A 144,179-nucleotide genomic window follows, 5' to 3' on the forward strand; every position below is an offset into this window, starting at 1 on the left:
CCCCTTTGCTCCATATCAAGCCCCCTTCCCAATCTCTCCCCCTCCCTCCCTCTCTCTCCGGCGCTCCTTTCAAAATAAATGCAGAAAAAGTCCAGTGGAAAAAACAAAACAAAACACCGACTAAGCTGGTGTCGTGCCGGTGAGAAATTCGGCGGTGGCGGCTGGTCATCAAGTCATGTGTCTCAAGTCAATACAAGTCCAGAGTCTTAAACGTCCGAGTCAAGTCGCAAGTCTTTTTTTTGTTTTCAAGTCAAGTCACGTCAAATAGCAGATAATAGAGTCGACTCGAGTCAGTCACAGTGACACCCCATCTCTGGAGAAATGCATGTGAAAACAATGCTGCCCTCGTGCTAAATGCTACATTTGTCTTAGCTAAGGTTATGGAAAATTACAGTCACTGAAACAAATATTACTCACCAAACTGCTGAATTCTCAGTCTTGCTGCAGTGTCACTGCTCCGCCATTGCTTCTTCTCCTGTCTGAACTTCTAACCGCCAAAATCCGAATATCAACAGTATTTACCTGTAATACACTTAATCTACATGCCGGAACACAGTTGCTGTAAGTTTTACAATATTTAGCCGCGAAGTTATGCAGCAGTTTACTGTAATTAGTTTTTACCCATAATGCATTGTGATATACAGTTAAACATTGTAAAATGACAAAACAAGAAGATACTGTACAATTTTACTGTAGATATTACAGCAATTCGTTAACAGCAGCACTTTGCTTAGTTATGGACATCAGGCACCGGGATGCCTGCAACCCATGCTGTTTATTTGTCCAACCACAGCACTTCGTTCCAACGGGAACATCGGGCACCGGGATGCCTACAACCCTTGCCGTCCCTTCATTCCAATCACAGCACTCGGCTTAGGCCAGAACATCAGCACTAGGATGCCAATGACCCCTGCTGTTTTTCACTACATCTGCACCACTTCAATTCGGCCAGGATGTTTGATGTCAGTGACCCCGCCGTTTACTCAACCCAACCTTGGCTCGCCTAGTTCGACAGCAGGCAGCTTTTATCGTGGACATCCTGCTCTAGTTGCCACAGAAGCCTGCTCTGGTCAAGGTTCCTGGCACCAAGAGCTGCCAGCACTCTGTTTCAACCGGAACATCTGCCCCTGGGCTTCCAGCGCCCCGCTGTCTCATCATCAAGGTACCAGGATAACCCATATTTGACTACACTGATCCCTGCAGCTCATTTCTCCCGGGCAGTGACACCGGGATGTCATTGCCCCCAAGTGCTACTCCCGCAACTTCATCAGACAGAACGATGCATCGTTCTCTGCCAAATGGCCAGCTGAGACCACCCCCTTTCACACGTTTAACGTAAACTACCTGTCGTTCTCTCTCGTCACTTAGACCATTTCATTATCAACGCCCCTTTCATATGTTTAACGTAACCTACACTTCGTCCTATCTCATCACTTCTACCATTTCATTATCAATGCCCCTGTCACACGTTCAAAGTAACATATATATGTCGTCCTATTTCACCACCATAACTATTTCATTATCGACGCTCTATCGTATCGTCCTGTCGCTTCTGTCTTCCTTGTCACGGAACCAATCCTGTCTCGCAGAGCTTCGCTTGTGGTTCCATCTCCTCTCTAGCCGGAACGGTATCTCCTTCTTTTATGATGATCAGCTGACTAACTCCCTTGACATCCAGCTACACTGATGCCGCTCCTTCTGCTGATTTTGGGGGTTTCTACAACGGTAGATGGTTAGCATCAGAATGGTCCCCAGAACTCATGGACAATTGCCAGGTCGCTTCCTCCGCCTCTTCGAAATCTACCCCCATAGTAGCCACCGCTGTTCTATGGGGACACGAATAGTCTAGTTAATCCATTCTTATACACTATGATAATCTCAGTCGTTGAAATCATTAACCAAGGCTGCTCCAACTCCTTTTCAATCACGCCATTCATGCGTCGCTCACGTGGCACTCCATCACTAACCAATATCCTCCGCGCCGCCTACGTCCCAGGCCACCATAATACCATTGCTGACTCTCTCTCTCATTTTATGTTCCAGAAGTTCAGAAACTGGCTCTGCACGCCAAACCGCTGCCGACTCCAGTTCCTCCATATTCTGCACTGACTTCAATCTGTAAATCCATCTTTAATACTACTGATCTTCGAATTCCAAACTACAATATTAACAGCTTATCTTCTACACTCTCCTCCTACTGGACAGCTTGGAATAAGTTCCAACACTTTCATGACCGACACAACATCATTTCCCCCTCGTTCTATCTCACCACCGTCATCTGCTACATCACCTATGCTCATTCTGCCATGAACATAAAACACCTACTATCAAATCCTACCTCAGCGGTACTAGTTTTTCTCCAAACTAATCACAGGTAATCCCAGCCCAGCCATAAACCATCCCCAAGTAAGTCACTTCTCGCTGGTCTCGTCAGCCAAGAACCAGCCAAACGGCTTTCTCTTACCGCCGATCTGCTGTCCACTTACTTACACACCATTCGCTAAGGATACCAAACTCCTCACATTGCCCTGACCCTCAAAGCGAGGTTCATATTCCATATTCCATATAGCATCTTCAGTTTCCTTGGATGCTCAGAATTCACTGTGTCACCATCACACTTCGACCCATGCCGTCTTGCTTGTATCTTGAACTCTCACTATTAACGCTCATTAACGTATCACAGCTATATCTGCTCAGACTCAACGATCTAAGATCCGCACGAGCACGTCTCAAATAATTGGAGGTTTTTTGGGGTTTCGTCACTGCCCGGGCGCAGCGGCGGATCCTTCGTCCGACCTCCCCGCACCGCATCAAGAATCACCGTATCAAGAATCGTTCCGCATCAAGAATACACAATTCATTCAAATTCTGTCAATAAATCTGTTAAAACGTAGCTCGTTGGTGATGTGTTCCTTGCTCGTGAATCGAAGCTTGATAAGCGCAGTTTCGGGAGCAGGAACACACACCAATTACACCCCTTCCGGCTCCTATATAAACAGACCTAACAGCTTCCCCCTCGTTCACTCTCGCTTTCGAGTTTCCCTCCCCCCCGCCCTCTCTTCTGTTCTTCTCTCCTCTCTCATAGGTTCCTGGGGGTTCGTCACTGCCCGGGCGCAGCGGCGGATCCTTCGTCCGACCTCCCCACACCGCATCAAGAATCACCGTATCAAGAATCGTTCCGCATCAAGAATCGTTCCGCATCAAGAATACACAATTCATTCAAATTCTGTCAATAAATCTGTTAAAACGTAACTCGTTGGTGATGTGTTCCTTGCTCGTGAAATGGAATGAAAAATGATAATTGCAGCAGAGGAAAAGCATTTGACCTGTTTAAGCCTGTTGTTTTTTGTTAGCTCCCATCCCGCGTGTCCATGTTGGCCCCATAAGGGTTAAATTTAGGCTGCAAATATGGGGCCTAAGATGGTTTGTCCACAGTTTCAATGGTGGCCCCACCTGTGTTTGCCCATATGGGCTTCAAGTGGGTTCTGACTGGGTTTCAGCTGGGGCCCATCTGGATGAGACCCATGTAGGCCTCATATGCAAAAATATGGGGCCTACATGAGGGTGGTGCATATATGAAGCTATGCTTGCCAGCTAGTTCAGCCAGCCCAACATGCACTGCTGCTGCACTCACATACCATACTCCCCTCACTGTAACATATATCCAATGCAGCCTCACATTTCTGCAGCATGTGTTGCCACATTGCTCACACAGGTTATGCTTGCTTCTATGGCTATTACCACTGCTGCCACTCATGTAGCCTTTCCAAAGCCCCATCTCCATCCCAGCATCCACTTGTAGACTCTGAATCTACCTTTCCCAAACACTCATCCTGAGAGATATGCATCTTACAAGAGATTATAACTTCACAAAATACAGATCTGACTATCATCCTAGGCAAGGCAGTTTTATTTATATAGCGCATTTCATACACAATGGCAACTCAATGTGCTTTACATAAAACAGAAAAACATGTAATTTGAGAAGCTTAAAACATACAATTAACCCCCACCCCCACGCCCCCATAATAAAAACAAAGTACAGAAAAATAGAAAGACATAAATAAAATGATTGCAGCATGAAATAATAAATTAGCTTTAAAATCATTAAAAGGACATAGAGTGCAAATTAAAGAAATTAGCTTTAAAATCATTAAAAGGACATAGAGTGTAAATGAAAGATTAAAATGTAAAGTGCTTTAAAAGAGCTCAATCATAAGTACAGGAGAAGAGAAATGTTTTTAACCTGGATTTAAAAGTGTTCACAGTTGGGGCTGATTTCAGTTCTGCTGGTAGTTTGTTCCAGTTGTGTGCAGCATAACAGCTAAAAGCTGCTTCACCATGTTTAGTTTGAACTCTGGGCTCAACTATCTGACCTGAGTCAGTAGATCTCAGAGCTCTACTGGGTTTCCTATCCACTAAAACAAGTACCACAGGTCAGAGATGGGAGTAAGTCACACATATGCCAGTCTCAAGCAATTCTCAAGTCTTAACCTTCAAGTCTCAAGCAAGTCCCAAGTCATTTTTGTGAGAGTCGAGTCAAGTCAAGTCAAGTCATAGCTTAGGTCAAGCAAGTCACAAGTCAAGTCATAGAAATATAATAAAAACTTTAAGAGACTGCAGCTTAAGTTTTATGTAGCCCTCCTTTGCACAAAAGGGCTAACAAATAGAGGGAGGGGATATAAGGCTAAAGGATAATTATAAATACTCACTAGGACCAGCAGGATCAGAATTACTAGGAACGACTACAGGGCCTGGTGTACCAAACAATAATTACCAGACAGAGTACTTAACACAGTAGTTTATCTTGGGAACAGCAGCAAACCACTTCATTTTATTTACAACCTTTTTTTCAATATGTTGCAAAAGACAAAAGACAAATAAGTGCAAGAAGGAATGAACTTGAACAAATACAACTTCTATGTCCACTACTCCTTCAAAAAGGCCTCACTCTCTCATACTGTATGTTGTGAATGTGTGTGTGTGAGGGGGAGAGAGAGAGAGAGAAAGAGAGAGGGTGTGTGTGTGTGTGTGTGAGAGAGAGAGAGAGATTGTGTGTGTGTGTGTGTGTGTGAGTGAGTGAGTGTGTGTGAGAGAGGGTGTTTGGAGGAGAGAGTCCTCTGTGTGTGCGCAACTGCGCATGTGTGATAATGGAGTGTATTCACAAGTGGAACAAGAAATCACAAGTGAAACACTGCTAGCTTTTTCTTAACAATGGTGAAAAGCCATTTACAATGCATTGCATTTGCAGAAAATCAAATTTGACAGAACTCTGTCACTCAGCCGTGAACGATGGGGTCTCATTATTATCCCGCCATGACTGAAGACACGCTCAACAGGTGCACTTGATGCAGGGATTGCCAAGACTCTTACCGCCACCTTGAACAAAGAGGGGAGGGTGTGCCTGTTCATGGCCCAAAACTGAAGGGCATTTTGTCCATCGCAAATATCCAAGTAGTGGTTCAGCTGAATATGGGGACTTGAACCTGAATCCTTTTTCTGCCTCTTGCGGTACGCTGAAAACAGTCCGGATTGATGGTCTGGCTCCTCTGTTGTGGTTTGGTCCTCCTGCTCACATGGGGTTGGGGTGGTCTTAGAAGCCTCTTGGAGAATCAATTCTTATGAGTAAAGGCAAAAACAGGAAAGACACTATTGAATACTTAGTATTAGTAACAACCATGTAATGACAATCTGTATGAAGTGAGTCGACACCACCCTCCAAAATCCTAGTTATAACATGGGTAAACTTTACATTTGATGTGCTATAAAAATGTTACATACCTTTAATCATCATTGACACAGCCTCCTTGGTGTTTTCGGGGACCAAAACGTCATGGGTCAACCACATGGTGCCAAATGAAGGGTCCAGTAGAGCAGCCTTTAGGTATAGAGGGTCAGAAAAGGGCACTGACTGCAAGTCACATGATTCTTGTACCATCCGGACATTCACAAAGACCCCCCGGAACCGTCTTTGGAGTGATGTTTGTAGGCTACAGATCGAACCCCCCATGTAGCACATATTCCCCTTTTCATTTTCCAGGTGGTGGTTAAGAGAAAGGATACAAGGTACCACAGCGCTTATGGTCACTTTTTTCCCCCCCTGCGTGAGGTCTGTAGCTTCCGCAAAAGGCTGAAGGATGTGCACCAGTTCTTTCATCTGATTCCACTCTCTTGCTGTGAATACCGTGTCCTTATGGCCCGAATCAGAAAGAAGTCTAGAAAGCTTAAGCTGATCACAGTTGAGCACTACTTTTAGTTGCCTAAAAGTGGAATTCCAGCGAGTGGCAATACAGGCAGGGATTCCACGCTGACCAAACTCACACTCAAACATTTCTTTGAATGAGCAGCTTGTATGAAGAATGTGGCTCAACCTGGAGGCTTTCGCAATGGCTGCACCAACAATTCTGGTCTCTTTCAGGCCATCTCTCACGACCAGTTGCAGTGTATGTGCAAAACACTGCATTCTGCATTCACTCTTCGCCATGATAAAGAGGTCAACCCTCTTTTGATCCTCTGGTGACAGGTCATTCCACATATCAGCATCGTCTAGGTCTTCCTCTTCCTCTTGACCTGGAAAGCAGGTGGTGAAGGCCTTCTTCATATTGGCCGCATTATCACAGATAATGTGGTCCAACTTCTTTCTCAGCTTGAAATCTTCACACACCTGCTGAAACTCCTCACAAATCCTTTCACCAGTATGTGATCCTTTGAAACGGCTGCAAGCCAGTAAAGCCGATTTCAGGGAGAGGGAATCATCAGCTGAAGTCATCAGCCAGTGTACTGTTACCCCAAAGAACCCCCTCATCTGTCTGTCGGACCATATATCTACAGTCACCGACACACTATCTGCATTTTCTAGGTCTGATTTTAGCGTCATCCGTCACTCAGCCACTACCTCATCCAGCTTTGTGGTTATTGTCCTGCGGCTCACAGGGGCGTACCTGCTGTCCACTACAGTCAAAAAGTGCTGAAAGCTTGGGTGTTCAATTATGGATAGTGGCAGGTTGCAGTCAATTATCAGATCCGACAGGATTGAGTTGCTGATGGCTTTCTGCTGTGGATGATTAAAGCTGTAGGTATTGCTTGGAGTTCTTAAAGTAATAAACTGCGATATCGTTGTCTGAGTGGTGTCAAATGTGTCCTTAGTAGTCATGTACTCTTCAAATCTAGACAGAGGGGAGAAGTGCAAAAAAACTATTTTTAGCTCATGTTTTCATTGCACAATATTCCATTAATAAATACCATACAGAAAAGCAATGGAGACACTTCTATGTTATATACTACGATTTACTCTTGAAAGTGGCCCATTTCTCATTTATGTCATACATCTCTCATACTGTATATCATATACTTATACATACATTTACAGTAATAGGGTTTGTGCATGTTGTTTGGCTGTTATACTTTATGATTTAACCAAAAAAAGCAGCTAGCGCTAACAAACTAGCAACTACATTGATGTGGTAGACTTTAAACTAGCTAACGTTAGAGACATTACTTACTTTTCTTTGTGTAGTCGGAAATGGCGGATGAAATTTGACGTGGTGCTGGATGTGTCGGTTATTTTTGCGCTGCACACATTGCACACGGCGAATCGCTTCTTGTGCTGAGTTGAGTAGTTTTTAAATCCAAATTGTATGATTTTGGGAACACTGGCTGCAGTAGCAGCAGAACTGGTAGCACTTTCCATAACCGCTCTACTGTAGATGGCGGGCGCATCACCTAGTACAGAGATTACTGGTTGCCAGGTTCGCCCACATGCAACAGGAAACATCCAATCGAAAAAAAAAAATATATATATATAATTATTCACCAATTAACCAAGACAGCAATGACTTGTCAAGTCATTGCATGCAAGTCTAAGTCAAGTCTCAAGTCATGAGTAGCAAGTCCAAGTCAAGTCAAGTCTTTTCTCACTGTTGATCAAGCAAGTCACAAGTCCTCAATCTGGCGACTTAAGTCTGACTCGAGTCAAGTCACTAGACTCGAGTCCCCCATCTCTGCCACAGGTTAATGACTACTGATCCAGTGCCCTGACCTCTGTGGTAATGAAGTCCTTCGATTGCCTTGTGCTGACGCACTTCAAAACCATCACCACTTCTAGATCATCAGGATCCTGTGGACAGCAGCTCTGCCTTCAACTCAGTCATCCCAATTCTTCTCCAGGACAAGCTCTCCCAGCTGAGTTACTCCACCTGTAGGTAGATCACAGGCTTCCTGTCTGACAGGGAATAAAATACGAGTTTGGGGAAGCATGTCTCCCTGACCTTCAGCATCAGTGTGTGTTCCTTCTTATTTTCTCTTCTGCCTGCACACCAACAGCTACACCTCCAGTCATCAGTCTGTCAAGCTCCAGAATTACAGATGACACCACCCTCACTGGGCTCATCTCTAGTTGGGATGAAACTGCCTACAGGTGGGAGGTTGACCTGCAGATAGCCTCACCAATATCACACTGACTCTATCCCTCCCATGGACACTCATCATCTGCACACCTGTGAAACCAGCACACTGAAAAATGGCATGTTGCATTAAAGTTATTATTTGTAATCTCAACATTTGCACATTATGTGTACAATTTATACTGTTTTTTATGATGTGAACTTTTACACATTTCTGGTCAATATCTTGTACTATATACCAATTCCACAGCTCTTCTCATGTGGAATATATTTTTACCATATTCACAATATTTCACACTTTAATTGTAAAGTTTTATGTATAAAGTAATCTCACATATCTTTCATGGTATCTGTATTTTTCTCTTCACCCCTTTTTAAGTGTTATGCACTACAATACTGAGGCACATTCCAGCATGTTGAATCTGATTGATACAATGATTGAATGTTTCAACTTTCAAAGTTTTACTTTTGTTATTTTATGATATACTTATATTATCATGTTATTATTACAAATACATTAACAAGTCAGCAGCCTTTCAATGTAGCACTATAATTTTAACTCCCTGGGTAGTTAAATCTACAATGATGCATCATATTTTATCAGTTAAGATAGTTTATATATCAAATTAAATCAGTTAATTTGCAGTTGTAATGAGGTAGAAATATAAACTAGCATGAAATGAAGTAAAGCACAAGTCACAAGTTTACTTCACTAATAAATTCATTTAGTTACTTTCACTGGGTGGTTAATTTAGGAAGGTAGGTAGGTAGGTAATTAGGTAGGTAGGGTAACTTTACTGATCCCCAAAGGGAGAAATGCAAAATTGACACAACTGTTGTTATAGGAAATTAATGATTTACCCTTAATAAAGGAGACTAGATTAAAAATATCAAAGTATACAGTAAATTGAATTTATTAAAACTTGTACAAGAGTGGAGCGTTTTACCAATGCAACAGACAGAGTTACAATAAAAAAGGCTCCTCCTGGAGCGATATCAGGTTTTATACTGTTTGTTACTTGGGCTTGTCTCAGCCACCTCCCATAACTGACAGACATATTCCATAGATAGCATCATAACGGTTTCTCAGTTCCCTTAATCAGTAGACAAGCAGAAGTTCAAAAGGTGACACCTCCCCGACCTGTCTCTGACCCTCCATCACACAACGGTTGAACTCTCTTTCTGCCAGTCTCAGCAAAACATTGAAACAGGAAGTATCAAAACAGTCATGGAACACACACATGTATGTATGTATGATTTAAGACATCTGAATCACAGTATAATCCTAATTTTTATAACAACAGTATTCTTGAAAAGTGATTTAAAAAAAAATAAATATGAAAACAATCTCCAAATACTATAATAAACAATAAATAAACAGTACATTAATGGGAGTGTGAAGTACTTTGAGCTGTGGTGTTGTACAGTGTGATAGCTGATGGTATGAAAGAGCCCCCCATAATTAGCAGTCAGGGAAGCAGAGGATAATCTGGTCAATGACTTCAGAGCAATCATTAACTTGCTTAATACCAGTGGTGGAGAGTACATGATTGCATTTAGTCAAGTGTTATACCTAATAATAGTTAATTCCATTTTATTCAACCGCATACTTATATACGCTATACCCACTTAGGGATTCAGCCTCCTGTATTTCAGGAAGCAAAATGTATCTACTCTACTCTACTTATTTGGTAGATTCAGATTTTACACATCAAATTTCCCACATTAAATGTTCCACATTAAATATATGATGAACAACATAATAACACAGAAGCTCTATGGTATAGCTCTCAAACCCACAAATTAAAGCAAACATTGCAGAAATTGTTCTTTAACTCCCACATAAAATAAATGTCATGGACTGCAAAAATCCGGCACATCTTGTCTCAAAAAGATGCAATAAAACTAGTCCATGCATTCGTTACTTCTAGGCTGGATTATTGTAATTCATTACTATCAGGCTGCCCTAGCAAGTCTCTAAAGATGCTTTAGCAGGTCCAGAATGCAGCTGCTTGTGTACTGACAAAGAGATCATATTATAAGGCTCTTAATGGTGAGGCACTAGCTCATAGTACCCTATCATCATATTAGAACACTGTGCATGGTGCATGCCTACTTATGGTTCCTGTGGTTTCCAAAAGTAGAATGGGAGGCAGAGCCTTCAGCTATCAGGCTCCTCTCCTGTGGAACCATCTTCCAGATTTGGTCCAGGGGGCAGACACCCTCTCTACATTGAGGGGTAGGTTTCAAACTTTCCTTTTTGATAAAGCTTATAGTCATAGGACCAGCCAGTCTTGGACCAGCTCTTAGTTCATGCTGCTATAGGCCCAGACTACTAGGGGACTTTTCATGATGCACTGAGCTCCACTATCCTCCCCCCTCTCTCTATCTTTCTCTATCTGTTCACATTCATGTACCATTACTTATTAACTTCTTGCCCAGAGTTTTTGTGCTTTCTCATTTTATAGGTTCCTGTGGATCAATGGACCACTTAGTTTGTTGCAGTTTCCCATTGACCCTGGTCTTCTTGACGTCCACGCATGCTGCTATTATTTTTCCTTGCCGCTGTCGCCAAGTACTGCTCATGTGGGAATGTTGGGTTTAAATCAAATTAAAGAGTAGAGTCTAGAGCTGCTCAGTGAGAAAAGTGCATTGAGATAACCTTTTTTGTGATTTGTCGCTATATAAATAAAAATGAATTTGAAAATTCTGTTCGGCAGTCACATGTAATCTACTCTGAAGCAATTTAACATCTTTGCAGCTCGCTGACATTTGCTTCCATTTCCAGGTGCATATTTTACTTGCGTTCAACTCATACTGGTCTGTTATGCAGCCCATCAGTTTAGCTTCTGCGGAGCGGATCATTCAAATAAATCAAATGTGACTTTTAGCAGTTAAATGGATATGAGCTCTGGTCTTGTGTACACTCACTCAAACCCCCTCAGGGATCATTCATTGATCAACCTGGCCACCAGTTTCCTTCATAAAGGTTCTTGCTTGTGTCACTATATCTCATTGAAAAATGTGTTGAATTTGGGGTTGAGCTTAGGTCAGGGGGTAGAGCACCCGCCCCATGTGTTGAGGCTACAGTCCTCGCTGCAGGCGACCCCAGTTTGAATCCCGCACCGAGCGGTTTTATCCTGCATGTCATTCCCCCTCTCTCTGCCTCCTGTTTCCTGTCTATCTCTACTAACCTGTCCATTAAAGGCAAAAAAAGCCCCAAAAAATATACTTAAAAAAAAAAGGAAAATGTGTTGAATTTAACCTGGCTGAGCCATCTCCTGTTTAGTTGTGTAATACTAAAAAATATATTTCAGTAGCCTTTCCTTCCCAAACAGGAAAGGACACGTGTTTGTGGAATTTTCCTAGAAAAGGACATTTTTTCAACGTATTCTAGGTATATTTGAGGACTCAGAATTATGTAACTTGATGCAACAAAAATAATAATAATGCTCAAATCATTTTTTTAAATCGTTTTATGGTAGACAAATATGGTTCCATTATATATATATATGCTGAAATAATTGTATAAGTGTGTTTTTTTACTATCTAAAAACATGCTTGACCAAACAGTTGAGTTGTAGTGATAAAGGGTAGTAATGCCAAGATAATAAATTAATAACTTTTATACAATAAAAAAAGAACCTGCCTTTCATTTTTGTCTTATGTGTCTTGTCTTTGTTGCCTTCCCCTCCTGTTTGTTAACCTTCTCACTCATTCTTGTCACCATAGCTTTAGCAGACCTTTTAGAGACACCTAAAGTTGCCAATTATGTAGTTTCAGGTGCATCTGCATGCATTTATGTCACCTGTGTAAAAGTAGATCACTTTAACTGTCTTACTGTTATATAGTCCCCTAAAAACCTCCCAAATGAAGCCGTTTGCATTTCAGTGAGCCGTAACACTGAACAAAACTAGAAAAACTCTTCTTACTTCTACCTTTCTGATCTGCCCTGGACCTCTGTTTTCCTCCACCCTTTCCTTCTTCCTTGCCTTCACCACAGTTTCTAATGTAATGAATCATTCTCTGTTGTCATTGTCTGATACCTCATCATTAAGAGCCAGAAGGAAAAAGGAAGGGGCTCAAAGAGAAACTGGGAGTGAGAAACAATGTTGTTACAACAGTTATTGTCTTGTTTGTCATATAATATTTGTACTACTGTTTATAGATATGAGTGACTACCTGGTGTATTGTAGCACATTATAAAATCACTTTTTTTTCATTCCATGGTAGAGAAACTGACATTTTCTACACTGCACTGCTGTTTCTGAGAAATGTTGAGTTGAGTTGACTGGTGACCACAGAGAGTGATGGGGGGCGGGTGGTAGGAGGGGGAGTAGGGGACGGGTGAGGGAAAACATGTTGTTACAGACCAGTAGGTGGTATAAAAATAGAAGCTCTTCAACATTCAACCTCTGGACAAGTAGAGATTCATGTTCTGCGTATGAGAGTGCTGTCATAACCATTTCTGTTTAGCCCAAATAAACATGATGACTGATGCAGATGGGGGGGTGGGGGCGTTACCGATATAGACAATAAACAAAGTGCTTAAGTTCAAACACTCCCACTCACTGGGCTTGGTGTACAATGAAGCCAGACAGGAAAGCACAAGTTATTTATTTATTTAATATTTATTTAATCAACCAGCAGACATTAAGATTTCCTTCACAAGAGAGACCTGCGAACAAAAAAAAATCATTAAAAAAGAAATCAGCAGACACAGACAACACAACTACTCAGTAAATTGATGAAATGAAAATAAGTGAATTCATAGAAATAGTTGTGCTGTAGTTACTAGATTTAAATGAGAGGAGAGCTGTGAAGTACTTTGGAAGCTTAAACATTAAAGCTTTATAGATGAGTAACATTAAATGCTTTGTTATTCTAGTCTATAAGGAAGTTATCATGCAGAGAATAATAATGAGTACAATATGTGTCATTTACTATGATACACAAGGTTTAACGGCTTCAGTATTGATGGTGCAATATTGTTTTATTTGTTTTTTTTTTTTGTCAAATGTTGAATCTTGAATGACACTCTACTGTCAAGTCGAATTCCTAAATATTTTTATGACTCAGCAAGAGTAATGTGGGTGACATTTAAAGTTTTAATGGCAGGATAGCCAGAGTCATTTATTATTCTTTGCCTTTAAAACTGTGATGAAGGGGTGATAACTGGAAAGCATCAAAGGCAGACTGAAAACAAGTGAAGGCCTGAAGTATTGATTAGGAAGAATTAATTTATTTATGTATAATATAGATACGTTTTGTAAACTGTATTTAGGTTATTTAGACTCCAGCATACAGGTGTTTCTCTCATTTACACAGAACATGTATGGATGAACTCTGAATGTGAGCCAATCATTGGATCTGGTACAATGGAGCCCTGGATCCCATTGTACAAAATCCAACCCACTCACACTCAGAGGGCCGAGAGTACGGACTGAACTTGGCAGATTTGCCTCAGGCTTTTGTGCCCCAGACTCATGGAATACCCTTCACAATAAAGTGAAACTACATACTCGTGTGTCCATGGGTCAGTTCAGGACACAGGCATGAAATGTACTTCCTATTGAAATGCATTAGTTTGAAAGTCATCCTGAGTGACATGAAAGTGAAGATTTGTGTCTGTGGACACACAGACACATTTTTGTGTCTGTGTGTCCACAGACACACAGACACATTTTTGTGATTTGTGTCTGTGGACACAAATCAACTGATTCAATTTTGTAACTATTTCACAAACTGCAGAATCTGTCAGTTTAAAATAAGTCCATTCTGCATTTCCCTGTGTTGCAGAGTTATTTATTGCAGATCCTAACTGTCAAAGAGGTTTGATATGTAATTGTGCCGTTTCAGTGCCAAACATCATTGTGTTTCTTGTACTGTAAAACCTTCATTGTTATCATGTCATGAGATCTGCAGAAGCCACTGGAGGGATCATAGGCTTTAAAAGTGTCTCATTGTAAATTTTGTTTCAGTCTTAAAATTGACAGTTTTTGATTTGTTCAATTCAACAATTCCATTTAAATGACTCATGTACATGACATGTACATGACTCATAGGCTCTGTTATTCCAGAAATTACAGTTATAGACAACTAATTTGAAACAGCATATGAGGAGGGACCCAAATATTCCTGGAATTGTAAAAAAAAACAAAAAACCCCCAGAATCATTAGAAAATCTTTTACTTGTATCTTTCTATTCCTATTTCTATTCCTATTCCTACTCTCCTTGAGATGCAATACACCCAGCACTTCTGGCTTATGTTTGAGGTCAGTGTCATGCTGCAGAATTCAATTATGGATAATAATCAAACCATCTAAAGTCCCTAAAACTTTTGCACAGAGCACATGAGGGATGGAAGCATTAACCAATTAAAAGTGAACTTTGCCACAAGAGACTGCTTCTGTTCCCTGTTTCTATCCATGAGCACCACATTTCCAACTGACTAGGGGTGGTCTTTCAAAAAAGTGACTACGATACACCCCTAACCCTAATCTTGTGGTTATATTTGTAGTAATGATAATAAGAGTCATCTTTATTTGTATAGCACCTTTCTTAACACAGTTACAAAGTGCTTATATAACAATGTTATATTAGATCAATGCAAATGACACAGAATGAAAGAAAAAACAAGCTAGCAAGAAGCATAAAAGACAGGAATTAGACAGTGTAAAATTGGTACACTAAGCTGCTGCCTAATAGGTTTTTTAAAAGAGATTTAAAATTGATAATTGAGTTGCCTCACCTGATGTACTTAGGCAGGCTATCTAAGGACTATTGGTGGCAAATGTCCTGTCTCCCTTTGTCACCAATCTAGACCTGGGAACAGCCAGAATGGCCTTATCAGAAGACCTCATATTACAAATTGTCATGTAGGGGGTTAAAATCTCAGTGAGGTAACTAGATGTTAGACCATGCAGAGCTTTATAAGTTAATAAAATATTAAAATCATTTTTATAATTTCCTCTCCTCACAACAGCAGCTGCACCAACTGCAGGCAATGTAGAGAGCTGTGGCTGAGATACAGGGTGTTAGAGTAATCTAAATGAGAGGAGACGAGGGGGTTGACAACTTTGTTGAGATCCTGGGTAGGTAGAAAAATGATATCATCTTTGAGATATTTGTCAGGTGTAGGAAGCATGATTGCCTAACACTTTTTACTTGAGCCACAGTTCAGTGTCAAATAAAACACCCAGTTTCTACCCAGCCGGCATGTCCATGTGGACCCCACATGGGTTAACTGTGGGCCACGTGGGTACTGAGTGGCCATGGGCTTGAACTTTGCAGGTCCCATAGTTTCAGTAACATGGGCCTCACATGTGAAGCCTACATGGGCTGACTGTATGAGCCCCATAAGGGATGTAAGTGGGCTAAGGGGTGCTGGGCATAAACATGGCAAATTGTATGGGCCCCTTATTGTTGACCCCACATGTGTAACTCACCCACTGGGCCCCACCTGAAACCCAGTCAGAACACACTTGAAGCCCATATGGGCAAACATAGGTGGGACCAATACTGCAGACCAAATTTAACCCTAATGGGACCCACATGGACATGCTGGCTGAGTTGCTGGTTTGACATTAACTGACAGAGAGCTAAGACCTAAGACTTGTATATGGATCTGGAACTGAGGGGACCAAACAAGGGAAACCTCTGATTTGCTGGAGTTTAGCTAAAGGACATTGTGGGACATCCAGCAGTGTATGTCAAACAGGCAGACCTTGAGGTTAGTTCAGTAACTGCAGTTAAAGATTTCAATGAAGGTGGCCTAACTTTAAGGAGGTAGTAACTTTAACCCACACGACATGTTTCTCTGACCTTAAAGTGATCATTTTAACCCAAACCAAGATCTTTCCCTAAACCTAACCAAGTGTTTTTTGTGCTTAAACCTAACCAGACCTTAACCACAGCATTGTTTTCAACAGAGATGTGGTCCTGATGATTACTGCCAGTAGGGGGCTCCACATTAGAAAACATTCACTCTGCAATCACATGGTCAAACAACATATTTGGTTGTTGATTTTGGAGATCTTGTTGGTACTGCAGGTCTTCACTGAGTGTTTAATTTCTGACTTTGTAACTTAGTGACTTGACTGTGCAGTGACATTGAGTCAGTCCTCCACAGTGATGGACCATGCTGAGTGTGAGCAGATCACTCCTCTTTATAGTTTAATAGCTGGAGGCAGGGACAAGACAGATGGCTGCCACCCTCTGACACACAGATGGCAAAACTAATTGTGAGAGCACAGGCCTGCAGCACACACAAACACACAACATACAGATTTCTGTGTTATATACATATCAAAAGTTTGGGTGCACCTTCCCAGTTATTTGAATGGTAAAGTATGTGTAGACTTTTGAATAGCGATGCGTTCTTTTACCATGTTTCTTTTTTTCCCGTCACAGTGTTTGTCACTAAATTTTTCAAACAGGTGTGAGATGATTCATAGAGATATGATATTTTGGTTAATTGTGCATTCATTACCTTGAGTCTAAATGGCACCTTTGTTTTCCAAAAGCGAAAGACTCAAAGAGCTCCTGAACTGATTATTGATTAACCCTTACATACTGCTCAGGTTAAAATTGGACACGTTTTGACATTTGACAGCTGTAAAAACGACCCAAATGTCTTTTGCCGTGAAAGTTGAATCTGAAGTGGTCCAAAATTCACAAAAATGAAAATATTTATATATATGTGAATGTGTGTTGAGCTTCACCAGCGTTCAACTCGGGGAATAACCTTACAGAGGCAATAATATTCACAATAAATTACAAATTACACACAATGAAATACAACACAGACGTGGACCTCTTCCACTCTTTTAGATACCAAACATAATACCTGCAAACTTTTTCAGTTTTAATTTAGTGACAGGTTTGGTCATAACATCTGCAACCATCTTCTCAGTAGTGCAATATACCAGAGTCACTTTCCCCTTGTTTACAATGGACCTTATAAAGTGACACTTGATGTCCACGTGTTTGCACCTTTGTCTGCTTACAGGGTTTTTGGCTAAGGCAATTGTTCCCTGGTTGTCCTTATACACTACTTTTTGTGTGTATTTGTAATCATCAATCCAATAGCTGCTCTAGGTATATACACTCTTGCATAGTAGAGGCCAGAGCCATATATTCTGCCTCACTGGTTGAAAGCGCTACTGTAGGCTGTTTCTTAGTTTTCCATGAAATTAAAGAACTGTTCTCACTTAGGCTTACACAGTAACCTTTGATGCTATGTCTCAGTTCCCAGTCAGCATCACTATAGGCCACTAGGCCTAACTCCTTACTGTCATTTCTCCTGGAACACAACTCCCTGTTTGTAGTGCCTCTGAGGTACCTTAATACATGCTTCACAGTTAACCACTGTTCCTCTGTTGGTTCACAAAAATATTGTGATAGCTTGCTTACCACAAAGCTTAAGTCTGGATGTGTACATGTTGTTAAATATATAAGGCTGCCTACAGCCTCTCTATACATCTTAACATCACATATCTTAACAGCATCTTCTGTGTAGCACAGCTTTTGATCACAGGGAGTTTCCCTGGGTTTACAGTTTTGCATATTAAACTTCTCCAATATCATGTGGACATTGGACATCCTGTGCTTCTTGTAACATCTTTACACCTCCATCAGACTGACAGAGTGAAATTGATACGATAAGAAAATGCTTAAGTCTACCTAAATCTTTCATCTTAAATATTTCTGAAAGCATCTCTTTTACATCCTTTATTATTTTTCATTGCTGGCTGGAATTATCAAATAATCCACCCAGATTATTATCATAATCACCTTTCCATGTTTTGTCTCCTTGGCATAGACACAGTGATCTGCTGGGTTTTGTGTGAAATCATTTTCAGTTAGACAGTCATGTAAAATCCTATTCCAGTTTAAGCCAGATTGCTTTAGACCATACCAAGATTTCTCCAGTTTACACACCAGACCTTCCCCTTCTTCATAGCCTTCTGGTTGATCTGTGTAGATCTAATAATCAATGTAAATCATTTAAATAAGCAGTTTTTTGACATCCATTTGGTGGTTGCTTTTTCTAGCAATACCCTTACACTTGTCAAATTGGCTGTTAGGTAGAAAGTTTCACCATAATCAATTCCCATTTCCTGACTGTAACCCTTTGCTACAAACCTTGCTTTGCACTTGTCTTTATCCTCGATGTCACTCTTAACAGATTAAACCCATTTACCCCCCACTGTTTTCTTGTCCTTTGGCAGAGTAGTCAGAGTAAATGTGTTGTTTTCTTTTAATGACTGGATTTCTTCATCCATAGCTTTCACCCATACCACTGTAGTTAGCTCACTCCATAGCTTCCTTAAATGTATGTTGGACACCACACATTGCTCTTTAACAGTAATCAATAGTAGTATGAATTCCATCACTATCACTGTTGTAAGTTACAAAATCCTTTAAATGACTTGGTTTTCTCCTCTCTCTTTTAGGATACCACCCACTGGCAGATTCACTACTTGTCTCACTTGACTCTTCTTGATCACACTCATCAGATGTACCACCTTGTGGACTTTTGTTTCTTACCTTTGGCTTCTGAGACTTCTCAATGCTCTCATAAACCTCCTGTCTCACTCTGTCATCATCATCATTTGGTTCTGTCCCGACTGTCTGTGTTTGCTTTTCCACATTTACCTTGTTCACAAATTTAACAAGTCCGTATTTTTTAATCTTCTCAGTTGCAGGATGATAAATCAAATAAGCAGTACCGTTTTGGTGAGGTGAATATGGGGCTGATGTCTCGTGCTTAATACCATTCTTCCTGAACAGGGTCTGGAAGTCCCTGCACATAAACTCTGTGCCGTTGTCAGACCTGATACACTTTACCTTTCCATAAGGGGCTGTATCTGCTAGGAACTTTTCAGTTGCAGGCACCGTATCACCCTTTGTCTTAAGAAAGCATACAAACACTGCATTTGAATAATCGTCAGTGAATGACTACACATATTTGGACCCATCAATAGACTCATTAGCTACTGGACCTGCTAGGTCTGTGTGCACCATTTTATGAAAGTTTTTTTATATAACATCAGTAAGACATCTTCTTGGGTTGAACTGAGCACAACTCAACTGACTATGAACTGAATGTAACAAAGTATCTTAATCCACACACACACACACACACACACACACACACACACACACACACACACACACACACACACACATACACGGTGTAAATGATGAGAAACCCCCTTCTAGCTTACATACACACACATTCATTCTTTCATTCCATCTCCCACATTAAACCAAATCAGGAAACATGAAATGGAAATAATGTAGCTTCAAAAGTGTCACATTAGATGGATTTACAGTGACACACACACACACACACACACACACACACACACACACACACACACACACACACACACACACACACACACACACACACACACACACACTTTGCCTTGCCTCTGGTATGGAAAAGTAAATTCTGACCTGCAGCGTGCTAATATCTCTCTTTATGACATCAACAGAGGAACAAACATGTTCTCGGCGGGAAGTTAATTACTCGTTAGAGTCAGGGTCTAATAAAAAGACGGACTGATATGCTGTGACACCTGAAGCTATTAATCCCCCCCCTCTCCCTACACACACACACACACACACACACACACACACAGACAGCCACACACACTCACAAGGTAAATTAATGCACACATGCACGTTGCATGAGCAGGTAAATGAAAAGGCTGTGTGTTTAGTCACTGTGCGGGAGGTCTCTGTCACCTCTGTAATAACACTCTCCATGGGGTGTCAACGGACTTAATTAAAAAAAAGTACACACATAAGCACCTATGTACACACATATACACACCTGATGTGTGTCCATTTAATTAGGTTCACCTACATCAACACAGAAACACACATTTGGGGTTGGTGGATTTAATTTTCCTAACAGCATTTGGACATCAGCTCTTCAAAGCAGTGTTACAGTAAAATGTGTGGCAGAGGAAGTGTGTGTATGTGAATGTGTATGTGTGGTATAGAACAGAGATGGTTTCTACTTTGAAACTAAATAGAATTCAGTGAAATGTGTGAGGTTTTTGATCGTTCCCTAACTTTAACCAAGTATTTGTGCCTAAATTGAACCAAATCTGAACCATAGGTGTCAGATCACACTATATGAATCATTTTAAAAGTATTAATGAACTCCTGTCATTAAGGATGTACAGGTTATTTTGATAAAGCAATGAACAACTGAGAATGTTACACACTACAATATATTCAAAGTATTGATTTCCCAACCTTACTCAAGTCCTGGTAGAATCAGAGTAAAATGTTTTAAAGCAGCAGTCCATATGAACAGTAAAGAGGTTTTCCTCTCTGTAATCATTCCTCGTGTTCATACTGACTATTAAAAGATCTCCTTTAAATGCACTTTCAATGAAAGTGATGGAGGACTAAATCCACAGTGTATCCACACAGTCATTTAGTGCAAATTTGAACATTGACCCAACCCAACTACCACTATGGCTTGTACAAGTGCTTTAATTGAAAGTAATGACTATGGTCTGCACAATTTTACATTGGTGTGAGAGTAATATCAGCATATTTCACAAGAATTTCTCTACATACAGTAGGCCACACTCATACAAATACAACCAAAGCTTGGAGATATTTACAGCAACTCTTTCTACAAATTGTCATATTTAGGGCCAGAGCACTAACAGAGCGAAGGTCCTATTGAATCTGCAGGAATTCTTCTTCTTCATTATAAATGTTATGCCAAAACAAACTTATATTTTAATGAACTCCTCCTACAGATTTAATCCGACCCATTTCATATTCACTCAGTATCATCTTGGAAATGAAAAGTTATCAAAATCTTTCACCTCTGTTAAACTTGACAGCTGTGGTGTTGGGGCCTGTGCATAGCTGCTTGCAGCATTAATTCATGAACATATTGTTAAATTGCAACCAAAGATTCAGATGTGCATATAGCAACTCTAAAAGATGTTCCATTTGATGGCATTTCACCTCTTAAATGTGACTCCTTGAACAAAGGGAAGTTGTCCCCAAAAAAATCGCAGTGTGGGTTTTGATGCAGACCCAGATCCAAATGACTCAATGTTTTCTATCATTAACAGCAATTTCTGCAAATAATTAAATAAATATATGTCTGGAATGACTGCTAACACTGCTACATGACAGTTAATTAATGATACATGCAAAGAAATGAAGTGTAAATTCTCCTCACATGTTAACCAGCCCAACGCTTACCTACTGTTGTCTTCTGACTGACATCCTCACTTACAGAAGTTCAGCTTATTACTGCTGACAAAGATGCATGACTGCCTCTTTCACCTCCATAGTCATATCTTATTACCTCTCCATAGAAGGCTTAACGGACAATGAGAATATACTGATATTGTATGGTTAAGGTAATATTATTATGTGCGAATAAATTAGTTCGATATAATTCATATATCAAATAATAATACTGATGCCTGGAAGTCATCATGCTTTTAAGCCACAATTCTAAAAAGCTACACATAAGCTTAAGATAAGGGGTAAACACTGGTTTATAAAATATGTAAACAGCTAACATTCCTCCCTCCCTCCAACAATACTAAAAATACAGAAAGTGCTAAATGCTATTGTAAGTGAACCGGTATTTCTAGATATCTGTGAATCTCTCTAATGAATGATGCTAATGACTCTGAATCAATCACTAAATGACCTATTGTAACGGCTGGTGAGTGTGGACCCAGTTGCAAGAAGGGGAAGCGAGGCAGCGGTACAAAGTCCAGTAAGGCAATTTCTTTAATCCAAAGAGGAGGCAGGTGGTCATACACGAAAAGGCTAGCAGGAATCAGGCAAACAAAACAGTCAAGGAGCAGGCAGAAAATCTGAGGTCAAAAAACAAACCGGTCTTACACAGAAACAAACAGGAACAACACGAGAAAGCAAGTACACAGGGTAACAAAGACAATCTGGCAAGGAAGACATGGTGGGGCGGGAAGTGTACAACACAACATAAAATACAGAGTCTGACAGTACCCCCCCCCCCCTCAATGGACGTCACTAGACGTCCCTGGAATGTCAGGATGAAGGCGATGAAAGTCCAAAATGAGAGTCTTGTCTATAATGTCCCTCGCAGGAACCCAGGACCTCTCCTCAGGACCGTATCCCTCCTAGTCAACAAGATACTGGTGGCCCCAGCCTCTTTGGAGGACGGCCAACAGTTTCTTTACTGTGTAGACAGGACCACCATCAATGAACCGGGGTGGAGGAGGTGGGTTGGATGGAGGGACCAAAGTGCTGGTCCTGACAGGTTTAATCCGGGAAACACGAACAGTAGGATGGACCCTCATAGTGCGAGGGAGGTGGAGACGAACAGCAGCCAGGTTGATGATCCTGGAGATCGGGAATGGGCCCACAAACCTGGAACCCAACTTACGGCACTCCCCTCAAACTGGCAAGTCACGGGTTGAGAGTCAGACCTTTTGGCCCACCCGATAGCAAGGAGCTGGGGTACGACGACGGTTGGCAGCCCTCTGGTATCCAGCATTGGCACGCAAGAGAGTTGCCCGGGCTCTCTTCCAGGTGAGGTGACAACGGCGGACCAGGGCTTGCGCTGATGGAACAGAGACCTCCCCCTCGAGATCAGGAAACAGTGGAGGTTGGTAGCCATAGACGCACTGGAAAGGTGACATGCCAGTCGATGCCACCGGGAGAGAGTTGTGGGCATACTCCACCCAGAGGAGCTGCCGAGACCAACTGGAAGGATCACATCCTGAGGAAGACCATGGAGCCGAAAAACATGAAACAAAACTGCCTCGGCTGTCTCTCGAGCGGAGGGCAGCTTAGGCAGGGCAATAAAATGAGCCATCTTAGAAAAACGGTCAACGTCCGTGAGAACAACCGTCTTACCCTCCGAGGGAGGCAACCCTGTGACAAAATCCATGGATATATGGGACCAAGGACGATGTGGAACAGGGAGGGTCCTCAGAAGTCCGGCTGGAGGGCTACGGTTGACCTTACTGCGGGCACAGACAGGACAAGCAGAGACAAATTCTCGGGCATCCTCCCGGAGGGAGGGCCACCAGAACCGCTGTGTGATCAAACTCAGAGTTCTACTCACCCTGGGATGACAGCTCAGCAGAGAAGAGTGCCCCCACTGTAGGACTCGGGAACGGAGCGGGCCTGGGACGAAGAGCCGACCAGGAGGACAGCCATCTGGAATCTGGGTACTCTCTGCACGCTCTGGACCTCCCTCTCAATGTCCCAGGCCCTGACCACACAGTTAGGGGGCAAGATGTTTGCTGCATCCCGGGGGTGGTCTCCTGCTTCGAATTTCCGGGAGAGGGCATCAGGCTTTACATTACGGGAACCTGGGCGATAGGACAGGGCCCACTTGGCTTGTCTTGAGTTCAGTCTCTTAGCCCCACGGATATATTCTAAATTCTTATGGTCGGTCCAGACCAGAAATGGTCTGGGAGAAAAAGGCACAAGGATGGACCTTGTTATCCTCAGAGGAGCGCTGGGACAAGACAGCCCCAACACCCACGTCTGAGGCGTCCACCTCGATGATGAACTGGAGCTTGGGGTCAGGGATCTGCAGGATAGGCGAGGAAGAGAACCTGGACAAGAGGGCACGGAAGGCAGTCTCAGCCTCAGGGGAGCAAGAGAACCTGGAAGTGGCAGAGGTTAGTGAGTGTAGAGGGGCAGCGATCTGACTGTAATTTCTGATAAACCTACGGTAGAAGTTGGCAAAGCCAAGAAAGCGCTGGAGCTGCTTCCGGTCGGTGGGCACAGGCCAGTTCAAGACCGCACTGACCTTCTCTGGGTCCATCTTGATCAGCCCTGGTGAAATAATGTTCCCCAGGAATGACACAGTGGACTTGTGAAATTCGCATTTCTCTGCTTTAACAAACAGCTGGTGCTTGAGCAGCCACTGCAGCACCTGGCGGACATGACCCACATGTTCCTCCTCAGACTGTGAGAAAATCAGGATGTCATCCAGGTACACGAAGACAAACCTGTTCAACATGTCACGGAGGATGTCGTTGACCAGGGACTGGAAGACAGCTGGGGCACAACATAAAATACAGAGTCTGACACCTATAACTAATAACGAATGTTTATGTTAGAACCTAGTAATAATGGGGAAGCCACTATTCAGGGGAGTGGAACTAGCACCATTTGTTAGAAGTCATGGCCATAATGGTCTCACTAAGAGAACAGTAAAGTTGTAGAGGTTTAGTAATCGCTAGAAATAATGAACTCACTGCTGAGCACCAAAATGTAAGAAGTAGCTCCACTAAGGAGGGACTACTATAATGCAGGTGATAACAAGGCAACCATACATGTAAGAGTAGAAAGGAATGTGTTTGGTTATTATTATTAACTAATAATTATGTATTTATCTAGTAATTATTAATCATTAACAAGAAATTAAAGAATAATCAATTCTAATGATTAATATGGGGCACCATCTGGAAAACCGGAATAATAACCAAACTGCCTCAATCAGTCATAGAATTAAAAATAGTGAAGGTGAGAACTCACTCACGCACTGTCTATTTTGATCAGCTACTTATCACAATAACATATGCACAATGATCACAAAAATGCTTCTCTTTAAAGCTATAACAATTTATTAACAAATTATTAATCAACAAGTGAATCAATGAAAGTTATAAATTGTACTACCACTATAACTAATAGACAAACAACAACAGACAGGTGTGTGTGTGTGTGTGTGTGTGTGTGTGTGTGCGTGCGTGCGTGCATGTGTGTCTATGTGCGTGTGCGCACAGGGAGAGAAGGGTGTGTGTGTGTGAGAGGGGGTTGTTCAAGAGCGTGGGGGGTTCAGGCTGATGGAATTCAGCTCCAAAACACACTGGCTCAGCAGCAACACACATGGGGAATGAATGAGGCTATTATATAGCTAAGCTACATCCTAGCCTCATTCAGTGGATGGTCGGTAAAACTTCACCCATGATGATAGTGGGAATGAAGAAGGATGGACAGAGGCGGGAGCAGGAGCATTCATGTCTGGCTGGTTCCAACTCCACAATTTTCTGAATGTAACGAGCGCAGCTGACACAGTCTGGTAGAGTCCAGCCATTGGTTATGGATGTATAGAAGGCAAAGGAAGCGAGTACAGGGCTAGTTAAGCAACCAGTTGTGATGGGGAGCAACTGCTAGCAGGTAGAGCACAGGCACTTGCTCGCAGGACCTCCGACCCTGAGCCCATATCATTGATATGGTACTGTATGAGCTTACCAACACAGATCCAACAAGTGGACCCCCTGCAAAGATCTGCCTTCAGTTGGTAGATCTGGTGTCTTAATGCCAGTTATTTGGAGTCCCCATTGCCTGATGTTGTCTGTTAGTAAAATCTGTATAATTAAAAATCACCTAAAATCATGGCGCCCAAAAGCTAAGAACCCATGCCTCATTAAAACATATACATAAAACAATTTGAATATAAGAACTATAGCGTGAGATGAGACTTAAAATTTTGGTTTATGACAGTGCTACTTTCCACCAGTAGAAACTTCCTCTGGCCAAACTGTTGGATTTCATTAATCCGCATAAGCATTGCAAAAATAAACAGCCCAAAAATCTGTTGCTACCAGTGAAACCAATGACAGATGTCAATGTTCAGTAGGATTTTCAGGCAGGTATTGACAAGACCATTGACAGAACACCAGGAGAGTAATCAGCAGTAGCAGGGAGCATGCACTTAGTGGGAAAGCTCTTGTGATTGCTCAAAGGTAAATGAACTGTACTTATATTGCGCTTTTCTAGTCTTTCAACCACTCAAAGTGCTTTTAGACAATGTCACAGTCACCCATTCACACATTCACACACTACCACACAGGGTGTCAACCTGCTCATTAGGGGGAACTAACGTTCACATATCATTGACACAGCCATCGGAAGCAATTTGGGGTTAAATGTCTTGCCCAATGACACATCGACATGTTGACTGAAGGAGCCGGGAATCGAACCACCAATCTTCCAATTAGCGGACAACCCACTCTATCTCCTAAGCCACAGCTGCCTCTCATCAAGTTTATGATTTGTGATCCTGAAGCACTGAGGGTGGAAGCAATTGGCAAATCACATCCTGTTAGCCATCAACAACAATAAGCACCACTACCCACTGAAGAAGCACATTGCTTTTAGCAGGTGAGCAGCCACAACCACAGTCCATGATGTCAACAGGCCTCCTCACTACAGAAACTGAATGCAGCAACCTTTTCGCACTTTAGGAAGTTTATATTGAAGAGGTATATGAGAGACAAAAGCCATACATCAGGAGCTGATGTCAGAGGCAAAGCTGGAGAGCTCACTGTGTAGCCATTGAGGTGGCATTTTTAAGATGTGGGCCTTGCATTGATGACTGGTTTTGGGTAAGGGATTTCTAATGTGAAAGACCTGATGACAAAAGGTTACACTTCACTGATGCCATGTCTCACTTCACTTTCCTGTCAATTCTCATCCATTTAAGTGATTGGAGAACTCTTGATGGTGGCAACCCACAATTGATTTATGGGTCACAGGCTGGAGGGTAAAGAAACAATGACGTAAGGAAGCATAATTAGCTAAATGGAAAGCACACAGGGTCTGTGATATTATTGTCACATGAAGGGATCAAATTCTGCCATATACTAAATTTTGCTGCAGATATTTTCAGCAGATAGACAGAACAAAGGACAACAGACTACTGGTAGAAAGACAGGCAGTCGGTTTGCGACTTTGTAATCTGTAAATCAGCTGGCCAGTGTTTTCAACTTTATTTTATTTCCTCATGTCTCTCAGGTCTGCTCAGGTAGAAGACAATCAGATCTCATTTGTGAAAATCTCTGCCCCCCTCTTCCTGCTGGGCTGCAATAGGACACTCAACAATCAATCTGTCTCTGGAAAAAAAGCTATTACTGCTAGAGAGACAATGTGAAACAAAGCCTCGTGTATCTCTGTGTCCTCGTAGTAATAAGAGGGGCTCAGTCATTTCAAATCTCAGTGTTAGAATGAATGTATTAGTTCCCATTTCTGATCTTGGAACTATTACCATCAAATCAAAGGTTCAAATCAACCTTTACATCAATGCAATAAGTGTATTTACTCTGGAAATTTAAGTAATGAGGGGATGCATATGCACTGGTCCCTGTCCTGTCAGAATTGTACAAATGATAAGTTAAACTGCTTTTTTGGTCTGCCATAGCAACATTTCTGCTCTTTGAATCAATTATCCTCTGTTCTCCTTTGAGAAAAAACATCTGACACCAAAAGGTAGAAATGTATATTTAGTATTATTTTGTTTCATAATAGGGCCCTGTAGTTTTGATTAATGGGTTGTTTCCACTGCAGGAACATCAGGGTAATTTTATGGGGACTGTGACTGTTGGTAATTTCAATGTTGTCATATTGTCACATGGTCACACTGAGCCTGATAGCATCCTGCTACACAGCATGGCAAGTGCTGTTATATGTTCATCATTTGTGCTGGTGTTAAAAGTGGGTTTTTTAAGGCATTGGTTGTATAGTGGCGAACATAGCTGCTTTCAAAAGCAGTTGACCCGGGTTCGTTTCCCGGCCAATGCATGATGTGAAGAGTCAGCTGTGGCATCTGGTCATCTACGGGGGAAACACGAAACTAACCACTAGATCGTCAGGGAGAGACCAGGGTCGGGAAGGATGAAACAACTGAAAATCACCCGTGACACAAAATTGGCCTGGTTAGACCAAGTTACTGGCTTGGCTATGTAGTGAACTCATGCCACCCTCGCTTTCCCTGACCAGTAATCGAACCCAGGCCACGGCAGTGAGAGCGCCGAATCCTAGCCACTAGACCATCAGGTAACCAGGACCTGGAGAGAAAGGATGTCACAAAAGTAAAATCATACACTGTGATCACCCTGAGACAACATAACAACACACCTGTGTGTTGTTATACTGTCAACAAATAAAGACACCGATATCCTGCTCCAGCCAGCTGAGACAAAAAGGAGCATTTCCTCAAAAAACATTTATATTCCTTTTTAATGGTAAGAATTTACAATACAAACAATACAAAAGTAAAAACATGTTGACATTATTTTTGACTGCAAAAAGGGACATAATGATGTCAGTTGGACTAAAATACGGTGTGACTACTGTCTCAATGTCTTGACTGTTCATGGATCAAGTGATTTTACATGTTTTCTTCTGTTTCTACATTTGGTTTAAAAAGTTAGCTTCAGGCTCTTGTGACTGTGTCTTGACGTTCTGTACTCTGTTACAGATATTGATCAGCCACACCAAATAACTGTAATATCCTGGAGTACAGGAAAGAAATGGCGAGACAGGGAGATGTGTCTCGCCTTTACTGAATTTTCTGCCATGCATGTGCATTATCCCTTTTTCTAATCTCACTATTTACTGCTACTGTGCATTTAAATCCTTCTGTACGTCTTCCAAATATCTTATTATGAAACAATTCTATTTAACATACATTCCACATATAAGAACATATTCTCATAACTAATTCAAATAAGGTAGTAAAAAGTTAAAGTGCAATAACATTTGAAAAACAAACAAAGACAATTAAAAAAAAACAGAAAAACAACTAACATACAGTGAAACTGAGGTCAATAACAGGCTAACCAGGATGCCCCATTACTCACAGGTCTAGCCCCCCCGCCTACCCCACTAACCCTTCCCTATGCATTTTCACCCCACCCTCCTTCCTCCACTCACAGAGTTCTTTGATTCTTCAACTGTCAAAGTTGTTGTGTATTGTGTGCTAGGATGTGGACTGTTGTACTGGATTTATAGTTTCAAGGCATGACATGAGAACATCCTTCTATACATATATGTATATCTTCCATGTTAATAGAAAAACACAAATTAATATTGTCATTATTTTTGCTATTACATGCTATACATGAATAAGCACTTTTGCACAATTGTTTATGTTTCAAGTTTAGGCTATACTCTAGATATAAGTTAAGAAATAAAGCAGTAGGTCTACAGCTTGTTAGAAAATGTTATATTCTTGCAAATCCAGCGGGCTTGTATGTGAAAGATGAATGCACTGCATTAAGTTTTATGGTGTGTAGTTACTGCATTGGTCATTATGTTTGACTCTTTTTATTGAGGAAACTGCTCGAATGTAACACAAGGACAGCACATTAGTTGTAACTCCTTTTATCTTCATGTTTAAGCATCAATATGCGAACAGATGTGTGTTGATTACTTATACAGATCACTTTCAACAACTACCATGTTCATTAGAGAGGCTTAATAAATGTTTAGTTTTTGAATTCATATTACAATCACATACAGTAGTTACAATGACTAAATTCAGTGGATGGTTCATTTTGCTTTCACAATACAAAAACGCATAAAAAAACAGTTGCCAGGCAACCAGTAGAGACTCAATAAAGTCACCACCCCCAGCCAACAAATATTTGTGCTCATAATCCCTCACAAATTGTTATTTTTACACTTTGATGTTTGTACAGATTGAACAAATAAGATAGAAGTTTTAATAAGTGAGCTTTAAAGGTGCTCGATTTTGTTATGTTTGGACAGAGCCAGGCTAAGTGTTCCCAGTCTTTATGCCAAGCTAAGCTAACTGGCTACTGGCTCCAGCTACATACTTATATAATACAGATATGAATCTTCATATCTCACGCTCAGCAATACAGCAAATCAGTGTATTTCCCACAATGTCAAACAAAATGTTTCCTTAAATTAATCCCCAGGACTGATTTCCACTCTTTATCATTTGTTCTGGAGCTGCCCAAGTCTTGGACCATTCTGGTCAGCCATCTTTGAAACTTTCTCAACTATTTGTGGTAAGGAAATATGTCCAGGCCCAGTTCTGGCATTATTTGGAGTAGTTCATGGAGAATTGGCACTTACAGGTGCTCAGTGTGGTTCCGTAACCTTTCCGTCATTATTATTGGCATGTTATGGCAGATCTAAAGCTTAAAAAACTTAGATACTCCACTAGGGGATCAGTAAAGGTATTCTGTAAAGTCTGGAAGCCTTTCCTCTCTTACTTTGAACAAAGTGTTATATGCAAACATTAAGTCTGGGTCCCCTGAGTGTCTGGCCCTTTTTTCCTGTATTCTCTTTTCTTTAATGTACTGTATATGGATTCTGATATTCTGTAATTGTATGGGTTTATATGACTATATGTATCTATTTGTATATTGAAAACATTTTCGATAAAAAGATTTCAAATTAATGAATAAACTGATCCCCAGGTGACTAAATGAAGAAGTGTTCTTTACTGCTGTTGAATCTGTCCCATTTTCCTCATGTCAGTACTTGGTGAAAATCTCAAATACCTAAAAACATAATAGTTTTTTAAAATATCATCCTATTGATCCCGCTGCTGAGCATCTCGATCTACACATAGATGGAGAGCATACTTCTGAATGATTGTATTGACACCAGTGCAGTGTGGAATTAGGAGAGAGTTAAAAGAATGAGTGTGTGGGTGTAAGGTGGTCGCTCCACAGTCAGACTGACTGTGATAAAATGAAATAAATGAAATGAAACAAAGAGACGACAGTGGCTGAGTCATGGCCTCTGGAAGATTACAGGAGTAACAATGAGCAGAGGGACAGGAGATGACAAACTGGGGACTGGGGACATGACAACAGGCATTTCAGTTTGTGGTGTTTCTTTGGCATCATTCACACAAGGCGTGACCAACCCACAGATCATGGGTCACATGGGATTCTATGCCTGTTGTCATTTGTACTCCTATTTTAAATGAAAGAGTTACAACAACGCTGTAAACACTGTAGAGGACCAATAACATACCAGTACAACCTTCCAAGTAAATAAAAGTTTGCTGCCGTGGTATTGGGCAAATCCATCATTCTGCAGGGATAGAGCACCATCTAGTGTTGTTTCTGAGAGTCTTTATGAAGTTGAAAAGAAGTTTACAGAGTTTTGGACTTTTCACCACACCATCTAATGCAAGTACCTGAGGCCACATGTATGAATAATCAAAGGTGTGTGAGCATTTTTTTTCTTACTTTTTATTTACTTTGGAGGCATTCTTTTATTCCCCTGTGTTAATCTTCTCTTCCTCTTCATGTCATTCATAAAAATGAACTACACATTCAAATTCTGCTGGCTCTATTGCAACTTATTTTAAAAATACCACAGAGTACTGGAGGCATCGACTGTAGGAAGCATGGCCTCTGGGCTACATGAGACATGACATGAGAGGTGACGGGGCACCGATTAACCATTGCTCAGGGGTACATAGGCCACCTAACCGGCCATGAGCAGCTGCTGTCAGACTCTCTGTGTCCGAGCTGGAGACACAGAGTCTTCTGGAGCTTTGACAGCTGTGGCAGCTGTGGCTCAGGAGGTAGGCACCAATCGGAAGATCGGTGGTTCAATTTCTGGCTCCTTCAGTCCACATGTCGATGTGTCCTTGGGCAAGAAAATTGCTCCTGATTGCTGTGCCAATGGTGTGTGAATGCTTAGTTTCCATCTTGAGGAGCAGGTTGGCACCCTGTGTGGTAGGCCCTGTCATCATCAGTGTATGAATGTGTGTGAAAGGGTGAATGTGACAGCATTTATAGTCACCAGTAGCAGATTCATGACCCTTTGTAAAAGTTTCTGTGGTACCTGTGTTGTGGCAGAGATAGCGGCACTATTATCAGAGGCTCTCTGGTCCATCGCGAGCCTTGAATTTCTTGTTAAGTATAGCACAGTTGTTGTGTTTTACTGCCACAGAAAAGGAATACATCTTTGGGTTATTTGCATAAACACAGTTCTCTGAATAAGCATCCGCTCTGCTGTGTCTTATCACACTTACAAGTAGCTCTGTGAGAGAGATACAAACTGAGGCTACAGTTAGCCAGTGTTCTCATATTTATTTGGCTGCAGCTGATGTGTGTGTGAATGCAAGTGCTTGCCTATTACCTCATGACCAAGAAAATTGGCTGAACAAGAAAGTGAAATGTATTTCCCAAAACCTTTCCTTTAGGACTGCAATGTGACTTTCAGAAATAGGATTGCATTACCGTCATGCTGCCACATGAAAAGTATTGAAGGGAATGTCACTCTTCATCTGTAAATACAAATCTCAAAATCACTGGTCATTTATTTTAAAAATTGGTTTGTATTCTGATAAAATGGAAAGAAGGAACTGCCCATCACCCCATCACATCCATCCCCAGAATCCTCCTCTTCTGTGTGAGTTGGAAACAGACCACAACCTCTGTGACTGACTAAAGCGCTTTAAGATATAGAATGCACTGTATTTCCAGTAAATAACAGATAAATGATAAATGCTGTCAATCTGTTGTCCCTGCAGGCTCCCGCTCATTTGTAGAACCACTATCGCCCTTAAAGGCAATTGAAGATGTATTTATACCTCAGAGGGCAGAAAAACAATGTTGGCCACTTCTTTTTGGGCAGTTCAATTTTCAACAATCACGCTTTGCTGCACATGAAATCATTTCTTATTGTTCACCTATGTGGCCTAATATCACCTCAAACCTTCCTTCCATCCTGTTCAGGCTATTCTGTCCACTGCGCGAAGGAAAGGTCACTCTGGTATTCAGAGGAAAATCAATTTTCCAAAGAGTGGGAAAACAAGCGAGAGTGCTGTTTTGTTTCAAGTGTTTTCAATTTCTTTGTCTCCTCCATGTTCTCCTCGTTTGTTGTTCAAATCCAGATGATGGTTTGCTGCCATCTAGTGTGACAATTTTACTACTACAAGTAAAGAGAAGACAAAAGAGTTTCAGGGAGTACATATCACCAACACAGGCCTACACACACACACACACACACACACACACACACACACACACACACACGCACACACACCATGCAAACATTTACACCTTTATCCTGTCCAACAGTGCTGACAAACAAGACAAACTTAAACAAATCAACTACTTTTGCCTTTACTTTTAATTTTTTTAGAGTAGTAAAATAGCCGTGGATGAAATTGTGAGTGATAGATGGTTTGAATTGTGTCTATTTTCTTGTATGTTCTTTAGACACTGGTGCCATAGGTGTTGAGACTTGTACGTATGCACACACACACACACACACACACACACACAGATTGTCCAAATATTCACAAATCCAAGAAAAAAGGAAACCACAAATATGAAATTGAATTCTTACATTTTTATCTTAAAGAAATTATTTTTCCCATATATGGAAGACTTAAAAAGATATGGATAACTTAAAAGTTGGAAAAACTTAATGTGTACATTCATTACAGTTTTTGCCCATTGCTTGAACACATTTTGCAAAACTTCGCTCATTGTGCCAAAACTCTACACACAAGTAAACATGACACAACACTGGGAAATATACCATTCACATCTGTGTCAAATTGAAACTCTACTATCAAAACTTAAACTCTGCTATCAAAACCTAACAATCCTTTGTCAAAATGACACATACTTGCATCATATGCATACACTTTCAGATCAGGGGGAACACACTAGTCTGCTTATATAAAACACTGCAGTCTTTGATTTTCACTGTTTATTCAGAAGTCACATTTTCAGGAGGCACATTTTCAAACAACCAAAAAAGCAAATAGGCCTACTCAATATTGTACATACAAAATAATAATAATAATTATAATAATAATAATAATAATAATAATAATAGAAAAAAACACTATACTGTAAACACAGAAAATCATGGCAATTGTGCATACGTCTGTTGGGGTCTGCCCACAGGACCTCATCTATATCGCAAGCAATGTCTTCTCCCGCGAGGCACCGGGGAAAATATTTCCCTTGCATGTCGAAACCATGGTTGGCGGTCATATACACGCCATCTCCAAGCCGAAAAGAATTCCTCTATAGGTATTAAAAATGGTGAGTAAGGGGGCAAGTATACCACTTCAAATTGATTGTAGTTGGTGAACCAGGCTTGGACCAGAGCAGCCCGATGGAAACTGACATTATCCCATACCACCACAAACCTGGGCTGATCTGGTCTGTTCTGTACAACTATATTGTGGAGAGCATGTAGAAATGTGAGTATATGTTGGCTATTGTATGGACTTAGTTTTGCATGATGATGCAGAAGCCCTCGAAGGCTTATGGCAGAACACAATGTGATATTTCCCCCACGCTGCCCCGGGACGTGCACAATTGCCCTTTGGCCAATTACATTACGACCCCGTCGTCTCGTTTTGCTCAGGTTGAATCCAGCTTCATCAATGAAAATGAATTTATGAGGCTGTGCAGCTCCATCCATGGCCAAGATTCTCTGTAACAAAAAAAAAAACATTACTACAGTGCTACACATACAGAACCCCCACCCCATCACACATGTACCTGTGTAGCTCTCCGAATGGATCCATGTAGTACTGAGGTACCTTGCTCCTGCTCCTGCTCCTGCTCCTGCTGCTGCTCCTGCTGCTCCTGCTCCTGCTGCTCCTGCTGCTGCTGCTGCTGCTGCTGCTGCTCCTCCTCCTCCTCCTCCTCCTCCTCCTCCTCCTCCTCCTCCTCCTCCTCCTCCTCCTCCTCCTCCTCCTCCTCCTCCTCCTCCTCCTCCTCCTCCTCCTCCTCCTCCTCCTCATTCTCTTCCTCTTGCTCTACCTCTGCCTCTCGCTGAGGGCTTTTTGTAGCTGGCTGATTGGTGTTCAGTTTTGCAAGTAAGTGCCTTCAGGTGTGTATTTGAGTGGTTGCAATTATCTGATGTGTTTTGTATTTTGGATACATGTGTTTTTTCAAATGGCACCTTGAGATTTCATTTTTGAACGAAGTGTCTTATGTATGAAATAGAGTGTAGTAGCAGGACCAAGTGTGTTGCATAAAGGAGTAAGTGTGTTGCAGAATTGCAACTAGAGTGCAAAGCAGCGCTTTTGTTTAAGGTATGGGTACATGTGTTTGAGGTATGGTAACAAAAGCTTCAAGTTGTGTTACTTTAGTCTAAGCATGGGTCTATAGTGTTCAAGCAGTGGGTAAAAACTGTAATAAATTAAGGCATTTTAAGTATTTTTTCAATCCATTAAGATCCCCATGTTTGGTGTGAACCACTGAATTTTAAATGTAATGTTGAGGTACAAATTAAGGGATATGTGTAAAATTAGAATTCCAAAAATAATCCAGCCAATGAATGTATATTTGCATGAACCATATTAGATGGTTAAAAACAACAACAAAAATAACCAAATCCAAGTTGCAAGAAAACAGTACTTAATAGAACACAAATAACATTTATTTTAAAATATAATATTTAAAAAATGGTACGTTACATACCAAGAAACAGAAACAAGAAAACAATGAAAACAAATCATGTGACCTGAAGACCTGAAAAGATTACTGGACTGCAATGAGAGTGCAGTAATCTAACAGTTAAAGTGGGATGATATCCTCCTCATGTCCTACAGTGTGGATGTACATTCTAAACAGTGGCAACTTATAGTTTGAGCACCTTATGGATGTTTTCTTCATTCAGTTTTTTTGTGCACAGCTTTTTATCTACATTATACTTACAGGTTAAACTTTGACTACACATTGTTTATTCAGTCAGCAATTATATGTATTTTTTCATTATTTCATATGCATGGTACTTATTTGTTTTTTTCCCCTTTCAAAACTAATACAGTAACAAGGAAATGTCAGTTTCCTGTCTATACCAGGAAATATGTACAGATGGGGGACAATTGAAAGGAAAAAGACAACATAAAGTGTGTTAGTAAGGTGTTGGACCAACACATGCTGCCAGAACAGCAATTCAATGCTCCTTAGCTTTATTTGGGTTGAGATGTCACACATTTGTAGTGACCCTTCCCTCTAAGAGGTCAAGTGGCCCAAACCATGCTAGCAAAATGCCTCACACAGTATAATAGAGCTACTGTACCACATCCCCTTATTGTAGGGGTCAAGCATGTACCGGTTTTTCCTTTAAACTGTCCCCTATCTATATAAATAAAGCATAACAATATACTTTTTGCATATAATCTCTCTCCAGCTATAAATATTATAATATAGAAATTATTTTAAAAAATGATTTATGTTTTTTTTTTGCATCCCCTCTTTGCTTTACCCTATTGCTGTTGTTATTCCTTGAATTTTATTCTCATTCTTTTACAGATTTTTTTTATGGAACACTCCATGTTCTCCAGATGGCGTTTTGCTGCCATCTAGTGTGACAATTTTACTACTACAAGTACAGAGCAGAAAAGAGAGTTTCAGGGAGTACATATCACCAACACAGGCCTACACACACACACACACACACACACACACACACACACACACACACACACACACACACACACACACACACACACACGCACACACACGCAAACACACACACACACACACACACACACACACACACACACACACACACACACACACACACACACACACAGGGTAGTGATAGATTACATAGATTTGGTTTGAAGTCAGCAAGCCAAATGGTTTTCAATGGCTACAAAAAGTAAGTTTAAAAGCACCTGAAATGTGTGTATTGTCTGACTTTCCATGGTTGATGAAGGTTACTCCAGTGTGTATCAGTACACTGTGACATCACTGTTGTGTGTGTGGTTACATGTGCAACAGAGCAAACCTCTAATCACACCCAACAGTGACGCTGAAACACACTTCATTCTCAGTACGTTGATACATCAGTACATCGACAGTACATTGAAACATTGCTTGTCATCTTATACTCAACCTTTAATAACTGTGTGGAAATGTGTGCAAGTCCAAACATTAAGAATACCAAAAACACACTGGGCTGTGAGTCTTTTCCCATAAGAAATGATCAGTTCTACGTTTTGTAATCCAGTTTCATGCAGTGTTATCCATCATTTCCCAATCATAATTGTCATTTTTCTCACTTGTTACTTGAACCAGTACATGTAGTTGGACTGGACACCTTGAAAGCACATGTTGTTGCTGCAGGTGCCTCCATAGCTGGACGGACAGGCTGAACAAGGAACGCCAACTCTGTACGGAGCCTCTCCGATCCAGTTACCCCTGAGGAGAAAATTAAAGAACATAAATATCAGCAATATGGAATTATTTTCACTTAAATGTTGAGAGAGATTAAAGCATGACAGGCCTTTACACAGATGGCATAGGTTTAGTGTCTGCCCAACAGAGAGTCAAAGTCATTCTGCTCCAGAAGTCCAGAAGAAGAAAAGCCTCATCAAAAATCAGCACAGAGATTTGTAGTAAGTAAAAACACAGCCATGAAACAGAACCTTTCTAAACAGTGTGTCACGTGGTTTATTTTATATTTAAGGACAGGAGTTTTCTGAAATGTGATCTGAAATCGGGTATTCAATATTTATATTTTAGCTGCATTTATTGAATGAGGGAGGGGTCCAAGGAAGTCCAGATATGTCTCTAATAACGGCAGGACAGAGAGTAAAGCAAAGTGTTTACACAGCACATATTACAGCTAGAAAGATTAACAATGACTTTAGAAGGAAGTTTTGGGGAGTTCTGGGAGTGCTGTGACAAAAATGGAAAAACAAAATGGAAGAAGCTATTGTAGCTTATCGGCTGTGCACTCAGTTTTATTGAACCTCCTTTGTCAGAGTAATAGCTGTTCCATGAAAGAGAAATGATTATAAGACATGAGTATGGTACAACAAAACCTTGTTAACAGCGTTAACTTATTGTCCTGTTTATGACTAAGCTAAGTTAAATAGCAAACAAGTCTGTTAGCCTATCATTACCTAACGTACTGCTGTACATTGTATGGAAGAATTCAGAGGTGTGTGCTGATTCAGTGTGTTGATCAGAAGTATTTCAGACACTAGTTGCTGTGATGTTTCAGTATTTACAGACCAAACTGACACACAGCAGATGTTGAAGCACGGAGTGTAAAAGTGCACCGCTGCAGCAGTGACACACAGTATGAGATCTGCTTACAAAGATCTGCTAAGAAAAAGTTCCAGCATCTTTGTAATAATAAATACATCTCTAAATAAATCACCTCTGTCATCCTGCTCCAGTTTACAGCGTGTCAGTCCATAGTGAGAGAGGATCAAAGCTGCATTTAAATAAATAAATAAATAAATAAATAAATAAGGATTTTGATTGACAGCCAGAATTGTTATCGACATTTAAAACTATATATTTATAGTTATTGTTATAGTTATTGTTCTCAGTGTGGACGGCGCTTAACAGGTGTGTGTAGACACACTTTAGAGCATTTAGGTGGCATCTTGCTAAGCATGCTAACTCAAATTCACCACGACTTCACCACCACAGACAGGTTGTAGCTGCTTTGGCAGCGAGCCAATCACATGTCCCATTAAATCGAAGAACGCTTGCACTGATTGGTTGTGAGCAAGTCCATACAAATAGTCATATTTTCTAGTTCTGGGTGCAAAAGGATTGACTGCAGGTATCGTTTGACAGGAGACGTTTCAATACTACTTGGTATCCATTTATTTCAGTAGCGATACCCAGCCCTAACTGAGACTAATAAGTGAGCTAGCTATTAGCTTGCCTGCTACAGCAATTCAAAAACAAACCCTGTGAGAAGTCACTATGTCACCAAGCTTCTAGCAAAACACCTGTTTTGTGTGTATGAGCGAATGTGACAGCTGCTTGATAGTTTTCATATTTTGTAAGCATGACAGCTGCTATATTCAAGGCCAATATTGCCACTGGTGTCAGTTTATGTCATTATCTCCACTGCTGCCATCTTAAACATCACTATCATAACAACAACACTGTAGGAAAATCTGTCCTCACTATGGCGAAACATTCTTAGTAGGAGTTGTGAAAATGATGTCATTGTCACGGCAGGAACTAATCACTCCTCAATGGGAATTGACATCATATTCTACTCCAGGCTCGGCAGCTGCTGATAATAAGTTGAATCTGAATCCCTGAAAATCTGACCAGCACAGATGGATCTGAAACAGACATGTCCTTGTCACAGTCATGTGTGTTCTGTGCATGAACCTCACACAAATACATGTCGGTGTGATCTCATACTTGGGAGAGTAGTTGCAGACGAGGAAGGTGGCTTCTCTCCACACAACTCCCCACACAAACATGTTGTAGCAAGTCTGCACTGCACAGCCCACTCTGTTAGTGGATGCCCACACCATCTGAAATAAAGGAAAAGGTTCAGTCTGGTACAAGCATCTATTGATTAATATTCAATCAGATAACAAAATGTGGTTGTCTATGAAGCTGTTTTCCAAGGGAATGGAGACAGAAGCTTTTGACAAAAAAAGTTTAAAAAAGCAAGTAAATGTTAGCAGTGAATGAGTATGAACATCATACAACAGAAATAAAATAGTACATGTTTGTCTTGAAGTCATTTGGTTGTTATCAGTGCCTGACACTTCTATCAAACCAAATTCACTGTGGCTGCTGCTTCTTATCATTCATCTCTTGCAGTATTTACAGTATTTAAAGGACAGGGTCACAGTTTTGTCAATTGTGTCTTAAAACAGCAGCCATGTGAATATGAATAGTGAAACAGGTTTTCCTCTCTGCAATCATTCCTCCTGTTCATACTGACTATTAAAAGATCTCCTTCAAATGTACTTTCAATGGAAGTGATGGAGGACTAAATCCACAGTGTGTCCACTCAGTCATTTAAAAGTAGATGATCAGCTTCTATTGAGCTTCAGCAGTGTGAGTCATATCAAGTGATATCTGACACATTTACAGTCTTTTTACCATCAAATTCCCTCTTAGTGTTTCCTGTTGAGCTGTGGTGGAAGTATAGTAACAAAAAGACTTTTCTACTAAAAACACTGTAACGTTGAAACATAGAAGATGAAGATTTGACTAATTTGGACGATTGAAGCTTCAGATCAACATTTACATTTTTTTTTTCCCAGAAGGAGGACTGTGGATTTTGTCCTCTATCATGAAGGGATGTTCTAAGAGTCAGTATGAACAAGAGGGATAATAATAGAAAGAAAAAACTATTTTAGTGTTTATAAGGGCACATGACTATTGTTTTAGGACAGACATTCCTGTAGCTACCTCACAGTAAAAACCTTTAGGGAGATTTACTGCAGTTTGACCAACTGTGGTCTGGTGTGGTGGTGAAAAGAAACATGTATTAGGAGGGGAGGATATGTAACTAAAACCTGATTATTAAAAAACAAAGATAAACAGATAAACAATGAACACAATGTCTGAGAACTGTAACGTCAACACATAGACGGCATCAAGTTTTAGTTTGTGTTCATCAAACTTGAATCTGGACATCAATGAACTGTGAAATTACATTTACTTTTCTTTTATGGAGACATTAAGTGTAGGTTTGTGTTCCTCATTATTAACATCCATATCAACATCACGGAGGGGTTGAACTGGGGACAAAGTATATTAATGCTAAGACAGTCGAGTCAGTCAGGAGCTGACTGGATGAGACACACGTAATGCATTTTGGTTCTTCTTCGTTGGCCTTTTATGGCAGTTGGCATCCTTTGACTTGCATTACTGCCTCCTACTGTCACTATTGTCCAAGTCTCCTAATTTATCTACTTTCTCTCAAGAAAGCAAACACAAACCTCCTTCCCTTCACTGTGTCCACACATTCAATCAAATCTTAAATCCTCACCTCCACTCCCCCATCCTGTATAGACCTGTCATCATTCTTCTTGTCTCTTCCTCATATTTTCTGCATGAAATCATGACATGCTTCACTGTCTCCCTCTCTACACTCATCACAGTGGCCAGTTGGTTGTTTTCCAATAACGAATAGTGTGCTTTTCAGATTGCTATGACCAATTCTTAACCTGCTAACAATTACTTGTTCTTTTCTGTCATTTCTACTAATTGTTTTTACTCCTAGTTTATTATGTATTCAATATAAATGTCTTCCTTTCCCTGCATTGTCTGAATACTGTTGCCACTGCCTAAATATTATCTCTTCACACTATGCTTTTTCCCCTCTGATTTTGGCAGTTTAACACTGATATCCACTCTTTGAGGGGATAGAGAGCCAGTCAAGAGTCCAAAATGGAGGAAGCTATTGTAGCTTATCAGCTGTGTTGGACCGTTCAGTTTTATTGAACCCCTTCTGTCTGGTTTGCAGGCAGTTATAAAACACAAGTCAATACATAGAAATTTTGAAGTCTCCTTTGCTTGCTTGTCTGACTTTTTATTTTCCAATTGAGCCGGTGCCCACATGAACTTGTCTTTTCCCTGACTGGCTAACCAACTGATCATTGCCTGCTGTTTTAATGCTTGACACTGCTGATGCTGAATCACTACAGATGAGTATTTTGTTTTTGTCCTCACTTCTACCCGCTACAATGCTAAAAGAATTGAAATTAACTCAACTGCATAAGCACTCAAACAATCTGATGTTCTTACTGATCCCAACTTAGTGACTGGGAATCACCACAGCTGCCCAGCTTACTTTGTATCTGCAAAAGTCACCCAGAGGGTCAATTTTCTTTACACCACTTTCTACCTCAAACCTCACCACAACATTAAGGGAACCTCAAATTGTATACCACCCCATACCAGCCTTCCCACCTTTTGCCATTCATATCCTCCTCTATCATTTCTATACCTCCTCTTCACTCAACTCCATGCTACCTACATCTCCCATCTCTCTCCTTCACAGGCACAGGCCATCCACCAACATGCTTACCTTCTACCATTACCAAGTCCAGTCCATAGTCAAAAGTCAACTATTCCATTCCAGATTCTATTTAAACCAGCGTAACAGTAAACAGTGATACATTCAAATTATGCACAATCTCCCGCTAACTCCTCCATCTCATTTTGTTGCTATCAAGACCACATTCTGGTTGTTGTAGGATTCCCCCATATGCCTTTTTCTCAGTTTTCTAGTCATAGGGCATCGATTTAACAAATAACTGCCCATTTCCACTGCAAAGTAGACCTAGTTTCCCCCAACATGGCTTGTTGTTGAAGCCAGCTTTACTCATCGGGTAACATTGAAGTCTTTGTTGTGCTCACCTCTGCCTTCGTTTGCTTCTTTGTACACATAAAATGTGATTTTGGCCTGCTGTTTAAGAATTTTGAGACAGTTTAGACATCACTTTGGTCTGCAAACTACTACTAGAATGCTGCTCCCATCAAATCAAGTCTTTCCTCCATCACTACAGGATAATACCTTCTCAGTCTTGGCTAATATAATTCTTATAATTCTTATTTTAATTGTGCTGAAAACCATGAAAATTTGGAGGTGAATGTTGAAAACCGGGACCTTTGAGTGTTCTACAGATATTTGTCAGGACTTCCAGGCAGTCCCAGACAAACCGGGACATCTGGTCACTGTACCAAAGCAGCCATCTATGACACCATCATAGAGGATCTCTAATGGGAAAAACAACTGAGCTGGAAGTTTGGGTCAGGACCAGACTGTGGAGGTCTTCATCTGCTAATGAAAGTATGTTTAACATCATCATAATATTTGATCAAAGCAATCCAATCTCAGTTGTACATAGTGTCTATCATACCAACCACTATCGGCAAAATGTTTTGATAATAAGAAAAACAGATGCTGTCATGCCTGTTTTTCCTGTATGTCTCAGTTCAATCAGAGCAAAGGAAGGAGAACCACACAAAGTATCGAGGATGTCCCGATGCAGCCATATATCTATCTATCTATCTATCTATAAACCAGTACATGTGAATCATAGTCAGTTTGCCTCTTGTAATTTAGCTTCTTCATATCATGGTATGCAGCTCCAGGGCTCAGCTGTATAAAAGCAGCAGGTGGTCATCACTGTGTAGTGAGGATTTTTTTGCTGACAAATGTTTAATGAACTGTACCTGTATATAGCACTTTTCTAGTCATTATGACCACTCAAAGTGCTTTTATACTACAAGTCACATTCACACATTCACACACTGTTCATACACTGCAGCAACGGGAGCAGTTTGGGGTTAAGTATCTTGCCCAATGACACATCAACATGTGGACTGAAGGAGCCAAGAATTGAACCACAGATCTTCCAATTGGTGGATGAGCCGCTCTACCTCCTGAGCCACAAAGACAATAAAACAAGTAAAAACAAGTTTAAAATTCTCTATTTGGGTCGGACACATGCAACCCCCTCACAACTCATGATGCTGAAAGCTCTACTGTCTATAAGTACAGCCTCAGAGAGCCACTAGCTGTAGACTCTTGTGTATAAGATGGAGCGTATTGGGGGCCAAACACAGGAGGAATTACTCCTGGCAAAGACAACTTCTAGAGAATTAAATTCCCCCATTCCCTTATCCCTTCCTCAACGTTCATTCAACTTGTCTGAATTTGATTATATTATATGAAAACTGTTGGGATATGTTTCTGACACTCTCCTGAGAATCTAGCAGGAATGAGATAAAACTACAAGATGTAATGTTCTGTGTGGCTTAGTTGAAATTGAGAGCGGCATGAACATAAAAGTATGAAGTTATGACCACTGAAACCTGTCTGTCCTCAGACACATACTCACTATCCAGAAGGCAGAGATGGTGCTTTCCCTACCTGTGTGTAGTGTGTACACATGGGTCCGTAGCAGATCAGGGGGCAGCTAGGGTTGCAGTAGCGAGGGTAAGGGAACACATAGTCATTGACCTCATCATACCAAGGCTTGACCAGCTGCAGGATGGATTGATAGCTGTGGTAGATGATGAACAGAGGTTTGTCTGAGGCATGCCTTTAGAATTTGATCTAATGTTCAGGCTTCAGACAAGTATGCAGGAGTGACTTAAGACCAGGTTTCAGGTGTGTGTTGCACCTACCCTCCTGTCCTGACAGACAGGTTCTGTCCATAGAACTGCAGCAGATAAGCTGGTCCATGTTCCCACAGACAGGTAGCAGCCCAGGCTTCTGCTGTCCTGGCCAAATCATTGTCCCACACCTGTTGTATGGAGAAATGTTCCAGTTGAAATAGACACCTGCAGATGCACCTCATGCACGCACATGTCATACTCTGGTAATGTGCAAAAGTTATTCCACTTCATAAAGGAGTAGATCCACTAGATACTAATAATTATAGACCAATTTCTATTATTTGCGCTACAACTGAAGTATTTGAGAAGTTGATTTTTAGTCAATTGGCAGCTATTTCTAACTGCAGTGAAGCTCACTGATGGCAGGCAACCTAGAACATTAGTCAACCATACCAAGTCCTCTGTAGCCTTCTGCTATCAAAAACTTTATTTCTCAGAATCAAAGAAGAACTAATTAAAATAGATGGCGTTAACATTAAGATTGTGTTATTGTGCTATCAAGGACACTTTCATGTTTTTGTGTTGAGAAATGTTAAACACATAATTACCTTAACCTTAACACTGTGAGAGTGAGGGAAATACTTACAGGTGGGTCCATCCAGGCAAATTGCAATACTTCAAATTCTGGATTTGAAATTCAATTATTTCCTAAGGTGCTCTAAAATATTTATTTTTATTGAAAGAACCTCATCATATAGTTACAAAATATTATACAACATCTCAGAAAATTACACAACACGAAGATGATTCAAAGAATGTGCAATGCTTCTTTTCAGCAATAGCAGGATCCATAGCAACCACCATACCAACTATAGAAAGCGTGAAAAAATCTCATATACAATTAGTGAATGGAAATAATTAAAAGAAATGCACACTTCTCATTAGAAATGTTATCAAAACATATTTTATAGAGGAACTATTATGATTTTATATCATATACATATAATGTTACATTGTCGGATGTTCATATTAAAACATAGCCGAAGTGTCAAATAATGAAGTACATATGTAGAAGTAACCCCTGTGAGCAAAGAGCACTGGATTTAGAATACTCTGAACACTCCAACAGTTTTTTTCTACTTTCACCCCTGTTTGAGGTGTGCTCAATATTGTTCCTCCCTGCATTATTTCTAACTGATTGCATGGACAAAGAGCTCCAAATATCTCCAGTTTTATAACAAAGTTCAGGAACGGAGACCACGCCTCATACCTACTCAATTTCTGCACAAGCAGTACTTAAGTCACACCCTATCCGCTCTACCCCCCTTTGTCTCATTTCAAACATACCACGGTCACGCTCAGTCATCCCAGCTCCCCGGAGCCCTCGGCCCCTTTTCCTCCAACAGCGCCACCGTCATCAGGCAATCACCTCTCAAGTCTCCAGGGGAAGATCCTGCTTCTGGTGATCTGGAGCCACTGCCCCCTTTCCCTTCCGCCCCTCTCCATCCCGCTCGAGGTCCAGCAGTCAAGGTCACCACGAGTCAAGGTCACCACGAGTTACCACGACCAGCCGCTGCTCTGCCACCAACTTTCAGACCGCCAGCCAGCTTCGAAAATATCCGACTGGACCTTTGGACAGCTCCCCCACCCAGAGTCTCATCCTGGCCCCGGTTCCCTCCACTCACCCAACTAGAAGACGGGTACTGCATCCAGCGTCTCCTCATCAACCTGACACCTGGTTTCAACTTGCATCCACACTACACTCTACACCTCTCTTTCCTTCTCTCCCCCCCCATCCCTTCCCCCATTCCCTAGATCCTCACTTCTTCCTCCCAACCCTACGACCCCTCGACCCTAACCCCTCATCCCCACCCTTCGACCCTATCCCTTGACCTCTTTTCCTTCCACATAATAAATACTTAAACTCATATCTAAGTTGGTGTCATCTTTGTTAGTGAACTTTTTTACTGAAGGCAATACAATTCTGCTAATTGGGTGAGGAAAACATTGAATTTCCTTTAAATTCTTCACAATGAAATAATTTAAAAGCTTTTAATATGAAGCACTAAAGCAGAAATTCAATGTTTTTCCATTTGCATTGTTGGGTTGACCAATCAGAACAGAGTGGGCTCATCATGAGGTGGCCCTAAAGAGACAGGAGACTGCAAACACTGCCTGTTAGAGACAGAGGCTGAACTGAGTGGCTACATAAAGGACTAGTATAAGATCATTTTTTGAACTGTAAATGATGCAAAGCTACTCTAGTGGAGTCCCAGAGTTACATAATTATTAATGTCAGATACTTGTTTGTTTTCACGGACAAAAACTTGAATGACAATGAAAAAGTAAACAAACAAAAACATGACTGTGATACTAATAATACTAATACATACACATAACTATTACATATTTTAATGTGCTACTGTGTTGCAGCCACTACTACCCATGTAAAATTGACTTTACTTACTTTATTTTTGTTTTGTTTAAATATTGGTAACTTTTTTTGTGCCTGGAGAGGGGTGGGAATAATAAAGGGATTTCCTATCATCTAGGAATAATAACTATGTTAACCATAAGAAAAGAAAAACTAACTGTAGATTAATTTTGAAAATATAAATAAAAGACACTTTTTCCAGGCTTCAAGAAAAGATTTAAATGTGTTCAAATATCCTCCAACAGGCAATTGACCAAAATATCCTCATAAAGTTTGACAGTTGATTTATTTGGAGGGAGAATTCACTGCTGTTGACACAAAGTTTAGACAGCGAGGGAAATCAGTGCAGCTTCTCCAGCAGCCGTCTACACAAAAGTACCTGAATAGTGATGAGAACACTTAATAAACACAATTTGGATGATTTATTTATTTTCGATGTCACAGTGTGCTCATTAAATCAGCACCACAGACAGCGGCAAGAAGCTAACTGACAGCTCACAGGCAGCAACACAGTGCAGAGCCTCCAAACACAACAGTGGAATGACCCAACAGTGACGACGCCTTTCCAGAGGCCAAACAAAAAAGCATCAGTCAATTCCTACCAAACACATATTGCAATTGCTAACTACTCACAGTGTTTGCAAGTGTTCCAGGGTGAACTTGTTTTACTGTGTTCAAGCATAACATTAAAGCTGGTCAAACAAAGCAAGGAGCTTTACTATCAATCAGAACTCCTCTTTTAACCATCTGGGCCTGTTCTATGCAGGTTATTAATGGCTATTAATGTTGTTGCACATCAGAAATAACAATATCTAAGTCCATCTGGTTGGAGTTGAAGCATATTCTAAGAAATACTGATCTGAGGCCTTATTGCAGAAAAGTATAATTATATATATATTTTTTTTATTTATTTATTTATTTATTTTTTTACACAAACTAAAAACACAATTTGATGTTAATGATTGATTGTTAATGTTGACATTAAGACAAAACATTAAAGTCACTGACCCCTGTAGAAGCTGATAATGTAATAATTAACCATAATGTAATAAACCTCCCAATAATGTAATAAAACATGATAATGTCTTAACTTCCTGATAATGTAACAAAGTGCATTTCCCAATCTGTACCAATGATGTAATACATTATTACATTAGCAGGAGGTTATTACATTATTGGGTTAACCTTATTTTTGCAGAACCCAATGATGTAATAATTTCACAATATAGTAATAACATTATTATTTTTTTTATTATGAGAGTTTTTATTACATTATTAGGAGTTATAACATTAGCGGGAAATTATTACATTATCAGGTTCTACAACCCCTTTTTTGTCAACTTCATTACAACTGTTCTTTATTATATAAAATAAAAATGTGGCCACTATCCTTTAACTTTTGTCCTTGTTTGCATTTTGTTTGCGCATTGATTTACATAGTAGATCTTGTTACATCACACTAAAGTAACTTTATTATTTATTTCATTAGATTTTTTCTGAAATATAATGACATGCAAAATATGAATAGGATGACGTCTTCTCTCACCATATACTCCATGTTAGCAGCAGGTGGGAAGACGCTGGCTCTGACTTGGTTATGATAATCCAGGATGGCCACCATGTCTCTCTGACTGATGAAGCGTTTCCTCCGCGCTGTGCGGACACCAGGAGACGGGTTGCTCTCATGTTCAGAAATTAAAGTGGAGTCGGAGAGTTGTTGTAATTGTTCTGGAGACTCCGTGGAGTTTATAAACTGTCCGTTAACTCCGCACAGCAGGACTGCGCAGGAGAGAAAATAAACGTCTCTCATGTTGATTTCACCTTTTGGAATATCCGTCAAACACACACAATAGTGTTTTCACGTCTTTGCTGTCTGTGTCCTGTTTATCTCCTGCTTTATTCTGCAGCTGCGCTCGGGCTGTTTAGATGCTCTTCATCCTGGTGAACAGTCTTCATCCTGGTGAACAGTCCTGAGGTGACTGAGTACAGCCTGCCCCCTCTTCCTCAGAATTGAAAAAAGAAAAAAGAAAAAAAAAGCTGTACTGAACAGAGGCGAGCATGTATATCAGCAAATATACAAAAACACTTCTTCCACATGGAAAGCTCATAACTACTATCAACTAGTAAAAAGCAGAAAATCACACCATCACACTGAATGCATCATAAAATGATAAAGTATGTAAAAATAGATATTTGAGACAATCTTCATGGCCACATATAGAACTATATTTCTTTTCCACACAGGTGAAGGCAGAGTGAAGAAGAGGACTATAACTTCCTGTGAAACATAAGTTGTCTGCTTTGTGTATAATGTTTTCTTCAGTTGATAAATATGTCAGCATTGTTATAACTATGTATAGTAGCAATAGAAAATAATATGCAGTGTTTTTGGTGCATAAACAACACCAGCAATAAATAATAAACAGTGTCAAACATAAATAAAAACAACTCTGTGTGTGTGTGTGTGTGTGTGTGTGTGTGTGTGTGTGTGTGTGTGTGTGTGTGTTGTCAGTGCCAATGTACCCAACTTTTACACCAGTTACACCATGTTACTAACTTGCCTGACTTCATAAGACTTATAGAGAAGCAACATATTTTATAATGTACTATATGTTGTCATTGTATATAAGATGGTTTAAATATTTTCTTTTTTCTTTTCCTTTTTATCATTATTGGTTTTGTATGTAAAATGAATATCTGTCTTAACCAGGGATAGGAGATGGGAACTAGTAATAGCTATATTCCCTTCATCAGTTACTGCAGTTTGTTTGTATTGAGACACAGAGAATTTACACACAAGGAGGAGTTACAACAATGAAAGCTTAGTTTTTCCCTTAAAAGGAACATATTAGGCTCATTTCCAGGTCCATACTTTCAGTCTGTTGTGATTGGCCAGCTCTGAGGAGCAGCCTCTGGGGAAACCTCTGCCAGCTCTGAAGACTACGACAACAAACCATGAAACAAACTATAGTAGTGAGTCTTTACTCCAAATGTCAACTTCTCAAATACATTTGTGCATGTTTGAGTCAGAATATGATATGAAATATGAGAGTGGATGACGCAAACAACTAAATCTTGTCAACCAATACTGCAGAAAAGACAGCTGCTTATGGATATGTATGATGAGCTGACATCATAAATGAAGCATTCAGAGCAAGTTGAAGACCCGAGTTTTAACGTGAAAGGAGAACTTTGACATACGTTCACTTCAAATTTGGGAACGTTGATAGCTGACATCATAACAGTATAAAAAGCTGAATTTGTCCCCTTTATTAACAAAAATGGTACATTATGGGATCATTATGGCAGAAAGCGGCCATGACAATATTGCAATGGACAATATCTGGACAGTTTTTTTTCTCCACTGTGGGACTTTATGAGGGAACTACTACATAGAATATCAAATTCATTCTACTCAGATAAAACAGACAGTAAATACAGTGTACTAAAGTAAATATGGGTTTAAAATACATGGATGTCAAATAGCTGTGGATTCAAGATAACAGTTTTCATATCCATTGTGCAGCTGTAAAGTAAAACACTGGTATGGTCCTTTAAACCCCTCTTGCCCTTTTTTAGTTTGAAGTGAGATACCAGAGGCCTTAAACATGACGTCGTGTGTATATTTATACATTTAAAAAAAGCACTCTACAGCCAAATGTTGAGTAGAGAGCAGGGAGGACAGGAGAGTTGCAGAGCTGCTCCAACTCACTATATCAAGGTCTGCCTCTGCAGCTGATGTCAGCTTCATGAAGGTTACACCTGTTTGTGGTGTGGCCTCATCCAGTCAGGCTTCCCCCTTCAGGCTTGTGCTTCTGCCAAGAAGGGAAAAACCAAATCATCCAGAATGTATTTTGGCAAGTGGGAACAGAAATTAAAAGCTGAGGACCATTTGTTGAGCTATATCAGTTTCTGTTCTGTCCTTGATGTGTGATCAAATGTTCCAGCCTGATTTGAGCGAGACAGAAGATGTACAGTGTATTCTGGCACACAGCTGGGATCTGTAGTCTTTACTCCTGTGACATGAGCACATATGTGGAGGCAGCAGTGAGATGATTGTGTTGATTCTGTATGCTGTGGTGCTATTGTTGTTTCTGGATGAGGCTCAGGAACATGGAGCAGGTCTCACAGCTGTGCAGCTGCAGAGAGCTGAAGTCCAACAGAGCCTTACAAGACACAGTATTATTTACAGTGGATAAAAGCAAGTCATTTAAATGTTTTATGATTTCAGTTTAACGTCATGCACAAATCACTGTGCCTGAAGGAATCACTACTCTTCATGCCAATATCTACACAAAACATCATTTATTTAAGACACATAAAAAGTACTCATTTTCATACAAATACATGCAATAACTCTGCAGTGACAAGCAGGTGGATGCATGTAAATACTCAGGTGAAGCAGCAACCAAATGTTAACCAGGTGTAATGATGTTTAACATCTGGCTTCCAGATGTTTGTTCAGTCTGAGCCATTAACAAGAGTTCAGGATGAAACACATAGTATTAGGTGTAAATGTGCTCTGCAATGACATGTATGATAGTTTTGAATGAGTGTTTGTTGTTTGTGTTTCAAGAATGTCAAAACATGTTTTTCATTGCTCAAAAAAAATCAGGAACCACTTAAATCACACATTGGATCTCGATGAACGAATTATTCAAATGTAAAATCTTTACATTGTATAATTAGTTGAGAACAAAATGATGTGACAATGCTCAGTAGAATCCAGAATCATCAACTGAGGACTGGATTCAAAATCACACCAAATATCAAAGTGAAAAATTGAAATAACAGCTGATCCAACTTGTGTGAAGTTCATCATGGCAACTCATAATGTGACTCAGTGGTGTGTATGGCTCCTGTGTCTCTGTATGCACTCCTGACAACGCCTGGCCATGCTCCTGATGGTGGATGGTGTCCTGTGAGATCTCCTCTCAGACTTGGATCAGGGCATCAGTGAGCTCTGTGGTGGTACTTGGTGGCGTTGGATGTAGTGATAAATAATGTCCCATAGGTGCCCAGTTGGATTTAGGTCAGGGGAACATGAGGGCCAACGACATGCCCCCCCAGACCATCACTGACCCCCCCACCAAACCGGTCCTGCTGGATGATGTTCCAGCGGCATAACGTTCATCGGAGCGTCTCCAGACTCTTTCAGGCCTGTCACATGTGCTCAGTGTGAACCTCCTCTCATCTGTGAAGAGAACAGAACGCCATTGGCGGACCTGACAAATGGTGTTCTCTAGCGCAATCAAGCCGCACGGTGCTGGGCTGTGAGGTCCCACAGGTCCCACTAGAGGACACGGGGCCGTCATGCCCCCCTCATGGAGTCTGTTTTTGTAGGGTTCTGACAGTGCTCCTCCTATTCCCCCTCACACAAAGGAGCAGATAGTGGTCCTGCTGCTGGGTTGATGTCCTTTTACGGCCCTGTTTGGCTCTTCTGGTGTCTCCTCCCTGCTCTTGAGACTGTGCTGAGAGACACAGCAAACCATCTTGCGACCCCATGTATGGATGCGCCATCCTGGAGGAGCTGGATTACTTGCGCAACCTGATTGGGCTGCAGGTAGCGCCTCATGCTACCATTAGTGACAAAGACACTAGCAGAACATCAGTCTGTGTCAAACACATGTAAAACCATTCCCTTTTTAGGGGGTGTCTTGCGTTTGCCTCTCCATTGCACCGGTTGTCACTTTAATTTGCACCAAAGCAGCTGAAACTGTTTCACAATCATTTGAGCTTCCTAAATGTACAGATTGGTATCCCTGAAGTTTAACTGACTTGCTGTTATACTGTGAAGATCAAGTGTTCCCTTCATTTTTTGAGCAGTGTATTTAGACAAATATGAATCTTCAGCTACTGATTCCACAAATTCTTACTTATGAAAACCTGCTGCCTACATTACCCACAATGCAATATAACTGAATTCACTGGACTGTACAGATTCCAGTGTGTTATGATAGTAGTCTGGAGCCCCTCAAAAACATTTCTTTTAGCCAGAAATGTGATGATTCATCCTCATGACAAAAATATTTCAACTTCTACAAATGCTTTTGGGACGATTTTTGTTGAGTGTTTGACTATTCAAAAATCGTCAACAAACACTGTTCAAAAATACTGTTCATTTAAATGTAATATCACTGATTAAAAGCATTATGTTCTCCAGTGTTATGTAATGTTCAACCATCATATTAATAATGACTGATAGAGTATTCTTGAATGATTTGTGCTTCTGAAATTAACAGTATGTAAGGGTTAATATTTGAAACATTTTAAATTCTAGTGAGCATATACTAACTGTTTGTAACTTCAGGTGTTTTCCATCACACATGAACACAATGAAGATATCATTTAGCTCTGCAAAAACATAGAACAATCTGGTTCATCAATAACTGAGATAAGTCCAGTGATTCTGTCCTGCAGTACAATTGAACAGAACCATGGACTCAAGTCAAGTGATGACTTCAGACTTAGCCATGCTTCTCACTGCTCATATCCATCAACCAATCACAACATGGAGCACTCACACTAAATGTAAACACAGAACTATGAATCACTTTTATTGGAATTGTTTCATTGTTTGAATGTTGACACAACAGAAGAAGGAAGTGTAATTTGGTGCTATTCTACTCAAATTGAAAGCAGAAATTAAAACAAAAAAACAATATGAAGCCACAGAGCACTTTTATTTCAGAGCATTTATTCACAAAATGAATCAATTGTTGGAGTAGAACCAGAGAAATCGTCCAGAAAAAATGTTCTTCTTCATCAAACCTAGAGACATTACCCACAATTCAACTCAACAACTTACTCAGTCAGAGATGTGTGTTACTAGCATGGACCACGGAACGCATCTGAATGAGGGGGCATAATTTCAAGTCACGCGGAGGGGGTGGCATATGCATTGAAACAGGCAATATCACTGACATTATCACTGATGTATTGAATAACGTTACGGAGCAGTTTTTTTATTCCGACACCACACAGTCACATCTACAGTACACATGATGAACATGCACACATGCTTGCTCAGATTAACCCCTCTGATCCCACTCTAACATTCACACACAACAAACCTATTTACACATAAACGCACAGATGAAACTATAGCAAACAACAAAGTACATCCAGTCCAGTCCGAAACCACAACCAAAACTCATCTTGCTGCCTTGAATCTAAATCAACATCATAGTCATTATCATCACAAGTCAACACTCATATCAGACTGACATAATAACAACAAAACAAGCGCGGTTAAATGAAAAGTAAGCAACACAACAGGCCTACCCATACTCCAGCCATACCACAGAAAATGACATGTACTGTAGGTTATGTAAAAAAAACTGACTTACGTTAGTGGTCCTTGAACTTCCCGAAGACCAGTCTGCATCGCTCATTTTGCTGGATGAATTCCTTTGCAACAGCAGTCATGTCCACTTGTGCCAGAACATCCCGGTGTATGTGGCTGCACATTAAGTCATTAAAGTCTGTGTAAAGTAAGAATAAATATGTGTTCTGAGTTTCACATACCACAGAAAAGTGTGTTGTTAACCACCTTGCCAAATTTGAATGATTAAAAAAATCGCCAAATATATGAAATTAAGTTTCAAAGTTGTGTAAAAACTCAGCCTCTTTCTCTGCTACCAAACGCTGTGGGAGTGCCCGTCGAGTTCACTGAAACCCCGCCCCCTACCAAGTGTCACCTGTCAATCAAAGTCACCGCCTCTACCAGAAACATAGACGCTACGTCTGAGAGCTTTCTGCAGCTAACTCAGCGGCTAGCTCGGCGACTAACTCGGCTAACTGTAGACTGTAGTAGTTGTAGTGTGTGCTGAATGTATTTATACCTCTACAGCAGCAGGGGCGGGTTTATGCTAACGCAGCTGTGCTTTTCAGACCCTCCCACTAAATCCTGAACACAGAAATCTTGAAACACAGTTTGTGAAGCCTAGCTCCACAATTCAAATCTAAATGGTTGAAATGCTTTTTACACCTTTTTTAGAAATACATTTATGACCTATTTAATGTGTTCAGAAGAAAAGGTCTGAGTTCACTTTACACAGTCTTTAAGCTTTCTCTGTGTCATAGTTGAACGCAGGTTGATAGTGATAGTTTGAAGTGTTAAGAAAGATCTTTCAGCTGATGCTGACTGGGATCGTGAAAAACAGTTTCAACAGTTTGTGCACTTCTGACTGTAGTTGTTTGGCCACAGGGACAGCATTCATTGCTTCACTTATAAGCCTTCCTGATATTTTTTTCTGACTTGGTTTGAATCCCTGATGTCTGCCAACATGCTCAACTGTGCATGCAGACTGTCGAAGTCAAAATCCTCTGCGTATAAGGATATTGACTTCTGTCTCTTCATTTTCGCAGGTAATGCAGCCAGCGGTTAGCTCGCCACGCTCACACATGACGTAGTTGATAAACAATGCACACTAGTTTTTTAACGGCAGCAGTTGGTGAGAGTGAGTGAAGGTGTGTGGTGACTAGTATTGTTTGGCTCGTAAAAACACAGATACAACTTAGGCTTTTATTCATATAAAATAGTTTGTCATAGTACAAAAGTTACCCCTGCCCCCCCCCTGGTTCTGCAGTCTATGGTTACTAGTACTGTAGTGGCACTTACCAGAGTTCAAAACCTATGGGACAAGTTGCTTGAAAGTGAGAATATTTTTTATCATTTGCATTGTAAATGATCAAGAACATTGGTCTAAATGATGCATTACACTTCTACACAGCTGCTGTGTGCTGCACTTTAAACTTGTGTTCTGGCTATCAGCAGTACAGACAGTGTGCTGGGTGGTGTGTTCATGAAAGAAAGGAAATCCAACATAAACAGTGTGCAGTTGGCTCAGGTGTGTCTCCTGCCACTGATTGTGCTGCCTTCAGGATCAGTCCCTGAAGAGAGGAAAACAGAGCAGCCAGCAGACAAACCAAACAAAGGGTTAGACACACTTTAACATGAGTTGATTCTACTTTTCCAGCTAATGAGAGCCATCATTTCTCCTGCTGTGACATAGGACTGTGTCAGAGTAGTTTGAGGTACTTGTACTTTACTATAGTACAGTTTGAGGTACTTTACTTTACTGTAGTATTTCCATGTGATACTACTTTCTACATTTCAGAGGGAAATATTGTACTTAATACTCCACTACATTTATTTAACAGCTTTAGTTACTTTTCAGATGAAGATTTGACACAATGGATAATATAACAAGCTTTTATAATACACATTGTTAAAGATGAAAGCAAAAAGCAGTGTGTAGTCAGGCTCACATTTTAGATGTCTATGCGTTGTTAACAGCTCCACCAAATACTGATTTTTCCCTCTAAACTTCTCACATGCTTTCATTTCAATAAATGTTCAAATGATCCAACATTTCAGCAAAAATCAAAGATTAGAGAAAAAGCCCCAAAACTGAAAACAGAACAAAACTTTGTTTTTCTCCCATTTCTCATCTCACCAGCCCTCACATTTATCTGCTGACCCTTTGGAGGGGCCCCGCCCCTAAGTTGGGAACCACTGAACTAAACTAGCTAACTGTATATAAAGTAGTATAAACTAGCTAACTGTATATAAAGTAGTATAAACTAGCTAACTGTATATAAAGTAGTGTAAACTAACTAACTGTATATAAAGTAGTGTAAACTAGCTAACTGTATATAAAGTAGTATAAACTAGCTAACTGTATATAAAGTAGTATAAACTAGCTCCACCTCCAGCAGCTACAACAGTAACATGCTGCTCTAACACTGATGCTTCACTATTAATAATCTAATGATGTCATATATAATAATATATCACTACTTTTACTGTAATACTGCATACTACATCACTATAATACTATAGTACTTTTACTGTAATACTGCATACTACATAACTATAATACTGCAGTACTTTTACTGTAATACTGCATACTACATCACTCATAGTACTGCAGTACCTTTACTGTAATACTGCATACTACATCACTCATAATACTGCTGTACTTTTACTGTACTACTGCATACTACATCACTCATAGTACTGCAGTACTTTCAGTGTACTACTGCATACTACATCACTCATAGTACTGCAGTACTTTTACTGTAATACTGCATACTAAGTCACTCATAATGCTGCAGTACTTTTACTGTAATACTGCATACTACATCACTCATAATACTGCAGTACCTATACTGTAATACTGCATACTACATCACTCATAATACTGCTGTACTTTTACTGTAATACTGCATACTACATCACTCATAATACTAATGTACTTTTACTGTAATACTGCATACTACATCACTCATAATACGGCAGTACTTTTACTGTAATACTGCATACTACATCACTCATAATACTGCAGTACCTATACTGTAATACTGCATACTACATCACTCATAATACTGCAGTACTTTTACTGTAATACTGCATACTAAATCACTCATAATACTGCAGTACTTTTACTGTAATACTGCATACTACATCACTCATAATACTGCAGTACCTATACTGTAATACTGCATACTACATCACTCATAATACTGCAGTACTTTTACTGTAATACTGCATACTAAATCACTCATAATACTGCAGTACTTTTACTTAGTACTTTAACCACTGTTGATCAGATGGGCATTTGTACAGGCATCCTTATTGCTCTCAAACTAAACATTAAACAACAGCTGGTCACATTTACTCTGCACAGTGTCTGTCCAACAATTACGTAGCTGGAGCATCGGATACTCCGAGACAGATCAGACATTCATATGGGTGAGGAAGGTCAGCAGACCTGGTTTTGATGTACTTTTAAATGAAAGATTGTAACTTACTGGAAGACATTCCTTTATATGTACAGAGTGAGTATGAGACCAAAAAAAGAGTGAAAAGAGATCCTTATTATGATCCTTTTCCATGTACTATCATGGGATATGTTTGAAAAGTCATAGCATTTACACATTCTACAACACATTCATTCATCACTGTCTGCAGCTGTTCTGTGATTATATAATTGTATGATGGCAAATACTACAAAACAACACAGAGTGAAAATGACATCGTGACTCACCCGAAAAGCTCAGATTTATCTTTGGTGGGATTTTGTTTTGTTGTCATCACAGGTTGAGGTCATGTGTTGGGTATTACTCATCGTCTTTTGGGAATTAGTGAAAATTCGGTACTTTCACTGCAGGCTTACAGCAGCCTATCAGGTGCTGTGTGGATATAACAAAATGTATTCAACACCACAATATCATATCAAATTAAAACCATTACTGTTTCAGAGCTGCGTAGGTGTATGTGTATTTGTGTGTGTGTGTGTGTGTGTGTGTGTGTGTGTGTGTGTGTATGGGAGGAGAGCTCAGAGGCTTTACTGCCATATAAAGAAAAGCTCAGGAGGCATACATCTGTATTTCAAATGGGTTTTTTTTTCATCTTGCCTTGACCAAAAAGTTCAACAATCTGTTCCTAGAAAACTAAATCATAGCAACAGAACTATAAACACAACACTCTGCCAAATTTGATTTTGGCAAAATGCACAAGGTTAACAGTATGACTGCTGCTATTAAAATGCAGAGTGTAGTAGTAGGATGATAATCATCTATTGATATAAAACAACAGATGTTCAGGTTTCTTTAGATCAGTAAATCTGCGTTTGCTGTTTAAACAGTTATTTAAATATTACAGTGGAAACCAACATGTTTCCAATATGACTTTTTACTCATTTTATATTATATTCAATGTTGGAGTTTGAATGTTGTGCTCAACTGTGGCAGCCAGCCTGATTACAATGTTTTATTATATGTTTATAATATAATTCTCCTCACTCTACTCATTCCTCTTGTTTATGCTGGCTAATGAAAGAAAGAAAAAGTGGATGGATAGATTAAATCCTAATTAAATTAATTTCACGATTATCGTCTCTTACACACACACAAAAATTGTATTTTCCCAAGTAGGTTTCTGCATGGTGATGTAGGTATGTGCATGGTGATGTAGGTTTCTGCATGGTGATGTAGGTATGTGCATGGTGATGTAGGTATGTGCATGGTGATGTAGGTATCTGCATGGTGATGTAGGTTTCTACATGGTGATGTAGGTATGTGCATGGTGATGTAGGTTTCTACATGGTGATGTAGGTATGTGCATGGTGATGTAGGTTTCTGCATGGTGATGTAGGTATCTGCATGGTGATGTAGGTATCTTCATGGTGATGTAGATTTCTGTATGGTGATGTAGGTTTATGCATGGTGATGTAGGTTTCTACATGGTGATGTAGGTATGTGCATGGTGATGTGGGTATGTGCATGGTGATGTGGGTATGTGCATGGTGATGTAGGTTTCTGCATGGTGATGTAGGTATGTGCATGGTGATGTGGGTATCTGCATGGTGATGTAGGTATCTGCATGGTGATGTAGGTTTCTGCATGGTGATGTAGGTATCTGCATGGTGATGTAGGTATGTGCATGGTGATTTAGGTTTCTGCATGGTGATGTAGGTATGTGCATGGTGATGTGGGTATCTGCATGGTGATGTAGGTATGTGCATGGTGATTTAGGTTTCTGCATGGTGATGTAGGTATGTGCATGGTGATGTAGGTATCTTCATGGTGATGTAGGGTCTGCATGATGATGTAGGTATGTACATGGTGATGTAGGCATCTGCATGGTGATGTAGGTATGTGCATGGTGATGTAGGTATCTGCATGGTGATGTAGGCATCTGCATGGTCATGTAGGTATGTACATGATGATGTAGGTTTCTGTGTGGTGATGTAGGTATCTGCATGGTGATGTAGGTATGTGCATGGTGATGTAGGCATGTACATGAGGACGTAGGTTTCTGCATGGTGATGTACTGTAGGTATGTGCATGGTGATGTAGGTATGTGCATGGTGATGTAGGTATCTGCACGGTGATGTAGGTATCTGCACGGTGATGTAGGTTTCTGGATGGTGATGTAGGTATCTGCACGGTGATGTAGGTTTCTGCATGGTTATGTAGGTATCTGCATGATGATGCAGGTTTATGCATGGTGATGTAGGTATGTGCATGGTGATGTAGGTATCTGCATGATGATGCAGGTTTATGCATGGTGATGTAGGTATGTGCATGGTGATGTAGGTATGTGCATGGTGATGCAGGTTTATGCATGGTGATGTAGGTATGTGCATGGTGATGTAGGTATGTGCATGGTGATGTAGGTATCTGCATGATGATGCAGGTTTATGCATGGTGATGTAGGTATGTGCATGGTGATGTAGGTATCTGCATGATGATGCAGGTTTATGCATGGTGATGTAGGTATGTGCATGGTGATGCAGGTATGTGCATGGTGATGCAGGTTTATGCATGGTGATGTAGGTATGTGCATGGTGATGTAGGTATGTGCATGGTGATGTAGGTATGTGCATGGTGATGCAGGTATGTGCATGGTGATGCAGGTATGTGCATGGTGATGTAGGTATGTGCATGGTGATGCAGGTATGTGCATGGTGATGTAGGTATGTGCATGGTCATGTAGGTATGTGCATGGTGATGCAGGTATGTGCATGGTGATGTAGGTATGTGCATGGTGATGTAGGTATCTGCATGATGATGCAGGTTTATGCATGGTGATGTAGGTATGTGCATGGTGATGTAGGTATGTGCATGGTGATGTAGGTATCTGCATGATGATGCAGGTTTATGCATGGTGATGTAGGTATCTGCATGATGATGCAGGTTTATGCATGGTGATGTAGGTATGTGCATGGTGATGCAGGTATGTGCATGGTGATGCAGGTTTATGCATGGTGATGTAGGTATGTGCATGGTGATGTAGGTATGTGCATGGTGATGTAGGTATGTGCATGGTGATGCAGGTATGTGCATGGTGATGCAGGTATGTGCATGGTGATGTAGGTATGTGCATGGTGATGCAGGTATGTGCATGGTGATGTAGGTATGTGCATGGTGATGTAGGTATCTGCATGGTGATGCAGGTATCTGCATGGTGATGCAGGTATCTGCATGGTGATTTTGCTACTGCTCATCTATAGCCAGTATCTACAGAGATCCACTGAGCATTCTCTGTTGCTGCTGTTTTAAAAACTAAACTCTGAGCTCTGGCTGCTTTAACATCCCTGTTTTGCATGAAGAAGTGATTACTTGTCTTTGTACCTACAGGCATTGGCAGTGCAGCTTGACTCCTTTTGCTTCTTCAGTGATACCCAGTTTGTGACTCTTATAAGCCAAAACTTATCTGCCCTTTTAAACAAGTTCAAGTTCAAGTTTGCGTTTATTGTAATTTTCACTGTGCCTTTGCATACACAAGAGAATGAAATTCTGATTCTCAATCAGTGACCCCAGTGCAGATAAAAACATCAATAGAATAATAAACATCCTAATAGAATAATAATAAATAGGAATAAAATCAATAAAAAGAAAATCAATCTCACTAGTTAAAATAGTCCATTCTCACTAAGTGTGGGTAGTGCGTTGAGTCTCTTAACTTGACAGGTGACAGCTGTCAAGGATTGAGTCTGTGAGGTTGTGTGTATGGGGAGGGGGGACAGTCCATTAATAAGCCTTATGGCCTGTGAAAAGAAGCTGTTCAGCTTCCTGCTGGTTTTGCAGCTGATGCTTCTGTATCTTTTCCCTGATGGCAAAAGGGAGTAGATATGGTGGGAGGGGTGGAGTGGGTCCATGATGATGGAGGTGGCTCTGCTGATGCAGCGTTGCCGGTATAGCTCCATCAGGCAGGGGAGTGGGGCACCAATGATTTTACTGGCTGTCTTAACCAGTCTGTTGAGCTGCTTCTTGTCCTGTGCGCTGCAGCACCCGAACCAGGAGGTGAAGCCGTAGGTCAGGACGCTCTCAATGGTTCTCCTGTAGAAGGTAGTGAGGTGTGTGGTGGGGAGGCCTGTTTACCTGAATCTGCGGAGGGAGTGGAGCCGCTGCTGAGCTTTTTTGAGGACTGCCATGGTGTTGGTGGTTGAAGTGAGGTCATCAGCAATGTGAACCCTCAAGTACTTCACACTGCTGGCCTTCTCCACAGCAGTCCTGTCGATGAGCAGTGGTGCATGACCGTGTTTGCCAACCCTCCTGAAGTCTATCACAACCTCCCTGGTCTTGTTCACCTCTTCCCTGTATGCAGACTCATTGTTGTTCTTTATGAGGCCCACCACCGTTGTGTTATCTGCAAACTTCAGGATGTAGTTGCTGCAGAATCTGGCAGTGCAGTCATGTGTGAGCAGGCTGAAGAGCAGAGGGCTCAGGCCGAGAGCCTGTGCTCACTGTGATGGTCCTTGATGTGCAGCTGCCCACCCTGACTGTCTGCTGCCGCTGAGTCAGAAAATTGTGGACCCAGTTGCAGATGCTGTTGTCCACCTTTAACAGCTGCAGCTTTTCCACCAGCTGCTGTGGGATGATGGTGTTGAAGGCACTGAAGTCTATGAACAGGAGCTTGGCGTAGGTGTTCTTCTGCTCAAGGTGAGACAGTGTGAGGTGGAGCATGGTGGAAATGGCATCTTCTGTTGATCTGTTTGTTCTGTAAACGAATTGTGGTGGGTCCAGCACAGCAGGAAGACAGTTTGGTGATGTGCTGCATGACCAGGCGTTCAAAACATTTCATTACTATAGGCGTGAGGGCTACAGATCGGAAGTCAGAGAGGCCTAACCCTATATCTGCAAAAACATCCTTCAGCTGCTCAGCGCAGTTTTTCAGAACGTATCCAGGGATGTTGTCTGATCCTGCTACCTTGTGTGGGTTGACGCTAGCCAGGGCCTTTCATACTCCAGTTGTGGGAAGCTGTAGTGTCTGGTCGTTCAGTGCTAGCAGGAGAGTCTGTGCCTGCGTGGCGCTGTTCAGCCTTTGAGCATACTGCCTTTTTGCCCCTTTAATTCCCCAGGCCAGATTGCTTCTTGCGTGTGCATATGCTGCAGAGTCTCCAGCTCTGAATGCCTTGTCTCGTGCTCTGAGCAGTAAGCTCACTTCCCCTGCCAGCCATGGTTTCTGATTAGCACGCCTCTTGATGGTTCTGTCCTCTGCTACATCCTCACTACACTTGTTGATGTAGCTGATGACAGAATCTGTGTATTCCTGTAAATCTGTCTTCCCGTCCTGTGTTGTTGCCTCTCTGACGATGTCCCAGTGTGTGGTACCAAATCAGTCCTGTAGTGCTGCTGTTGCTTCCTGTGGCCACATTCTGACCTTACGGACCACTGGCCTGTCCCACTTCACTCTGGGTCTGTATGCTGGTGTGTGTCTTACAGTTATGTGTTCTGAGTTACCAATATGAGGGCGCTTTCACACCACTAGTTAGATTATTAGGTCCGTACCAGGCAATAAAATTGTCACTATGTAGAATACAGGCTGCGGTATGGTTCGCGTTCACACCTGCAAACGTTCCCTCATCTTCTGATAGGTCGGCATTTGGTGCGGAGTCAAGCGGACCAAGAACACCTCTTTTTGGAGGTCTTGTCTGCTTGATTTAGTGCACACCCGAGTGGAGTGTGATTGATGCTTTCACACCAACAAAAAAAGCTTTTGGTCTGAATGGACTGTTTAGTGCGCACCAACTGCTGTTGGTATGAAAGGGCCCTGAGACTCTGCTTTGTAAGAAACCAATTGCCACTAGATATTTTCACCATCACCTCATTAGCCAGTTCATGTTTACCGTGAGGATTAAACATTACATTTAATTGTTATTTTTTTACCCCGCACAGAACCTGGAAATAGAATTAAGACACAGCACCACCTATAAATCACGGTTTTGCAGGTGGTGTGTCAACCTGACCCATTGAAATGTTCTTGTTGAGGGTGAGGTTATTCCAGCATTCCTAATTGTACTTCAGGAAGCTTTAATGATATGTGTTCAGCTTTAACAATAACACTACAGCATGAAACATTGTAGTAAGGAGCCAGCGAGCCCCTGCAGCCCCACAACACACCCACTGCTGAAATCATAATTTCTATAAAAGCACAATGACGCAGCACTCGGCTGTTTTCACTGGCTGATATGCTGAGGCTGATAAAATGTCCGGGGGTGGGGGGGGTGGGGTGGGTGGGTAGGGGTGTTAAGAGAATAAATGTGCAGCCCTCTTTCTCACAGCTTTACTCATGTAAACTGTGACTGATTATTAATAATCCGCTGCCAAGTTGGCACCTTTAGCTGTGTTTTTTTTTTCAATTTTTTTTTTAATTCTGTGGTCCCAGCATTGTATAATATTTTCCTTTTGTTATTAATGGTAATGGAAACAACTGCTTTTCACCTTCCAGTGCCAGGACATAATCAGGGCTTTAACATTACTCACATTAAATGTCACTATGTGCCAGCAACATACTGGCCTCGCCACAGTTTCTTCATCCTCATCCTCACCTCTGATTATTGGGAAACAATAATAGGGAAAGTAACTGCTTCAATTCTCTTCATTAATGCACACATATATAATTTTAGTGTTGCAGTGTCACACTGTGGGACTGTTTAATCTTTTCTATCATTGTACGCATTATCACTATGATGAAAACTAAGTAGTGGAGCAATAAAACACAGCAGATATGTTTTGATAAACCTCAACAAGCCTTTAAATCAAGCACAAGTACACAAGTCAGTTTTAATACTCTTGGCAGGGTAAAATGAAGTATAAACTGTTTCTCATATATTTGATAGTCAGTTCTTATCACAATAAGCCTAATAGATTTTCTACCTGCACATAAACTACAAGTCACCAGTATATTTCTGTCCTTCATATCAAGGAGGGAAAAATAATGTCCATATTTACAGGGTTAAGTTAGTCTAATGCTTATACTAATGGCAGCTGCACTGCCAAAGCATGATATCCTCTATAAATGCAAAATAACCACCACACAGACAGAAAAGGGATTAAAAGAAAATAAAAGAACTAGAACTAAAACTGCAGAGAGATTTCTTAAAAGATTTATTTTCATTTATGTACAAAAATATGATGAAAATATGTTTCCCCTGGCTGAAAATCTGTAGAATATTGGATACACATGTATAAATGTTTGGCCATGACTATAATATAGGGCCCGACCCATACTGGATTTTTGGGGCCAATGTCGTACTTATATCAGGTAGTAAAAAAATTCTGTTATCGATATATCAGCTCATAATCTTATATATACAGAATATGTACAGTATATAAACATACTTTTTTTCAAATGTTAACGAACACATGACAAAGATATGTAATGCAGGCCGTACAGTTTAAGAATAAACTTAGTTCTTATAATATGACATCAGTGCTCTGAAACGGTAAACTTCACTGATAGTTGATTATGTAAACTTGAATTAGGAACATTAGAATAAGGGTTAACTATTAATAAAATGTGGTCTATATATCTTTAAAAAATATCTGCACATATTGGATAGCATCAACACCCAAACTGATATCTGTGATAGGCCAATATCAGCTGATAATATCGGTTGAAGGATATATTTGACGGGTTCTACTATAATAGTGTTGAAGTGATTAATCAGTCAATTATTTATTGGATGAATGGCACCAATGGATCAATTAGTGTGAATTTTGATAACTGGTTCTGGATTTTGGTAACTTACATGTCATGATGATGGATTCATCTATAAAGGTTTAAAACGTACAAAATAATTGTAAATATCTTTACATAAAGCAACATTTAGTGCAGGATAGTACATTGAACAAATGTGCTGAAGGGATTAAACAATAAAAAGACAAATTCAATGAAATGATTACATAAAAAGTTAATATAACACATGGAATCTTATCATCTTTGAACTTATTCAACTCTTTTGTGTTTTTCTTTCTAACCTCCAGACATAATAAAATAAAAAAAATCTAATGCTGATTGATGGAGTCACATGTACCGCTGTAAGGTTGGCGGGGTGTTACATCATAAACCAGAAAAGTAGGAAGTAGGAAGTAGAGAAAGAGGAGAAGTGGAGGGAGGCCAGCTGACAGTCTGTGCCCAGGACAGAATGACCTCAGACACAGAGGATGTGTTGCTTCAGACTAATGGAAGTTCAAATGAAAGCAGGTGGAATGCTGCTAATGTTTTAAATATCTGTTAGACAGTATCTATTCTGTTCAAGTCCGTCTCACCTTTATTATCATCTATTTCTTTTCCTCTCCATGCTCCTTACTTTTTCTGACTAGCCAAACCATTTTTGCATGGAGTGAAAGTAAAAATGTTTTCAACCACTATGTCATGAAAAATATTATTCAAATATCAACTATCCATTTACAGAAGTAGCTGTCCCAGATCCTTCGACCGAATCACATGGTCGTCATCAGCAGAGTTTGCTCAGTTGCCATGGAGATATTGTAGTTTAAACTTGCATGATTCTGAGCATCCCCAGGACTTTGATTCTCAAATATGCATAAAGAAACTGTTCACACTGTTCACTGTTGAGTTATAAAACATGGGCAGTGAGCTGCCTGGGAGGAAATTTGGTGCTACTGAACATTGTAATAATATAACATTTTTAAAGCTGCACGTTAAGGTTTGACCACTAGTGGCGCTATGGAGCCATGCCTTATGCAGGTCCCTGTTTCGTTTGTATCTCATGTATGACTTTGTTAAGTTTTGTCCATTTACCCCCCCCCCCCCCCCCCGTGCTGCTTTCAAGAGCGTGTGAAAAAATGTAATCATTGTTTCTTCTTTATTTCTTCGTTTGTGCTTCTTATTCTGCAGAAATGATAAATATCTGCCATTAGTGTAAATGTGGTTTATGTGGTTTTTAGACTTACTCAACTTACTTTTCAACATCTTCAATGACTTATTTCAATAAGTCAGTATTTTTTATCATTAAGACCTTTTTTCTTTAAGAGTTATCAATTTATCAACATCCCCTTGTCAGTAAATCAAAGTTAAATGTCTTCTAACATCTCTTAAACACTATGTTAACCTGCCAAAGTTGACAGTACAACACAGAGCTATAAGTGAAGCATGTGATCTAGTCTAGACTTATATAATAGCCTATCTGGTTTATGACTCACTCATTGGCCTCCCAGTATCTGCAAATCTAAGTGTTGCTTTTAAAGAAAGGTTTAAGATCCAATGCAAGCATGTAACAATCATAGACTGTATAAGTAACAATCAGTCTTTAACTTACTCAGACGGAAAAAGTATGTGTGAAGGGAAGTTTTACCCGGAATGTCCAGAAGATGTCAGTATAGGACAATGTATGGAAATGCATCTTTGAGCTGTCCTTTTTCTCTGAAGAGCTGACATGAGCGGGTCACTGGTGCTGCCACGGTCTCCGTCCTGAAGACAGCTCACTTACATTCTAACATAACCTGTGTGTGTGTGTGTGTGTGTGTGTGTGTGTGTGTGTGTGTGTGTGTGTGTGTGTGTGTGTCAGGACTCACTAAACAATGAGAGAAACTCCCAAATCATCTCATCATCAGCAAGTTCATCAATGTTTTATTGACATTCCAAATGTTGAACCAGTAATACAAAGAATGAAAACTGAATTTGACCTGTTATACATATTTGTAAGAGTTATTCATAATATGATTCATATGTTATTACATAAAGTTTACCAATGGATTCATTGCTTTGATTCTGATAAACATCAAAAAGACTGAAGTGTCATAGAAAAATCTCAATGTTCACACTTATAAAAGTGTGTGTGTGTGTGTGTGTGTGTGTGTGTGTGTGTGTGTGTGTGTGTGTGTGTGTGTGTGTGCACTATATCAAGCTGTGGTTTATCAGGTAGTTTAAGCTGATCTGAAACTGTTCACTGAGTTAACATGCACTAGCACATAAACATATGCAGTAGAGTGCGCACACACACACACACAGGCAGAGGTCAGCATGAAGCTACACACACTTCACCGGAAAAAGTACAAGGTGGTTGGCTTTCAAATTAAAAGTACATTTCTGAGGCTCTAAAAAAAACTACATTTTCTAACATGTATCAATAATGTCAATAGGACAGTAAATGTAAAACAATGATGTCATTTGTAAAGGTTCCTCCTTGTATATGTTCTTTATTCCCAGTGTAATTCTGCTGCAGCCATATTTGAGCAGCAGTGAGAACAGGTGGTGTCGTTTCTAAATTTAGAAATCAGCCAACTTAACAGCTCAGAACAGACTGGGCTCTGTTTTACGTCTGCACAGGAAAAATAAACACATTTTATATTTGCCCTGCCCAGTTTATTGCAGACAGCAGCTGATTCACACACTTAAAACATAGTTCACTATATTATTTTAATGAAGAAGTAAATAAATGAAATGAAATGAAGCCCTGGTATGTTGTGCAGGACTCAAACCATCCTGACATGTAAGAGTCAGCCATCTGCCAACACTCAGATCATTTTATAAAATATACACAATATATTATCACTGGAATATGAAGGGGTTGTTCATTTTACTGAGAAGAAACAAAGGGATATTGATATAAAAGGAAATGACCATCAGAGCCAAAGTATTTAAATTGCTGGTTTTATCTGACCAACAGTACAAAACCTACTGATATTCACTTTACCATCAAATATGACCAATATTTGTATGATTTTGAGTATTTGAATAAATGTATGATTTACCAAATGAATAATCATATAGCAGGAAAATAGGCATGGATCTGCTTGTATTGTGATGGGGCTGAATCTTACTCCTCCTGCACCTTATTAATGAAATGATGGAAATGTGTAACAGCTGCTCTTTTAAATATTGATTATAATGAGACAAATAAAATAGCTACAATTATGACATATAGGTGGTTGTGCAGGTGATAACCCTGATATCATTAGACTTTATAATGATAACATAACAAGTTCGAGACAGGGCACTGTAATAAGATGAACAATTTTTCCTCCTCTTAACATCATTTTCTTACATATATTTTACTTTGTTTTTTAACTTTTAGTTTTTTTGGGTTTAAAAAAATGTCCTTATTTATATATGTGTTATTTTGTGTAGATGTATGAGCTATGGGATACATGAATTTCCCAAATGAGGATGAATAAAGTCTATCTATACCTATCTAGGGTAGATTAGGGTAATGTGGGACACTTTTTGTAATTCTGACTTGTTTACCCTTTTTACATATGAATCCAATACATTAAATTAACACTTAATATCATTATGAAATTCCTGAGATGTTTGCTTCTTCAGGGGACAGTTTTTGAATATTGTACTCAAAGTGAAAATGGCACTTATATTAATATTCTTCATGCCAAATCATTTCAGAATTAGTAGATAATGTGTGTTTCTGGGACACTAGTTTTTAGGCTTTGAAATACTTTGTTTAACACAAAGCAGCCTTATGTCATTTAATTTTGTACTTACATGTGTAATATTAAACAATATAATTTACACAGTGCGCATATACTAGGTTTAATAATTTAATAAAAAAAGAAATAAATGCACTGGAGCTTATTTGTGCCACATCAGTCAATGTCCCACTTTACTCTATCTATCTATCTAGCTAGCTAGCTACCTATCTATCTATCTATTTAGCTAGCTATCTAGCTACCTATCTATCTAGCTAGCTATCTATCTATCTATCTAGCTAGCTATCTAGCTATCTAGCTTAATATAATATAATAAGTCCTGCATACGCCACATTGGTTGAGTATGTCCTGACTTTTATTGTGAAAAGCCGCACAGGAAGCACCGTATCGTTGCATCACGGAACATCTGTCGGTGTACATCAGAGGAGGGAGTGAGAGACTCTTCCAACGCTCGGCAGTTGAGCGTCTCTGGCAGCCGTGGCGGCCGCCTCTCATCCTCCCACGTCCCGCTCTCAGTAACCGACACATCCCTGCCGATGCTCCGCTCCCTCCTCACTCCTCCGCCCACAGCTCGCATCCTCCCCGGGGCCACACTGCCCGCAGGACCCGCTCCCTAAAAAACACTTCTCACACTCTGGACTTGACAACACGCCTCCGAGTGTTACTCTCACCCTCCGTGTCTGAATGACGGGCGGTCGGTTCGACTTTGACGACGGAGGCACCTACTGCGGAGGCTGGGAGGATGGGAAAGCCCACGGCCATGGTGTGTGCACCGGACCCAAGGGCCAAGGAGAGTACTCGGGCTCCTGGTCCAACGGTTTCGAGGTGGTGGGCGTCTACACCTGGCCCAGCGGGAACTTGTTCCAGGGCTACTGGACGCAGGGGAAGAGACACGGGCTCGGTGTAGAAACCAAAGGGAGGTGGATTTACCGGGGAGAGTGGGCTCACGGGTTCAAGGGTCGGTACGGGGTCCGACAGAGTCAGAACACACCGGCCAGGTATGAAGGCACCTGGAGTAACGGACTGCAGGACGGATACGGTGTAGAGACGTACGGTGATGGAGGTGAGAATATGTTTCTATTTTTAGAAACTATAAGAGCAAAAAAGATTGTGCACGTGCTCGCCGACCACACAAACACACTCACACTCCCAGCTGTTTATTATCACTGTTTATCATCACTGTTTATTATGTAGAAGCTGTGATGACACTTTTAAGATGATAACTTTGTTTTAAACCATATAAATGTTGTTAAATCAATAATATAACTACATAAATAACATTGATTGACATTTATATGAAGAAAGTCGTTTTTTATTGGCTTTTATTTAATTATAGTTGGTGGTTGTCAAGAATAACACACACATCAAAACTTGAGTGTGTGTAACAAAGTTTACTCCAGCTTGTCTTCCTTCCAGTAGCTGGCTGGATTAATTACATCATGAAAATACATTATGTCTTGTTCTTATTCTTATTCTTATTAATATGTTAATGTTGAGTGTTTGACTGAACTTGGAGATCCTCTCCTGTATACGCCAAATGTGTGGAAACCAAATGTGTTGCTGCATGTAAACAGAGCCTCCTGGAAACACCTGCTGCCAAACCTAACTTGGACCACAATTAAATTTAGATCAGATCCTGACCTGAGGACAGACGCAGACACACGGCTGACCTGTCCAAAAAAGCTGGAAATACATATTGATGCAGTTTCAGATGATGTGTTTGAAGGCCGTGGGTTCATTTCTTTGATCTGAGACACTGACATGATGATTATGTAGCTGTCAGCTGCTTACCTTCAGTCACACGCTGCTTTTTATGTTGTATTGTGAGATATTTTGAGTCCATTAGTTATTGTGAATGTGAGTAAATGTAGTGGAAACACATGGTGCTGATCTGATTCACCATATTTGTTGTTTAGTTGTCACATCATGCCCTCTTATTTCATCATGTGGTTCAGGATGGAAAGATTTTTATAATAATTAATAATAAATCTACTCATTCCAACTTTCTATGAATAACTTATTTGAATCTCATTTATTTAATCAGAGGTTATCTACGACACCCACTCATATTTCACCATAAGTTCAACCAGCTTTAGTCACAATAAAGGTCTTGAACTGATAGAGAGTCATTGAGGATCCAGACTACCTGACCTGAGCTAGTCCAGGTCCCAAACTGTTCCTTATCCTGGACTCACATATCACAGCTGAGGGGAACACTTTATTTGACTTAGTACTTTCATTTTATACTCATTTGCAGGCATTAAATAATGGATTTTTAGGACATTTTATAGAAAGAGTTTATGTCATTTTATACACACGATTAGAAAAAAAAGCAGAGAACAGTCACATTGGTTTAGCTGGTCAGTGCCAGCTCATTATATTTGGATTCATTTGCAAAGAGTCTTAATAGATCAGCAATTAGCAATTCTTGATCTGATAGAAAATCCTTTATTTTCATGTTAAATTTCTGTGTTAAAAACCTATCACCTGAACCAACTCTACACTTGTTTCTTTGCACCTTCCTTTCTGTAAAACACTCTACAAATGACATGTGAAAGGTGCAGGATGTGAGTATAAAATGAAGGCAGCTTATTAAAGTGACAGACAGGAATCATCATCATCGTAATGACTAGAAGACAGTTTGATATGATGCTTTCACTGCAGACACTGAGGGACTCTAACAGGTGCTCGGCTGTGTAGTCTCACACACAGCAGCCTGCTGACTGCTGCATCTCACTGCACTGTTTAATCACATATATTATATTCATGTATTTTGAGCTTCTTCAATTTCATATATTCAGTTAAAATTTTTGTCTATTTAAAAAGTGTGAAACTCAACACTTTTTATCATCATTCCTTCTCTTCAGCTCCTGCCTGATGCTGTTATTTCCTTCTTGTTTATTATAGTAGTATTAATGGCATGACTGATGGCAGCAGAATTGGCAGTTTCTATAGTGGTAGTATTAGTGATAATTGTGTCATAAAATAAGAAATTCTTTAATTTAAAATCATTAGTTGATTTAAAATGAGAAATAATTTCTGTATATAAACTGTGGTGTGAGTTTTCTTGGAAGACTGTAATCTTCACTGCTCTAACTTGACTGAGGCTCCTTCAGTTGTCAGTGGTTTATTTATAGATAGCAGTTCTGACTGAATTGTGTCAAGTACTGAGAGGTTAAAGTCCATGTAAAGTAAGAATAAATATGTGTTCTGAGTTTGACATACCACAGAAAAGTGTGTTGTTAACCACCCTGCCAAATTTGAATGATTAATAAAATTGCCAAATATATGAAATTAGGCTTCAAAGTTGTGTAAAATTCAGCCTCTTTCTCTGCTCCCAAATGCTGTGGGCGTGCCTGCTGAACCCCCGCCCCCTACCAAGTGTCACCTGTCAATCAAAGTCACCACCTCTACCAGAAACATGAACGCTACATCTGAGAGCTTTCTGCTGCTAACTCAGCGGCTAACTCGGCAGCTAGCTCGGCGGCTAACTCAGCTAACTGGCTAACTGTAGACTGTAGTAGTAGTAGTGTGTGCTGAATGTATTTATACCTCTACAGCAGCAGGGGAGGGTTTATGCTAATCCTAGCTCCACAATTCAAATCTAAATGGTTGAAATGCTTTTTACACCTTTTTTAGAAATACATTTATGACCTATTTAATGTGTTTAGAAGAAAATGTCTGAATTCACTTTACACTGTCTTTAAGTAAAAAAACCCATAAAATTAGATTTAAACAAACATTATACATTTTATCTGGTATTTTTATTAGTTCATGTTACAGCTTTGCACACTGATGTGAGGTTTATAGTCCTCTACATTCCTGGAACCAAATCACATCACAGAGTTGATCTTCAGCCATCAGTTTCACTTGATGATATCGACTCAGCAGTGTGAGTGTCAATGATGTAATGACTTTTTAAAAAAAGCTTCGTTTGTCAGTAGAAGGAGATTTTCCACTGCAGGAACTTTCCCACAGGAACAAGAACCTTTTGAGGGACTCAGTGACTAAACCTGTGCTTTGACCTGAGGAACCAGACTCTATATTTAGTACTAGTAGGATAGTCCTAGAGGCTAAAAAGGTCCCCTGATTGGGGGTGGTGGGGTAATCCCTTTCAAATGTACATGAACTTTAGGGGAATATGTTTGATGGATGAAAATACAACTGCTTTATCCTGTGCTTCACTTGGTTTAGATTGAGGACAAGGAGAGCACACTTTTATTTTGTTGTTTTTGAAAGTAAAGTTTTGCTGTTGGCTAAAAAAATAGCATGAAAGTGAAAAGTAGAGTAATCCCCAACACTCAGCAGATGATTTACTGTTGAGAGATGGATCAATGATAAATAATGTTTGGCAAGATGATCAATTCAAAAATATTTTAAAAGCAGCATCAGGTTTATTAAAATGTACATTTAGTATTTTTGTTGGTTTTATATCATTTAAATGACATTTGCACCATTTTTACCAAAAGTAAGACTGAATGCTCCTGTAAATGTCAAATGGTGTAACCACAAAAGAATGATAAATATTACATATTTTATCACCTACAGTGTATTTAAGTTAGTTATACTAATAATGACTTCATTTTAAAACATCAAATGAAAATAAACATTTTTGGAGTATTTCTACATTTAAATTATAATGTATATTGTCAGGACATTCTAGTGGATTATATTTATTCCACGTTTTAGTTCACATGTATTTTCTTGTATACAAGAAACATCTGATTATATACATATCAATTTTTTTGGAAAAAATACTGGTTACACCAATTGACACCACTGTGTTGCATCACAACACCTAGATATATGGTGAGTTTCATTCTCTGCATTCTTCCTTTTCAAGTCATCAGCAGTAAATACAAAATCTAGGACGAGTGTGTCTACCTGCTTCTTCACTGGTGGTGGAAACACACACAGTGCTGCACAGCAGGGACTTTAAGTTCCAGGTTCCTGAGATGAGAGACTCTGATTTCATAGTTGTAATGGGATTTAATTGAGCAGCAGGTGTGTTCAGTGGAGCAGTGTGTTAGTTGAAAACAGCATTAGTTTGATAACATGACAAAATATACTGTGAGACAATGTGAGTAAGTGTGACTCTACTGTGAAGCAGTTCTAGGTTTAATATGATTTGTGCATCAGTGTGATTGAGTTCAGGTATTACACTTAATAAGACCAAAACACACACCAGGTTATTATATTGTTAAACTTACTCATAAGTTATTACATCTATTTATATTGTGGATTTATATAATTACAGATTATTTTAGGGACAGTTTATTATAGTATTTTATTTTGTTTTTATTTATATATTTTTTATCACTACCATTACAGGCCATTGTTAGCCATTACAGGACTACTGTTGTCTCAATTTACAATTTCAGTAGTTTACCTTACTTTGGTAAATATGTTACAATGTTGAAGAAGGTTCAAACCTTCCTGTCACAACAGATCCTCAATAACACTCTTCTCACTATGTAAATATATATTTTACAAATGATACTACCAACCAATCACATAGGTCCAGTTTCTGAAACGGAGATTAAGACTAGTCCTAGACTAAAGATAAGACAAGTCTAGACTTAATAAAGATGTGTCAGCATGGTTAGTATCTCACAGGTTCTTTAAACAGAAAAGTGTGTGTGCTGAGTGTGTTTGAGGCAGGCTGCTGCTGTGGCTGCATTCTGTTAGGATTCAGTGTGTTGAGCTTTATTCATGTTAGAGATTAAAAGGTTATCTCAGCCTCTTTCACCACTCAAACCTTGACCTTCTTTCTGTCTCTCTGAAGTGCTCCAGCTGTATGTGTGTGGTAATAAACTGCAGGAGTAGCAGGAGAGTTAAATGGGAAACATAGTCAAAATCAAACCCAGTCAAGTCATAGCATGGACAGATTCAGACCTTCAGATGGTAACTTTCACTTTTTATTTGACCTTTCAGAGCAAATGTCTGTATCTTTAACTCTGATGTGCACCTGTATGTTTTACTTTGTTAAAATGATACAAACCAGGCAGTGATTTTGGCAGCCAGTAAGGATGCCATTGTCATTTCACCAATATTACTGTACAAGCAAAGGACCCATTAACAATGAATTCAAATGTGTCTTGTATTTATATTGTATGTAGATATGATTTAACCTGATTACATTAGCAGCTGGTATTAATATGGATCCACGCTGAGATCCAGTCACTCTGTCCTCAAGCTCAAACAACCCAATGTCACAAAGTGGGTTCCAAAAAAAGAAAAAGATGGTAGCCATCCATGAAGCTGAGCTGTACTGTTGTAGGGACAGAGCTTTCTTATAGAGGCAATAAATCAATATTATATCTCGGATATCTTAGATTTAAAATATGGCAATATAGTGATATGGAATAAGTGTCTTTTTTTAAAGGCTGCAATACAGTTCAACAACACACTGTTCTATTATCTGCCTTTATCCACTTCATCATTATATCCTCATTACTGATGATTATTTATCAAAAGCCTCATTGTGTGAATATTTTGTAAAAGCAGCGATAGTCGTCCCTACAATATTGTCAAAATATGGGTAACAAGGTATTTGTTGATTCTGCTCATATGGTCCTGATGGGCCTAATATGTGACCCTTGTTTGGTGAAACTAGGAAATAAAGACAACTCATATTTATTACTAATCACATATAGTACTGTGTATTAACTTAGTCTCTGGGAGCGAGGTGAGAGGATAAGTATCAGTTATGGAGCTGGACTCACATACAAGACTAGAAACCTGTCCACATATTCACTTCTTTTTCTTTTTTTGTTGCACATTTCCTATATAATGTTTCACTTCTTTAAAGCACTCAGGTAATATTAATCTCATGCAAAGAATTCAGGACAAAGATTCATGGTAAGTAACCGTCCAGCAGACACTGACACTATATTTACCAATGACTCCATTCAGTCAATACATTCCAATAAGATTTTCACTGTCTAAAATTAATTTCTCAGGCAGGATCAGTTTGCAGTTTGTCAGATCTGTAAATTATTTGAAAGAAAGGAACTTGCAGAATATAAACTATTGAGTCTTTTTGCTGTTTAATTAATTCCAGAGGATCGTCAGTGAGCCAGTAGAGACGGCTTATTCCACATAGCAAGATAGTTGCTTGGAGTTATGTTTGGCTAAGTGTCTCAAGTTACTTCCATCTTTTAAAATAGCACATTCTCAAATTCTCCAGCTGAAGCCATCAGGTCCAGAGCCCAAGCTCTCCTAACCAGCCTCCCTCCCCAAGGCTAACTGTTTTATCACCTAATGACGTTCAACCGTTGTGATTTTAGAAACACAACTGTTTCATGTCCTAGTTGTGGAAATACCTCTCACACTCAGAGAAACATACAGGTGCTACAGGACTGCTGTGTTGGCCTGAATACAGAGTGAAACATAGTCACTGTGTTTTCATACAGTGTCATGGTACTGCATTAATATACAAACATAGATTTGACATAAAGTGTGTATGTACCTCAGGGGTTAGGGTTAGGGTCTGTCATTTTGTGTGACCAGCCCCCCCACCCATTCCCCCTCTTGCTTGCTCACATTATTCAGCAATCTGAGGCTGAAACTAACAAGTGTTTTCATTATTTATTATTGATTATTTCCTTGATGGATCAGTTAGTTTGTAGGACCCGATCGACACTAGATCTTTGTGGCTGATGCTGATGTTAAGGAGCAAAAAAATTCCAATATTTATATGTCAACTGATAATTTTATATATGAAGAATATATACATACATACATTTTTTGCGACAAAGATATGTAATGAAGGAATGATATTTGACCATTTTACGGTAAACATATAATTAACTAAACAAAAAACACATATAACAAAAAAAAGAAGAAGAAAAGGTATGAAATATACATTAAATGCTGCCTGTATAACTTTATGAAATATCGGCACATATCGGACAACATATAGGCTGATACCGATAAATCTGTGATAGCTCAATATTGGCCCATAATATCGTCTGACTGATATATCGCTTGGGTTCTTGTTGTTTGGTTAAAAAAATTGTGAACATTGTTTTGCCAAGTCCAGGTGACGTCTTCACATGTCTTTTTTTTTATCCACAACCCAAGACAATTCAGCTCACTGTCATTAGAGGACCAAAGACAACAGAACATCAGATCATTTCATCCAAACTATTATTCAATTGTCAAAATAATCTATTAATTTACTAATCATAGCAGCTCTGGTCCAGTCAGTCAGATCTGCCTCCACAGTAAAAAAAAGTAAGCTCCTCTGAGAAAGCCATAGCATAGTTTGTACCTTGATATTTATAAACTTTGAATAAAGATGTGAACATGTTTGTTAAACACCTCACATGCAGGCTATCTGTAGATGCTACAATTTACCCATGTTCCTTAAACACCTCACATGCAGGCTATCTGTAGATGCTACAATTTACCCATGTTCCTTAAACACCTCACATGCAGGCTATCTGTAGATGCTACAATTTACCCATGTTCCCTAAACACCTCACATGCAGGCTATCTGTAGATGCTACAATTTACCCATGTTCCTTAAACACCTCACATGCAGGCTATCTGTAGATGCTACAATTTACCCATGTTCCTTAAACACCTCACATGCAGGCTATCTGTAGATGCTACAATTTACCCATGTTCCTTAAACAGATAGATAGATACTTTATTGATCCCATTGGGAAATTCAGGTCGAATAGTTCTAATCACCATGAATCTATTCCCCTCCTATGAATTTGTTGTGGGTTGCAATGTCAGGGTGGCACTATCTGAATTTCCACTATTTGACTGAAGCATTTATGAGTTTTTTAAAAATATTTTTTCTCAAAAACTGCTCAAATAAACAACTTCATACTGACACTGCACTTCCTTGGAGCCTCAGCAACACGGTTGTGGAGATGCACAGACAAGCACACGAGTACATACACATGCAGACATACAGAACTTCTTTCTGTTACAGTAAGATGACACTGATCTGTGAACTGATCTGAATAATGCTCAGTCAGCAGAATCTTTTTGTGCTTTGCTTTATTAGGACTAGAGCTAGACTGGCCAATATTAGCCTATCACAGATATATCAGTATCGGCACACATGTCCGATATGCACTGATATGTTTTTTAAGATATATAGGCAGCAATTCATGTATATTTGATCCTTTTTTTCATTTTATACCATAAAGTTATAGTTAAACTGTAAAACATCACATCCTCCTTTGTCACAAGTGTTTGATAAACACATTGCAAATCAATGTGCATTTTATAAACATATTCTGTATATACAACACACATCCCAGACCACCTCAGCAAGTACATCACAATGTGCTTTACACTGGTATTTAGCACTGTCCATTTGTGATTTGATCATTTGAGATGGATGTTGATGTCAGGTGTAAACAGGGTCTAAGATAAGTCAAGTTTCTGCTGTGAAAGGTCCATCATGCATGTTGGTTCACTGTCATGCCTTACTGGAACACAAATGGAGCCTTTATTATTACTACCATGATCTTATATGTCTTAAGAGTTTTATTGGGAGCTTATACTTAATTTCATTAGGTATAAGGGGTAGGTGGGTCCATGCTTTTTGTTTAGTTATTTTAATATTGTGAATACCTTAGACAGAGATATTGATACATCTTGCCTGTGTTTTTAATGGAATCCCATGTGAATATATGGTTTTAGAGTCTACAGTATGTGTCTTGAATGAGTGCATTCAGTCTCTTTTGTGTTATCTTCCTCCACCTTCACTAAACTAACATACAATAAAGTTAGTCACAAACTTAATGTATGACAAACTGCGCAAATGTGTGTTTCATTATTCAGTCCAGTATTGCATTTGTGTGTATTTTCAGTATAAGAGCGTTCATCTTTAATGTCATATATTGATGTTCTTGGCACGTTGAGCTTGTGAAGCTGTCAGTCAGGAAAAGCTGATTGACACCTCTGAGGAGTGATGATTAGGTTAACTCCTGCATGGAGGAGACAGCAGCATTAACCTGAAGTGACTTGTAATGAGGAAGAGTGACCTTCTTTAATTAAAGCAGAAAGAATGAAGCCAATAGGACTAATGAATACAAGATGAAAAGCTGATTTAATAACATAGTAGCCTTTCTGATGAAGTGACCTTTTCTGATTGTTCTCTGACTGATTTTCACTAGTTTTCTTGGAGGTTTATGAACACCTTCTGACATAGAACACCTGCGTTCATATGTGGATATTATATAGAGTCAGGAGGAATCTATCTTCAGGCTCTAATTTCACAGCAGTAAACATTACATATGTTTGCGTCTTGTTAACTAAAAAAACATGGGTGCACATGTGTGTGTGTGCCAAGCATTGCACTAATAAATCATACCTGTCATCCCAAATGTGAGTGTGACTGCAGCAGAAGAAGTATGTTTATTTCTGGGTGTATTTATTCTAGTGTGTGAACTGAATTAGCTGAAATTGAAGACGTGTCTATCCGGCTGCTATAATTGTCTACATGCATCATTTGAACATGTGTTTGGGGTATTAGGGTGAGGGGTGTGGGGGGGGGGGGGGGGGTATTAGGGAGGGTCTGGCTGTTAAGATCATCAATGTCAGCTCTCTGATGATTTGTGTGTGATGACTGATAAAATCACAGTGTGTGGTGCTGAATAATTCTAACAGTTTGTCTTCTAATCCAGTCACAGTGACTCAGCACGCCACAGGATTTCTTCTTCATGGTTTCTTTCTGTTCGTCAGCTAAAGGATTCAAATAGATCTGTGCTAAAGCTAAGCTAGTGACCTCCAGCTATGTTTCAAAAATGACTTTATACTTTGTGAGGAAACTTGGACACAATCTTACTGTTCTGAAACTACACAACAGTAGATTCTTTTCTTCATTCAGGATCAGACTCCACTTGTATACTACATAGGGCTGCTCAATTATGGAAATCATAATCAGGATTATTTGGGTCAAAATTTAAATCATGATTATTAAAACGATTTTTTTTAAACTTTAGAAACATGCTGCATTTATTGGACATTTCTTGTCCATTCAGCTTAATTCATTTTCTCTCCAAGCAGCAGCCTTTTATCTGCCACTTAACACAACACACAGCAGAACATGTGTGGGGATATTAGTGCTGAGCGAGTTTAAAATACCACAATGAATATTAAAGTAAATAACAACAAAGATAAAAGAAAACAGTGCAGCACAGTAGAAGATGAAGTCTACTTGAACGCCAGTGATACACAGTGACTTGAAAGCATCTTGATTGTGAGCAGTTCTTACATGACTAGGTAAACTGTTCCAGAGATTAGGAGCAGCCACTGCAAAGGCTCAGTCGCCTCTATTTTTGTGCCTGGATGTCAGAACATCTGAGAGCATCCACTTGGTCGACCTCAGTGTGCTTACTGGAGTGTGATGATGCAGAGTTCAGCCCATTTAAAACCTTAAAAGCTAAGCAATAAAATCAATTGTGAAACAGACAGGAAGCCAGAGGAGAGAAAGCAGTACTGAAGAGATGACTTTAGAGAAGAGATGAGTATGTTTAAAAGTGATGTTTTAAATAAGCACAGTAAAAATGTGTCAAAAAAGGCCTTGATACCAGATAACTCATAGACATCTGAAAATGATGAAACATATTTGACATTTGAAAGGTTTCATATTAATGAGTGGAATCAGGATCACTTGTGGGAGCTGGATTAATATAAAACTGGCGGGGGGTAAATTACAAATTGTGACGTGCTGTTAAAGAGTGGCAGTTATTTTATCATCCACTATCAGGTTTTCAATTTTGATTGCTTTTGAATGAAGTCAAACTGTTTTTAATAAGTGTGCGTTATGTGTTGCATGTCTTTGTAGGTTTCAGTAGTCTGATTCGAGATGAACAATTCAGAATGTGTATTAACTCTTTAACTTGAACTCTTTAACTTTCCATTGAGTCACGACAGTAACAGAAACATCATTAATTTATAGATTTGTGTACATGGACACACAGTTGACATTTTTTTCATAATATTTATCACAACTTTCAAATGAATGCATTTCAATTGGAAGCATGTTTCATAGCAGTCAGGACGCTGTATTGTTTGTATTTGTTATTCTTCTTTTGAACTACAACCACTAAATGAACAGTTAATCAGGGACCCTTTCTAAGAAATGGAATAAAAGCATGGATTTATAATAAGAGCTGGATACTGGATATAAAGCAGCCATGACTGAAATATAAGAATTGCTTGGCTGTGGCATGTAACAGAAAAGGTTTCTAGCTCCCAGGTTTGCTTCCGCATCATACGGCACACATATGCGCAGTAGTGGCTATTGTGACGGTGATGACATTCATTGCAGCAGCAGATACCAACACATGAACGGACAATGATATGGTGGCAGACTAGCAGTTGAATAACATCTTAATACCTTGATACTGCCTAATCTTGTTACTACAGAATCCATGAACGTCACCATGCCTCAAAATGCCTCGTTATTGCAATCAGTAGTCATCAGGAAGTAAAATTAATATCAAAACATTTTTAAATTGATATGTTTGTTCCCTGGTGAAGAGTTGTAAAACAAGAACACAGATATCAGTGAACTTTTTTAATCATTTTGGTAACTGAGGAAGCTCAGCCAATGGAGACTTTGAGACACAGTTGATAGTTCCTGAAAAAGCCATAAGGCTAGTAAACTACTCCTTTACTATTTTAAGTTTAAGAATGAACTTTCACACCCATGTTCTTTGTTGATGTGGTTTATGTAGTTTCCATGTTCACACAGTGAACCTTGCAAATGGAAAACATTCAGCTACTATCAACTCAGATTGATGATTGATGCGACCGTCTCCTACAGTCATTCCACCTACATCATCTTTACATTGGAAACAATGGAGAAGGCAACTGCAATGGCTCACTGTCTAAACATACCTTTCAATAATATATGTAGGTGTTGACTGGCCTCTCTCTCCCTCTGTTGTTGCTGCAGGTACGTACCAGGGTCAGTGGACTGGTGGAATGCGTCATGGCTACGGTGTACGTCAGAGTGTCCCATACGGTATGGCCTCAGTCATCCGCTCACCCCTCAGAACCTCGCTGGCTTCCCTCCGCAGTGAGCAGAGTAATGGCACAATACTACGTGACAGTCTGTCCGACAGCCCTGCTGGCACACGTGGCGGCTTTGTACTCAACTTCCACTCAGACGGAGAAGGTTCCGAGAAGAAGAAGGGCCTCTTCCGCCGTGGCTCTCTCTTTGGTAGTCTACAGAGGCTGCGCAAATCAGACTCTCGCTCATCAATCTCCAGTAAGCGCAGCTCAGCACACAGTGACACCACCATGAGCCGTATCAGTTCAAGTGATGCCAATTCTACCATCAGCTTCGGAGACGGAGACCCAGGTGACGACTACCTGCCTCTTGAAGATAACGTAGACGCCACCACCACAGAGTCCTACATGGGCGAGTGGAAGAATGACAAACGCAGTGGCTTCGGTGTTTCAGAGCGCTCCAACGGCATGAAGTATGAAGGCGAGTGGTTGAACAATAAGCGCCATGGCTATGGCTGCACCATCTTTCCGGATGGCACTAAGGAGGAAGGGAAGTACAAGAACAACGTGCTCGCCCGTGGTATCAAGAAGCATCTGATCCCGCTGAGGAACACCAAGACAAAACAGAAGGTGGATCGAGCCATTGAGGGAGCGGTGAGAGCAGCAGCCATTGCCAAAACCAAAGTGGAGATAGCCATATCCAGGTAATTTCCCTGTGAAAGATTATGTGTACTCTCCCCAAGCAGCAACTGTCCGGACATAGCTTAGCATGGTACTTCCAAAGCAACATATCATTGGCTCATCAGTGAGGTTACATGTCACGCAGGAAAAACACTGATCTAGCAGTTCCACTGTATAGTATTTCCTCACTGAGTGGGAGTCAGTATTCAGGTTAACACTGGTAACTCTGTCCTGCTCTTTTCTGAATTCAGGGAATTGTAGAAACCCCATCCAACATTACCCAAGATACTCTGTTAGGTCAGCTGAATACAGGGGTTAAAGTTGGATTTGGCAGATGGGGGAACCCTTAGATCCAGTGTAGCAGTGCAGTGGGAAAACATGAGTCACCTCAAAATAACTCCCAAATTGATTTCCACTGTGAACTCCAATGGACTTGTTTTCTATGTGGACAGGCAATGTGATCAGCAGACCTTCTTTAAAGCACCCATTTCTTGACTTCAAAGAAATGGACATCAATGCTGAGACCTTGTTGATTTGTATTTGGGTCCATAGTGGCATTATTATATTGTTCATTTCAGAGAATTCTCTTTCACAGTTAGCACTGCTAATAGACAAGCAACACAGACAACCAGAATAAACATTACTTAACTAAAAGTAACTTAAACAATATAGCATTGCACTATTACAGTGGATATAAAAAGTCTACACCCCCTGTTAAAATACCAGGATTTTGTGAGGTTAGGGTTAGGGTTAGGACAAGGAGGATATAATTCTCAAACTAGTTGTTTTAATTAAAGGCACTCCTTTTCAAATTAAAATGCAATGACAAAATGAAATGTCGACATATGACATTAAAACATGTAGGGAGGTATTATGTGTTATTTTAATGCAGACCATCCCATAAAACATTTTCAAACAATACAACCATTGAATTGAAGGTGCCATTAATTGTGGACTCCCATCCTTTTCTTCACCAACAGTCATACTGAAAATCTATAAATCAAAACGGGCCAATGTCACAACTTTCCCTCAATGACCCAAAGATGACCAAACTGTAAAAACAGGCTGTGCCCCTGTGCACCATTCGCTTAAAGCTCTCATGTCCAATGCTGCCCTGTGTACATGAACGCATCATGCTGCCTTTACCTGCAGCGTGAGACAGATGACGTCACAACGCTTAATGGACATTTATCGTACTGTGCGTCCATAAATATGTGAGTTTTTGTTCTGTTCTGTTATATGTGGCTATGCGCGCTAGCTGCTAGGTTGACACAGGCTGCAGTACTTTATGAATGCTAAGTTATTGTATCATGATAGTTAACGCTGTTAACAATCCTGTTTTTTTTTATTTTATTTTGGCATTTCTGCAACGGATGTCATATAAAATGTAGCGAAGTACAATACTTCAAACTAAACATACTTAAGTAAAAGTAAAATGACAGATTTTTAAAACTACTTTAAAAAGTACAAGTACACAAAAAAACTACTCAATTACAGTAATGCGAGTAAATGTAATTCGTTACATTCAACCTCTGCCTATAACCTGTACAATTCCATTGATAAACAAACAAATATTTTAGGGGGGAAAAGTAAAAAATATGCACACCTGTAAACTAATACTTTGTTGAAGCACCTTTTGATTTTATTACAGCATTCAGTCTTTTGGGGTAGGAGTCTATCAGCATGCCACATCTTGACTTGGCACTATTTGACCACTCCTCCTTGTAAAAGGGTTCCAAATCTGTAAAGGGCATCTCCTGTGCCCAGCTCTCTTCAGGTCACCCCACAGATTTTAAGGTTTGGGATCTGGCTGGGGCATTCTAAAACTTTAATTATCTTCAGATGAAGCAATTCTTTTGTTGATTTGAATGTATGCTTTGGGTCATTGTCGTGATGAAAGGTGAAATTCCTCTTCATCTTCAGCTTTCTAGCAGACACCTGGTTTTAGGTCAAAATGTAATTTGGAGCTGTTCATAATTCCCTCCACCATGGACAAAGTCCCAGTTCCAGCTGAAGAAAAACAACCCCAAAGCATCACCATGCTTCACTGTGGGCATGGTATTCTTTGTTGATGTGTAGTATTTTTGCACCAAACATACCTTTTGGAATTATGGCCAAAAAATTCAACCTGGGTCTCATCAGATCATAACACAAGGCAGGGCTTCCATTTTGAAACCCTGCCCCATAGTCCAGACATGTGAACAATTCAGGAGATTGTTGTCAGATGTAGTACACAACCAGTGCTTGCCAGAAATTCCTGCAGCTCCTTCAGTGTTGCTGTAGACCTCTTGGCAACCTCCCTGACCAGTTTTCTTCTTTTTTTTAAATCAATTTTGGAGGGATGTCGAGTTCTTGGTAACACCACATTTCTCCACTTGTTGATGACTGTCTTGCTGTGTTACATGGTATATCTAATGCTGTGGAAATTTTTTGTACCCTTCTCCTGACTGATACGTTTTAACAATGAGATCTCTTTTATGCTGTAAGTGCTTTGCGGACCATGGCTTTTGCTGTAATATGAAACTAAGTAAATGTCAGGAAAATCCTACAAGGACAGCTGAACTTTATTTGGAGTTAATCAGAGTCACTATAATTGATGGCAGGTGTGTACTGAATACATTTTAACATGAGTGAATTCTGAACAGAGCTACATCCCCCAGTATAAGAGGGTGTGTATACTTATGCAACCACATCATTTATTTATTTATGTTGTTTTTCAATGGAATTGTACAGGTTATAGGTCACATTAAAGGTGGAAAAAGTTATTCAAAATTATTCATCTTTGTCTCTTTTTTTATATCACAAAAACCTGACATTTTCACAGGGGTCTGTAGACTTTTTATATCCACTGTAAACACAAGTTCATATTTACTTGACAAGCTGCATCATCCAATGATCCAGATCTCCTGATGACCATTCATTGTGATCACAGAGGCTGGGACAACCCAGTGAGATAACTGGCACTCATCAGTTCAGATCAGCTGTAAAAAAGCATTATGCTGATTTGAAATTATTGCCTAGTGTGCTATCCTCATCCTGGAGCCATCAGACCTGGAAGATTAGGGACCTGGGTCAAGGCCACTGCTGTGGGTCAGAGCAGAGGTGATGACTAGAAGGTTGACTAGGTATCTGCTGATTCTGTAGCTCAGGCTGGAGCTACGTTATTCTTTATTCTTTTACAAGAATACATCTAATAACATATAAAATACACACACACACATATATATATATGTATGTATATATATATATATATATATATATACACATACACAAACATATCTGTCAGTCCTGCTGCTCAACTGCTGCCTCAGTAGCTGAATGGACCTGAACTGCACAGAAAAAGGCAGAACTATAGAAATATGGGATAGAGTGTAAGCATGAGAGAAAGCGAAAAAAAGAAAATAACACATTTCAGTGTGAAAGGTCAATAACTTCAATATGCATATGTATTCTATAAAAAAAACAAAAACAACTCTTCTGTCTTGTGTCAGTATCAGTCTGGAAAGATTCCAGATCACCTTCTGACATCTCAGACAATCCATACATCAATCCATTATCACTACTTATCCAGGACATGGTCGCGTTGACATCAGGGTAAGACATCCGGGGTGTCTAGTGAGGCACCAATCATCCGTCACCCTGGCAACACCTTCCACCTCCTCCTGGGAGATCCCAAGGCATTCTCAGGCCAGAAGAGATATGTAATCCCTCTGGCGTGTTCTGGGTCTACCCTGGGGTCTCCTATCAGTTAGACGTGCCTGGAACACCTTGAAAACAGGATGTCTAGAAGGCCTCCCAACCAGGTGCCCAAAACACCTCAGCTGGTTCATTTTAGTGTGAAGGAGCAGTGGCTCTTCTCTGAGCCCTCCCCGCCAGATGTCCGAGGTCCTCACCCTATCTCCATGGCTGAGCCCAGACACTCGACAGAGGAAACTCATTTTGGTCATAGATGAGGGTTGGGACATAGACCAGCTGGTAAATTGAGGTCTTTGCCTTCTAGTTCAGGTCTTTCTTCACCACAATGGTCCACCAATCAGCTGGAGCCTCCTTTCCAGCACCCTGGCTTAAGTTTACCCTGGGAGGCTGAAGGCTGATTTATACTTCTGCGTCGGAGCGACGCCGTCGCTACGCCGTCGGAGCAACGCCGTTGTTCTTTCGAAGTTCTGCGTCGAGGGAACATGTTGCTTGGGGGTGTGACTGTGTGTGTCTGTGTGTGTGTGTGACTGTGTGTGGTTTCAGAGTAGTCTCTATCTGTATCCTTGTTTATCTTCCGGTCACAGTAGCATGTAGCATTGCGCTATGTGCTCTAATAACAGAAAACACACACCTTTTGATCATTATTAATAAATAAAGCAAAACAGACACCTGTCTGCATTGCTGTGACGCGTAATTAGGATTTTTTGGAGGTGCATGGCGTAGGGGTCCGCGTCAACGCAGAGAGCTCTGCGTAGGTACACCGTCGCTCCGACGCAGAAGTATAAGTCAGCCTTGAGTAGTACAATCCCATGATAGGTGGAGAATTGTCTACAGGCCCCCTTTTTTTGAAAATGGTAACCACCACCCAGGTTTGCCAGTCCAGAGGCACTGTCCACGATCTCAATGTGACTTTGAAAAGGCATGCCAGCCATGACAGCCCAACAATGTCCAGAGCCTTCAGCATCTGAGTGGGACTCTCAGCCATACCCTGGGCCTTGCCACAGTGGAGCTTTTTGACTGGACAACTCCACCATAGAGGGCATGTTGGTCAGGTTAAGGAGATCCTCTGAGTGTTCCTTCCTTCCATTGTCCTCCAGTCCTGTCAGTTCTCCACCCTCCTGAAAACAGCCTGGTCTAAGCCCTGCTTTTGCTTCCCGAGTTGCCTAATGGTTTGCCACCCCAACAGGCACCTATGACCTGGCCAAAAGCCTGAGCAGCCGCCTCCACAAGTGAGGTCCTGAACATGGCCCACTTGGATTCCATGTCTCCAACCTTCCCCAGGATGCAGTAGACATTCCTCCAGAAGTGGGAGTTGAAGACCTAATGGACAGAGGCTTCTCAGTTCCCAGGCATCCATTCCCTGTTGGAACCACCTGGCCTTAAACCTGCCTCTGTTCTGCCTCTCTAACCTGCATATGTGATGTGTGACAGCAGAAAGCTTGACATGTGTCACAAAGCTCACTAAATAGGACGAGGCTTTGGAAACAGTTGCATTTAATTTAATAGTTACTGGTGTTCATTTTCCTGTCATTCTGTTTATCACTGTCTTCCTGCATGACTGTTGTTGCTTTGGTGCATTTTTAAAAGTGTGAGGGCTGCTATCGCTCAGGAGGTAGAGTGGCTTCAACCCCAATGTCCTCCAGTCTGCATGCCCAAATACCCCTGGGCAAGATACTAAAACCCAAATTGCGCCTGAAGGCTGTGTCATTGGTTTATCTTTGTGTGTGTGTGTGTGTGTGTGTGTGTGTGTGTGTGTGTGTGTGTGTGTCTGATATGAGTATTAGATTAGATCTCCTGATGAGCAGGTTGGCGCCTTCCATCAGTTCGTGTATGGGTGAATGTTGACAAGCAGTATAATGTGCTTCGAGTGTGCAACAGCAAATGACTCCAAAAGCATCATATTTACTAAAAAACGAATCAATTAATCAAGAAAATAATCAATAATCAACAGATGAATCTATCATGAAATACTTAAGTCAACCAGTTAGAGTTAGTTATTAAGGAACTGCTCTTACAGCATGTTCCATCACTGAATGTAGTTATTGTTCAGTGGTTGAGTGTTGCACTATGTGTCAGAGGAGCTCTGCTGTCTGTTGTTGAACATGACTAACACCTCATGTTACTGTAACAGCTGATAAACACTCATTCTCAAACTGAGAATGAGTGTTTATCAGCAATGTGTAACAAGGCCATTTGATGTGTCCAATTTAAAAATGTATAGAATAGAATAGAAAGTCTTCATTGTCAATGTACAAAGCACAACGGAATTGAGATGCCTTCCTGAAAGTGCAGAAACAATAATAAATAAATAAATAATTCTAAAAAAAGCCACTATTTAATGCAGTTTAGTGCATTTATGGCTTTAGTGTAAAAGCTGTTTTGTTATCTATTAGTGCGTACTCTCAATGTCCTGAAGCGTTTGCATAAGGGCAGAAGCTCCTGAGGATATGGAGTGTAAAGTACTTGTGATGTGATCGTGATGTATAGCATGCTCTGTTGGTCTCAGGTTACATTATTGTAGTTCACTTGGCTCATGCAAAGTGAAGGAAAGGGTTAGCATGTGCCACTTGAAATCACAAACACTCCAGTTATGCTACTTGAACTTGTGTCATTGATGATTGAGTGCTGTCTGTTGTTTGATTGATGGATTGATTGATCTATGCAACCACACTTTGAATTATGTAAAATAATCAAGATGATGCTAGATAAATGAATACATTTTGCTTAAGGACAGCTTCACAATTTTTCAGTTCTGTCTTTAAAAAAACAATCCGGTGACCAAATTAACATTCAAACTTTTTTTTTCTTGCCATAATCATCCCTCCTGCCTTCAGCCGTCCAAAAGAGTGAAATCAAGTAGATAACATGTTTCAATGTTACAGTCTGTTTAGTGCCAAAGTCTTACTATACTTCCAGCACAGCTCAACAGGAAACACTAAGAGGGAATTTGATGGTAAAAAGACTGTAAATGTGTCAGATATCACTTGATATGACTAACTCACACTGCTGAAGACTCATATAAGCTTCACATCTACTTTTAAAGTCTATTGAAAGCACATTTGAAGGAGATCTTTTAATAGTCCGCATGAACAGGAGGAATGATTACAGCAAAGAAAACCTCTTTCACTGCTCATATGGACACTATGGAATCTGCAGTGTTTAAGCACCATGGCAACTCCTGTTTGGATGTGAGTACAGTGTGTAACAGAGGAAACTGTTGGATCCTTTAATATCTGTAACATCTGTATGTGTAATATCTGTAATATCTTGTGACTCACTATGCATGACCACAGGAGACAAAAATGATAACACACACGCAGATCACAGACACAGGCTTAAATACACACACAGACATGCTCAGACGTTCTAATCCTTAGCAGTAAGAGCTGCTGGTAGAATGTGGGAAAGGGGAGATGGAAGTCTTTGAAGGTTGCAGCGCAGCCATAGCTGACCATTGCTGCTCAGAACTCAGGAACGCGTGGAAGGATTTCGGCTTGCGTCACTTTTCCCCTCATTTGGGCGAACGATGGCGAAGGAAGTGAGGAGGGAGAGAGAGAGAGAGAGAGAGCAAAGTGAGAAGACAGAGAGAGAGGTCAAGAGAGTAAGCAAGTGGGTGAGGAGAGAGAGAAGGAAGTAGGCACATTCTTGGCCAGATTGCAGGTTTGTGTATGTAGTAGTGCAAGCACCTCTTACCTGTTTGTGTGTGTGTGTGTGTGTGTGTGTGTGTGTGTGTGTGTGTGTGTGTGTGTGTGTGTGTGTGTGTGTGTGTGTGTGTGTGTGTGTGTGTGTGTGTGTGTGTGTGTGTATGTATGTGCGTCAGAAGTAGTGCTTGTCTAAATAAGGCCAGGGAGGAGGACGCTTATCAACAGCTGACAGGAATAATGTCTCACACTGCTCTCAGAGCCACACACACACACACACACACACACACACACACACATACTTTCTGTCGGTCAGTCAGTAGTGTGCTTTATCTGGTATTCTCCTTGGTCAGTGTGGAAGAACGTTCTGAACTGTGTTGTTGACATGGCTGACCTTTGGACCGGTGCTTCCCTGATTTTGTTTCTGTTGTGGCTCTAATTGATTTCAATAAATAGAAGCACCACAAACAATATATAACACTATAACTGATTCTATAACTAAAACACTATGTGAGGGTCAACAAATGTCTGAATGTTTTTTTTTTCATTCATTTTTTAGTTTGGGATTACAAACAGAGGAAAGTGTCCTTAGTTTTGTTTGTTGTTTATTTACACAGTATATAGAAAAAATAAAAACACACAGTAATAATCAGTACAGAGGAATATAAGGCTAGAATTGCCTTCCAGAGGCTTGTAGAGCAGCAAATTTACAAAAACATAGTTACATCTTTTAAACAATCAATGCAAGTATACAGTACATCATCACTGCCAGGATGAGAACATAGTTTTTTAATAAAATAAAGTTAAACACAAACAGTCAAATAACCAGAAAATTACAGTTATTTAGCTATTATATGAACATGAAAAAATATGTATTGGATTCAGATTCAGTAGGCAGTCCAAAAGGACAGTACTGGTTAGTTAAAAGAAGTGATTTCAAGGCTCTTATAACTTATAAGTTCACAGAATGTGAGGGTCATTCATCCCATATTTGAAAATACTGAACAAAGACAGTGAAGTATGGAAATGAGGGGGTCTTAGTAATATCTTTGTTTATTTTTCGAAATTGTGTAGCTCATGATAAATAAAATGAATGAAAAATCAGCTGTTGGTCCAACTAAGCAACAATGGCCCTTTTTTCTAAATGACTTGAGACCTACAGTAGTTTGGCTTCATTGTATTGGCTATCACAGTTTCTTCATCGCCATCACCAGTGTTTTCATCTCTTCAGTGGAAGATGGAGCGACTTTTAAGTTACATGCTTCAGTACAGATGCCACTTGTTTCTTTTATGTGCTTTACAGCCGCGTTACTACAGTGTTATCTTGGCGGAGTGCTTGAATCCTGTTGACAGGTTTTCAGAAAATCCCCCTTCTGACCACAGTGCAGTACAGCGATAACTCTGCAAGCAACTTACTGACTGCAGTGAGCTATCCTTCTTGTAGCTGTCCCAGCCAGCATGTCCATGTGGGCCCATACAATTTGCCCTGTTTTTGCCCATGCCCGCTTAGCTCACTTACATCCCTTATTTGGCTCATACAGTCAGCCCACATGGGCTTCACATGTTACTGAAACCATGCGGCACACAGCATTTGCCCATTTCAAGCCCATACCCACTCAGTTTAACCCATCTGGGGCCCACATGGACATGCTGGCTGTGTTAGTACTGCACATGCTGTGTGTGGCACATTTTAATTCAAGGCTTCCTTGTCAAGTTGTGTGTTTGGAAATGCTCCTCTTCCATCTTTAAAGTTACTATAGGTTCATAAAGACCAATTTGTGTACCTGACACAAAAATATTCCATGTTATTGTTACTGGATTGCAGTTGTTTCTGTGAATCGCAGCAATCCATGTGCTTCTCTGATTGCTCCGATTTCTTCTTGAATCTATTTGTACAGTCAACAGCTTCTCCTCATTTTAGATGATTATTTTGTTTTTCACGGCACACTCAGTTGTTTTACCATTCAGTGGGTGTAACCGCTGCAACTTCCACCTGCAGAGACTGCATCTGTACTTCCACCTGGTGGTTGTTGGTGTGCACTGCAGGTGGTGATGAAGTCCACCCATCCCTGTTTTTTGTCATCGTGCAGCATTACCGCTAGAGCAACCGCAAAAAAAAAACAAAAAAAAACAAGTGACATCATCAATCATTAAGTCTATTCCATTTTGTTCTTAAAGATTTATTTTTGGGTATTGTTTGCCTTTGTACATTGCAGAGAGACCAATAGGAATCTGGGAAAGAGAGAGAGGGGGATGATATATGCAGCAGAGGTCCCCTGCTGGAGTTGAACCAGGGACACTGCAACTATATGGCGTGATACACCAACTTTATATCTCAGCCAAGTGTAAAAACCTTTTGAGAATAAGTCAACAGCAGGTAGATGGAGACACATACTGTACCAGCAAAACACAGAGCACAAAAAAGGTCTGCAAAACATTTGCTGGTTGTAAAGCTGAATAGCTCACAGTGATGATAGAAGATGAATATATCAGTCTCTTTGCAGCTGGACAGTCAGAAGACACTGTTTAGACTAATTTTAAGGAGTAAATCAAACTCAAAATAGGGGGTAAGTAAGTAAGGAGGGCATGCCCCGCCACCCCATACCCAGTGGAAATTACGCCCTTGGTGTCATGTGTTGCAAGTACATATGAAATGCCCAGATGGAAGAAGGAAAGTGAGAGAGTGCAGCCATTGCATTGCATAAGCCTGGCAAGCCAACAGTCACTAATGGATGAAATAAAAGTAAAATAAAATATAGCCTTGAGTCAGGTTCATGTCTAAAATTTGGCAGTACTGGCTGAGCTCAGTCCGGTCAGCTATTAAAGACGTGGGTATGGGCAGAACTCTACACTTCACTGTTTCATTACCTTTGTGATGGGATAAAATTGCACCAGGGAATGAAATTGAATTTGAACCAATCTATTTTGATCTACTCTCCAGGGTGATAACTGGAACTGTTTTCAAAGTATAGTACAAACAGTTCCATACGAGCTGAGCGTGGAGTGCTGGAAACCAAATACACTGAAGCTTTCTGACACTTTCTAATGAGTTTGAATTATTTTAAAATGCTTTTCTTTTACTGGTGGTGATTGCACTTGAAAAGTAATATTATATATTACAACATGGCACATTCTATTCCCCCTTTTTGACTCTTTCTCCTTGAAATAATACCTCCAAATATGTTTATCTGTATACTGTTGTATATTAATGCAACAGTGATAAAGAATCATTAGATATGAATCATCTGAAAACATCAACAAATAGGTAGGTGGTACAGAAGATGGGTGGGTCAGGTTATAAAAAGCCACAATTGTCTAAGATATCATGTGAGACTGTGTTGGCTGTTTCTGTTGTGAGGTCTTTACTTGCTGGATGTTGAACTCAGTGAGTATCTGTGTGTGTGTTTGCAGGACATCTCACGCTCGGGCCAAAGCAGAGGCTGCAGACCAGGCTGCACATTCAGCCAGTCAGGACTCAGATATTGCCAGAGCCGTGGCCAGAGAGCTCTCCCCTAGCTTCCATCAGCCAGGTACTGTAACAACGGCAACAGCACAATAACACAGAGTAGATCATTATACTGAAACACAACACAGTCTGCCTCTATCTGCTCTAATATTGCTTTATTTTGCTTGGGAATGAGATTTTTTTAGACATTTCTAGCCTGTGGGCTTCTTGTTTGACATCAGAGGGAAAAATATATGCTGACTTTGTAGAAATAATCACAGTGCTGCTAAAGAAGAGGTGAAAGTTAGTGATGTAATTTGCTTTTCTGAGGATGGATAGATGGATGCACAGGCATGATTAATGTTCCAATTGTTCATTTATATGAATATGTAAATGGAATAATTATCCATAGCTCACTGTAATTGTATAGTGCTAACAATCACTGTTTGTACACATCTACAACACACTTCAAACTGTTTATAATGATATTTACTGAAGACATGATTATATATGATTAAATATTATATCTATTATATTATAACTATACAGCTATTATGAATGCTTCTTTGGAGGACTACAACAAAAACATCAATAAACACTTCATATACAACTACACTATAACTAACTAGCTAACAGAAAAAGTTCAGATTAAGAGGTTCACACAGATTAAACATACAGTTACACATCCCAACCAGCATGTCCATGTGGGCCCCACATGGGTTAAATGCAGGCCATGTGGGTACTGAGTGGGCATGGCCTTGAACTGGGCACATTTTTAGGGTCCCACATGGTTTCAGTAATATTGTCCCCATATGTGTAACTCACCCCCACCTGAAACCCAGTCAGAACCCTCTTGAAGCCCATGTGGGCAAACACAGATGGGGCCACAGTGGAAACTGCAGACAAACCCACATGGGACCCATATTGCAGCCCAAATTTAATGAGGCCCACATGGACATGCTGGCTGGGATGTGACACTTTTCACAGCCGTTAAACAATCAAACTGTCAAATAACCAAAATGGTTGAAGGATTTAAATTTGAAAGCAGCTGTGTTAGTATTTAAACATGGTTATTCTCTGCAGCTACTACAGAGGTAGTACAGACTACATCTGTAGCCCTTTTTAAATGCCAGTGGAAAGTGGAACACACATTTCATGCCCTTTAGGTGGTGTAATTTTATCCAAGTGAAACAACAGTGTTGTACACCAATCCGACTGACATCAGCCCCATTAGACACTTTGTTGTTGCTTTTGCTTGCATGATAATTTTATATATATATATATATATATATACTTTGAATTGCAATTTACTTTTATTGTTTTTGCATAACACAAATCAGACTCAGAAATAGTTTGTCCAATCATTTCAGATCTCACAGCATATGTTTCATAACAGTGTTTAACCACAGGTGTAAAACTATTTTGAAATTGCTCAATAGGAGCTCCAACAGTTCCAAACACCTGCATGCACCTGGTGTACATTTGGCCATAAGTCAATGATAGTTTGTCCAAACATGCCCAGACTTGGTTGGTCTTTTAACTTCTGCTTGCAGTGATATTATTTTTGTTGTTTTTCATTTTTGGAAATTGTATTAAACGAGTTGTCTATAATTTCAGTGTTAGGTTCTTTTTACAAGCCGTCAAAGTTTTTTTCAACCCACCTTTGCATTCTCTAAAACTACCAGTTGATAGTAGGATGTAGAATATAATTCAATCACAACTAGAGCAGACTAAAAAAGACTTGTAGTAGTAAAAAGTCACACCTCATTGTGCACTGTGTGTACCTGCGTTAACACTGAGGCTGGTGTCAGCTGTGCACTACTTCTGATGTGAGGCTCCATCAGTGACCTTGGGCATTCTGGAAATGCATGGAAGTCTTTGACAGCTCTCTGAACAAGAGGCTGAGGGCCGGCATTGAAACCTCAGACAAATGCCTCCACAGTGAAATCATGGATTCAGGTTGACGCTGTGTCTACACAGCAAAGAGCAGCAGTGAGTGCTCTGTCTGTAAGTCGACACATGAGGCGTTCAGACACAGTGTTTAGTGTCAGAGTGCTTGACTGACTGTACTTAAGCACATCAAACAGAAAGGGAAATAGACTTGAAGTCTGCAGTTATGCACCTGTAGCTTAAGTGAAAGAGGAGCCTTTTTGCTGCCTTTGTAGACAGCTGTAGTAATTAAAACAGTAGAGCATGTTTGGTCAGATGTGTGTGAGATAGATGCTCCTAAAATCTGCCAGTTTGGGTCTGGTTTAATAAAGCTTACCTAACATAGTTCAGCAATAAGGCTTGCTCGATGCACGGGGCAAGTAAAAGTCCACGAAAGGCTAGTAAATCTAACAAAGCCTCCTTCTCTTGCACACATCTGAGAATATTGGCACATGCAGTTGGCTGATAAAAGATTGACTAAGTTAGTAGTGTGATGCATGAAACAAACAATACTCACAAAAACGAGAAACATTCAAAGAGGGTAAACAGGAATCTTGGACGAGAAGAAATGAACCTAAACATGTATTGGATTCTATTTTCATTATTTGAGAGAAACTGGGCTGATCAAAGAAAATAGTGTTCAGTGACATATAAGGGAGGGATCATATCTTTTTGTTACTTAAATAAAGATTAAGCATGACAATTAACTTTAGCCCTTGTTATTTCATTACCACTAATAAATAAAACTATTTGTATAAGGCCAAGTGAAATTTGACGTCAGGCAAGTAGATTTCTGCCCCACTTGAAAAAAACAACAAAAATGCATGATAGCGTGTACCAGCATGTGCCAAATATCAATGGGCTTTGAGTTTGTTGTTTATTTAACATTTAATATTTAGCATTTTGTACCAGTTGGCTCACAGCTGCTATGTGAGGGATCAATCAATCAATCTTTATTTATATAGCGCCAAATCACATTGCAGGTCTAAACCATGCTCTTCAAATCACTGGTCACTGGTAAAGTCACAGCATAAGACTATGAGAGCACTTCATCAGTGATTGCCATCTCACAGCTGTAATCACTGGCAGGAGTTCTTCTCATTAGAGAGGCAAGTGTGTGCTTTGCAGAGCGAATAGATTCAAAGAGACAGTGTGGACTTGACATCACTGCAGCTGAGACAAAAGTACAAAAAACGTGATTGTCCAGTCTATGAGAGTAATGCTTCCTTTACCATCTTACAGCTGAATGGGGTCTGGAGATAGAGGAAGCTGAACATAAATCCACTGTGTTGGCACCAAATCCACTGTTCAGTTTGCAGTAAATGGTGATTATGACTAATGCTGACTAAGTCAGAAGGTCAGGATGATAATAATCGTCTGTACAAAATGTTCACTTTGTCAGGATACACATATCCTGAAAGATAAAAACAGGTGATTGAGTCATCTGTTGCCTAAAAAAAAACAGGACAGGATGTCACTGAGGCTGATAAAGATCATTGCAAGGTTTAAAATGTTGGAATCTAGTTTCCTCCTCATGTTACCCAATATATACATTAAAAGGTCTGCAAATATTGATTATTTCATAATCATGTATTTTAACATTTATTTTAAAGGACATTCAATTTCAACCTAACATGCTGTATTTTCCATAAATGTATGCATTGTGGCTCTATGGATCATGCTCATTTGTCACTCACCAGTTTCATAGGTAGAAATTCAAGGATTTTAGTTTCAGTCATTTAATTCAGGGCTATTCACCTGTCAACCATGTTTAACTTGGCTTAGTCATTTTTATGTAAAGCTTAAAGTCCGTGTAAAGTAAGAATAAATATATGTTCTGAGTTTGATATACCACAGAAAAGTGTGTTGTTAACCACCCTGCCAAATTTGAATGATTAAAAAAATCGCCAAATATATGAAATTAATTTTCAAAGTTGTGTAAAAATCAGCCTCTTTCTCTGCTACCAAACGCTGTGGGAGTGCCCGCCGAGTTCACTGAAACCCCGCCCCCTACCAAGTGTCACCTGTCAATCAAAGTCACCACCTCTACCAGAAACATGGACGCTACGTCTGAGAGCTTTCTGCCGCTAGCTCGGCTGCTAGCACGGCGGGTAGCTCAGTGGCTAGATCAGTGACTAACTCAGCGGCTAACTCGACAACTAACTCAGCTAACTGGCTAACTGTAGACTGTAGTAGTAGTAGTGTGTGCTGAATTTGTATTTATACCTCTACAGCAGCAGGAGCGGGTTTATGCTAATAAACTAGGTTTTAAGGACAGGGAGGGGCTTAGCCCCCAGGAGATGCACAGGATGTGAGCGAACGTTTAATTTCACAAAGACTTTTTCTCTCTCTTGGCCATCTCCACTTTCCAATCATTACTCTCCTAAATAAAAGCTCAAGTTAAATACGTCTTATATGGTGCACTTGGACTGAAATGTTTCATATTTCATATTCATATCGAGTTCCATAAAATTCCAAAACTGTCTACATCACAGATGACTCTATCCTGTGAAATTCTTTAGACTCACCTTTCCAGTACTCACTCTCTCTGCTCCTCTGCCCTGACTTCTACAGGTCAATAGGAGTGGTGGAGTGATTATTATTAATGTATTATTTTTATTATTATTACTATTATTATTATCCAATGATAAAAATCATACATGAATGTGCTCAGCTCTTATTTCACTGTGTGCATCGATGCGTAAAGTGAGAAACACAGCTGATACTCCAGAAGGAAGTCACCCCATAAAATTCCAAGACTGTCACAAATGACTCTATCCTGTGAAATCCTTTAGACTGCTCCTCTGGTAGTGGAGTGATTATTATTAATGTATTATTATTATTATTATTATCATCATCATCATTCTTATTGTCATCATTATTATTATTATTATCCACATAATCATACGTGAATGAGCTCAGCTCCTGTTTCACTGTGTGCATCTGATGCTGGAGCTGATGCTCCAGAAGGAAGTCACCCCAAAGACAGTATATGGTAAAAAAGAGTGCACACCTAACTCTATAAACAACCAGGACCTTCACAGTGCATTTCAGACTAACTAGCTAGCTAAGTAGCAGCGTTCTTTTAGAGCTGAAATGTAACTTTTGACCGCAAAAGATCGTCTATACAGCACGCATCTCACGCTGCCTCCTGTACAGGGGGCTCTCTTATACAGAGTGTGCAAGCCAGGTTTTTATTTAGGTTTTTAAGCCAGTCTACAGTAGCTGCACCGGAACAACAGACAACCCTGGCAACCCACAATTCCGGCCGCTAATTGGCTGGTACAGTGTACACAGAACGTCATTGTCGAACCCGTCAAAAAATTTTAAAATGATTGATTCAGACTAAATTTTTTTTTTTATGGAAAAGCAATACTTTCATTCTGTACCCCTCAAAACGCCCCATGGCTGTATTATTTAAAAAAAAATATAGCTTTTAATAAATATTCTACATATTCAACCTTTAATAATGACTGGTTATATGATTATTTATTTAAACTCATATTCTGGCCACATTATATTGAATTTGTCAGCACTTTTTTGTAAAAAAACAAAAACAAAAAAAAGTTTTTTTTTAAATAAATGAACATAAAATTATCTAGTGGGGCTTAAGACCTAATGACGCCACTGCCGCTGCGTTATTTTCAGACCCGCCCACTAAATCCTGAACACAGAAATGTTGAAACACAGTGTGTGAAGCCTAGCTCCACAATTCAAATCTAAATGGTTGAAATGTTTTTTACACCTTTTTTAGAAATACATTTATGACCAATTTATGTGTTTAGAAGAAAATGTCTGAATTCACTTTACACAGTCTTGAATTTCTTAACCTTCTTGTCATTCCAGGTCCTGACTACATCCGTCAGAAGTATAATGAGCCAGTAGAGGTGAAGGAGATTCCTGACGACGAGAAAAAGGAGAAATCTCCATCAAGAAGCCCACATTTCTACCGGAAAGGCACAACGCCAAACCAGTCTCCATCTGAGAGTCCAAATCCCAGCCCCTCTCCTTCACCCACTGCTGTACAAAAGGCCTTCTTCGGCAGTAAAACTGCTGCCAGTGATGCTCCCCTAAAGCCTGCTGGGAAAGAAAACTTAAATCCAACAGCTGAGTCTATAACTACAGGTAATACTCTTGGATTATTGTTAATCTCACCAGCATCGTCTTTATAACATGGAACATCCTTCATCACCAACTATGAGTGTTCAGTGTATTTATTTATTTTTATACCATATTGGCCTGAATCTAAAACAGTTTTATTCTGGAAATTAGTTGAAAAAGTGGAGGTCATCTTATATTTGAAGATTTGACCATTTAGACCACTGTCACAGATGATATGGAGCTGAAAAAGACAAAGTTGAACTTCCAAACAAAACATTTTTGACCGCTTTAAACTATACTATGATATATTTTTGAATAGTGTTATAATCAGGTCCAACTTATATTTGGGCCAATATGGTAATTTAATTTATGTGAAACATATTTAGAGTAGATCTATGTGCTTTTATATATATGGTCTTTGTTTAGAGTTTTTGAGTTTGTCTCTTGCTGCAAGCTTCTGTTTTAAGCTTCTGTTTTAAATCTTAACTGGGTGAGAATAAATGGAACAAAACCTAGAGAGTAAGACTGCTTTGATGGTTGGGCTAATGAAGCTTTCAGTAGCAGTAGTTCTGGAAGAAACATTGTGAGGAGTGGCAGTGATGGTAGCAGCACCATGGCGAGCAGGAGAAGTGGTTTTTAGTGGCAACACAATGAGCAACCACAGTGATTTTAGCATCAACATGTTGAGCAACAGCAGTGACTCTAGCATTAGCAGCAGTGGGGATTTTAGTGGCAGTAGTTGTAACAGCAAGAATCAACATTTTAGTAGCAACACAGGACAGATCTATAGGCATGCACTCTCCACCAGGGTTATTATAGTTTGTATTCTTATTATTATTTTGATTTTTTATTTCAGTTTAGTTTTAGTTAGTTTTAAAAGTGATTATGTAGTTTTAGTTTAGTTTTTATTTTGAGGAATTGACTAGTTTTAATTTGGTGTTAGTCTTAGTTTTTTTAATAGGTGGAAAGCCTTGATTAGTAGAAGCTGAAAATGATATAATAATGCTGACACTGAGGCTACTGGTACTAGCATACAAACTTCAGTTTAGTTTTAGTTAGTTTTGCATTGTTCATTGTAGTTTTTATTTAGTTTTCGTTTTTTACAAAATTAACTTAAAAAAAAAAAAAAATTCCGTTAACTAAATGATTTTTTCACTGCTGGTTTTAGTTTTAGTTCATTATATAACCCTAGTCCCCACCCCATTTCTTTGCTTTTGATCTGATTATGAGATCAATTCCTATTTTGACAAGTGATTGGTCAACGCACAATGCCTCCTGCATCAACATCATCATCGCCTGGAAACTGGTGTGTGATGTGAACATATTATGAACACAGTGATGCTACCATTCTAACAGTTAAGCACAGTGTTTTTAACAGCACCTGAGCAAAATGAACAGACAGAAACTATGCTGAGAGTTTTCTGCCATGTTTTGTTGCAATTAATGTGCCAGCTTCTCTGACCTCTCCTCTGCTCTCTGTGTTTGACCGAGTAAGGAGCTCGCACACACACACACAGAGCAGCACAGAGTGGACAGCAGAGAGGCCGGTGGAGACACTGAACCAGGTGAAGTGAAGATAACATTTTACTCAAGTTGACGACAATTATGCTCATTTCACAATCAACACACAATCAAGCAAGCACAATCAAACCTTCTCAAGTAAAAAGCCATTAAAACAAGATATCATTGAAATTTGGCAAATTCTTGTAAATGTAGCTTCTTGCTGAGACGTACCAGCCCCTCCTCCCTCTACCAGCAGTACCCGCAGGCAGTGAATCACATCAACAACTGAGGGAGGAGGACAGAATAAATGACTGAGAGTGACAGATGTCTGTGTTCTTCATTCTATCTAAAATTCACTCAAATTTAGATGTCAGGAATATTATTTGTTTTACTGACATGCTAGATTTGTTTCCAGTGAGATATTATTGAGTTTGACTTTGCTGTTGTAAACATTACTTCTGCTGCTCTAGAAACAATTAATTTTATTTAAAATATAAATTAATTGTAATCCTGTTCTTTATTTTAATGTATTCCTTTTTTTAAATAATAATTTAAAACACGGGTACTGGTGTTATTAGTAATGAAAAAGAACCCATAATGAAATTGATAAATAACTGAACCAACCGACATGGTGAGCAGCAGCAGTAGTTTCAGTAATAACACAGCAAGAAACAACAGTAGTTTCGGTAGTAACAATGTTGAGCAGCAGCAGTAGTTTCAGTAATAACACAATAAGAAACAACAGTAGTTTTAGTAGTTACATGGTGAACAGCAGCAGAGTTTTAATAGCAATACAGTGAGCAGCAGAAGTAGTTTTACGAGTAACGTGGTGAGCAGTAGCAGTAGTTTTACTAGAAACACAGTGAGCAGTAGCAGTAGTTTTACTAGTAACACAGTGAGCAGCAGCAGTAGTTTTACTAGTAACACAGTGAGCAGCAGCAGTAGTTTTAGTAGTAACACAGTGAGCAGCCGCAGTAGTTTTACTAGTAACACAGTGAGCAGCAGCAGTAGTTTTAGTAGTAACAGTGAGCAGCAGCAGCAGTAGTTTCAGCAGTGACACAGTGAGCAGCAGCAGTAGTTTTAGTAGTAACGCAGTGAGCAGCAGCAGTAGTTTTACTAGTAACAGTGAGCAGCAGCAGCAGTAGTTTTACTAGTAACAGTGAGCAGCAGCAGCAGTACTTTCAGCAGTGACACAGTGAGCAGCAGCAATAGTTTTAAAAGTGACACAGTGAGCAGCAGTAGTTTTAAAAGTGACATAGTGAGCAGTAGTTTTATAGTAGTGACACAGTGAGCAGCAGCAGTAGTTTTTATACGAACATGATGAGAAGCAGATGTAGTTGTAGTAGCAACAAGGAGGCAGCAGTAGTTTTAGAAGTAAAGTGGTGAACAGCAGCAGTAGTTTTAATAGTAACACAATAAAAAACAGCAGTAGTTTTAGTGGTAGCACAGTGGGCAGCAACCATCGTTTTAGTGGCAACATGGTGAGCAGAAGCAGTAATTTAATTAGTAACATGGTGAGCAGCAGCAGTAGTTTTAGCAGTAACACAGTGAGAAGCAGCAAAAGGTTTAGTAGTAACATGGTGAGCACCAGCAGTAGTTTTAAGTTACCGGGTCACTGACTGAGTGATAAAGTTATCGTTGATGCCCTAACTTCACTGGTCACCTTGGTCGGGTGTTGCCACGTATCGCCACTTCCTGCATGTGTTGTTTCAAATTAGGTCTCGTGTTAGGGTACTGAATGTGTAACATGTGGAGTGTATTGTGTGTGTTCAGTGGCTTGACTCATGAGACAGGCATCTTAGCTATGAAAGTGCTTGCTTTTCACTGCACAATGTGTCAGTTCATCGTATCTGTCACTCTCTGTTAGTATGGGTATTATTAATTGAAGCTCTCCATTACAAACCATGTCAGTGTTTTAATAGAGCACATTGGGGCACATTTCACAGGTGGCGTTCCTTAAGTGCAATGGGTCATAATTAACTAGGGTTAGAAATGGATTGCGATTTATACAGCTGATATGATCAATTACTATCAAGGGGATCCAGGTAGAATGTATGTATCTGTTCATTGGTTGATATTTCTCTTCTCCTTTCTTCTACTCAGCAGGCATAACAAAGGCAGCATCAAAACTTTCTCTCAGACAGGAAGTAAAGCAACATGAACCACCTCAAGCAGTCAAACCAGCTGTTACCACAACAATCAGCAGTTACCCCAGCAACGGTCAGATCCACTCTCAGTACCATGGTTACTATGTCAAGGCAGATGTCAAGAGTCCGCCACCTGAAGAACCGAGCGGTGCAGAGTACGACTTTCACCCATCAAGCCTTGCACGTTTGCCGCCACCTGCCAAACCGATTCTGGCACCAGCACAAAAAGCCTTGCCACCGCCTAGCCCTTCACCAGTTCCTCCAAAAGAGAGTACCAAAGCACCAGAACCCTCCAAGCCCAAAAGACAGGAGTCACACAAAACAAAGAGCCTTGCAGAAACCAAGAAAGCTAGTTTGGATATTCCCTCTGAAATTGTAGAAGAGGAGTCGGTGAGTTATGTCAAGTTAACATTTTCATTTGAATGCCACAAACTTGGTAATAACAGTAGTCTCTACCCATACTGTATGTTTGAGGGTAAAAAGGATTAGGATTTCATTTCTTTTTCACTGCGTCTTGTCTTTTCACTAAGCTAGGATATGTCTCTCTTTAGCTTCGAGATGCTAACATATGTTCACTGCTGTTTTGTGCTGGTTGCTAGGCAGCACTAATTTATAAAAGCTTTATATGTCTGAAAGAGCTGCCTATAGGGATCAAATATACAGTAAAGTTGCATTCCATAACCTTATATCCAACATTTACTTCTCTGTGTTTCCACAGGGTCCTAACTCTATCTTGGTGGCTCTTGTGATGTTGTTGAATGTTGGTCTAGCAATCATTTTTGTCCATTTCCTCACTTGACCAAATCTTAACTCAGGTAAGAATTTATTGTCTGAAGCCACTGAGTTGGTGAACATGTCTTTATTTAATTTAAATGTCTGAAACTTTTAACCCATGTTGTTTTTCGAATACATCTGCGTTTATTTTATTAACAATCTCTCCGCTATTGACACACTGTACTGACCATACGCCTTCACATGGCACAATGATTCTACTCCTGAGGATTCTCCCTGCGTTGGCAATTTAGCAGTGTTGTACTAAATATACCAAGGACTTTTTAAATAATCCAACAGGGGACATGGATTAATACCCCATTCAGACTCCCACAGAGACACAGGTTGAACCTGCATTGGCCATACATTTTGAATCATGAGCTAAACTGGCTTTGTGACCCATGTTTCTGTTGAACATGGTGTGTTCAGTACATTGGAATTTTAGGCCAAAATGGCAGTCTAGTGGTACATGCAGGGTCTCTGCAGATCCTTAAAACGTCATACAATGTCTTAAAATATTCCTTAGTAATTCAAAGTCTAAAATTGTTTTTAAATACCTTAAAGGCTGTATTAAATTTGATTTGTATAAAAACAAAGAAGATACATATTGTAACATTTCCAAAAAGGGGAAGAAGACCTGGAATAAACCTATATAATGATATGTGACAAAGACCTGAAAATGTGTTATTCATATCATTATGTCTATATCAAGGTTTGCAGAGGTGCTGGAAATCCTTAAAAACACTTGAATTTTAATGTGGAAGAAGTTACCCTTTTGTGGTGGAAAGACTAAAACCTCACAACCCTCCATGGTTGTTACACACGTTACATTAATGTAGCATAACATAATCTACCATTTACACATCAGTGGTCTTTGAACTGACATCATGCATTACATTATTGCAACTTGTATTACTATTATTATAAATAATGCATACTGCATATTGTTTACTCCTGGCCAATATTCTGTATATTTGTTCAACTCTCTTCCATTTAATATTTAACATGTAGCTGCTCCTCTTTGCAGAATCATTTTATATTATTATTTTTATATCTTACACTTTCTTCTATAATACGTATATATTTTAAATATATATATTATTTAGGATTGCTTGATTTAGTGTACATTTATGACTGTACATTTTTGACAGCTATGCACCAAGTCAAGTTCCTCATATGTTATCTGATTCTTTGGAAGCCTTTTTATCAATGCAGGATGTGTTGATTCATTGACAAGAGCACAACATTGAGCAAGCTCTGCCAAAATGAATGAAATCAGTCAAATAAAAAGGGGAGCTTACAAGTAAACCAGAAAACTGACCAGGCTTCTTATTAACATATAATAAAATATTATTATAAAACAGGAAAATCATGGGCCAAGGCCTGCCTATAATATAAACATGTTTCAAATAAAAGCCTGGGTTTCTCTGCAGCAGTGAATAAATGCTCTGGACAATATTTAAGAATTTATTGTGAACAAAAAAAAGAAAAAAATCTACAATCTCACATCATATAATATGTTTGTTGGAATTTTATTTCACTAACAAGTTTAGTTGATTAGAAATCAGGTTTTGTGCATTTTTTTAAAGAATTGTGTTGCTGGTATAAATGTGCATATGTGCACTTTAGTCATTGCAAACAGTCGCTCAATGCCATTAAATATAATAAATGAATTCTTCCTTTAATCTGCAACTTTTCTGACCCTGCAGTGGACTCTTCCAAACTAGTCGCCCCAGCCGCTAACTCTCCATCAGCCTAAGGGGCCTTTAAAAAAAATGGCGCCAGTCAGAACGGCAGACATGGGCAAAACGGAGGACTGAAAATAGATGAGTGAAGAAGGAGGAAGAGGAGAAGAAGTGGAGGAGAAAACATATGGCGAAGAGAGAGAGAGAGAGGGAGAGAGGGGAAAAAAGCAGAGAGAGAGAAAGATGAAACCTCCACCACCACCACCAACACCCCCACCCCTTTCTGGATGGACTGAATGTCTTTGGTGCTCGAGTCCAACCTGATTGGACTGGCGATGATTTGTGACTCCACTCTAAGTGTAGTGAAAGCTGAAGCAAGCAGTCGCTGGTGCCCTGAGCCTCGACTATGGATTCTCTATCAGGGTTAGAAATAACAGGAGGCCTGGAGAGCAGGGTGAATGTGAGTGAGTGCGTGACGTGGCATCCATACTGCCTATGAGTGCCTCAAATGTGTGTGCTTGCCTGTCTGTAAAGCTCCATTTCCATCCAACTGTTCAGCAAATTTGGAAGTTTTTTGAAATGCTGCAATAAAAAAGTTTGTGCCTCGTCAAGCTGAGTTGAAGAGAATTTGTTTCCTAAATGAACAGAGAGCATCTTTACACTCTTGATTAGTATTGGAAAAGAAATTATGTTTCAGTTAGTGTTGGTCATAAGCCACACTTTCATCCACTAAACTACCATTAAATAGGCATCTTACCCTTTGTAAAGACAATTTCGAACACATTTGGAAGATATGGTGGTTGTATTTGTTACATAAAACATTTCTAAAAGCCATTTTGTAACTGCAGTGCAATTGAATCCAACCAGGTCAAGCCTTTATTACTAATTTCGATTATTAGTCAATCAATACATTTTCATCTGTTGCATACAGTACAATTTTTTGCAATGTTTGTGAAAATGTTGCTACTTCTACTCAACTTTTCTCTTACATAAAACTCCACATAAAAGTACTTGGATGGAAACCAAGGTTGTGCATATCAGTATATTTTACATTTATGTGTCTGCTTCTGCTGTGTGTGTATATGTGTGTGTGTGTGTGTGTGTGTGTGTGTTTGTGTGTGTGTGTGTGTGGGTGGGTGGGCGGGTGGTGGACTGGATATGTTCGGAGATGCACTTTGAGCTGATGGAAGCTGACAGCTGCCTTACCATTTTACAGAGTGACGTGGTGGTGGGTGAGAAGGGCCCGGGCAGGAATGTGAAGCGCTCGGCTGATTCTCACTCTGCCGGGTCCTGGGAGAGTGGCTCTATTTCTATCAGTCTATCGATCTGTTCATATCTGTTTTTATCTGCTTCTGTGGGTCTCAGCTCCTGCAGTTTCATATACCACATCAGGTGCACATTAGACAATCAGACAATCAGGTTTTATTCCAAAATGAAAGGATAAAGTGTCATTTGGAAAACAAAACCACAACCTCATTGCAGCTTTGCAAAAAATATCAACAGTATTCCGTAGTGCATTTCCAACTTGAAGCCTGTTTTTAAGAGCAGGTGTCAAAGTTGTCATTTTGGAACAAAATTCCTGATTTCATGAATGAAAGGTTCTTCTTGACTTGATCACTGCTTGTATCTGCCTTCACTGAAACTTAGTACTTGTATGTTACTCTACTTTTATTTGTGTTTCCGACTGTCCAAATTACTGTTGGGTTTAATTTAACATTGGCTCATGTATACTGTTTATAATAGAGTAAGGACTATGATAGTTGTATATACTAGTGGTAAACAGCAGGAGGAATACACCAGTGTTAGCCTGTGAGGATCATATTATATCATTGGAGCTCTTACTGTTGGTTCTTCCTGTTTGTCTGATTCAGTTGATGATATTTTCTTTCCTCTTGTATATGGGAAAGATTTATTTGTATTGACACATGGAGCTTACCCTAGTTTATTTCATTTACATACACTCCCGATTTTGTAAAGTGGCCTGTAGCTGCCCTGTAGCACCCCAAGTCCCTCCTAGCTCAGTTTAAACATGATGGGAAACTCTAATTTGTTAGCTAGCGCTGGAACTTTTGACTATTTTCATTATTGAGTCTTTTACCTATTTGTCCAACAATTAAGTAATTGGATAATAAAAAACACAAGTAACGATAAGAGAAAACACCACCATAAAAAAGGAACCTTCAAGAATGTGGATCAAATAGCTACAGCATTTGATATTTGTGGCATAAGAAGAGCAAGTATTAGCATGTAGCACTTCTATTCAACTGGCTATAATGGCAGGTCCAGTTTTCAAGTAGTTTACCACTAGCTAACTTGTAAGAAACTAGCTCTCACTTAGGCTAATGCCTTTGTAGCACCTATGCTAGCCACAGCTAAATACCAGACATTTCCAGCTAGCATGGCAGCGCAGCTAGCTCCCTAAAATTAAGAACTTTGATAGTTTTCAGTGTTCCTGTCTCTTCCATTTGCTTTTGACCTTTTTTTCTTCCATTCTGAAATTTCAGAGTCAGTAGGCCTACTCAGTATGTTGTGCAACAGTCACAGTATGACAGTAATTAGGAAGTTAATGATTTTGTCCCTTTGTCAGAACATCAGCAGTGAGCTGGGAGGAAATGTATGACCTTATGGGTGTATATATGAGAATTTATTTTTAACCAGATGTCAATTCATAATGGGAAATACTGTGTGGATGTGAAGTCAATGACATTGTGACTTTTGTTGTTTCCACAGTTTTCCTGCTATGACTGGAAGTTTTACAAGTTTATTATTGCATAGTTAGTCAAAGACAGTTGAAAATGATAAAAACTAATATTATATGTGGATGACAGTCATAATGTAATATTGAATGTGTGAATTGGCACCAAATCGTACCTATTTTGCATCACTAGGATTCGTATGTGTGGTCAATCAGATGTGAGTACTGAAAAATGTCACCTTCAAATGTTGAGTCAGTTTTGGCTTGAATCAGGACAGGTTGATACGTGGTACAGGACACTCCCTTATCACAATATAAAAACACAGAATCAATTAAATCAATCTGTTTTGTATAATATGTAATGGAGCTGCGCTCACTGTAATATGAGGTCTCACACTAAAGCTGATAGAATTACCCAAAATACCATGGTGACAAACTACTGCACTAGTAAAATGAATACTGAAAGTTACTGACTTATAGAGTGTTGAATGTGTCATACAGTGTACAGTGACAGTCACCTTTACAGATGTCTGTGAAATGTACTAGTACACCAAAACGTATCATCCATGTATACGTTTTCACTCGTATTCTGTATTTTATATATATATAATACTACATCTTTGAATACGCAGCACACTTAGAAACAACTGTGTAGTTACGTTGACAATTTCAGTCCAAGAAAACAAGTGTCTTTTCTCTCCTCTGCTGGGAGCTGATGTCTACATTTCTGGAGTTCTGCAGTCCAGTTGATTATTTTAGTTGCAGGCCTACCACAGTATGACTTTCTGGCCGTTGTGGGAAACGTAGAGATGTTCAAAGCTAAAGTTTTGTGGTACCACTGATTGTATATTTTTGTATTTTTCTGTTTATTTTAGCATCACAAAACTACCTGTAAATGAATACTGCATCAAAGATCGTTGATCTGATGGTTTCTACTTTGTTCTTATTCAATGTCAGCAGAATTTATCTTAGGGAATTTGTCACAAACAGAAGTTATAATGTAGTATTAGAAACTGCACATAGAAATGTAATATTAAATGTCCAAAAATTTAAGTGACAAGGTGCAATGAAAAAAGTTATTGGAAGAATGAGCTTAAATTGTTGCTGCAGTATTTCACTATTACAGCAACTTCACTGCAAAACACACTGCAATAATACAGAATCTATATCATTTATACTTATTCTGTTTTTATGTTTTAACGTGAAAACCTTAAATTTGCATTTGGAGGTTTAACTACTAAAATCATTTGTTGTGCTTCTAAAGTTAGCTGATACATCTGGATTATGATTGTAATTATTCATCATTAATTGTCTGTTTGTTGTTTAAGTATTTTTTTTATGTATTATTAGAAATGAATTTTAACCAGCTGCTCATATGATGGATTGATACCTGTTCTGGGTAATAATGGCCTCATGATTAATCTTGCTATTCATTATTGTTCAATATTATGTACGTTACAACAAGAAAGCCAAATTATGGATCTGAACTTTCCAAATAATGTCAAGGAAATACAAATCTAAGAAGTTACATTGATGATTTGATAATTACAGACAGAAAAAAAGAGAAAATTGTTTCATGATGGGAAAATCTTTTATTTCCAAAATATCTGTCAGAATCAGATACGTACCACAATCTAGTTGTCATTGCTTATTGCAACACATTTCTTAGTGAAATACACATTTTTGATTTTTTTCTGAATTCTGTAGATAAATTAGGTGGTTTATATCATTGGCATTTAGATCTAGATACATTTTTTGCATGGTGTTGGACGATGTTTGTTCTGTTCGGATTTGGCCGGGCTGAAGGAAAGACCTGGATTGTAACTGGTGGGTGGGTGTGCATTATTTTTAGATAACTACACAGCTCTGATGTTCTGCCATCATCAGCATTTAACATTTATACTCATAGATGGAACGCCTTTGCTTGTGTGTTGCAATCCTGGCGTAACCTTTGTTCCAGATCAAGACATGTTTGTTTTCAGTAGTGTATGCCCTAAAATATGATTCAACACTTTTTATTGTTTTTTTTAATTTATTTTTTCATTCAAAGCTGTTCCTGTGTGAATGGTGGTTTCAAAATTAAGTAAGGCCTTATAGAAACCAACCACAGCAAACACGCATGGTGACATGTTGAATATATTTGGATGAAAGGTTGAGACGGGAATATTTGAACTCATAATTAAGTTTACTTTAGGGGAAGTAAAAGCATTGTCTTAAATATTGTTTCCACCCTCATCGTTGGATTTAGTGTATCTTATTTTTTCTTTTGTTATGAGTGTGGTGCCTAGTTTAGCATGCAGATATCAGCTGGTTTGTGAGTAGTTTTGTTAGATTGGATGTCAAAGTACAATATTGTATAAAGTGTGTGTATTCAGTCGCATCAGCTATGAGTAACTGTTTGGAATGGTTTGTAGAAGTTAAAGGAAAAGTCATTGTGTTAAACTTTTTTTTTTTTTTGTTGTATCTCATTTGTTTGTTACTTAAGTCCCAACAAGGCTGCAGTAAAGCGCTTACAGTGCATTTTTAAGATTCATTGTTAACTTAATGATAAGCTCCATTCCCGTTTGTTTAAAAAGGATCCCACTGAAACTCATCAGAAACACCACTGACAGGCGTTTTCTTCATTCCATTACTGGGGATTTATTGTTGTCCACTATTTCCAGGGAAATTGCTTATTTCTTCTTAGATAATAACACAGATAACTGATATGTAGTGTTTGATTGGGATGTTCTGCAGATAAAATGGAAATTACTTGCTGTAAACTGGATATAGTGACAATGGTGGCAAGCTGGAATGAAGAAACTGTAAACCTGCAGTTTGTACAGGTGTGACATGCTGTCTTTCACACTTTTAATTCAATACCCAGTAGATACTGGATCTGGAGTTTTGAAGTTCAAAACACAGTCTCATGGATCCAAAAGTAGAGTGGATACTTCAAGCTGGTATTCACGGTCTTCAAATACTAAAGAGTTCAAACGAAAACCTTAAACTGAGTTAGTAGTTTTTGTTTCTATAGATTGAACCTGGCCCGCTCAACAGTGAAGGAAAAAGACTGTCTTGACAGGGACTTTGAAAAACGTATCTTTTGTAGTTGTAATTTGAACAGAAACTGAGAGATTCATGGTGACACGACTGACAGAAGCTTCTAGATATGAAGACTGTCTGTCTTTGACTATGTGAAGATTGGGCGTTTAAGCTGTTCAAGTGTCCAACAGGACATTAAGGCTCCTCTCAAGACAGAGTGACCCATCCACCCTCAGTATACAATCATAGTAAAATTTGACCTCATCTCTTTATCATCTGATATGTGATAAACTATAAAGAAGACCCTTTTGATATAATGGAAAAGCCAAGTTTCAGTTATCACCAGAAAATGACCTTTCAAAGAATGAATGAAATGAAGAAGCCTTTCAGTGGGAGGTGGTGTGTAGCTAATGCTAATCATCTGTGTGTGTTTAAGAAAATGAGTGAAGGAGTGTTTAATTTTGCTTTTCCTTTATGTGTCTTCTCAAATGGATTACAGTTCATGGAAATCACAGGGTTTTGAGATAAGGTGCAGACTTGATGAACAGAAGAAGAGTCTGTGAGCTGATCTTGGGTGGATTTTGTGTTGGAATCCTTTTTACTTGAATTTGTTGGTATTGATGGTGATGGTGTAGTACTGTATGGCTGACCGTCATCAATGCTCCAATATCTACAGTGGTCTGGCTGTCAGGGAGCATATGTACTGTACGTATGTTTAGTAGGAGGTGAAATGACAGCTCTACACTGTGTGCTACGTAGGCTATATGATGGTAAACATGAATGATAAAGCGCTATTGAGATTGGTAGAAGATCACTCTGGTTTTGAGATACTAAGTGGCACTGAAGCAGCATTATGGCTTTAAAGCACATAGACCACATGAAACTTGCATTAGACCCACTCTACAGCAAATAAATCAAAGTTCATCACAAAATCACACAGTTCTTGCCGTCCCATCGCACTGTGATACACTGTTGGGTAGTGGCAAGATGTCTTAAGAGACCTAGAAAGTCACAATGATAGTCCACAATGGAGGAAGGTAGCATATCTTATTAGCAGTTTTGCTCTGTCCACTTTTACTCAAGTGCTGTATTAGAGAAAAAAGTGCTCCACAAAAGAGGCAGGGTCTGAGTTAAGAGAGTTGATGGTAAACTGTGTAAACTTCTTGTGCCAGAAAGCTGTTGTGACCGGCTGGAGCTAGCATGTTGCTGGCTGGTTAGCATGTTAGCAGGTATCTTGCCAGTTGCTGCAGATTGGCCACTAACCCTTGAGTATTCCCTGCATCACCACTTATTTCACAAAGACCAATTCATTTTGCCATACCATCTCTGGTGTGACGAAGCCTTTGGTACCATAGGCAAAAAGCAGTGCTATATGTAGGTGAAGTAAAATGTTTTACAAACTAAGTTTTCCAATCAATGGCCTCCAGTGGATTGGCATCTCATTCATTTCAATCACTGTGGGCTCTTAAAGGGAAAACATAGTGTTGTCCAAAAAGTGGAACGTGGCTTAACTATAATGATAAAATACGATTTAATCAAACAGTAAGATGCAGTGGCTAGCTGAATATGTGCAGGAGCAGATTCCTAATGAGAATTTTGCTATGGAAAATAAAAAGATTCTCTTAGATGTAAAATCCTTTAAGCGTTCCTCAAATGAACATGAACACGCCCACACTAACAGGCTCTCTTATTTTCAGCCTACTTTTTAAGAAGATGTGTTTGGTCCAACCTCAGGCCTTCATCAGTGCAGTGGATCATCGCCCTGAAGAAGGCGAGGAAGGCCTATGGTGGGTGTAGACATGTGTTCCTTAGAAATAACTCAGGTCATTTTGTGATGAACTTTAAATTCCTTTGCCGGAATATGGGTGTTGTAGAGAAAATACTGGCATCATGCTTCACTTAGGTCTGATCTAAGAGGGAAATTGTAACAGAAAGAGGTGATTTGAATAGGAAAGAGCAAGAGAAAGACAGAAAGGTTCAGAAGTGACAACACGTTGATTTTGAAGAGAACAGAGAAGAGAAGGATAGAGAGTGGTGGACATATCGGGAGTGTTTTTGTGGGCAAAATTATCATTCACAGCTAATTTGAATTTGAACCTTTTTCATTGCATTTTCATGAGAGCATTTAGTCAAAAATGTGGAAACGAAGCTTGTCTGTGAAACAGGTGTTGACAATCATTTTTGTGAGAGGTCGAGGTGAAGCCTTTAATGTGTGTGTATGAAATGATAAAAAAATTCTTCTAAAACTATATTTGTATGGTATAGTTTCTATGAATTGTGCCTAATGTGCCATCAGTGTTCTTGCCCCAACATGACAATCAGTTATCACTTATAATTAAAATACTAATGACAATCCTTTTCTTTTTCTTCTTCTTTTTTTTCTCCGTAGGATTTCTGTATCACTGTATATTGTTTTTGAGAGCCTTTTTTCTAAAAAAATGTACATGACTGTATAATGAAGATTTGGCTTGTTACTGGATGCAATTATCATTTCAACGATTTGATACCGATACTTGCAGTGTTTCTTTGACTGTTGCTGGTGATACAGTGCACATATTGTTATCAATTATTTTACATTTTACAACTTTTTTTTTTTTTTTTTGGCAGTTGTTTTTATGGAGATAAATTAAAAGAGTTTACATTTTACCTCATGTGTTGGTGTCTTCCTTTCAGTTGCATGACTCAATTCATAAGCAACATGGCTCATCACTTTCACCATGCTAAGCTGTAAAATGTAACTTCCACCTATATATCTTCCTATGTAATCTTTATAATCACAGTATAACAGTCTCATTCGGTGCAGTTAGACAATGGCTGGGAAAAGAAAGAGGGGCATTCCCTGTTGCTTAAGTTGATCTGACTGGCAGCATGGGGCGTGCTATTCCATTAGAGATGCTCTGACTCTGAAGTGTGAAAGTTGGCTGAGCTCTCCTCTCGACCAAAATAGTCCCGATGTCCGACAGCTGCTGGCCTGCCTGGAGACTGCAGCACAGAGCCGGGGCTTCAGCACAGAAAGTTAACATCAACTTATTTTAATGAGGAATCAGTGTTATTGTCTCAGTGTCTTGAGCTGGAAAGAATTATGGAAAGCTTGTCCAGTGTTGTAGGACAGTTTTTCACAGGAAATGTAAAATTTCAGTTGCATTTCTTTCAGTTGATTGCTCATAAGTTGAGCCCAGCGTTAACATATTACTTAAAGGGAAACAGAGTTCAAATGAATGTTGGATTTATAAGCAATAAAAAAACCCACCAAACCCACAGAACATTTTATTTAGCCACTTAATCTGACTTTTTTCCAGATGTGCCAGCTGAGAGTACCATCATCTGTGTGCTCAAGCAACGAGCTGTCGACAGGTTTTGCAGTAAAAGCAGACACACTCCACAGCAGTGGGTGGCAGTAGTGAGTCATTCACCATAAAACATAGCATGGACAAAAAAATGAATTGTATACTTCTAGTATGTTTTGTAGCTGCTTGTACTGTTGCATGCAGTATGCATACAGTAGGTTCATACTACTTTACCATAACATTGTGCCTTGAATTTTGTCTCTCTTGCTCATACATTCATTGCAGTCCAAAGCACAAAATGTGAGGCTCTCAATAGCCAAAAAAGCAGACTGACACTACTAAATATAGTAGTAAAACATGTTTCCTTTCCTCTCTGTCCCAGTCTTGGGTGAAAGTCTGTTCCCTTTCAGCTAGTGTTTCCTCCTGTTAGAATGGGGTGGTATGCTCTCAGATATCAAAGAATGAAATGTGACAGCATGTAATTACCACTTGTGGCAGCAGAAGCTGCTGTTACTGCTGTTCAGTGAAATCCTTATAAAGGGTTGCTTTATAGATCAATTCAGCCAGTATAAGAGCAATGTCTGACTTTCATGGCAGTAAAAGACAATCCCTGTGGCTGGTGTTACAAAAATGTTGGTAAAGCAGCTCACACTTTTGCTAAATGTGTGAAATAAAGCAGTTCAGATATCAGATCATATCTTAAAATATTTGTAGCTCTTCAGATTGAGCACTCTGGATAATTGTTGAAGACATTTGTGGGGTTCAACTTGTTCTTTCATACAAAAAGTGACAGAAGTAACAATGAAAAAAGAAAGCCTGAGAGTTCAAAAACGTCTTACACTTTAAGTTAAAAGTGTTTCTGATAATGTTGTTACATTTCTTACTGGGTTTAGTAACTGTAGTTACATCTCTGTTAATAATCCAAGAGGTAATCACATTACTGCAAAAAGTTATTGAATACTGGTCCCTTCACTACCTCAACCTAGTAACCGCCACATTAACCCTATGACTTCATATTCTAATGAAATACTTATAATTAAAACAGCCATGATGGACATAATACATTAATTCTTTGTTTTTTGTGTTAAAGGCCCCATAATCCCATCATAGTGAGGATGGCATAGGAAGGAGTACTACAGTGGTATGAACAGGAAACACATATGATGCACATTTGAAATTAAACTAAAATTAAGAAAATGAGACAGCAGAGAGTTGTCTGTTGTCTGAGACAGGACAGATGATTTAACTCTGCTGAATGCCACACTGAGATCACCTTATGCTGTGTTTTAATCCACCCAATTACTTGGTTGGTTAATGTAAGGTAAGGTAAGGTCAACTTTATTGATCTCCCTATAGGGGGAACTTCAAAATGAGTAAACAGTAGCCTTGTAATGGTGAAGTGATAGAAAATAAAATAAAATAAAATAAAATAAAATACTATATACAATAAACAATCTCTAAAATAATCTACAATTATAAAAATCAGCAATATACATAAATTCCTTATACTATATACAGGTGTATTAAACGGTAAGGACAGCTTCAGTCTGATTAGTGGTAGTGGGAGGTACAGGGTTACAGGCTGATGGTAGTTTGTTGTCATATAATGTAGTGATTCACTATGAAATAGTGATCACACACACACACACACACACACACACACACACACACACACACACACACACACACACACATTTCATAAACACTATATATATACACAATATATATATTAACCAGCAGTCATCCCCTGCTGAGCCACACTGCTGATAAACCTCATTATTATAAATAATTAAAAAAAACTTATATAAAATATATATACATATATATATAAATGAGTAAGTTCATGACAGCAGCTCTCCTGTGTATTCAGCCATATCGACAGAGCAGGAGAATGGGCTGTAACACTGTAACACTGTCAGGTGTCTGCAGACAGTGTTGAGGCCAACACACATCCAAGCATTTAGGAGGATAAATTAGTAACACTGAGTGACAGACACAGAGACGCTCTGAACGAGTGATAAAAGCCAACATGCAAACACATTTATTTAGCTGAAGATGGATTTTTTTGTTCTTCTTTTGTTGTGCACAACTATAATTTCTCCCCAAATATATAATCTGCTTGTAAAAATCTCTGTGTTCAAAATGTCCCGTAGCACTTATTAAACTCTCACATACTGTTCATATCCTGACTCATAATTAGTCTCTACAGCAATATGTGTTAATACATAATACCTGTTTGATAAATCCTCCAATTTGACTAAAAGACAATCACCTTTTTATAGTCCTGGAGAACATTTTGTAGAATAGGATGAATACATGTCTAAATGCTGATTTTTGAATTAGTTTAATAAACACAGGTCAAATTTGTGCATTTGCATTTATAGAAATGTGTATCAGCTGCAAAAAACATTTTAAAAATGATGCACTTTATTTTCATTTTTGTATACTGGGGTTCACATTTGGAAAAGTCCAGCTAAAAGAAATGTATTACTGTGTTTTAACAGCTCTCAGATGTAAAAAAAAAAAAAAAAAAAAATAATAATAATAATAATCATGATTTCCTAAAAAAGAATATTTTTATTCAAGAAGAGTCAGACTGTTGGACTGTGCAGTTCTAGGCAGTTCAGTCTCACGTTATTTTAACAGCTGATGGACTGAAGTCGGCTTGTTCTCTGGCCACTACAAAAAATAATATAATATTATAATATTGTTTATCAATTTGTTGTACGTTTTTTTGCAGAAATGCAAACATTGATGCTACAGTTGGCATATCTGCTGAAAACAAATAACTGGGTTTCTTTGCACTTCAGACTTTTGAGGGAAAAGCTCAGCCATTCACTGCTCAATATGAAACCTGTCTGAGCTCCTCATCCTGGATCCTGTGAGAGCGTCTGTCCTGTCAAAGAGAGGATTAGGGTGAATTTAGTCCACCTTCTACACTTTGGGAGATATTTCAGTGTAAAAATCGCCAAGGTCAAACGGCATCAGTTTCAGGCAGCCGCCGGCATGCGAACAAGAGACAGTGTCAAACCTCAACCATCTCCCGATGCACACACCCTCTCCTATTTCACAGGTCATCACTTCTCTGCCGGGAGGATACCACACACGGTAACATTTGCATTGGTTTTCACAGGTCTGCCAGTCTGACAGGACTCTGGCCAGCAAAGAGGAACACACACACACACACACACACACACACACACACACACACACACACACACACACACACACACACACACACACACACACACACACACACACACACAACCCCACAAACAACTCTGATATGTCCAGGGTTCTCCCAGTGATGACACCCAGAGGACATTTCTTCCATGTTTTTCAGTGCAATGTTAAATCCACAGGATTTTTTAAACGTTAAAAAAAAAAGTTTCTATTTGTCTGAATTGAGAGCAATTTTATTTCCACATTTTAATTTCTCTCTTGATGAAAAGGAAAAACTATTGACTGTTTATTAAATATTTTAACAGATATCAATCATGTATAAAAGCAGGACATACTTAACAAACTGTATTGAACATTTGCTGAAGGTGTTGATTCAACTGTATCATCATATCGGGGGCTGTCGTTTGTGCTGCTCATTATACTGAGAGGTGTTAATATGTCTAATATTTGGTCCAGCTCTTTTTACTGTATCAATGAGGTCATGGAGATGTGGTGTATATCTTCAGGTATCTTAAGTTATTGTATGAGGATAGTTATAAATCCTGAATCTTCTGATACACATTGTAATGCAGTATGCATTTTTAAAAAATATATAATTTGTCATCTTCCTGTATGTTTTACAACTCCACTCAGCAATACTCACTCAGTCAGAATTCGGTAAAGTTCAGGCTGATCTATCAGTAGGCTCACACAACATCAATCAATAAATCAATCAATCTTTATTTATATAGTGCCAAAACACAACAAAGTCATCTCAATGCACTTTACACATACCAAACTCTTCAGGTTTTAACTTTAAAGACCCAACATTCCCACATGAGCAACAGTGGAGAGAAAAAACTCCCTTTTAACAGGAAGAACCCTCAGAACCAGACTCAGAGTGGGAGAACATCTGCCTCGACCGGTTGGGGTTTAGAGGAGAGAGAGGAAGGAGAGGGGAGAGAAGCACATTGAAGGTCCGCGACTGGAATCTGTCGTCCAGACGTCTACAGGCCCAGATTATCTGTGAGACCAGAAAATACAGATAACTCCGGGGAAGAAGTTTAGGTTATTGAATGCATTAATAGAACATGAATGTTAATGGATATAGATGGATGGATAGAGAGAGAGAGGGAGGAGGAGGAGAGAGGAGCTCAGTGCATCATGGGAGTCCCCCGGCAGTCTAAGCCTATGGCAGCATAGGCCCTACGAGCCCTAACTCTTAGCTTTATCAAAAAGGAAAGTTTTAAGCCTACTCGCAGAAAACAGGCAAGGCAACAATCTACAGTACTAGTGTATGCTTTCAAAATTTTCAGCAGAAATATATTATGTGATTTGAAATGTTGACCCTTACATAGGCCTACTGTTCATATTCTACACCCTTGCAGTATATTCTGGGTCAATTTTGACCCAGTCTAAGAATCCCCTCATAAAAAGCAATAATTATTGACATGTATTTTCTTGAAAATTAAAATTATAAGAACTTTTAAACTACTTTTAAAATATTTTCATTTTTGTGAATTTTTGGGCAACTATAGGAAAAGTCATTACATTTCAGGGTGAAAGACGTTTGAGGTGTTTATACTGTACAGCTGTCAAATGTCAAAACGGGTCAAACCCCAGACTGTATGTAAAGGTGAAGTGATGCATTACTATTGCAGTTTAGAGAAGCGACCACTCATCTTGTGAACTGTGGTGTTAATGTAAGGTAGTCTACTCACTTCTTTTTCAGCAGTAAACACAGAAAGTAAAGAGTCTTGATTGTTTTGCCTCAACTGATGAAGTCTGTAAGTAATGTAAGTTTTTTTGTATTTTTGACATAAAAAGTTCAGTGACCAAAATGTTTTAACATTTTATTTTGGCAGCTGACAACATGAATTCATCCTCTGCCTTAAATCTCATTGTTTAGTTTCTGTTTAAAAAATGTTTAAAAATTAAAAAACAGTACAGGACAAAGGTGACTAAACTTCAACTAATTCTGACCATTTAAAGTGTGTAAAATCATTTGTAAAATATTATGGACTCTCCTGATGAAACAATAAAAACTAATTTCAGTGCACATTAAACATAATTGATTACATTTTTGTGAGTTAATGGAACTTTATTATACAGCCTTGAGATACAAATGGGCATAAAACATAGGGACTCTCTTTCTCCCTTCACAGTTGCTCTTTGTATTGAGCTTCTCAAAGTGAGTATTTGGGAACAAAAGGATGAAAAGTTAGATTTTTCTGGGAGAAGATCATTAGATTTCTCTTTATGCTGATGATACAGTTCTATATATTGTTGCAGCTCTTATGGGACTTAGTATGAAATAAATATGCAAAAATGCACAATATCTTCCCACTGTGTTGAAATCATAATAAGAACGAAAATGGAAATATTTAGAAATAACTATTCCAAAATTGAAACAAATTTAATTTTAATAATTGTTGAAGTTTTTTTTTTTTTAACCTTTCTTTATTGTGGGGAGTTTCCCAAAGAGCAATACTCTCTTTTTCAGGAACACCCTGATCACATTGATACCTGGAAGCTGCCCAGTTCAACCACAGTCTGATCTGCTGCCACTCAGCAGCTCCACTGGTCCAGCTGGGCAAACACAGCTTCTTCACTTTCCCAGCCCAGATTTATCCTGGCCCTCAGGGGGGAACTGGCTCGCCTCACAGCTGAAACAAGACCTACACAGATGGAAATAGGTTTGCCAATTGGCTTAAATTACATTGTTTATCGTCATATACTTTTGTTTTATTGACTACTAATGTCATTTGAGCTGAGGAAGCACCTGTCCACTCGGCAAACACTGCTCAGAAACCTGGATCAGGTGTATTCCTCAAAACTGGAATAAGAGCTTATCCAGGTTTTTGAACCTTTTGAACTGCATGTGTGTGTGTGTGTGTGTGTGTGTGTGTGTGTGTGCATCTTCAGTCAGTATGTTCTCTGCACTGTGTATAAGTACACTGATGAAAGTGATACTGACAACCAGATTCAGATTCCTTGTATGTGGCTTTGGTTTCAGGAGATGCATGGGCATGATGTCGTTTGAAATGATTTCCTTCCTCACAGAACATTTCTAAAATGGATTTTCTTAAGTATTTGAAATCCTGCATTGTTTGAATCAATGTTTACTGGCTTATACAGTCTGGTTCTTCGAGGCATCTGTGGGTTAGTGGAATATAGTGTAAAACAGCTGGTAGGACTGTATCTTCCTGTGTCCTCGTGCACATGCATGAAACAAACTAACTACAACTTCAACTTATGTAGCACTTTAAACATAACATGAAAATGACATTATGAATAAATAAAGGGCATGGTCGTATAGAGCACAGAGCACAAACCTGTCCAGACTTCAGGCGAAACACCTGAGCTGCTTTGCATTTCTTTATTTGTTTATGTTAGGCACAATTTAAAGCTAGGAAGTAGAAGAATGTTTTTAGGTGGTTCTTGAAAGTTTTAATAGTGGGGGAGACTCCGATGAGGAGAGGAGAGTTTTGGAGGAGCAATAGAGAAGACCCTGTCCCTATAACACTTAGTCCTGGACAGAGGCGTTGTGAGGGGGTGAAATGTTAGGATGATAAGGACCCATGATTGGCAGGGGCCCTAAAAAAATAAAGAACATGAGTTTTTTTATTTGTTAGTTTTTTAATTTACCTATAATCATTAATAGACAATATAATAATGTAAAGCTTAAAGTCTGTGTAAAGTAAGAATAAATATGTGTTCTGAGTTTGACATACCACAGAAAAGTGTGTTGTTAACCACCCTGCCAAATTTGAATGATTAAAAAAAATCACCAAATATATGAAATTAGGCTTCAAAGTTGTGTAAAACTCTTTTACTCTGCTACAAACGCTGTGGGAGTGCCCACCGAGTTCACTGAAACCCTGCCCCGTACCAAGTGACCTGTCAATCAAAGTCACCACCTCTACCAGAAACATGGATGCTAGGTCTGAGAGCTTTCTGCTGCTAACTCAGCGGCTAGCTCGGCGGCTAACTCGGCTAACTGTAGACTGTAGTATTGTCCAAATACCCCCCCTCTATTTACATGAAATGGTTCAGTCCTTTCTCCTATTTTCACAGCTGGATGTCAGTAGATATTGTACAGTTATTAATGGACTATAACAGAGAAGCGAGTCTTCAAAGGTAGAGGTGTGGTTACAGCAATGGTTGGTGTTGCCTATGTGTGGTGATGGGGCCCAATGTAATATATTTTCATGGGGCTGAAAAAACCCTGGCGCCCCTGGTCCTGGATGCATGGACAGACAGAAGTCTCTGGTTCTCTGCCAGTGTGATATGGGGACAGGAGTTCTGTAATATATCGGGGATCAAGACCATTCAAAGCCTTACAAACAAGCATCAGCATTTTACCATCTCCAAAGGGCTTCTAGAGGCCAAAAGCTCCACAAGGAAGAAAACCTGTTAGAATGTGATATCCCAGACTGAGAGAGAGACACTGAAATATCACCCACTCACATCATCAGGCAGCTCATATACAGTATATATATTTGTGTGGCAATATTGTCTTTCCATCAGTCATCAATCATTGGTTCATCAAAATCTAATGTGGCAGTATTTGCAAATCAAACTGTCCAGTAAAATGAATATATTATATATCACCCCATATTTACTGTTTATCCACCATCTTCTTTGGGATTCTAGTCTTGATGAACCAGTAAAAAGCTGGTATGTGCTAGTGTGCTTCTGCTTCTCTCAAACTTAATTACACACACACACACACACACACACACACACACACACGCACACACACACACACACACACACACACGCACACACACACACACACACACACACGCAGCTCCCTGTCTTGTTGAGCCTGAGAAGGGCAGTAATCATATCTGGAGCTCAGAGGGCTCTTAATGAATGACAGCAGTGAGCAGCTGATTATGTACCTCAGTCGCCCTGTAATAACTTTATTTATAAAACACTTTTCAAAGTGCTCTGCAGAAATAGATCAACAGCCAGACACCTAGAATATTTTCATCTATTCTATACATCATTTTCTTCCTGTGTCCATCCTGTCAACATCCCATCAATCCGTCCATCATCATGGGTCAGGCATGAGAAACTGCGATGGATGGATGTATTGTTTTTTCTCTTTGGTATGGAAGGTCCTTATATGGCAGATCCAACACAACACAACACAACACAACACAACACAACACAACACAACACAACACAACACAACACAACACAACACAACAGCTACATCCCCACAAACATTAAATACATTTGATTTCAGGCCAATTAATCAAATTTAACTCTAAAAATTAACTCTTATAAAATTTGACCACATTTATTTTAGCCAGACTTTTCCTAATGTGAGCCACAGAGAACAAAACATAGAACTAAAATGCAACTTATTTTTAAATTTGTGTGCAGCTGATACACATGTGCAAATGTGTTTATTAAACACATTCAAAAATCAACCTTCAAACATCATCATATTCTATAAAATGTTCTCCAGGACCATAAAATAGTGATTATGAAAGGATTAATCAAACATTTATTAATGACTGATGAGGAGTTTATGAATGTGAATTGGTGTAAAGACTAATTATAAGTCAGAATATGAACAGTATAAGTGAGGTTTATTCTGGGTTCTGTTCTGTCTGTCTGTGTGTCTGTCTGTGTGTGTGTGTGTGTGTGTGTGTGTGTGTGTGTGTGTGTGTGTGTGTGTGTGTGTGTGTGTGTGTGTGTGTGTGTGTGTGTGTGTGTATCTGTCTGTCTGTCTGTCTGTCTGTCTGCCTGCCTGCCTGTGTGTGTGTGTGTGTGTGTGTGTGTGTGTGTGTGTGTCTGTCTGTCTGTCTGTCAGTCAAAATGACAGCAATTACTGGATGTGACACACTGGCATGATCAGCCATACACACAGCTGCAGGTATATATACAGTAGATCACATGTTACAGGCTAATCACACATGTAAGGTGTACTGTAAGGAACCTAGGAGTTATATTTGATCAAAATGTGTCCTTTAATTCCCACATAAAACATATTTCAAGGACTGCCTTCTTTCATCTGCGTAATATTGCAAAAATTAGACATATCCTGTCTCAAAATGATGCTGAAAAACTAGTCCATGCATTTGTTACTTCTAGGCTGGACTACTGTAATTCATTATTATCAGGCTGTCCTAACAAGTCTCTAAAGACTCTCCAGCTGGTCCAGAATGCAGCTGCTCGTATTCTGACAAAAACTAGAAAGAGATCATATTACTCCCATCTTGACTTCACTGCATTGACTTCCCGTAAAATTCAGAATAGAATTCAAAATCCTCCTCCTCACCTTCAAAGCTCTCAATGGTCAGGCTCCATCATATCTTAAAGAGCATGCAGGTCTACTTGTGGTTTCTAGTATCTCTAAAAGTAGAACAGGAGGTAGAGCCTTCAGCTATCAGGCTCCTCTCCTGTGGAACCATCTTCCAGATTTGGTCCGGGGGACAGACACCCTCCCTACATTTAAGAATAGGCTTAAAACTTTCCTTTTTGATAAAGCTTATAGTTAGGGCTCTTAGAGCTCTTAACTTATGCTGCCATAGGCTTAGATTGCCGGGGGACCCCCATGATGCACTGAGCTCCTCTCTCCTCCTCCCTCTCTCTCTCTCTCTATCCATCCATCTATATCCATTAACACTTATGTTCTATTAATGCATTCAATAACCTAAACTTCTTCCCCGGAGTTGTCTTTCTGGTTTCTGGTTTCTAGTTCTGCTTTCTGGTCTTACAGGTAATCTGGGCCTGTAGAGGTCCGGATGACGGATTCCAGTCCCGGACCATCTGGCTCCATTGTTGATTTTCATTGTGCCTCTCTCCTCTATCCTTCTTTTCTCTCCTCTAAACCCCAACCGGTCGAGGCAGATGTTCTCCCACTCTGAGTCTGGTTCTGAGGTTCCTTCCTGTTAAAAGGGAGTTTTTTCTCTCCACTGTGTCTCATGTGGGAATGTTGGGTCTCTTTAAAGTTAAAACCTGAAGAGTTGGTTTAGAACCTGCTCTATGTGTAAAGTGCCTTGAGATAACTTTGTTGTGATTTGGCGCTATACAAATAAAAATTGATTGATTGATTGATTGTACCTGTAATCTGTCACCTGCAGTTATGCCTCAGTCATCATGATGAAGGCTGGTCAGAGAGAGACTCACTAATATTTGCATGGCACTGATATTGACAGAACTGACAATAAAAAAACACAAAACTAAATGAAATGATGTCACACTGAAAATATTTAATGACACACAACCTTTTTTTTTCTTTTAGTTTCCAATCAACATACCAGACTTAGACTGCTCTACTAATGTTTGTGCATCCTCCTGTAAAGTAGCATAAGGTGTTAACACTCCTTCTATAGCTGGGGTGTCAAACTCATTTTAGTTCAAGGGACACATACAGTCCAATTTGATCTCAAGTGGGCCAGACGAGTAAAACCGTTGCATTATAAACTACATATTATAAGTGTATTTTTTATAAGTCATTTCTGGAGAAAAAACATCTCCTATCACACAATATCATGTCCTATTTGACCTAAGACATGAAAATATAACATAGCAATAATGATGGAAATGTATTTTATGTAAAGTGAAAATGACAAGAACTTTATGAAACATAACGACTATCTTATTGAAACTATTAACTATTCATTTCATTCAAATGTGTAGCATCTATATAAAAGTATAACATTTAAAAATATTTTTCATTTTTGTACTTTAGGAAAAGTCATCAAATTTAAGAATAAAATAGATTTGGGTTGTTTTTACAGTTGTCAAATGTTAAATCGGGTCAAATTTGACCCAAACAGCATGTAAGGGTTAAGAAAAATGAGTCAAATTTCAACAATATTAGGTCTCAGTTTTTTTTCCTTATAATTTTCCACAGCTGTACGGTGTTTAATATAAGAATGTTTTAACTATGACAACAATAAGTATTCATTGTTTTTTTGGTCTGGTCAGGTTGGAGAAACGTCTAAAGCAGCAGTCCACTGGAATGTCTTTTCTGCAATTTTCATACTTTGCAAACTTATCCAGTTGGGTTTTTTTGTTAACATACATTATACATATATCTATATCTATATCTATATCTATATCTATATATCTATATATATGCATATTTTGCAGGTATCTAAATCATGCAAAGCTTTATAAACCAGTCATAAAATCTTAAATGCCATCAATATAATACTGTATATATTTATTCTGTGCAAGTTGAGACTAACATACAGACAAACAACAATTCACACCTACAGACAGTTTAGAGTTTCCAGTTTGCCTACAGCAGACATGTTTAGAGTGTGGACATGCAGACTACACAGAGAGGCCTGATGGATTCAAACCCCTGAAAGTGCAACAGTGCTATCTACAGCACCATCATGCACCATTACCCAACATCTTACATCCAAGTCTGAAGTCTGAAGATAGCAAAGTTATAATAATCAGGTCTGCAATACATGTACAAACAAATCTTTGGCTCTTATTCTTACCAACTGACCATACTGAGTCACTATACTCCTGACTGAATCAGTAACTTTCAGCTGTGATCCATTTAAAGCTTATTAAAACACTACAAAAGCCAAAGAAACAATCATGACATGTTTACTTTTTTGTAAATAGTGATGAGTGTTTGTATAGGTCTAATGTAGTTCTAGACAGATTGAAGATCACAATCAGCACAGACATTGACGCAGTATGAACAGTAATGTGTTCAATTAGGTTTGTAAATGCTGAAGTGAGTAGAACACAAACAATTTGAATTAGCAATTGAAGTCGTAATTTACACACTGGAGGATCACATTCTTATTCTCATAACAGAGATACAAACAAAATATCTTCCATCACCTTCTGGTTTTATACAGGCAACTATTTGTTTTAAAGTTCTCAAAGGTTTTCCTCTCTGTAATCATTCCTCCTGTTCATACTGACTATTAAAAGATCTCCTTCAAATGTGCTTTCAATGGAAGTGATGGAGGACTAAATCCACAGTGTGTCCACACAGTCATTTAAAAGTAGATGATCAGCTTCTATTGAGCTTCATCAGTGTGAGTTAGTCATATCAAGTGATACCTGACACATTTACAGTCTTTTTATCATCAAATTCCCTCTTAGTGTTTCCTGTTGAGCTGTGGTGGAAGTATAGTAACAAAAAGACTTTGCTACTAAAAACACTGTAACGTTGAAACATAGAAGATGAAGATTTGACTCGTGGACGCTGAAGCTTCATCTTAGCTTCACATCAACTTTTGTACAGAAGGAGGACTGTGGATTTAGTCCTCCATCACTTCCATTATAAGTGTATTATGAAGAGATCTTCTAATGGTCAGTATGAACAGGAGGAATCATTACAGCAAGGAAAACATATTTAATGTTCATTTGGGCTCCTGACTGTTACTTGATACTTGAAAACTGTGAACCTGTCCTTTAAGCTTCTATTACACTATATATGAATATAAACTATAGTACATAGTCAGTGTTGACTGTGAGAGCAGTGATTACGTCATTATTAGGTCTGCCCTTTGTGTAGCACTGTCAAAGAACATTGTTATGGTGCAAACCTTCTAAAGATGAGATTATCTAAACTATGCACTTTACAAATTTTATTGGTTACACAAAATATCTTTGATTTGTTGTTCCTTCTTAACTTAAACTATCATTTAAGTTGCTTTCAGTATTATAGGTAAAATACCAATGTAGGGATTGTGTTGAACTATGACAGTGAATCACAAATCTATCCATCTAACAAAGGTAGCAGTACAACAAATGGATTTGTTCAACAAGAAGCATACAATAAGTGTCTTCATTGTACACACATGACTACAGTTTGACATACACTTTGTCCCCTGCCAGACATAAAGTGGGGATATTGTGATTACATGGTTATCATGAGGTATAGTATGGTATGGGATGTCAAAATAATACAGTCTTAGATTTTGAACAACTATGGAATTCCCTCGAGGTCAGCTGAGAAAAACATCAAAAAAAGATCTTTGTGTAAATCTGTACTTGATTTTGAAATCTGTGCACATGGTTACATCATTATTCCATAATGCTCTCCAATTCATAATCCATGCTCTCCAATTACCAATCTAAACCCACAGACTTGAACTAAACTGTGCTCTAATAACAACTGGTGATGTTTGCTGTACATTATGGACAGCATGTGTTTTTAAATGGTTTCATCAATCAAATAGAAAGATTCTAACAAACGCAAGATTTTACTTTACATCTCAACCTGACAATTTCTCCAGCAGTTTTGTAGGTTTGAACAGGACTTGGTGGCCTAACATGAGTCTGAACACACAGTGAAAACAGTGTGAAAAAGTGTGTAAAGTTTGTTCAGATGGTGTGTGGATTCAGGATGGAAAGAGAAGAGGTGATGTTGCCCTCTGGTGGCAGAAGTCAAGTTTCAAGAAACGATCCAACTGACTGATGTCTGCTAGAGGAAACCATGAATGCAAAGATAAAACAGGTAGAAGACTTCTGTAAGGATGACTGAGAACAAGATGTGTGTCTGAAGCAAAAGTAAGAAACAGACAGTAAAGGTCATGTGGACATTTCCTCTGCTATCATTAACCCTGCTCATAAGTAATGAGAGTCATGCTTTATACAGGGCAAATCCACACAGTTAGTAGTTTGGATTACAACTTTATCTTCAGTAGAGAATCAGATAGTTGACAGTGACATCTGTGGATTATTCAAATGATCAACATGAATGGAGACATTGTTCTTTCTCAGACAGAGATACAGACTAGTCCTAGACTAAAGACAAGATTCTGTGAAAATTTTTATTGAGAAACAAGTCTAGTCATGAATTAGACTTAATCCCTGTCTGGGAAATCAGTGTAAAGTGTGTTTTTCTTTCTTTTTTTTCTCCTTTTTTTTGCAACATTTTTTAAAATGTGATATTTTCAGACAGAAATACTGTGCTGATAATGACAAATAATACTTAGAGGTACAGCAACAGGGTCTTTCACTGACATACTCTATGAGGGTTACATCTTATACTGTATGCACATACGTATGCCCAACCAGCATGCAGGGACGTGCACATGATTATAGAGGGCCAGGGGCTCAAACCTAGAAAAGGGAAGCATGTGCGTGCGCTAAGCACCCCCGAATTTGTTTTCCGGTCCTTTACACAATATGGAAATTAATGTAAATTAAAAAAGAAAAGTGCTAAAAGAAAGCTAACTACTTAGCTGTGTGTCCTGTGTAGGTGAAAGTGACATGAAATTGCCATTTCTTTTGTGTCAACAAATTATTGTCAACATGAGTTCATTCACATTATCAAAGTCACAATAAACTTTATATCTAAACCTCGGACCTGTACTTCAGACCTGTAGTGAGGGAAATATGATCCACCGTAAACACAGTGCATTTTATTTTGAAAATTAACCCAGTGTTTTATTTTGTACATGATTTCCTGTCCCGCACGATCTGCTCTGTGCTGACTTGAGTCCGGCAAAAACAGAAGCTGACACATTGATTAAAATAAAGTGTTTTTCTGAAATATTACCCATATTTAAGCACGTTGGATAAGTGGACGGCGACTAGTTAGACCATAGCCTGCCTGTCTGTGAAAATGGGTACGGTAGAATACCGTGGAGTTTTTAACATGTTATTTAAAAAAAAACAAAAAACACACTCACACACACACACACACACACAGAGGGCACATTTTAATACGAGGCAAAAAGGGCAGGGGCTCAAGCACCCCAAGGGCCCTATGTGTGCACGTGCCTGCCAGCATGTCCATGTGGGCCCCATAAGAGTTACATTTAGGTTGCAAATATGGGGCCCAAGTGGGTTTGTCAGCAGTTTCCATGGTGACCCCCCATATGTTTGCCCACATGGGGTCTAAGTGGGATCAGAATGGACCTTATGTGGGGCCCATGGCACTAAAACCATGTGGGACCCGCACAAATTTGCCCAGTTCAAGCCCATGCCCACTCAGTACCCACATAGCCCACATTTAACCCATGTGCTCTCCACATGGACATGCTGGCTGTGTGTTGATCATTATTTCAGTATTTTACACATTGATTTTAATTGAATTGTAATTCCTTCATTTTTCATTGACAGCTTCAGTCCAGTCATCCTGTGTTGTTCATCTCTGTGTGATGGATCCAGTAGTTTGGGTTTGGGTAAAAGGTGCAGAGCAGCACATAGTGAACACACACAGCAGCATACATCTGCAGCCAAGTGCACATCATGTGGATTCTTTAACACTTGTAATACAAGTATTAGTCTACTTAACTTTTATATCTGATGAACTAGTATTAGTATTAGTCACCTTTTTTGTTTGGTTTGGTTTTATTTCTTATGCTGTTTTTGTTTGTTTTTGAGTTTTCATTGTTGATGTTTTGATTGTCAATTGCATTTCTATGTTATGTAACTGCATGATTTTGTTATATCATTTCTTAAAATGCAAATAAAATATTTATTGAACGACTTGCCTGGTTTTCATAGAGATGATAAAAAATGCAGACTTTTAATGATTATGTCATACTCTGCCTGAACATGTGTTCTCACTCTCTGGAAAAGTTATAAACTACTTTTTTAACTACTACTAAAATCTTTGCCTTTGAGGGACTGACGTATGAGAAATATGGTACATTTTTAGAATAAGAAACCATCACAGAAACCAAACCTGAACCACTGGATTTGTTTTGAAGTTAGAAAAGGAGCTGATGACGCACAGGACTGATGAGTAATCTGATGTCCAACTGTGTATAATGACACTGTAATCACATCCAGCATCTGTGCTGCTGCCTTCAGGTGCTGCAGGGATTTACTGTTCACTGAAGCAGAGAAAAGCTTCTCATACAGCATGAAGGGGCTGTGGAACAGAGATTCTGGAAGAATAGAATGAGTAGATTCACATTATTTGAAGTATTAATGTGTCATATCAGCACATTTGAGTGGGGATGGATCGACGTTACGCAGATAATCTGACACATTATTTTCAGCTCGACTTCTAAAATCCAATTTGCCACCAAATGATCAACAGCTGGCTTTGCTCTGGTTCATTTAAATGAACCTCCCACCTGTTTATGCCTCTATTCCCACATGTGTGATCTGTACTGATCACTGAACTATAACACAGACACGCAGAGTGAGTTTCAGGTTCAGGAAAAAGGAAAGGAGTCATCTTGTGACAAATGACCAATTTAAACAGACCACATCACATCACACCAATCCTGGACTGATTTTAAGATTTTACTGAACACTTTTAAAGCACATCTGGGTCTGGCTCCAAGCTACATACGAGCCAGTCTGCAGCCTTAAATCCTCAGGTGGGATCCTTGAGGCTGTTCCGAAGTCAAGGCTGAAATTTAAAAGGTGACCCCTCGACTCTGGAACGACCTGCGTGAGGAAATAAGGCTTGCAGAATCAGTAACTTCTTTTCAACCACTTCTTAAAACTGACTTCTGTTCATTCTTACTGACTTCTTATTTTATTTGAAATCTTTTTCATCATCTCCTGACTCTATTTCATTGTCTTCTACTTTCATCTTGTTAATATCAGCCGTGCTACAGCTCTGTGTTGTATGCTGGTGTGTTCCTACCACTGCTCCACTGAGACTATACTGCCACACATGATCCTGGTCTGGTCTGGCAGCAGCTCTGTGGATGATATCTACACATCCAGCTGCATATGAGAGACATCCTGCATCCTATAAAAGATCCATCACATCCTGCTCATCACCTGTTTGACCCTCTGCCACCAGGAGGCGCTACAGATACATCACAGCATGCACCAACAGACTGATTAACAGTTTCTATCCAAAAGCATCACCATACTGAACAATGCACTAAAGAACAGTGCAATCATAGACAATCCTGTGCAATGAAGTGCAATATTATTATTATTATTATTATTATTCTCTTTATTATTATATACCAGACATACACTGATACACAAATGCAATGCAAGCAGTATCTGGCTGTATACATAGATACTATGTACTGTGTATACATGAAGTGTCATTGTATACCTGTTTGTACAATGACAATAAACTATTTCCTCAGTTTGATTTACTCTTTATACAAATGAATGTAGAAGCAACACATCTGATCATGTTGCTATTACATTTGCAGATGACACAGCTATCACGGGTTTGATAGCACGACTAACTGCTCAGGAGACTGAGGTATTTTGGAGTGCAGGGGGCGCTCCTGAGGACCTTCTATGACACTGTGGTGGCATCGGCCATCTTTTATGGCTGCGTACAGGAAGAGACTGGACAAACTCATAAAGAAGGCCAGCTCTGTCCTGGTGGAGGTGGTGGGAGAGAGGAGAATGATTTATGAATAATGACTCTCTCCCCATGAAAGACATCCTGACTGCACTGCAGAGCTCCTTCAGCTACACACTCCTTCATCCAAAGTGTGTAAAGGAGCAATATTGCAGCTCCTTCCTCCCTGCAGCTGTCAGACTGTACAACCAGCACTGCTCCCAGTAGTACTTATTTATTGTTCTTCATTCTTTCTTATTCATGCTCTTCTATTTTTACTGTCAACTTGCTGCTGTAATACTGTGAATTTCCCCATTGTGGGACTAATAAAGGAATATCTTATCTTTTTCATGATGATGATGAAAGCAGCTGCTCTAGTAGATCAGTTTGATGTCTAGCTTTTTTACATTTGAACACTACAGAAATCAGTTTGGACTTTAGGACTGGTAACACCACCCAGCATCTAAAAAGTATTGAGGTGGTTGATGAGTACACATATTTAGGAACAATAATAGATGCTCAACTGCCATGGAATTCAAATACAGATGTTATTCATAAGAAAGGTTTTCAGTATCTATAATTTATGCACAAACTGAGACAGTTTAAGGTGGATAGACACATATTGGTCCATTTTAATCTTGTGTTCCATTGCCTGCTATTTTTCATTGTCTGTGAATAACAAAAACAAACTGCATAAGCTCGCTAAAATGTCCAGTAAGAAAACTGCATGATGATGATCTGTGAGTCCCGAGTGGTGAAGAAGGGACAGGCAATTATTAAAAAGGAATTCCATCCCTTGTTTAGTGCATACGAGCTGTTACCATCAGGCAGACAGTAAAGGGTACCATCCATCAGTTTTGACCCGGTCTAAGAATCCCCTCATAAAAACTATTAACTATTCAAAACACATGTCAATAGATAATTGGACCCAGAACAGCCTCAATGGACAAACATGTATAGTACCTATACAAAAGTATAACATTTGAAAATATTTTAATTTTTGTGCATATTTGGCCACTTTAGGAAAAGTCATCAAATTCGAGAGTAAAACACATTTGGGGTGTTTTTACAGCTGTCAAAATGTCAAAATGGACCAAATTTGACCTGAACAGCATGTAAAGACAAATAAAATATCTATCATTCTATTCTTAAAGCACTTTGTAAACTCTTTTTTAAAAAGGTGCTGTATAAATAAAGTTATTTGAGACGTTTTGTTCAGTGTAACAGGGATTTGTAGAAGAACATTTTTATCTTCCTCAAAGTAAGTAAAGTAAGCTAGTGTATTGACTCTATTCATACCCCATTGAGATGCCACTCTACAGAGTTCCTGTTAAAAAATGATGATAAAATGACACTTCAGAGTATTTGGTTGAAGTGACAGTAGAAGGTTCATGTTTGTGCTGCTGACATACGGAGACAGTTTCCATCAAAACTCTACAAGAGTATCACAGTTCATGTTAGTGAAGTTATAATTTATTGACATTAAACATCATCAAAAAAAAAAAAACTAACAAAAAAATATGGCTTTAAAAGTTCTCCATGGATGTTCCACACTGTTTAGATAGAATACTGACTGTACATTCAACAGTTAGCAGCTAATGTCTTTCAGCTCTCAGGTCTGTCTATGTCATCTGAGTGGAAGCTGAAGGGTTTATCGTAGCCCATCAGGTGGTTGTAGTCCTGAGCGAGTAGGAACAGGTCTGGGTTCACCAGCAGTCCCGCCTTATCGGCGTAGAAGGTGGTGAACATCTTACTGACGGCCGGGATCCTGACCTCCTTCTGATGGAACACCGTCTTCTTCTCTGTGAGGAAGACGCTGTTGGTGACGGCAGTGTAGGTGTCCGTGTCCGGGTTGTGATAGAGGCGGATCACGTAACCCTTGGTGATGAAGTGGAGGAGGACGGGCGTGAGGAAGGTGAAGAAGCCGATGACGCCGCAGAAAGCTGCCTGCAGGGCTACGCTCTGGACTCCAACGCCAGTCTTGAAAAGGATTTGGGGCATGAGCAAGAGACTGGCCCCGCTGGTGGTGTAGGAGAACATCTTCACCCCTGAGACAGCACACAGGGAGAGACCACAGAGTTCATTACAGCTGAATTAATATGAATGAATTCTACAGAGCATCCAGAAAGTATTCACACTCCTTCACTTTCCCTACATTTTGTCTACTATATCTTGTTTCTTATTGGCTGACAGGTCTATTAGGGGTATAACTGCATTCAATCCAAACCATCATGGTACAGATGTGAGGCTTTGATGCAGGCAGTCATATGTTGTCCAACATATAATTTGAATGATTTTTAAAAATTGCCAAACGCTGTGGGCGTGGCCTCCGAGTCCACAGAAACCCCGCCCCCTACCAAGTGTCACCTGTCAATCAAAGTCACCACCTCTACCTGAAACATGGATGCTAGGTCTGAGAGCTTTCTGCTGCTAACTCGGCTGCTAGCTCGGCAGCTAACTCAGCTAACTGGCTAACTGTAGACTGTAGTAGTTTTTCTGTACTTTGTTTTTATTATGGGGGGTGGGGGGGTTAATTGTATGTTTTAATGTTTCTGTTTTATGTAAAGCACATTGAGTTGCCATTGTGTATGAAATGCGCTATATAAATAAAACTGCCTTGCCTTGCCTAGTGTGTGCTGAATGTATTTATACCTCTACAGCAGCAGGGGCGGGTTTATGCTAATCAGACCCGCCCACTAAATCCTGAACACAGAAATCTTGAAACACAGTTTGTGAAGCCTAGCTCCACAATTCAAATCTAAATGATTGAAATGCTTTTTACACCTTTTTTAGAAATACATTTATGACCTATTTAATGTGTTTAGAAGAAAATGTCTGAATTCACTTTACAAAGTCTTTAAACTGCAAACTAAACTGTGTCATTATTAGTTTTGGCCAATGAGCCATTGTTGGATATTTACAGATTCCAAACTGTAATAGACAACATTTTTATTTTTAATCGTTTTTGTGTGCTGTACTAACGACATACCAAACTGTGGATTTTGTGTATTGTTAAACCACTTTCTATTACTGTGCAAGAAAACTAATACATTCTGAACAGGGTTACAATGTCAGGGTTTCTGCAGGTATCAGCAAATGTCATTTCATGCTTTTTCATGCCACTTTAAACTAATTTCATGCCCATGTCCAACTGCAGATACTTTCACACAAATTGTAAGCATTTGACAATGCCAATTTTTAATATTTGAAAATCCAAATGTAACTGTCAGATGGCTCACAAGACGGTTTACAGTCATTAAACGCAACACAAAGTGCTTCACAAAATAAAAACACAACAGAAATACAAATATTTAACACACTGTTCACTGAGCAGCTCGTGTCTCTGCCCCGCGGATCTCAAAACAACATGCACCGATAATTACAGTAATGAACCTATACTGCTTATGGCAGGAGGCAAATTCGTCAAAATGTTGAACTATCCCTTTAAATCTGATCGATATACTCTCCTAGTTTACCGTCGACGAGCTTTAACCAGGTTCTGAATAGTTCATCCTCCAACCACTTCTGCTGAAACTTGCATTTTCCCATTTTTCTGTCATTTGATATTTCCTCTGTTCTTTCGCCACAGCGTACACTCACACTCACTCACTCACTCACTCACTCACTCACACTCACTCACTCACTCACACTCACTCACTCACTCACACTCACTCACTCACTCACTCACTCACACTCACTCACTCACACACTCACACACTCACACACACTCACACACATTCACACTCACGTTCAGGGCCTGAAATTCATTTTTTAAAATAGGGGGGAATTCCCCCCTTAAATGCTTCATATAGGGGGATTTTACTTTGTTGGGGGGGGGGGGGCTATAAGTCGTGCCTTGTCCTATTCTTACTGCAGATTGTATTTTGGCACTTTCCTTCAATTTAAGGTATTCTCTGAACTATATTATATAGTAATTAGTTATTTAGTAAACACTTTAGTAGTTTTATTCTCTGAACTACAGTCACCTGCAACTTCATTAGGAACACATGTGCAATATAATTCAATCCAATAAACAGCTCTGATATAAATTCTGCTTTTTTAGAGTTTATATATTTTCAGTTTTTGTTGACATTGTCAAAAAAGTGATAATTCTACTTTGTTTATTACTGAGGTTATACTAAGTGGTGGTGGTGTGACTCCTCATGTATGTTAATGGAGTGGACAAAATATTAGGAACACCTTTCAATATAATGCACCTTAATCTCTCAATAATGAACATAAAGCTGAATTTTCACCTTCTTGTCAAAAAATGTATAAACTTCATAAATGTAGAATTTATAGCAGAGCTGCTGTATTGGATTAAATTAGATTGGAAGCCAGTGGATGTGTTTTATATAGTTAACTTATTCTCTGAACTATATTTATAGTAATTACAAGTTATCTAGTATTATACAGTTAAGTAGTTATATTCAGCTTCAGTAGCGTCATGTTTTTTATTTGTTGAATGCCTCTCTCTCTCTCTTCAGGTCTGTTGAATGAGAAACATCTGAGTGATTTAAAATTGATGTTTTGTAACATCAGCTGATAAAACGCGCAGCACCGCAGCATAGTGTATAGTAACGTCACAGTTACCTGTCTGAGGATTAACGTTGTTAATGTTGACATCACATGGAGCTGAGCAGGTTCTGCCTCAGATGATGTAGATTTATGTTTTAACCAGCGGTCTGTGTTTGTTTCCTACAACTTAATATCACTGTTAGCTTCTCTGTGTTATGCTAGCGGGAGGTACAGAGAGCTACAGGTGTGTTCAGGGTCGCAGTCAGACAGTCAGACACAGCGGTTCCGGCCAGTCGTCCTGCAGTAAGCACCGCTGCAGATGTTGGTTGAACATTAATATACATCACTGTAAATGTGTGCGGGAACTTCCCGCATTATAAGTGTTGGATTTGGATTTGGACAAAACAATGTTTTTGTTCCATCAAGTTTACATATTTTTTAATGACTCTGAACATCGAAGTTCATGCCATTTCATGCCGGAATTTTCACAAAATCTATTTAATTACTTTTCATGCTTTTTAATGACCCGCAGAAACCCTGAATGTATTAATATTCTAATATATCAAAATACTGTTTCTCAGGCAACAACAGTCTTAACAACAGCTAAGGAAACAACAACAACAACAACAACAAAAGTACATATGCATTTCTGACATTTAAACAATTGATTCTCAAAGGTTGTGTTGCTGCCACACTAACACGTGTATTTGTCCTCAACACAAGTAAATGTATGTATGTATGTACCTCGGACAGCAGAGCCCAGGCTGCCGGTGTAGATCAGGTTCCCCTCCTCAGAGTGGCTGGTGGTGGAGAGACAACGTGATGATGGACAGCCAGACTGCAGCTGATCAGAGACACAGCTGTTAAAACTAGACTCTCACAGTGTCATATCAAATATCAAACTCTAAATATTTTCCTTCTTGCATTATTTAGTAGGAGGAGATTGTGACATGGGACTACACTTTATACCCAACTCACACATGACTGAATGGAAATGATGCTAAACAATTCAAATGTTCAGCACCATCCATGAGTGAGATTAATTGGGGGAATTACATGAACAAACATTTTTTCTAATGAATAAAATAAATAGAATGAGCATAGGGTGGTGCATTCAAGAAACGCCTGAAAACTCAGCTTTTCATCCCAACACACAAGCCTCTATAATTGTTGATTGTTGTACTGTTTTGTTGTTTATGATCTTTCATACGCACTTATTTAAAATATTTATATACACACACCTACATACATGAACTAATTTCTTCATTTATAGAAACTATTCTTTTCATGATGTTATTTCTCTCATTTACTGTTATTACAGATCAAATTAAAGTCAGTAGAATCTTTTAATCACATTTATATTTTACACACACATTTATCATTTCCGTTCAGTCACACCTGATGCTGAAATAGTTGAGAGCAGGGTTTGATATGAGTTATATCATTTCAGTTTTCAAATCATTTCCATTAAAAAAAGGACACCCTGATCATATCCTGGGTTATTAAACAGGGTTGTTTTTACCCCCATTCATATTAGCACACACGGTTAGACGTCAGTACAGCTGTTAAAGCTCACTGACAGCTGATCCAGCTGTGATCAGAAACACACGTGCTTCTCCTGGCCCTTCAGAGTAAAGTTCTCATGTCTCTAAAAACACATTTCTTCATTTCATCTCTGAACACAGTGATCTACAACCTCTGCTCACAGTTTCAGATAGTACAACATGATGTCATGTGGGACTTTGCATCGTGTGTGTGTGTGTACCTGAGAGACTCACAGACTTTACGAGTCGATACCAGACAGCGTGATCGTAACTGTCAAAGCTCATATTAGCTGAACAGTCACATTAACATGTAAGATAAGAGCAGGTAGGGTGTGTGTGTGTGTGTGTGTGTGTGTGTGTGTGTGTGTGTGTGTGTTAAATACCGTGTATCTGACGCAGAGCGAGCTTCTGTCAGCACGCGGCAGTTCACCGCTCAGGCCTCTCAAACAGCACGCGGATCGCGACGCTGCATGTCGCGAGGACATCACGTGAAAATAACTGAATGAGTGAGTTAAGGCACGCGGCCGCAACCTGCGGATCATATTGACAGAGAACATGTTGACTGTGTTCAGCCTGCTGTCTGATGATAATCCTGCAAGGTTGAAAATATTGAACTTCCGCCTCTGCGTGCGCTTCAGCTGATCATAACAGAAGGTATGCTCACATGCTGCTGCCCCCTACAGACCAGGAGTAATAATGCTGTGAACAAAGTGTGCTCCCTTCATGTATTTATCTGTGCTGATGAAGACATTCAGTTTGTCTTTGTATTCCTAAAAATTATATTACAACATCATTTATCTTCATCATGAATCTAGGTATTAAATCTAAAATGAACACAACATTTCTAACTCCGTTGGTTAGATTTACATTTGTATGGATGCAAAATATGACAAGTTGTAATGTTTCAATTTGTAGGTTATATATAAACACAGGAAACAACAAGTTACATAGATTTATGTGTATTTGTTTATTTTTTTATTTTTACGTATGTCATGTAATATTGAATCTGCCAGTCATCCAGCAGGTGGCAGCACACTGCTACATAAGAACGACCCGGACACTTTGACAATGTAACATTAGTGATCATCACTCATGAAGACCTTCCAATGCCTAATATCTCTCCTGTTAGTCACTGCTGTCACAGTTAACACTGAACTATCTTATTGCTGTAATCATTGAGGACAAAATCCACAGTCCTCCTGTACAAAATTGATCTGAAGAAGCTAATAAGAAGCTTCAGCGTCCACATGAGTCATCTGTTTCAACAGTGTTTTTAATAGCAAAGTCTTTTTGTTACTATACTTCCACCACAGCTCAACAGGAAACACTAAGAGGGAATTTGATGGTAAACAGACTGTAAATGTGTCAGGTATCACTTGATATGACTAACTCACACTGATGAAGCTCAATAGAAGCTGATCATCTACTTTTAAATGACTGTGTGGACACACTGTGGATTTAGTCCTCCATCACTTTACATTGAAAGCACATTTGAAGGAGATCTTTTAATAGTCAGTATGAACAGGAGGAATGAAAACCTATTTCACTGCTCATATAGACACCTAAATGATGTTTAAGACACACTTGAAAAAAAGACCCTGTCCTTTAAGTGGGACCTGTTAGTGTTATTAGTGGAAAGATTCAAGACACACAAGAGTTTTATTATCATTCTCTGTATTTCCAAACAGTTGCTGTCATCTACATACGATTAACATAAGAGCAACTATGTAAATCAACTATAAGAAGAAAGCCTTTAAATTATAGAAAAGATCATTAAGATTAAAGCATCTGCATGAAAATGTTAAGATTCACATATCAGTATACTCCTATGGTCTATATGCAAATTGGTGTTTGAGTACTCAAGTCAAGTCAGTTTTATTTGTATAGTCCAATATCACAAATAACAAATTTGCCTCAGTGGTCTTTACAGTCTGCACATCATCTTCTGTCCTTTAGATCCTCGATCTGAATAAGAGAAATTCCCTACACAAAATTTTAAAAAACTTTAAAAACTGTATAGACTAGACCAAGAAATACATATCATAGAAGCACCGCATGGAACAGGCTGACAAAATGATATATACATATGAAGAATGTGATGAAGAGGATGCTGATCAGCTACAGACCTGAGCCACGCAATCTCCATCACCATGGAGACCTGACAGGAGGACAGACTACACGTGCACACATCACATCATTCACATACAGAAGAGACATTATACACACAGGAGAGAGAGAGAGATAAAGACATCATTTAGAGAGAGAGTGACATGAGGTGAGGCTGAGCTCCTGCAGGATGGAGAACCAGATCCAAAATCTCAGGAAAGCCAGGGAAGCAGAGCGGTTCCTGGATGGGTGATGGTCCAGTGAGAGATTCCTGAGAGACAAGAGAGGACAGCAGCAGGGAGAGAGAGAGGGAGAGAAAATAGAGGAACACACAGTTTGTATGCTTGTTTGCTTGTGGAGCAAACAGACAGAAGGTTAGAGAGATGTAGCTGTTATCACTTACAATAATCAATATTTTTGTCAAAAGGACAGTACTTGTCCTGTCCTCACTGTGCAGTTCAAGGCCATTACGTAATCAATGAAACGAAACTAACTTTACAATAAGGCAAAAAGATGATCTTTCAGTTTAGATTTAAAGGACTTAATGAAGTAGTTTTATATTGCTCTCTGTACTTCTTCATGGGCGCATTACAGGTAGGTGTGTAAAAGTACAGCAGTATTATGAGTGATGTAGTATGCAATATTACAGTAAAAGTAGTGCAGTATTATGAGTGATGTAGTATGCAGTATTATGAGTGATGTAGTATGCAGTATTACAGTAAAAGTAGTGCAGTATTATGAGTGATGTAGTATGCAGTATTATGAGTGATGTAGTATGCAGTATTACAGTAAAAGTAGTGCAGTATTATGAGTGATGTAGTATGCAGTATTATGAGTGATGCAGTATGCAGTATTATGGGTGATGTAGTATGCAGTATTACAGTAAAAGTACTGCAGTATTATGAGTGATGTAGTATGCAGTATTACAGTAAAAGTACTGCATTACTATGAGTGTTGTAGTATGCAGTATTATGGGTGATGTAGTATGCAGTATTACAGTAAAAGTACTGCAGTATTATGAATGATGTAGTATGCAGTATTACAGTAAAAGTAGTGATATATTATTATATATGACATCATTAGATTATTAATAGTGAAGCATCAGTGTTAGAGCAGCATGTTACTGTTGTAGCTGCTGGAGGTGGAGCTAGTTTATACTACTTTATATACAGTTAGCTAGTTTACACTACTTTATACACAGTTAGCTAGTTTATACTACTTTATATACAGTTAGCTAGTTTACACTACTTTATATACAGTTAGCTAGTTTACACTACTTTATACACAGTTAGCTAGTTTATACTACTTTATATACAGTTAGCTAGTTTACACTACTTTATATACAGTTAGCTAGTTTACACTACTTTATACAGTTAGCTAGTTTATACTACTTTATATACAGTTAGCTATTTTAGTCCAGTGGTTCCCAACCTAGGGGTGGGGCCCCTCCAAAGCGTCAGCAGATAAATGTGAGGGGTGTTTGCACCTTTTTATATTGCATATTGCACTTTGTTGCTCTTATAGATCGTTAATGATTATATTTATGTCTTAGGTTGTTTTTGTCTTGAATGTTGTTATGGCTCAGGGAGTGCTATTTAAATTTTGTTATATTATTGTCTGACCTTCAATATAATGACAATAAAGCTACTAAACTAAACTCATGGGAGAGGAAAGAATGGTAATTGGTATATGGACTGTACTTATACAGGGCTCAAAGCACTTTTACATTACATCTCATTCATTCGCACACATTCGTACACTGAGCTACCACGCAGGGTGCCAACCTGCTCATCAGAGGGAAACTAACCATTCATACACATTTATACACTGTTGGAAGCAACGGGAGCAATTTGGGGTTAAGTGTCTTGTCCAAGGACACATCGACATGTGGGCTGGAGGAGCCGGGATTTGAACAAAGTTCTGATACACAAAATCTTAGATTTTTGCTGAAATATTGGATCATTTGAACATTTATTGAAATGAAAGCATGTGAGAAGTTTAGAGGGAAAAATCACTATTTGGTGGAGCTGTTAACAACTCATAGACATCTGAAATGTGAGCCTGACTACACACTGCTTTTTGCTTTCATCTTCTTAAAACTGTTAAAAGCTTGTTCCATTGTGTCAAATCTTCATCTGAAAAGTAACTAAAGCTGTTAAATAAATGTAGTGGAGTAGAAAGTACAATATTTCCCTCTGAGGTGTAGAAAGAAATACTACAGTAAAGTACAAGTACCTCAAACTTGTAGTTAAATACAGTGGTTGTGTAAATGTATTTGATGAAAAGGAGGCCATTGTTCATTTGAATGATGCTCTTATGGTGCAAGTAATGATATTCATGTATCTGCTGCCAGAGGGTATAGGATATCAAAGAGACGATGATAGGGGGTGAATCAGCTGTGTGGTGAAGTGTGTACTGTCTCTTTGAGCAGCATGACTTATGCCCTGATGATGTCTTGAACCACTGACTGTGGCGTTTTCTGGAAAGGTTATATCATGGCCACAGTGAATGTGCACAGCATATTTCCCCATCAGGCATGGCTTGAACTGTGACGTGAACTCTGCCAGGTACTCTTGTATGTTGATGTAGTAGTTCTGCTCTGTAAAGATCTCATTAGCCATGACACGTCATCCCCCATCCAAAGAATTCACCACTGTCAAAGGGAGCTGGATGAGAACAGGACTAGATTTTGTCTAAATGCGGCAGTTAGATGGTTGAGAGAACGATGTATTATAGGTGAAAGAGATAGATGACCAACTACACCACCTGTGGAATTGCACCGCAAGAACTGAAGATGGGTACCAATAACTTTAGGTTGAGGATTAAACAAGGCACACAGACTTGTTCACTGAAACCGAGACATAGTTCAAAATAAAGGTCTTTTTTTATTAAAATCAGTCAAATAAGGAAACTAGAACATTGTTCTGATCAACTAGTGTTTCAAAGACAGAAAACCAGAGGGGGCTGAGGCTGGAGGCAGGCTATGCTGAGGTGTGCCTATTGGTGCTAGCATATACTCAGCCCTTGTGCAGTCACAACCTGAACATACTCATAATAAGAGCAGGAGAAACAACAGTTGGTGGTATGAAAAGGCCTACAAGCAGGGCGATTAATAGGAGGGGCTCACAAGGAAGCAAAACCTCAAAATCTAGAGGATCAGGACTAATAGAGCCTGAACCAGGAGCTCTTTACTCATGGGAACACCAGGACCGGCCAACTTATTATGGCCTTTTTCAAGAAGATCCTCCTTCAACGTAACTTTAATTGGCAACTCAGAACAAAAGAGCTTTTGTATCGTTGATTTGACTCACTGCTTCTCAGATATCTATTTATTAGATCTCTCATACCAACTACGCAATAGATATCAAATCACTCACTAGCCAAATCACTGTGTACCGGTCTGCCCTTTCCATCATGTTGAGTCTTGTTTGTAAAATTATGTAGTTGTACAATAGTGTTTTAATTTAGTCCTCATTATTTTTGTGTATTCCTGTAAGCAGAGATTATAGTACTGTACTGAGAGTTCACAACTTCTGATTCATTGGATTTATTTTATTTTTCCCAATGTTACCCAATTATTAACAAGTCCAAATTTTATATATAAAATAATTATATATATATCCATGCTAATATTTCCCTAATATTTTATAATTCACATTCCACAGAATGATTGGGAGTGTATATTTTTTTATAATCACTGTGAATAAACACAACTCCCACTGCTTTACCAAAACCCCATTTTCAAAAACATTTGGCTTCCTACCTTCTAACTCCTGACATGTTGAGCCAAGATAGTGGCTCCTGTGAATTATAAATAAGAAATTGATCGGAATAAAGACATGGTGATGTTGCCAGCAATGCACTCTGTGCACTCTCTGTTCACCTGGTTGAACACTAAGTCTAACTCTGTCTGTGTCTAATACATCATAAGACATTAACCCTCAGGTGATTTTTTTTCACATCAGCAGAAGTTGATGACAGTCTTTCAGGCAGGAACCTGTCTGAGAAAACAAAAACAGCAAGTAAGTGATGCCATGTAACCTTAATGAATGCATATCAGCTCATTATTACATTCTCACAGGTCTGGAGTCTGTATATTCATCAGTAAACACACTGAAGATGTTTTATTTACAGTAATTAAAGTGCTGACATGGGGCTTTTTCAGTTAACCCCTCACCCACGGCCTTGATGCTAGCCTGGAAACACTTATTCCCTATTATTTAGCATTTATAAGCAGCATATGAGCAGTTTAATGGTTAATAACACAGTATAATGTAGTTATTAGTACATTATTATACTTTATTACTGCATTTGTTTTAAAAAAATCTATAATTCACTGATAAGTGGAGACTGCTGT

General features: G+C 39.4%; 3 protein-coding genes across 4 annotated transcripts; 1 reads left to right on the forward strand and 2 right to left on the reverse strand.

Annotated features, from left to right (window-relative positions):
- Nucleotides 1-37,240: 37,240 nt before the first annotated feature.
- Nucleotides 37,241-51,776, reverse strand: LOC128369192 (peptidase inhibitor 15-like). The gene is made up of 6 exons (XM_053330193.1): nucleotides 51,557-51,776; nucleotides 48,008-48,240; nucleotides 44,097-44,215; nucleotides 43,840-43,972; nucleotides 39,357-39,472; nucleotides 37,241-37,376 (listed from the first exon to the last, which is right to left on the reverse strand). Exons 1-6 carry the CDS (start codon nucleotides 51,774-51,776, stop codon nucleotides 37,241-37,243), a joined length of 957 nt encoding a protein of 318 aa, XP_053186168.1.
- Nucleotides 51,777-69,351: 17,575 nt separating this feature from the next.
- Nucleotides 69,352-105,456, forward strand: LOC128369121 (junctophilin-1-like). 2 transcript variants are annotated; one of them, XM_053330088.1, is made up of 7 exons: nucleotides 69,352-69,730; nucleotides 81,602-82,361; nucleotides 93,087-93,205; nucleotides 98,896-99,174; nucleotides 102,760-103,190; nucleotides 103,519-103,615; nucleotides 105,281-105,456. In XM_053330088.1, exons 1-6 carry the CDS (start codon nucleotides 69,352-69,354, stop codon nucleotides 103,597-103,599), a joined length of 2,049 nt encoding a protein of 682 aa, XP_053186063.1. In that variant the 3' UTR covers nucleotides 103,600-103,615; nucleotides 105,281-105,456. The 2 variants fall into 2 exon arrangements, with proteins under 2 accessions (XP_053186063.1, XP_053186062.1); XM_053330087.1 differs by lacking the exons at nucleotides 81,602-82,361; nucleotides 93,087-93,205; nucleotides 98,896-99,174; ... (1 more) ...; nucleotides 103,519-103,615; nucleotides 105,281-105,456 and adding an exon at nucleotides 70,296-70,344.
- Nucleotides 105,457-132,847: 27,391 nt separating this feature from the next.
- tmem70 (transmembrane protein 70) lies at nucleotides 132,848-138,351 on the reverse strand. Its single transcript, XM_053330083.1, has 3 exons — nucleotides 138,100-138,351; nucleotides 136,917-137,016; nucleotides 132,848-133,702 (listed from the first exon to the last, which is right to left on the reverse strand). Exons 1-3 carry the CDS (start codon nucleotides 138,271-138,273, stop codon nucleotides 133,260-133,262), a joined length of 717 nt encoding a protein of 238 aa, XP_053186058.1. The 5' UTR covers nucleotides 138,274-138,351; the 3' UTR covers nucleotides 132,848-133,259.
- Between the last annotated feature and the right edge of the window lie 5,828 nt (nucleotides 138,352-144,179).

This window comes from Scomber japonicus, chromosome 12, assembly GCF_027409825.1.
Source record: "Scomber japonicus isolate fScoJap1 chromosome 12, fScoJap1.pri, whole genome shotgun sequence".
Lineage (NCBI taxonomy): Eukaryota > Metazoa > Chordata > Actinopteri > Scombriformes > Scombridae > Scomber > Scomber japonicus.

Excerpts from the sequence above, each read along its gene's own strand:
- tmem70 (XM_053330083.1), bottom strand. The coding sequence starts at position 138,273 with ATGTTCTCTGTCAATATGATCCGCAGGTTGCGGCCGCGTGCCTTAACT. Across the intron at positions 137,017-138,099 it reads CGCTCTGCGTCAGATACACG|CTGCAGTCTGGCTGTCCATC; the intron begins GTATTTAACACA and ends GTCTCTGATCAG. Across the intron at positions 133,703-136,916 it reads CCTGGGCTCTGCTGTCCGAG|GGGTGAAGATGTTCTCCTAC; the intron begins GTACATACATAC and ends GTGCTGTCTCAG.
- LOC128369192 (XM_053330193.1), bottom strand. The coding sequence starts at position 51,776 with ATGACGGCCCCGTGTCCTCTAGTGGGACCTGTGGGACCTCACAGCCCA. Across the intron at positions 48,241-51,556 it reads AACATCATCCAGCAGGACCG|TCCTGCTGTGCGGAGTTAAC; the intron begins GTTTGGTGGGGG and ends TCTCCTGCGCAG. Across the intron at positions 39,473-43,839 it reads TGTGTACACACTACACACAG|ATGGTGTGGGCATCCACTAA; the intron begins GTAGGGAAAGCA and ends CCTTTATTTCAG.
- LOC128369121 (XM_053330088.1), top strand. The coding sequence starts at position 69,352 with ATGACGGGCGGTCGGTTCGACTTTGACGACGGAGGCACCTACTGCGGA. Across the intron at positions 69,731-81,601 it reads AGAGACGTACGGTGATGGAG|GTACGTACCAGGGTCAGTGG; the intron begins GTGAGAATATGT and ends TTGTTGCTGCAG. Across the intron at positions 93,206-98,895 it reads CCCTAGCTTCCATCAGCCAG|GTCCTGACTACATCCGTCAG; the intron begins GTACTGTAACAA and ends TTGTCATTCCAG.